This window comes from Apodemus sylvaticus, chromosome 22 (genome assembly GCF_947179515.1).
Source record: "Apodemus sylvaticus chromosome 22, mApoSyl1.1, whole genome shotgun sequence".
Taxonomy (NCBI): domain Eukaryota; kingdom Metazoa; phylum Chordata; class Mammalia; order Rodentia; family Muridae; genus Apodemus; species Apodemus sylvaticus.
The window spans coordinates 39,292,252-39,399,790 of record NC_067493.1 but is presented as its reverse complement, the minus strand read 5'-3'; the positions used below and the strand labels follow the sequence as shown (position 1 = coordinate 39,399,790).

At 48.1% G+C, this 107,539-nt stretch overlaps 4 protein-coding genes, 1 long non-coding RNA gene, 1 other non-coding gene and 1 pseudogene across 6 annotated transcripts; 2 read left to right on the top strand and 5 right to left on the bottom strand.

The window, feature by feature from the left end:
• Positions 1-2,561: 2,561 nt before the first annotated feature.
• Positions 2,562-16,750, bottom strand: Gusb (glucuronidase beta). The gene is made up of 12 exons (XM_052168802.1): positions 16,483-16,750; positions 14,432-14,617; positions 14,055-14,236; positions 13,557-13,699; positions 12,983-13,170; positions 11,999-12,142; positions 11,592-11,770; positions 11,353-11,499; positions 8,137-8,221; positions 7,226-7,402; positions 3,770-3,905; positions 2,562-3,247 (listed from the first exon to the last, which is right to left on the bottom strand). The coding sequence occupies exons 1-12, from the start codon at positions 16,690-16,692 to the stop codon at positions 3,078-3,080; spliced, it is 1,947 nt and encodes a 648-aa protein (XP_052024762.1). The 5' UTR covers positions 16,693-16,750; the 3' UTR covers positions 2,562-3,077.
• A 5,056-nt stretch (positions 16,751-21,806) lies between these two features.
• Positions 21,807-21,879, top strand: Trnak-uuu (transfer RNA lysine (anticodon UUU)). The gene has a single exon. It is a non-coding gene; the product is annotated as a tRNA-Lys (tRNA).
• An 8,500-nt stretch (positions 21,880-30,379) lies between these two features.
• Positions 30,380-30,503, bottom strand: LOC127673471 (uncharacterized; annotated as a pseudogene).
• A 2,706-nt stretch (positions 30,504-33,209) lies between these two features.
• On the bottom strand, positions 33,210-47,426 carry Asl (argininosuccinate lyase). The gene is made up of 17 exons (XM_052168255.1): positions 47,329-47,426; positions 47,082-47,133; positions 42,465-42,659; positions 41,449-41,532; positions 41,162-41,218; positions 40,912-41,009; positions 38,572-38,649; positions 38,376-38,453; positions 36,902-36,954; positions 35,991-36,053; positions 35,213-35,327; positions 34,977-35,061; positions 34,805-34,864; positions 34,470-34,553; positions 33,899-33,979; positions 33,694-33,800; positions 33,210-33,532 (listed from the first exon to the last, which is right to left on the bottom strand). Exons 2-17 carry the CDS (start codon positions 47,091-47,093, stop codon positions 33,388-33,390), a joined length of 1,395 nt encoding a protein of 464 aa, XP_052024215.1. The 5' UTR covers positions 47,094-47,133; positions 47,329-47,426; the 3' UTR covers positions 33,210-33,387.
• A 5,003-nt stretch (positions 47,427-52,429) lies between these two features.
• On the top strand, positions 52,430-88,778 carry Crcp (CGRP receptor component). The gene is made up of 6 exons (XM_052168546.1): positions 52,430-52,568; positions 62,425-62,461; positions 64,760-64,858; positions 69,858-69,952; positions 76,979-77,036; positions 87,667-88,778. The coding sequence occupies exons 1-6, from the start codon at positions 52,561-52,563 to the stop codon at positions 87,814-87,816; spliced, it is 447 nt and encodes a 148-aa protein (XP_052024506.1). The 5' UTR covers positions 52,430-52,560; the 3' UTR covers positions 87,817-88,778.
• LOC127673024 (uncharacterized) lies at positions 68,988-69,483 on the bottom strand. Its single transcript, XR_007975062.1, has 2 exons — positions 69,388-69,483; positions 68,988-69,018 (listed from the first exon to the last, which is right to left on the bottom strand). It is a non-coding gene; the product is annotated as an uncharacterized LOC127673024 (long non-coding RNA).
• Positions 88,779-100,936: 12,158 nt separating the features above from the next.
• LOC127672502 (NADH dehydrogenase [ubiquinone] 1 alpha subcomplex subunit 3-like) lies at positions 100,937-101,179 on the bottom strand. Its single transcript, XM_052167636.1, has one exon. It carries the CDS (start codon positions 101,177-101,179, stop codon positions 100,937-100,939), a length of 243 nt encoding a protein of 80 aa, XP_052023596.1.
• Positions 101,180-107,539: the final 6,360 nt, after the last annotated feature.

Here is a 107,539-nt window from a genome sequence, read left to right as displayed (position 1 = left end):
AGACTCTGTCTCAAAAATAATGAGTAGAGAGAGGACTTGGTGGTTAAGAACACTTACAGAGGACCCAGGTATAGCTCCAGAAGCCATGATAGGGCTGAGGACACAGCTCAACAGGAGAGCTTTCTTTAGTAGGCTTAAACATTCCTAGCAGAAAAAGGAAAAGGGAAGAGGGGGGTAGTAAGCCAGACAGATACTGGTGGAACATGCCTATCATCCCAGTACCTGGGAGAAAGAAGTAGGAGGATCAGAATTTGGCCAGCCTAGGCTATGTCACACAGTCTCAAAAAACAAAAGAGGATGGCTTCGCAGTTAAGAACACTTTGAGAGGACCTACGGTTGACTCCCAGTGTCTGTGTAGCATTCCACAACCACCTGTAATTAGTTCCTGGGGATCTGATGCCTTCTTATGTTCTTCACAGCAACTGGACATGCAAATACAGTGGTGCCCAGACATACATGCAGACAAAACCCCTGTACACGTAAAAGGGATGGGTGGGGGCAGGGGCGGACAATAGATGTCACATGGAATGTTTTAAGATGTCTGCACAGCTTTGGGTTTTCCATTCCTCAGTCCTCTACAGAGATAACATCTATAAACAAGATGAGTCCATTTGAAATCTAACTTATCCATCTTTCCCTGAATAAATGATGTGTTCTGCATGAAACTTTAGGTCTTGGATTGGAGATATGGTCCTATTAATAGCTTGCATAGGTGGATTCTTAAGGCCCTAGGTTTGGTGTAAACTGGGAATGATAATACCTGTGATCCCATCCCGTGCAGGCAGAAGGACCAAAGCATCCAAGGTCAGCCCAGTGACCATGTTCTTCCAAAAGACTGGGGTTCAATTCCCAGCATCCACATGGTGGCTCACAAACACCTTCCAGGGGTCTAATATGTTTTGGCTTTTACTAGCATCAGGCACACGTGATTCACAAACATACACAGAAAATAAGCAATAAAATTATAAATTTAAAATTATAAATTAAAAATTATATTAAACTAAGACACAAAACAGGTATTTTGAAAAATGTAAGGGGTCTGTGGTGACATGAAATACAGTACCCCTAAAATCTCTTCCCACTTGAACTAACAATAGTCTCTTCTTCCCCCGCATCCTCTCCCAGTTTTTTTTGTTTATTTCCCCACTCACCCACCCACCCACTTGCCCTCTCCCAGTTTTTTTAAAGACAGTTTCTCTGCGTAGCCCTTGTTGTCCTAGAACTCACTTTGTAGACCCGGCTGGCCTTAAACTCAACAGAGATCCACCTGCCTCTGCCTCCTGAGTGCTGGGATTAAAGGTGGGTGCGGCTACACCCAGCTTCAAACAGTTTTGCTTTTAAAGGGTCTCAAGAAAGTAAGACACTCTGTGTCTGGGAAGGGCTGTGTGTAGAGACACGGACCTGACCCTGAGAAAAGACAGCTGTCTCCAGCACTGCACGTGGTTCCTTGTCTTCCATCTGACAGGGCAGCTTGAAAAACCAGGATTGATCTTGGGAAGAATAGTGTGCTATATTCCCTTGACTCAGTGGAACCTCTGGATGAGGGAAACAGATAAATCCTCAAAGGAAGACTGATATGATAACTGGTCATCACGCTGAAGGTACCAGACACAAAACACTAGTTTTTGTAGGCCCTGTTTAAAGAGGCAGTGAGAGCCATTGGGCTTTCTACACAAAGCTGTCCCGACTGCGGAGATTAAACTATAGGGAAGCCTGTGGTGACAGTTTTGTCTATAAAGTACTTGCTGTACACGCAGAACAACCCTAAATTCAGTCCTCGGAACTCATGCTTAAAAGCCAGACTGACTGGAAGCACGGACTTGCAATCTCAACACTGGAGAAGTAGAGAGGGCCAGAACCTCAGGGTTTGCTGGCCAGCAGCCTGGTTTCTGTAGTGAGTCCTCCCCTAATCTGAAGCCCTGTCTCAAGAAACAAGGTGGAGAGCCACTGGGCTTGCTCTCTGGCCCCCACAAGCATGCATATGCACACGAACACCAGGCTGGAATCGTGAGCTCACAATTCAGAGACTTGGCATTCGAATCTTACATGCGTCTGATGAACCGTCAAAAGCGGTCTGTCAGGACTTCTCTACACGTGTGACTCCCTGTGGGCGGTGGTTCATCTGTGGAAGCTTGGTTTTGAGACTGGTCTAACCTGGAACTCAGAGATCTTTTCGCTTCTGCCTCCAGAGTGCTGGACCACAGCCATGTGCCACCACATCCAGCTCCTCTGTGACATTTGATGAGTGACTCTTTTATTCTGTCACCAGGTCAAGACTAGCCTGTTTGGATGCCCAAGCATGGGGGTGGGGGGTGGGCGTCCTGGGTCAGTGAACAATCTGACACATAGCACTTTAAAACGAATTTGTTGTGTAGTGGTGGTAGTGGTGGCAAACAACTTTAATCCCAGCACTTGGGACACAGAGCCGGTTGGATCTGTGATTTTGAGGCCAGCGTGTCTACAGAATAAGTTCCAGGGCAGCCTTAGCTACAGAGATAAACCCTGCTTCAAACAACAACAATAATAGTAACAAAAGAAAGAAAACACTTTTTTTTTTAAGATTTATTTTTATTTTACATGTATGACTATTTTCCCCACAAGTACACCCATATACATGTGGTACCTGCAGGGGCCAAAAAAGGGCACTTGGATCACCTGGGAAATGGAGTAACGGCTCATAGTTAGCCACCATGTGGGTGCTAGGAATTGAATCTGGAACCACCAGTAGAACCAGTTAGTGCTTAAATTGTGAGCCAACACTCCAGCCCCTCACCAGTAGCTCTTAATTTAGTGAGAATGTTCACACAGCAAAGTGCACAAAGCCAAGGCCAAAGAACTGACAGAAATGATCTTGGACATGTCTCAGCAGAACACATTACTAAGCCTAAGGCACTACAAGTCATCATTCCCCACAGAAGAAAAGCTTCGATGTCACTTCTAAAATCCCCTTGTATCAGTTCACAAAATCCAAAGCAGAAACACCGGTGCCAGGAAGTGTCTGGGGACAGACGCCCGCTCTGCTGACAGAATACCCTTTCATGTCATTAGGCCTAGTCTGCAGTGAGGTAGCTGTGGCTTTAGAACGTGAACGGTCTGCTTCCGAAACACTGAGGCCTTGCTGCCGAACCGAGACCTCTGGTCTCGTTGGCAATCCTCCAGTATCTCTCTCGCAAAACAAAGGCCGAAGACTTGGGCTGTCTCTGGCGAGTGAAGATCCCCTTCTTGTTGCCCATTACTCTCAACGGTGCTAAAACCAAACCAAACAAACCAACCAAGGACGGCTGATAAGAGAGCTCAGAAAGTAACGATGCTTGCTATGACACCTAATCACCCCAAGTTCAGTCACAAGCACCCACATGGCGGAGGGAGCAAGCAGACTCCGCAAAGTTGTCTAACCTTTACCTACATGCCATGGCCTGCGCACACATACACTCCACTCCTCGACCTCTGACTGAATAAAAATGTAATAATGTTTGGAAATCTATGGAGGCACACACATTTAATTCCAGCACACAAGAGGCAGAGGATTACTATGAATTCCAGGCCAAACTGGTCTACAGACCAGCTGGGATTGCAGAGTGAGATGCCCATCAGAAGCTGGGGGAGGGAGGTGCAGCCCAATCTGAAGCCTACTTTTCTCCTTTTAACCACTGTAAACTAGACCAAAGCAAGTACTTTACCACGTAAACCATCCCCCCAGCCACATTTCTAGTATTCTTAACGGAAAACGCCAACCTGAGAAAAACCTGTAAGCCTCACGGACACTCACACTGGCTGGTCATGAAATCCGCGAAATTCCAGATGAGTTCTCCGACCACGTATTCTTTTCGTTTCTGATCCAGAACCAAATGGTAATTCTCTAGGAGAGCCTTCTGGTATTCCTCACTGAACATGGGAGGTGGATCCTGGGATTTAACACAAAAGGAATGTCAGAGCTGGGCCTGACGTGACATCCACTTGACCATACCTTAAAGATCCCGTCCTGATACAGGGCTGTACTAACTGCAGGACTTAACTGATGCTGGCTCAGAGACCCTGGGGTCTGATGTCAGCTATTATTAAAGAGACTTTAAAGGATACCTTCAGCCTGGTCGTGGTGGCACACGCCATTAATCCCAGCACTTGGGAGGCAGAGGCAGGTGGATTTCTGAGTTCGAGGCCAGCCTGGTCTACAGAATGAGTTCCAGGACAGCCAGGGCTGCACAAAGAATCCCTGTCTTGGGGAGGGGTCCTCAAGGTGGCCCATGTCTCTAATCCCAGAACTCACCCAAGACGCCAACATAAAAAGGATCAAGAGTTCTGGGCCAGCTAGGGCTACACTGTGAGACCCTGTCTTCAAAACAATCTTTGAAAGTGTAAAAAACTAGAGGGTGGTGGTATCACATAGCTTTAATCTCAGCAGAGGCAGGAGGATTTCTGTGAGTTCAAGACCAACCTGGTGTATAGATCAAGTGCCAGACAGCCAGGGCTACACAGAGAAACCCTGTCTGGAAAACAAAATAAAATAAGGTAAAAACCTCAATCAGTACGTGTGTGTTCATCATATCTATTTTCATTTGCCTGTGTTGGTAATCGGGTGATCCTTAATTTTATGCTACCTTAATTAATCAAATCAGGGTCTATTGCTGTTTCAGGGAGTCTGGTGAGACATTTTGCTTTGGGGATCCCATCTCCTCCACCAGGGCCCTGGGGTTATGGGAATGCTGACACACCGGCTGTGTACCTAGTTGGGCGGTAAGGATCTGAATTTTGTTTCTCACATTCACAGAACAAGCACTTTCGCTTCTAAAGGCACAGTATTCAGGCTGTCCTTAAAGCGGAAATTCTTTAGGAGTAAAACTATGTGTTTACCTCAACTCTAGAAAAATTTGGGGGCTGGAGAGATGGCTCTCCCAGAGGTCCGGAGTTCAAGTCCTGACAACCACATGGTGGCTCACAACCATCTGTAATATATCTGATGCCCTCTTCTGGTGTGTCTAGAGATAGCTACAGTGTACTCATAGATAAAAATAAATAAATCTTTAAAAAGAAAAGAAAAAGGAAAAGTTTGGGTGCTGGGTGGGGGGATGGGGGCAGTTTCTTTCAAGATAGGTTCTTACCACAGAGCCTGGATGTAGCCCAGACTGGCCTTGAAGGTATACTCATCCAGACTTAAGTCCTTTGTGTGGGCCTAGGACTGACTTTTGTTGGGGCTGGAGAGATAGCTTGATGGCTAAGAGCACTAGCTAGCCACGTACTGGTGGCGCACACCTTTAATCCCAGCACTTGGGAGGCAGAGGCAGGCTGATTTCCGAGGCCAGCCTGGTCTACAGAGTGAGTTCCAGGACAGCCAGGGCTATACAGAGAAACCCTGTCTTGAAAAACAAAAACAAACAAAAAGCACCAGCTATCCTTCCAAAGGACCAAGGTTCAATTCCTACCACCCACATAATAGTTCACAACTGTCTGCAACTCAGTTCCAGGGGAATGGCACCCTCACACTAACATATATGCAGGCAAACACACACACACACAAAGTATACTGAGAGTATACTTGCGTTCTCACATAGGACCCAGGTTCAGTTCCCAGCACCTGAGGTATCCGACAATCACTTATGATTCCAACTCCAGGGGAGTCTGATACCTCTAGCCTCAGTGGGTACCCAGACACATGCACAGACACACAGACACACACAAAATCTTGTGTATGGTGTAGGTACACGTGTGTATGAACAGGAGTGTATGCTTGTAGCAGTATTCACGTTCCTCTTCGTTTGAGATAAGGTCACTTGCTCACCACTGCGTGTACACCACGTGGTGGCTGACCTGAGAGCCAATGGGTCCTCCTGTCTCTAATTCTCATCCTTCAGTAGGACAACAGGGTGACAGATGTGTGCCACCACACCTGGTATAATGTGGGCTCTGGGGGGGGAGGGGGTTGAACTCAGCTCATTACACTTGTGTATAGCAAGTGCTTTATCTGAGTAGCCCAGGCTGTCCTGCAACTCAACCGCCTCCACCCAAGTGGTAGTACAGACTGGGGCCACTTTGCCCGTCATACTTTTTAATGGAAATAGTCCCATACCCACACTAATACAGCAGTAGCAAGTCACACGTGGCTATCTAAATTAGGATAACACTAAGCCAATCCAGTCATTACTGCCTACATTTCGAATCTCCTGTAGCTGTTCTGTGGCTGGTTGCTATCCTTCCGGGGAGGGCAGAGAGAGACTTTTCCGTCATTGCCAGGGGCTCTCCCAACACCTGTCTCGAATGTTTTTGTTTATTTTGAAGCAGGGTTTTCTGTATTCTACACTTGGCCTGAAACTCATTACGTAGGCAAGGAGGAACCTAAATTTCTGCTTCTCCCGCACTAGTACTATAGGTGAGCGTTGCCACAGCTGGCCTATGGAGTTCTGGGGGGGGGGGGGGGGCTGTAGATCTTTATGCAGCCAAGCTACCCTCTCCCAGGATGAGAAATACTTTTGATAAAGATTTGCGCTTTTTTTTTTTTTTTTTGGATTTGGTTTTTTTTTTTTTTTTTTTTTTTTTTCAAGACAGGATTTCTCTGTATAGCTCTGGCTGTTCTGGAACTCACTCTGTAGACCAGGTTGGCCTCGAACTCAGAAATTCGCCAGCCTCTGTCTCCCAGAGTGCTGGGATTACAGGTGTGCACCACCACCATCTGGCTGTTCATTTTTTAAATTGTGTGGCTGTGCGCACTACAGCCATGCCGGTACCCGTGGATGTCTTAAAAAAAAAAAAAAAAAAGGGCATCAGATCCTCTGGAACTGGAGTTACAGGCAGTTTTCAAGTACCCAGTGTGGGTGCTAGGAAGGGGACTGAGGTCTGTCCACTGGAAAGGCAGCAGGTGTGAACCACAGAGCCCACTCCTACAGGCTAAGAATTTTAAAAAGTCGCCATCCATCCGGCCAGGTGCGGAGGGACCCCTGTCGTCTCAGCACTCGAGCGGCTAAGGGAGATCATGACTCTGAGACCAGCCTAAGCATCAGACACCTTAGGAAAGAAGAAAAGCAGAACAAGAAATGCAGGTGGGGGCGCTGTGTGGGAACACAGCCAATAACGGGCTGTGGCTGGGATGCGCACACACCAAACAGAGGCCTGTGTGCAGGAGCCACAGTGTACGGCTGAGGGAGGTGCCTGAGGCCAGGTCCCTGTCAGCGAAAGCCCAAAGAGATAGGTGTAACTAAGTAACATTCGCCGTTGTGACAATAACAGTATTTACCCCGTGAATCCCCGGGACTGCATCTGCGCCATACTCGCTCTGGATAATCGGCTTCTGGTGCGTCTTATACCAGTTCTCAAACTGGCTATTCAGCTGGATCTGAATCACCTCCAAGTGCCCATAGTCGTGATACCAAGAGAAGTAGCTGTTTACACAGATCACATCCACATACGGGGCCTAGGACAAGAGTGGTCATGTGAGTCCACCGCTCACACTGAGGGCCTCTTCTTCAAGGTCAGAAGAGATGCAGGTGATGTAGGTTAGCCCATCCCACACAGAAAATAAAGTCAAGACCAGACCCAAACGGGGCTACTATATAATACTAGGCTAAGGCTGCTGACTGGGCCGTGTCTGTAAACAGAGGAGGCCACCAGCCAGCCAGCCCCTGCCTTGTCGGATTTTACTTTTTACTTCTAGTTCTGCTCTGGCTCTCCTGTGGCCTTGCTGAGGGATGTGATCCAACAGGAAGAGTGGATACATTTTTCTCTTCAGAGTTCCGACTTCTATAGCCCGAGCTGGCCTTAAACTTCTATGTGTCCAAGGCTGGCCTTGAACTGATGACCCACAGGCCTCTAACCTCCCAAGTGCTAAGGGACTACAGGTGTGCACTGCTCACACCTAGCTTTCTGCCTCGCTGGGGACCAAGTCCAGGGTTTTGGGCAATCAAGGCAAACATCCATTGTGCTACATCTCCTGGTCTTTAATTCAGGGGCAGGCACTGGGATGTAGCCCAACCTTCTTGCCTAAGCAGTGTGAGTTAACAGGAAGTTAGTCCCTTTAACCAGAAGACCACTTGTGAAAATGTCTGGACTGGCCGATGCTGGTTTCTGGTAGTAAGCGTATGCCTAAAGGTCAAGCAGAGACATGGCCACCCCCCCCACCCCCCCACCCTCCCCCCACTTCAGGCTCACCCCCAGGTCTGTGTCATATTTGGCGTTGCTCACAAAGGTCACAGGACGGGTGAGGTCCAGGGCTTTGGTGTGTGTGATCAGCGTCCTGTCCATGGGAGGCAGAAGGCAGGCTCATCAATCTGGGAAGGGCTCTCAGAGCCGCGGCTCTCCCTTTCCTTCCCAGCTTCCCCAGCAGTGGTGGCTCACAGCTAAGGCGGTGGCTGCCCGCAGTCAGGAGAGCAGAGATGAGCAAGAGCAGAAAAGGCGAAAGGCAGCTGGAACGAGGGGGGCGTGGCTCCCTGGAAGGGGGAGGGGCGGGGGCGCGGCACGCGGGATTTAATTTAAAAGTCAAGGAAGCCTCTTGAAGAAATGGCGTTTTTTTTTGTTGTTGTTGAGTTGAATGGAGGAATGGAGAGGAAAGGACCCAACGGAAGAACTAGTCTAGAGTTAGGGTATGGTCCCCAGAGCCTATTCCAAGTCTCCACAGCACAGACTGCCATTGAAGACTATTTTTTTCTTTTCTTTAACAACTTTTTGATGGTGACTTTTCTTTTTTAGATTTATTTATTTTTATTTATATGAGTGCACTGTAGCTCTCTTCAGACACACATCAGAAGAGGGCATCAGACCCCATTACAGATGGTTGTGAGCCACCATGGTTGCTGGGAATTGAACTCAGGACCCGAGGAAGAGCAGTCAGTCAGTACTTTTAACCACTGAGCCATCTCTCCAGCCGGATCACTACTCTTTTTTTTGTTTGTTTGGTTTTGGTTTTTTTTTGTTTTGTTTTGTTTTTTGTTTTTTTGTTTTGTTTTGGTTTTTTGTTTGTTTCTTTGTTTGAAACAGGGTTTCTCTGTATAACCCTGGTTGTCCTAGAACTCACTCTGTAGACCAGGCTGGCCTGGAACTCAGAAAGTCGTCTGCCTCTGCCTCCCAAGTGCTGGGATTAAAGGCGTGCGCCACCACTGCCGGGCCGTTTACTCCTCTATATGAAGGCTGTGTATTGCCCCTTGGACATAAGTCCTGAACCAGCCCTCTCAAAACAGCCGAATTAGCCAAAGCCACTCTGGGGTACTCCAGCCTACGCAGCCCTGGCGACATTCCCACTGTCCCTTAACGGATGCATCTTCTTCACCACCTCCTCAAAAAGTCTGGGAACCCAAAAATACTGCGTGGAGTTGGGATGCAGCCACAGCATGCAGAACAAGGGGTTCTCAACCTATGGGTTGAGACTCTTTTGCAAACCTCCATCGCCAAAAATATTTGCTTTATGTTTTGTAACAGTAGCACAATTCCAGTTATGATGTAGCAACAAAAGTAATTTTGTGGTGGGGGTGGAGAGGTCTCCACACCATGAGGAACTGTATTATTAAAGGGCTGCAGGGGGTTAGGAAGGCTGAGACATGCGGATGGACTGTGTCTGAAGACTGAGCTCAGTGGTAGAGCACCAGGAAATACATTTAAAACATTTTGTCTCATTAGTTCCCCTTGGAGCAGGAGAGATGGCTCAGTGGTTAAGAGCACTGAGTGCTCTTCCAGAGGTTCCAAGTTCAATTCCCAGCAACCACAAGGTGGCTCACAACCATCTGTAATGGGATTCAATGTCCTCTTCTGATGTGCCTGAAGAAGCTACAGTGTACTCACATACATTAAATAAATAAATTTTTTATTTTTTTTGGATTTGGTTTTTTAGAGACAGAGTTTCTTTGTATAGCCCTGGCTGTCCTGGAACTCACTCTGTAGACCAGGCTGGCCTCAAACTCAGAAATCCACCTGCCTCTGCTTCCCAGAGTGCGCCACCACCGCCTGGCTATAAGTTTTTTTTTTTTTTTTAATAAGGTCCCATTTTACAGTGCTGGAGAGAGAACCCAGTGGTTGCTCTTCCAGAGAGGACTTGGACTCAGTTCCTAGTACCCACACAGTAGCTTACAACAGCTATACCTTCAGTTCTTGGGGATCTGATGCCTTTAGGCCTCTGAAGACAATAAGCCCATCATGTGATACAGACATACATGCAGGCAAAATACATATATGCATAAGTATTTTTAAATCCCACGTATGTTCACATGCCTATATAAATCAGTTTTATAAAGGTGAGCCCAAAGCAATGCCAAGTGGTTTCCTATAGCTTTAGACTGTGTTTCCATCTAGAATGAATGCATGAATGAGTGAATGAATGAATGAATGAATGCCAGGTATGAGGGAGCACACTGCAATCCTAGCACTGAGTAGGAGGAATAGGAGTTCAAGGCCAGCTTTAGCTATGTAGCAAACTTGAGGCCAGCCTGTGCTAGTTGAGATCTTGTCTCAAAAATAAAAAACAAAAAATCGGAAAAGGAGCTGGAGAAATGACTCAGCCGTTCGTGCCACGCCCAGTGACTGGGGTTGAGGCCTGGGGACTTCCGTGGTTAGAAGTCGAGGACCAGTTCCTATAAACTATCCTCTGACCTCCACCGGTGGGCCACGGCATACACAGAAATAAATTAAAAATCAATCTCAAAGCCGGGCAGTGGTGGCGCACGCCTGTAATCCCAGCACTCGGGAGTCAGAGGCAGGCGAATTTCTGAGTTCGAGACCAGCCTGGTCTACAGAGTGAGTTCCAGGACAGCCAGGGCTATACAGAGAAACCCTGTCTCAAAAAACCAAAAAGAAAAAAAAAATCAATCTCAAAAAAAAAAAAAATATCTGTCACACCTGGTGGGTCATGTGTGTAACCCCAGCACTCAGAAGTTGGGATCAAAGCGGCCACTACCAACTGGAGGCCAGCCAGGGACACAGAGCAAGACCCTGTCTCAAACATAAACTAATGAAACGATATAAAATCCTAAGTTCTGCCAGGTGGTGGTAACACATGGCTTTAATCACAGCCATAGGAAGGCTGGGGCAGGTGGATCCTCTATGGGTTCGAGGCCAGCCTGGTCTACACAGCTAGTTCTAGGAGACCTAGGCCTACACAAAGAAACCCTGTCTTGAAAAACAAAACAAAAATCAACAGTTGTGTGTATCAAAGGGAACTCTGGATTTCAAGTATGACTAGGAAGGTTAATGGGCAGAAACCCCACAGTTTTGGTGGGTTGACTTGGGTCCCCGGAAGTGGTGGGTTGACTTGGGTCCCCGGAAGTGATGAGGGGATACTGACATTCACAGTACCCGCTTGTGGCTAGCTGTAGAGGTTGAGCCAGGCCAAAGGACTCAGGCCAGAGGCCCCACTCAGTGTAGGGGAGAAAGCGCACTCACTTGAAGTAATAAGCAGCAGGTTTCTGAGCAGAAGAAGGCTCATTGGCCACAGACCACATCACAACCGCAGGGTGATTTTTGTCCCGGCGTACCAGCTCCTCCATCACCTCTAGGTGGTGCCGAAGAGACTCGTTGCCAAAACTCTGGCTGTGGAGCCAGACAGGAAAGGGTCACCGAAGGCTCTTAAGATGGGGAAGCCGGGCAGTGTAGGTGGCGAGGGGGCGGGGGCGGGCACTCACGGCAGCACAATGCCCACACCGGGACACTCGTCAATGACCACAATTCCGTATCGGTCACAGAGCTGCAGAACCTCCTCCGAGTAGGGATAGTGACTGGTACGAAAGGAATTTGCCCCGAGCCAGCGGAGTAGGTTGAAATCCTTTATCAGCAGAGGCCAGTCGAAGCCTTTCCCGCGGATCTAGGAGACAGCAGGGCGGCGTGACCTCTACCCTTGTGACTGGAGAACACAGCACTTTCTTCTGAAGCCCCGCCCCCGGAGCCACCCCGGTCCACCCTATCTAGGTTCACCACAAACCACCCCAGCACACCATGCTGGTCTCCAGGGTACAGAGGAAGAGGAAGGGGAAGGAGCTATCTATCAGTGGCTCCCAACATGCCACACGGGGATGCCGCAGCTACAACTCACATCTGAGTCCTCGTGCTTGTTGACGCCGTGGAAATAGAAAGGCTTCCCGTTTATGAGGAACTTGCTCTTGGTCACAGCCACTGTTCGAATCCCGACAGGGAGGGTGTAGAAATCAGACACGGACTCAGCTGCTGTCATCTTCACCTAGGACAGCCAATGTGGCAGGTGTGAGCACCCAGGTGCACTGAGCCTCACCCGACAGGAAGGCCTCGACCCGCACCACGTAACACTGGAACTTTTTTTTTTTTTTTAATAAAGACTCATGTAGCTCAGGCTGGCCTCACTCACTTGTAGCTAAGGAAGTCCTTGAAGTCCTGATTCTCCTGCCTGTCCTTCCCAAGTGCTAAGATTACAGGCAGGCATCTCCATGCTGTTTTGTTTTGTTTATGTTTTAGGGTTTGTTTTGCTTTGTTTCTCAAAACAGGGTTTGTCCGTGTAGCTCTAGCTGTCCTGGAACTCCATAGACAAGGCTGAGCTCCAACTTAAGAGAGATCCACTGGCTTCCCCTCCCAAATTCTGGGATTAAAGGTATGTGCCACCACAGCCAGCTGGTTTGGGGTTTAATTTTGTTGGGAGGTAGGGTAGGGGGTGGGGACACACTGACCGTTTGAGACAGCGTCTCACTATATAGCTCTGTCTGTCTTGGAATTCACTACAGAGACCAGGCTGACCTCAACTACTACTCGTTTTATTCCTATTATCCAACATACGCGCACACACACACGCACACACACACACACACACACACACCACACCGGGGCCTATGTATCCCACAAGCCTGCACTTGAGATGCAGAAATCACAGTCTCTGTCTTTGACCAGAACTTGACTTACTACTCTTCACATAGCTGGACTCTCCCACAAAGTGACAGAGAAAGCCAGAAATCTCAAAACAGTGCTGGCTTAGCCACCTGTCCTGGATACCTAGCTGTCACCAGGTGGCAGCAAAGGACCTTCTTTAGCTCCAGTCCAAATTCACCGTTACCTTCAAGGAGTACAGGTAGGCTGGGCGCTCATGCATCAGATAAGGCCACCAGAGGTTGGCACTGGGCACACGAAGTTCACCCTGGTCCCCTGTTCCGTGGGCCACGACTTTGCCATTTTCATCCAAAAGATGTACTTCTAGCTGGAAGTATTCACTGCCCTGCACAGAAATCCAGTAGTTCACCAGCCCTGTGGGACAAAACAGATACCATACCAGTCCCAGAAGTCTCCTTAGGTCCCAAGACGCTAGTGAACTACTACACTTGTCCTTTCTTCTTCTTTTTTTTCTGTTAATGTTACTGTGCAGAGATTAGGGGTGGTACAGTAAGAGGAAAGAAGCGATGTCACTTTAGACAAGACCCCACTTGTCATTGGTCCTCACTTCCTTGCAAAGGGAGATCCACCAGAGAGGTGTCAGGCTTGGGCAGCCTGAGTCTTGTCTTCTGAGGATGAGGTGGGGGAAGGGAGGACTAAAAGATGCCTGAAGCCTTTTTCTCCTTAGGGATTTTTCCTCTTGGGAACTGAGATAAAGTGGACCCAGACTAGCCCAGCGCCTCCCTGCCGGGAGCCCTTACCGACGTCTTGGTCCACTTTAGTGATCACAGTGATATCATCAATGTAGGTGGCAGGGGTGGTATAGAGGACCACAGACCGATGCAGTCCCGCATAGTTGAAGAAGTCAAAGTTTGTGTCCTGGATAAAGTAGCCCTTGGGATACCTAGGGTAGGAAATCAAAGGTCCATTGCATCTGGGTGGCTTTTTAAATCCCCGCCTCTCTATGTGTATGTGTGTGTGTGTGTGTGTGTGTGTGTGTGTGAATGTGTATACCACAGTGCACATGTGTATATCAGAAGACCACCTCAGGCACCAGTTCTTGCCTTCTATCCCTAGACAGGGTCTCTTGATTTAGCTGGCCTGAGAACTTCTAGAAATCCCTCTCCCTCCTAGCATGCGACCCCTGGTCTCCTCATCAGATCCAGGGCTAGAGCCATTCTCCCTATGGGGATGTCCACTGGGCAGAGGAGGGGAGGGGAAGACAGAGGAGGGGAGGGGAGAGGAAGGATACTGCTCACATGGAGGTATCAGTCTTGTAGACGATGGTCCCCGGTGGAAGGGTATGAGGGGTCAGCGTGTTGTTGATGGCGATCGTGATCCTGCAGGTGGTCAGGGGCCCGCTCTGGACCAGCTTGCTGATGTCAGCCTCAAAGGGGAGGTGCCCTCCCTCATGCTCCACCACATGAATCCCATTCACCCACTGCAGACACAAGGAACTATGTATGAGCAGAGGGGAACTGGCCACAGGGCTCTGCGGTCTCAGGTAACCCCTTCCAGAAGACGATGGTTCCGCCATCAGCCAGATGGAAGAATAGCGTTCTAACGGAGCCCACAAAGCAACCCTTCCCGACACCCCAGACGGCCTTCCCCCAAGCCAACCTCTCCCTCCACTGACCACAACAGCGTAATAATGGGCACTGTTGATCCTCAACACCACCCTCGTGCCACTGTCTTGGGTCCAACTCCTTGGCAGGACTGCTTCTCGCTCATACCACACCCAGCCGATAAAGTTCTGAAGCGCTGCTTCCTGGGTGATGTCATTGAAGCTGGAAGGGACAGGCATATCCAAGGTTGGGCCCGACTAGGGAAAGAAGAAGTGGAGTCACGGGTTGGGCTCCAGCCTACCGTGGGATGAAATCCTGGGTTCCAACTCCAGCACCGCATAAGCCAATCATGGTGGTGCGCACTGGGAATCCTAGCCTACGAGAGGTACAGCCAGGAAGATGGATGTTGAGGTTCATGCCCTGGCTATCCTCTGCTACATAGCCCATCTGAAGCTGTCCTGAGGATACAGGAGACTCTAGCTAAAGAGAAGGATCAGGTCTATTCTTCACAACTGCGCCCCCAGCACCCTAGAAAAGCACAGGGGATGCAGAGGAGGGTCTCTGTCAAGATTGGCTGGGTCCACAAGTGAACTGCACAACAGTTGATGGAAAAGACGGTTAAAATCAAGTTCTTCCACAGGGCAGATGGTACCAGGGCCAAGATTTCCATGGAAAGGGTCAGCGCACGGGCCACAGGCCAGTCTAAAACAGGAAGGACCAGACCCTGACATACAAGGCAGGTGACCATTGCCACAAGGAGGAAGGCCCACAGCAGGGAAGGAGGCCCCTGAGGAAACTGAGAAGGCGCGTGCGGAGGCAATGTCCCCTGCTTTACTTCCTCATTTGCTGAAAGCTGGGCAGAGCAGTTGAAAACAGAGCCCAAGCCAGGTGTGGTGACTCATAACTTGTAACCCTAGCAGCCTGGAAGGCTAAGGTAGCCAGATTGCTATGGGTCAGAGGCTAACATGGGCCACTGCTTCACACACACACACACACACACACACACACACACACACACACACACACACACACACACATACACGGTTGGCAAGATGACTCGGTGGGTCTAGCTAATAGACTCGGTGGCACTAGCCACTAAAGTCTGATGACCTGAGTTATATCCCTGGGACCTAGGAGAGTCCAGACTTGCATCAAGTTACCCTCTGACCTCCATCTGCTTTGTGTAGCACACAGGTGCCCACATACACGCCCCAAAATCCATAAACGTTACAAAATTTAAACGGGGAGAGAGAGAGAGAGAGAGAGAGAGAGAGAGAGAGAGAGAGAGAGAGAGAGAGAAGACGAGGAAGAGGAGGAGAGAGCCAAATAGGGAATGAGGAAACGAGATGGGATGAATGAATGAATCATGAATGAATGAATTTGAGAGAGGCAGAGGCACACGGGTTTGCTTCAACCTGCTTCTGCACCAACCTTACCTAAGTAGGAAGGGGGAGCAGGGATGGGGTCCTCTGCTAGCTGTGTGCAAAGTCATGTCCTCTACCTGAATCTTGCAACCCCAAGGCCCTTCTGGCCTTGTTTGCGCAGAGCCCTGATGGTGGACTGGCTCCCCCCTCCTCCACTGCCACCCCCAAATCTCTGTGCTGGGTAGCATCTCCTAGGGCTCTGCTTCTCACTAGATGGGGGTGAGGATGCGGGAGACATATGCACCAGGATGCAGGAGGCATGTGAACCGGAATGCAGGAGGCATGTGCCACGGAATGTCTCCTTCAATACTCGGGGAAGCGGGAGCAGGAGGTTCACTCAGATATCCGGGCCAGCCTGGGTTATAGAATGAGACACAGCTTCAAAACATAAACAGAAGGCTCAGCAGTGACAAGCACGCACTGGGCTCTGGGTTCAACCCCAGACACTGTGGAGTCAAATTAAAAGCTTTAAAAAAAAAAAAAAAATCCAATGCCTGGGGCAGCGCCTGCCTGGAAGCCATGCGGTTCTCCGGCAAGTCAGGTCCTACTTCCTGCTCCGACCGCTTCCCTCCTCAGCCTGCAAACCCACATTAGCCTCCTCTAGGTGAGTACAAGGGGATCTCCAGGTCCAGGCATCCCCTCCGCCCATCCCCCGGCTTCTGGGAGCTTCCAGACCCCGGATCCCGGGGAGCGCGCACCTCGCGCAGCGGCTGCCGGTACCACTGCTCCTCGAAACCCTGCAGCCGATTGTTCGAGAGATCGGCGCGGAAGTGCCACAGGCCATCCAGCGCCTTGACCTCCCGCGACGGGCTCTCCTTCGGGAACAGCATCCCGCCCTTCAGAGCCAGCGCGCAGCTGCACAGCAGCTGGCCCAGCGCGACCCAGCACGCACTCCACTTTGGGGACATGCTGGCCAGGCTGCCCGCCGTCCAGCGGCTGGGCCTTTTAGCCTCCCTCTCCGGGGGAGGGCAGAGGCGGGACCTCGGAGGATCACATGTTCTAGAGAGAAGCCGCCTGCGCCAACTTGGTTGAGGGCAAGCCTTTGTACAGCTGCTTGCTCAGGGCTGTTCAGAGGCCCCGAGGCTAGACTCTGCAGAAAGAGGAAGCCCTAAAGGCTTGAAATCCTGAATCATCTTCCCATAAGCAAGGCAGACAGACGCCCCTGCCTGCCTCACATCTATTACCATCTCCCCACCTCCTCTCACACTCAGGGGCTTGTCTCCCAGGACTGCTAGGCTAAGGTCTGAAAGAAGCCTTGAAGTTCCTGGCCCCACTATTTCTTCACAACTCCAGTGAAAGGTTACAGGTGAGAGTTCAAAAGAAACACTGAGAAGAATGTGGGTTTATTAAAGGAGTTATTAAAGTCTGGAAAGGACACGCAGGCAACTTTGAAGTGGGGTCTCTTCTTGTAGGTCTCTGAGGAAGGGCGTGATTTCACAGCACCTGCTTCAGCCAAGCTCTCCTGAAGCCCAGGCTAGAGACAGGTAAGAGGATGCTGAGGGGCGTGGCCTAGAACGTGTTCTGTACCCCAGGAGGACCTCACCAACTGGGCCACCTCCCCAGTCCAGTCTGATTAAGCTAGAAATAAATACCAGTGCTGTTTTGAAGAACCGAGCCTACCATTGTAACGAAATCTGTGCTTTCTCAAATTGCAATCCCAATTAGCAGCATACAAACATTACCTGGGCTTGGCAAATTTGATTCAGTTCTGGGTTTTGACTTTCTCTCTTCCTGGAAGCCTTTATATCCTTGTCCTTCATGAATAAACCCTCCTCTCCTGTCCTGTCCCTAACAAGTAATCTGTCCCAAACTCAACGTCTCTAGACTAGACTTATCTTCTAGGGACTAGAGAGTCAGAAACAAATGGTGGCGAGGATCATGATGGCTGAAAGGGAGCTTCTTCGGCCATAACATTTACTCATTAATAAGAGACAGCTGTGTCTATAGACTTGCTATAACATGACTCACTGCTGGTTTTGCTCTGTAACTTGCTTGAGCAGATTGTTCTGAGCTGCCTTAACCACTTAACTTGGCAGAAGAGAACAGTTTTTACTTGCTTGCACAGATATTGAAGGTCTTCATGTGGTTTTCCTCTCTAAAAGTCCTTGCCCATACCCTTCCAGCATGGCAGTCTCAAATCTGGCTCAGAGACTTCATCCCTGCTAGCAGCTGATCAATAAATCTTTTAATTATAGTTGGATTTAGTCTATGGTCTTTTCCCTGCGTCACAAACCCCCGTAATATTTGGAGACCCCAGCAAGATTACTGAGAGACCTCAGACTCAGGGCCAGGGTTCTGGCATAGACCCCAGAGGAAGCAAGGCCCTGGGGATCCCAGACTGCAACCACCCCAAATTTGCATATTGAAAGTAAGAATTTCTGGCCAACAAGGTTCTGAGGCTTGGACTCTGGTGAGTTGTTACTTTTGTGTGTGTGTGTGTGTGTGTGTGTGTGTGTGTGTGTGTAGACATTTGAAGAGACAAAAGGTAGGATCTGATGAGATTCTAGACCCAGGCTCCAGTCCTTCCGTTTTATGTGTAAGTGAAGGTGGCCACCATATGTCTGAGTTCATCTGGGTTTTTTATTGTGGTTTTGGTTTGTTTCTTTCTGTTGTTCTCTGTCATCTGTTGAATTTATGTTTTCAAGTTTTGTTTTAGAGATGGGAATCAAGCCCAGCCCCATCGCTCCCTGAGGTGCATGCTACATCTTCAGGATTTTAGTGTGGCAAACTGCCCTTGACTACCTACCTCTAGGCTAACTCCACACGAGGCTGACTCTGTCTCTGTGCCTCTCATCGGCTTGCAGGAGTCTGCTGTTTAAATCCCTCAGGTACTTCTCCACCCCTTCCTGTTTGAAATCCTTTTCCCTCATTCTGCTTCTAAAGGATGCCTTTTCTCCAGGTTGTTCTATCTCCCAGAACTCTGACCATGGATCTCTGGCTGTGGCCACTCCCCTGCCGTTAGGCTGGGGCAATATGGGCACTCCTGGCATGCAACCCTCCTGGCCACCATAAGCCCTCTGTTCCGGTCCCTGCAGCTTTCTTTATATTCACCTTTCTCTGGTCTTTCCCTGGAATCACTGGGTTTCGTTTTGCAGATACTCGGTATTTTTTCCAGTACGGTTATTCGTTAAGGTATTGTTTTATTGTTGTACTTTATAAAAAAGCTGGTTCTGGAGTTGAAGTATGGTTTACCTCTTCCAACCCAAGCACGGTTGTTTGAAAATTTCCTACAAAATCTTTGTTCTGGGTCATAAGGCCATCTGATTCCAGGTCAAAGAGAAACAAAACAGCCCAGGAAAAGACACCTTATAATTTAAAACAGCTAAAATATAAACTTTCGGGGCCTGGAGAGATGGCTCAGCGGTTAAGAGCTGGGTCTGAAGACAGCAACAGTGTTCCCACATATATGAAATAAATATGGCTAGAGTGCTCGGGCCTGGAGTGCCCCCCCCCCCGGAAAAAAAATCTACCCTAATCTGAAATATTCTGGGGACCTGTTGTCTTCTTAGCCTAAAACAGGGATGGCTAGAGTTGATTTTAAGTTATGCATGAGCATGCAATAGTAAATTAAGATTACCTATGTATAGATTTTAAATTATTAACCTTTTTGTTACAAGGTTTTGGTTTTTTTGTTTGTTTGTTTGTTTTTTTTGGGTTTTTTTTTGTTTGTTTTTTCGAGACAGGGTTTCTCTGTGTAGCCCTGTCTGTCCTGGAACTCACTCTGTAGACCAGGCTGGTGGTCTTGAACTCAGAAATCCGCCTGCCTCTGCCTCCCAAGTGTTGGGATTACAGGCATGTGCCACCACGCCCGGCCCTAATTGTTATATAAACAGCTTTCTTAATTGAAATAGCATGAGGCAGTAACAGTAACAAATAAGTTTACCATTTGCTGTAAGAAAATTTTCCTAAGCAGATGTTAGACACTATCTGAAGCCTTCACCTGGTATATATAACAGCTTTTCCATCGTTGCATGGGTAGACTCCATCCTTACTGTTTGTTAGTTTTCGTTGGCCTTCAGGAATCACCACACAAACCATATGAACATTGATCTTAGTTAAGCAAGAATAGCTTATTCAATGCACACCCTAATATTGGTCAGACCGGGACATAGTTTGGAATTATCTGAACTACGACAACAGCTGCCTTTTTTCTGTCAGTTTATAAAGGAAAAAAACAGAAACAAAACAAACAAAAAAAACAATGAGTTCATACACAGGTGCAGGAAGTGTAGCTAGCCCAGTGGTCAGCTCTGACTCAAGATATTTTAGACATGACCTTTGATTTTAGACATTGACCTTTGATTTCGTTGGGTCCTGGGTAAAGCTTTGTATAATTCCCTAAGGTTAACACATCTCATACAGAAGATTCCCAACATACAGAACAAAACATGGGGCGTGGTCAACATGTCTGAGCCAAGTCACCTCTCTGTCAATGACTGGCAGGCATGTTAGAACAACAATATGAAATCGCTAGCGGGCATAGAACAAAATGGCTACCGCTATGTTGGTGGGCACGCGTTAGACCATAACAATTTTTAGTCTGTATCTCCTCTGTATATCCTCGTTTCTTCAGAAAACCTTGAGGCTTCATGTTATTACGGCCTAATTGCATGGAAAGAGTGACTGGAAGCTGAAGGTCCGTCGACCTTGCTTATCTCCTTCTTTTGCAGAAATATTAACTTTTAACAAGCCCAGCTCTGATTGTTTTAAGCAAGCACATCTAGAGTTATGATCGAGAAATTTTAAACACAAGTGTTTATTTTAAAACCAGCTTGTGTGGCGTCTGCAGATGGACGCAGACCTGAAAAGCTTAAGTATTCATTATCTTAGAAAGTCATTAAGTTGTAGGATAATATCTCTATAACCCAGAGGTTACTAGACAGAAAAGAATAAAAACCACACATCTACAGGAACTCAGAAAAGGTCAGTGTCAGGTTGTTTTGTTTTCTTCATGGATTTTTGGTTTATAGATTGTTAACAATATCCGACTGTCCCGACCTGCAAGACAGTCAACAGGGTCCCTGGAGCACCTAAGAGAAGATGGGACCAAGAGACGCAAGAGATGGACAGCAAGACAGTATTCTGATCAAACTGTCAAATTTTATTTTTTATACACGGCAATATAAAGGGAAGCAAGCAAGGTGTAGGGAGGGGTGAAGGGGGCAAGACATTGTTTTGGGGGAACAATCTCAGGGGGAAGCATTGTTTCTCCAGAACAGTTTCTCAGAATTGTCTCTCAGAATCTCAGGGAAAAGCTGGCTATTGCTGCAGGAAATTGGCACAATAAATTGATCATGAGGAGGTGAGGTAGAAAGGAGATGCTATGGTAACCTAACCACAGGTGAGCTTTGTTTGTTCTAGCCCACTCAGGTGAGCTCTGTATGTACTGACCACCTGGCTTCTTGGCTAATCTTGAAAGCTAGTATTTTTTCCTTCTAAAGGCAGGCTTGAAAGGAGGAGGTTTTGAAGTCTATGTTTGAAAGCTAGTGTTTCTCCTAAAGGCAGGCTTGAAAGGAGGAGGTTTTGAAATCTATATGAGAATGGCTCCTGACATTACAAATCTTACAAAGCTTACAAATCTTGGGGCACAGAAAGTTTATATTTTAAAGATTTATTTATTTAATTTATGTAAATGCATGGTCACTGTTTTCAGACACAGCTGAAGAATCCTTTTACAGACGGTCGTGAACCACCATGTGGATCCTGGGAATTGAACTCAGGACCTCTGGAAGAGCAACCAGTGTTCTTAATCTCTGAGCTCTCTCTCCAGCCCCAAATCCTAATCTTATCAAAGCTGCTAAATTCTTATAAACTATTAAGGCTAAATTAGGCTGTGCAAGTTAATGTTCAGTCATCTTATAAATGATCAAATTCTTGCTGGGCACTGGTAGTGCACACCTTTCATCCCAGCACTCGGGAGGCAGAGGCAGGTGGATCTCTGAGTTTAAGCCCTCCTGGTCTACAGAGGGAGTTCTGGGGCAGCCAAGGCTATACAGAGAAAACCTGTCTTGAAAACTTAAGAGCCTGGATAGCTCAGTCAGTAGAGCATCAGACTTTTAATCTGAGGGTCTGGGGTTCAAGTCCCTGTTGAGGCTGGTGAGATGGCTCAGGGGTTAAGAACGCTGACTGCTCTTCCAGAGGTCCTGAGTTTCCTAGCAACTGCATGGTGGCTTGTGGGATCTGACAGTGTACTCACATATAGAAAATAATACTTAAAAACACCGGGCAGGGGTGGCCTTTAATCTCAGGAGGCAGTGGTGAATCCTGAGTTGTTTTTTTTTTTTTAAAGCAACAACAACAACAACAAAAGGGGAAAGGGCTGGGAGTAAGCATCAAAAACCTACCCTCAATATGGTCCATTCATAATTCATTGTTCAAGTTAGATGCTCACGTCATGAACAGTCATCTCCCTAAAACCTACCATCTGGGCAACTGACCTACTGAGACAGGAGCCTGAAGTACAGCGCGGTCCTGCCCTCTCCCTCCCCCGCCCACCCGAGGCTTTCCCCTCCCCTCCCCTCTTGCTTGCCTCTGTGCCTCTGTGCCTCTGTGGTTGGCTTTCCCCAATGCCCCCTGCAGCAAATGCGGGGGAGCCCCCTCCCCTCTCTCCTTCCCCCTAGCAGCTCCACGCTCCACTCCTCCACTCCGGAGGAGACTCAAGGAACCACACAGCTCCAGTGGCGCCTAGGCCAGCACTTTCCCAGGTGCAGCTGGCATCACGTGTCCTTGGGGAAGAGAGATTGGGGTCCCACACTTAAATCATAGGGGAAAAAAAGGCAATTAGAGGCCGCAGCGCAGACAGTTATCGCCAGCCATAAAACTAATACCGATAGCTCCACTAACCTCGAGGTCAGAAGAATCCCTCATTCAGCATCACGGTTTCCTCCCTGCCAAATGGTATCTTGTCTTTGAATGATGATTCACCTAACCCGCCTTCCTTCCCGCTTTGCCCTGACCATTCAAAGAATTCCTGACTATTCTGACTATTCTGTATATAAAGTGCCTGACACCCAAGCTCAGGGGCTCAACCCTGGCCTACGTTGTGGGACCGACCGACCTTTTGCGAAACTGGGCGTGGAGACTCTTAGAGAGGACTCTGCAGGTCAGTTCTTGAGCTCTCCTGGGGTTCCTTCAGAATCTGGACATAACAAGATTTTGGAGGATTTTTTTTTTTTTTGACATAGTTTTTCACTTTGTAACCGTGGCTCTGCCTCCCGAGTGCTAGAATTAAAGGTGTGCACCACCACATCTGGCTAGAGGACTTTTTTTTATTTATTTTTATTTTTTTGGGAAACAGATTCTCACATAGCCCAGACTGGCCTGGAAGTCGATGAGACCAAGATGGCCTTGGACTCCCATCCTTCCTGTTCTGTCCTATGGAGCGTTCAGATTTGGACCCATGTGCCAACACCCTGGTTTTAAGGCAGTTCAGACCACAGACACTCCCCCCTCCCCGCCCCCCCCCCCCCCAGCACTCAGGTTCAAGTCCATGGAGGTTCACAACTGTCTGTAACTCCAGTTCCAGGGGATCTGAAACTCTCTTCTGGCCTTTGTGGGCACCTGGCACACATGTGGTGTGCAGACATACATGCAGGCAAAACATTCCGTGTACATGAATATTTTAAAAAAAAATTAAAAGTAGCCGGGCAGTGGTGGCGCACGCCTGTAATCCCAGCACTCTGGGAGGCAGAGGCAGGTGGATTTCTGAGTTCGAGGCCAGCCTGGTCTACAGAGTGAGTTCCAGGACAGCCAGGGCTATACAGAAAAACCCTGTCTCAAAAAAAACAAAAAAAAAAGAGAGAGAGAGAGAGAGAGGGAGAGAGAGAGAGAGAGAGAGAGAGAGAGAGAGAGAGAGAGAGAGAGAGAGAGAGAAAGAAAAGAAAAAAAGAAAGAAAAGAAAAAAAGAAAAAATTAAAAGTAATAAAAATACAATTATTTATATGGAAAATTAACACACTGAAAAAATTTGCGGGTTAACTTCCGGAGGACTGTCTTCAGCTGAGCTTCCTGCCACTCTTCCCACCCATTTGTACACAGTTCTGGCCTAATTGCATGTGGTCTTGGTATGTGTGTGTGTGGTGGTGGGGGCTATCTATGTAGACCAGGCTAGCCTGACACAGAGTGATCCTCCTGCCTCAGTCTCTCCAGTATTGGGAATACAAGTATGAACTTTCATGATTGGCTTTATATATATATACACTTCTGGTTCATTAACCTACTGTCTCAGTTTCCCTGTATCTCAAAGAAATTAGGAAGCAAGTTGGTAAAGAAAAATGGATTAATTTGGTAATGATAAGCAAAAGAGAAGTCTAATTTCCTCTGTGATGCACCTCTGGTATCTAATGATGTATGAAACAAAGAACAGAGCACGAGTAAATTTTGTTTCATCCATATCTTCCTTTTTTTGTTGTTTTTTTTTTTTTTTGTTTTGTTTTATCGAGACAGGGTTTCTCTGTGTAGCCCTGGCTGTCCTGGAACTCACTCTGTCTGTAGACCGGGCAGGCCTTGAACTCAGAAATCCGCCTGCCTCTGCCTCCCAAGTGCTGGGATTAAAGGCGTGCGCCACCACTGCCCGGCTTTTTTTTTTTTTAATAATCAAAAATATTTTTTTTCCTGGTTTTTGAAACAAAGTTTCTCTGTGTAGTCCCTGGCTGTCCTGGAACTTGCTCTGTTAGACCAGGCTGGCTTCAGACTCAGAGACCTGCCTGCCTCTGCCCCCCCCCCCCATCACCTCTCCTACCTCCTCCCAGCTCCTCCCCTGGAGTCTTTAAGGTCATTTTGAAAAAAGGGGGCTCTTAGGATATTTCATGGGATGTAAGATCCCACTTGTTGTGGGTCTGTCAGGGCAATTGGTCCCCGAGGCTCTTTGCTGGCCTAGCTGTAGAGGACAGGCCTCTTGTGTCTTTTCTTGGATGTCAGCTTCAGGCTGCATGTTTGTCAAACTTTAATTTTTCAAGTGAAAGGAAGAGAACATAGGTTGGTGATTTTTTTTTCCTCTCAACTTAACCATGAATCCAGGCTAACTTGAAATGCATGGTCTTGATAGCTTGGCCTCCCATGTGCTGATATAACAGGGCGTGGATCAATACATCAGCAGGTGAGTGGAGAGAGACAGATGTTCCATGCAGCTCTGACTGGGCCTCACCCTGCTCAGTCTCTCTAGGCCATAGGTCACACTAAATTAGGACTGTTGGCTTCAATATCGGAATGAATTTAAGAACTAGCCAGCTCAGAAAGTAGAGTAGGAGAATGTATTTACATACAGATGTACATATATACATATACACATACATACATGTCAGAACCCTGCCGGGCATTGGTGGCACATGCCTTTAATCCCAGCACTTGGGAGGCAGAGGCAGGAGGATTTCTGAGTTCAAGGCCAACCTGGTCTACGAAGTGAGTTCCAGGACAGCCAGGGCTACACAGAGAAACCCTGTCTTGGGGGCAGGGGAGGAAACATGTCAGAATCCAGGAATCACCAACGAACCATACGAACACTGATGTCAGTTGAGCAAGAATAGTTTATTGAATGCACCCCCCCCAGAACTGAACAATCAGGATCACAGAAAGGACTGTAGAGCATAATTTTGTAGTACCAGCCTGTTTTCAGGGCAGGCTTTTTATAGGAAAAACCAGGTTCAACAAAAGTTTAAAAAAACAAGGCAAGGAAGTGGTACAACATTTTGGTTTCTTAGACAGAGTATTATCAGCTAAACTTTAAGCTGATTGGTCCAGAGTGAGGTAAGAGAGGTGGTGGACAGGTAGTGAATGGGGATTTCAGAACGTTGAGATAATAGAATTATAATCATAACCTTTTGGCTTATTTGTAGCACTCTTTAATATCAGCTATGAATGATTACTTCTTGGAAGTGGAGTCTGAGAACCTGAACTTAATTTCACTTTATGAGCAAAATGGCTAGTTATGTTAAAAGGAGCAGGCTTCAACACACGTACACATACATGTACACATACATGTACGTGCACCACACATGTACACACATGCACACACAACACACACACATGTTCACACATGTGTACATGCACACACACACATACATGCACAGAGTCTGTGGCTTCCTGACCTCATTGGGTCAGGTCACACATATTGGAAGGCAGAGGATTAAGACGGAGAAAAGCAGCTCACCTCACAGCAACCAGGAAGCAGAGAAAAAAAAAGAATGACGACAGGTCTGGGAGTGATATCCGTCTACCTACTTCCTGCCTCATTGTGGTTCATTCTGTAAGAACACATGAAAAAAATCTAATCTACTGGATGTGGTGTGTCACCCTAGAGATACACTTCCTCCAACAAGGCCATACCTAATCCTTCTAATCCTTTCAAATAGAGCCACTTCCTTATGTCTAAGTTTTCTTTTCTTTCTTTTTTAAAAAGATTTATTTATTTTATTTGTATGAGTACATTGTAGCTGTCTTCAGAAACACCAGAAGAGGGAGGGCATCAGATCCTATTTTATATGGTTGTGAGCCACCATGTGGTTGCTGGGAATTGAACTCAGGACCTTTGGAAGAGCACTCAGTGCTCTTAACCACTGAGCCATCTCTCCAGCCCCTAAGTTTTCAAGTATATGGGGCCATTCTTGTTCAAACCACCTCATCCTCCTGCCTCAGTTAATGAGATAACCCCTACAATCTTGCTCACAGTCCAATCTGATTTTAGGCAATCCCTAAATCTTGGCTTTCCTTTTAGATGACTCTAGGACAATTAAAGATACCTAAGACATCAAGCATAGCATCAGATCTCTTTTCCTAGTTATCACCAAGAACTCCCCAAGACAGCTGTCCACATGGGCATTGTTACTTTGGGCTGTCCCTTTAAGGAAACTCATAACCACAGGCACCTCTGTTACCCCAGCACAGGCCTACGTGTCTCCCAAACAAGTATGGCTTGAATATGAAAACATCTTCTACATGTTCATTCTTTGAAAACTTGTTTTCTAGCACAGGTTGCTGTTTTAGGGGTCGCCATAGAGCCTTCTGGGGGTGGGACTTACCTGGAGAAAGCAGATTGCTAGGGGCCAGTCTATGAAGGTTATATTTATTTATTTTTATTTATATGAGTACACTGCAGCTGTCTTCACACACACACACACACACACACACACACACACACACACACGCCCCAGAAGAGTGCATTGGATCTCATTAATTACAGATGATTGTGAACCACCATGTGGTTGCTGGGGAATTGAACTCGGGACCTCTGGAAGAGCAGATAGTACTCTTAACTGCTGAGCCATCTCTCCCGCCTGAATCTTATTTTTAAAAAGTTTATTTATTTATATGAGTACACTGTTGCTGTCTTTAACACTCCAGAAGAGGGCATTGGATCCCATTACAGATGGTTGTGAGCCACCATGTGGTTTCTGGGAATTGAACTCAGGACCTCTGGAAGAGCAGTTAGTGCTCTTAACGACTGAGCCATCTCTCCAGCCCATGAAACTTTTTAAAGGTTTTTTTTCATCTGGGGTGCACTATTCAGATCCAGGTATCGAGAGATAGAGAGCAGAGCTGATAAGGCAGAACTCAAAGGTCACAGATGCTCTGGTTGTAAACAAAGGTTATTGGCCACTTAAACTGTCTTTTTTTTCTTTTTTTTTTGATATACTTCTTGGAAAAATGGAACAATGTCTCAGCAGGAATTTGAACTCTCAATTGTGTCCAAGTTCTTGATTTGTCCAGTTCAAAGCAGAAACTAGAAGCTAGCCCTCCAAGGAGTGTGTCATAGTTAGGGTTTCTAGTGATAAAACCATCACCAAAATCAACTTGGGGAGGAAAGGGAAGTTGGAGCAGGAACTCAAGGCAGGAACCTGGAGACAGGAGCTGAGGCAGAGGCCGTGGAGGGCTGCTGCTTACCGGCCTGCTCAGCCTTCCGTCCTTCCTTCCTTCCTTCCTTCCTTCCGTCCTTCCTTCCTTCCTTTTCTTTCTTTCCTTTCTTTCTTTTCTTTTCTTTCTTTCCTTCTTTCTTTCTTTCTTCCTTTCTTTTCTTTCTTTCCTTTCTTTCTTTCTTTTTTTCTTTCTTTCCTTTCTTTCCTTTCTTTCTTTCCTTTCTTTCCTTCCTTCCTTCCTTTCCTCCTTTCCTTCTTTCCTCCTTCCTTTCTCTTTTCTTTTCTTTTCCCTTCCCTTCCCTTCTTCCTCTTCCTCTTCTTCTTCCTCCTTCTCCTTCTCCTTCTCCTCCTCCTTCTTCTTCTCCTTCTCCTTCTTCTTCTTCTTCTTCTTCTTCTTCTTCTTCTTCTTCTTCTTCTTCTTCTTCTTCTTCTTCTTCTTCTTCTTCTTCTTCCTCCTCCTCCTCCTCCTCTTCCCCCCTCCTTCCTTCTTCTTCTTCTTCTTCTTCTTCTTCTTCTTCTTCTTCTTCTTCTTCTTCTTCTTCTTCTTCTTCTTCTTCTTCTTCTTCTTCCTCCTCCTCCTCCTCCTCCTCCTCCTCCTCCTCTTCCCCCTCCTCCTTTCTTCTTCTTCTTCTTCCTCTTCTTCTTCTTCTTCTTCTTCTTCTTCTTCTTCTTCTTCTTCTTCTTCTTCTTCTTCTTCTTCTTCTTCTTCTTCTCTTCCTCCTCTCCTCCTCCTACTCCTCCTCCTTCAAACTTTTTGATTCTTTATGCATTTCGCATCACAAACCCCACTCCCATCACACCTATCTTCCACCCTTGCAAACTTCCTCCAACATAAGAAAAAAAAACCTCATTGTGGAAGTTGTAGTGTGTCACACTGTTGCTTGAAAATGTTCGCTGCAACGACTCTTTAGTCTGGTACAAGGCTTCTGGCTTCTGCTACTCTATCAATACTGGAACCTCACTGGGACTCCTCTTAGATATCCCGTTGTTGCCCTGTGTCATGGAGGTCCTGTAGTATTCGATCTATAGGACCAATTCCTTTATGCACTCCAGCAATTCATCGATGGGGTAGATGTTGCAGAGGGCCAATTCAAAGCCCCAAATCTGTGTCTGAGAGGTATCTGAGCTATTCAGCCCACTGGCTCTCACTCTGTCATCCTTGGTGCCAGTCCACCCGCAACCCCCTCAACCAGGGCCAGCTCTACCCTGCCGGTCAGTTGAGGTACAGGGCCCATTCTCCTGAGTATTGCAGCCGGTGAGGGACGTGACCAGCTCTCTATCTTTTATGACCCTGGGGCCAGCTACCACAGATGGCAAAGAATGAGCAAAGGGAGGAAGGCATCTTTCCCTTGTGCCACAGCCCAGAAGACAAGAGGCAGGGCTGGCTCTCCTGCGTTCATGCCCTCCTCACCTGCAATCGCCACATCCAGGAACAGCTCTACCCTGATACCCAGGAGTGGCACAGGACCCGCTCTCCCAAGTAACTGCAGCGCGTGCGGGCCAGGGTGAGCTTTCTTCCTCTCACGACCTTAGGGCCAGCCCTCCTGCCTGCTGTAGGTGGTAGGATAGGGCAAGGATAGGGGAGGGCATCTCTCCCTCACCCACACTGCCACTAGGAAGGCATGGCAGTTGAGCCGTGGGGACAGGTCAGCTATAACCCTTGGACTGGCTCAGCTATAACCCGCCCCCCTCCATGGCCACCTCCCTGCCATACTGCTTAGGTGCTGCAACAAGTGAGGGACAGGCCCACTGTCCCGCTTTAATGACCTCAGGACCAGCCTTCTCTCTGCCATAGCTGACAGATGCTTTCCCCTCACGGGGTCATGGCAGACAAGTGACAGGGCTAGCTCTCCCGTACTCGTGCCAGCTCGCCCAAATGCGCACAACCAGTCGGCTCTACTGTGCTGCCCAGGCAAGCTTCAGGGCCCGCTCTCCCAAGCATTGCAGCTGGTGAGGGGCAGAACCAGCGCTCCAGCTCCCACGCCTCCTGGACAAGCTCTCCCATGATGCCCAGATGAGGGGTGGAGCCAGTTCTGCACAGCCAGGACTCCACCATGTTCCCAGATGCTCACATCCAGCCATTCCCCACTAACCTCAGGTTTCCAGTTGTGCCTCTCTTCATCATCGTGTCCACTTCCGTTTCTTTCTTTCCTTCTTTTCTTTTCTTTCTCTTTTTTTTCCTTTTTTCTTTTGGTTTCTTCAAGACAGGGTTTCTCTGTGTAGCCCTGGCTGTCCTGGAACTCACTCAGTAGACCAGGCTGGCCTTGAACTCAGAAATCCGCCTGCCTCTGCCTCCCAAGTGCTGGGATTAAAGGTGTGTGCCACCACCTGCATCACTTACCTGCACCTCTTGATGGCACCCAGGTTCTCTGAGTGTTTGGGGTTGTCTCAGGAGTGGTCTCAGGATTGGTATACCCCACCTGTGCATGATGGTGCCAGGCAGGGGGTTATCTTGGGCATGATCTGCCCCCTGAGGCCTGGGCAGTGCCAGGCTGGTGGTCATCCCAGAGTAGCTCCCTGTTTGGGGGACCACGGCATCAGTCTGGTGGTTATCTCAGAATGTGCACCACAACTAGCTTGGCCAAGTGGCCCCAGGCAAGGGTCATCTGTCTCAGGCTCACTCCCACCCAGAATCAGCCAGTCCCAGCAAGTGGGGTTCTTCTAGTCTCCAGTTTGCTTTCAGGAGCCTGTCTGGACCTGCCTGGGGCTGGACCTCTGGTGATCTCAGGCTTGCTTTCTTCAGGGAACTTTAGGCTACTCAGCATCCAGATGTTCATAGATCAGAAGACTGAGCGTAGACATAGCCTCTCTGCCACTCACTGATGCACAGTGGATACAACAGCCACACCTGTCTTGCCTCCAGGGGCAGGAGACAGTCCACTCTGGAATCTCGGGTAGGAACGTCAACTGCGGTTATTGAAGTGAGCAGATGTTGCAGTAAAGTGAACCGCTCTTGGCTGTGCAGGAGATGTTTTAAGGTAGAGGATGGTCACGTGACTACAGACAACAATTCAAAGTGCTTGTGGTTCAAGGGCCGGTAAAACTCTGCAGGGTGATGGGGCGGTGGTGGCGCATCCCTGTAATCCCAGCACTCTGGGAGGCAGAGGCAGGCGGATTTCTGAGTTCGAGGCCAGCCTGCTCTACAGAGTGAGTTTCAGGACAGCCGGGGCTATACAGAGAAACCCTGTCTAGAAAAAACAAAACAAATAAACAAAATCCCACTCAACAACAAATAAATTAATAAAGTAAAGAAGTTGCCCATCTCTTGGTAAGAAGTCCTGATTAATATACTATACATGTCATTTATCGTAGGTGACCTATGTCTTATTTATTCTAAAAATGTTTTTAGATTTCTTTTAGTCTGGGTTTTTCCTGCATGAATGTATGTGCATCATATATGTGCCTTGTGCCAGTAGAGGTTAAAAGGAGATATTGGATGCCCTGAAACCAGAGTTACAGGTGGTTGGGAGCCACTGAGTGGGTGCTGGGTACCAAATCCCTGTCCTCTGTGACAGTAAAGTGCTCTTAACTGCTGAACCCTCTCGCTAAACCCCTTAGTACTTTCAAAAACAGATGTGTTTTTATTTACATGAGTGTGTGTGAATTGATGCCACATGTATGTGCCCATGGTGACTAGATGAGGGATCTGGGTCCTCTAGAATTAGAGCTGTGAGCTGCCATGTGGGTTCTGGGAACAGAGTGTGGGTCTGGAAGAACGGCCACTGTTCTTAACCACTGGGCCATTAGCAAACCAACCAACCAACCAACCCTTAGCATGTGGGCTTCTGAATTGCATGGCCGGGAGCGCTCATGCTGTGACTTGCATGTGAGGTTAGAGGACCTTGCATGTGAAGACTGGTAATTAACTGGTCATCTCCCGGGGATTGCCCTCAGGTCATGGGGCTTGGTGGAATCCATCTTCCTGTCCCACTTGTTTGAAGGGTTCAGTTGGTAGAATGCTTGCCTAGCATGCAGAAAGCCCTGGGTTCCGCCCACCCACGGGCAGCACAAAAACCTACACACCTAGGATCCTAGGTCCAGGCAGGTGTGAACAAGAAGGGCAGGAGTTCAAGGTCATCCTTAACTACTTCTTGAGCTCAAGGTCATGGGCTGAGGAAGCCCTGACTCCAAACACACACACCCACATTCCACAAAACAACAACTATATGTCCACAGCACTGCTTGTAGTTCTAGTCATATTGTGCAGAGTTAAGTTCATACCACACACAGACACTGTGTTTTACCAATTTGCTTCCCCAGGATTGACAGATTGTTTTCTGTGATGTTTTGGACAAGGCTACAGCGAAGGTCCCCCAACTTGTTCCATGTGTCCCTAAGAACGGGTTTCTTCCACCCAGGCTGATCAGAGTGCTTCTGCAACAGTCTGCCTCCAGAGGGAAGTGAGGGTTTTCCTCCCTATCTGCCTTTCTCACATTGACTGATCTATGTCAAGTGGAGACTGGTAGTGCCCCACTTGCGGCATTGTATTTTAATTTTAATTTTTCGAAGACAGGGTTTCTCTGTGTAGCCCTGGCTGTCCTGGAACTCACTCTGTAGACCAGGCTGTCCTGGAACTCAGAAATCCACCTGCCTCTGCCTCCCAAGTACTGGGATTAAAGGCGTGCACCACCACTGCTAGGTCTATTTTATTTTTATTTGATGTGTTTTACTGTGAAAGGATCTCATGTAGCCCTAGACCCTTGTGATGTCATTTTTATTTTTATTTATTTATTGTTTGGGTTTTTTTTTTTTTTTGAGTGATGTTGTTTTTGAAAGGTTACTTTTGAGACAGGGTTTCTCTGTGTAGCCCTGGCTGTCCTAGAACTCCCTCTATAGACCAGGTTGGCCTCAAACTCACAGATTTGCCTAACTGTAACTCCTGAATGTTGGAATTAAAGGAATGTACCATCATAGCCTGGATCAAAAAGATTATGACTTTTTTATTTGTTTGTTTTTTGAGACAGGGTTTCTCTATATAGCCCTGGCTGTCCTGGAACTCACTCTGTAGACCAGGTTGGCCTTGAACTCAGAAATCCACTTGCCTCTGCCTCCCAGAGTGCTGGGATTACAGACGTGCGCCACCACTTCCCGGCAAGATTATGACTTTTTAAAAAATGATGTGTACATGGTGAGGAGTGTGTGATGGGTCTGAGTGCAGTACACATGGAAGCCAGAAGAGGGCGCCAGATCCCCCAGAGCCAGAGTTCCCAGAGGTTTGTGATCCTTCTTAGGTGGGTGCTGGGAACCTAATTAGGGTTCTCTGCAAAAGCAAGCGCTGACTTCATTTTCCCTTCATGATGTTTTGTCTTGTTTTGTTTTGTTTTTTTTGAGACAGGGTTTCTCTGTGTATCCCTGGCTGTCCTGGAACTCACTCTGTAGACCAGGCTGGCCTCGAACTCAGAAATCTGCCTCTCTCTGCTTCCCAAGTGCTAGGATTAAAGTCATGCACCATCACCGCCCAGCCCTTCATGATATTTTAAGCTTATGATTTTGTGTAGATCTCCCATTCATAGCTATGATGCCTGCACGGAGGCTCTGGGATTTAGGGTGTGGGAGGAAACAACTCTTGACTCTCGTTCCTGCCTCTCTTAGCATTGGCATTCAGTTTTCTTTTTTATTACTTCCTTCATGATCCCATTGGCCAGCTCAACAAATCCCCAGGCCCACTCATGAGGACGACAGGCAGAGGCATATGCTTATGGTGTTTTCTTCAGGGCTCCACTTTATTGGGGAGCAGCTGTGGGTGGGCGGAGTCTAGAGCTGCTGGGCCTCCAGCAGGGCCCGCACCTGGCTGATCTGCCACTCGACACTGGATTTCGCCGTGCCACCCAAGGCATTGTACTGTTCCACGCTGTGATTGTAGTCCCAAACAAGACTCACATCACCTGAGAACAGGGGACTGGGGAGAAAGCGGACAGGGTCAGAGTAGCCAGGGCATCCCAGTCGCAGCTGCCCAGGGTCGGCTTCCAGGATGCAGCGCAGCGTGGAGGTGCGGATGGGGGGTTGGGAGTGAGGGGAGGTTGGGGGTAAGGGCGTGTGAGCGGGAGGGGTCCACCACACCTGATGAGCTGCAGCTCCTGTACCGTCAGCAGGTTGAGAGCCACTCCTTTAGTCTCTGCCATGAACACGGCTCTCCCTGAGGCCTCGTGAGCCTGGCGGAACGGCATCTGTAGACACAGGCAGAGGTGGTCAGATCACTGCTGTGACACGAGTGCCTGGCTTTGGGGACACCGTTGTCCCCAAACCCCCGCTGCTTCGCACTCACCCCTTTGCGGACCAGGTAGTAGGCGAGGTCGGTGGCCAGCATGTCGGGGCTGAGTGCCTGTTTCATGTTCTCTTGATGAATCTGGAGGCATAAGAACAATAAAATGTGAGCTTGGGGGACCCCTGGAGAATGCCCCACTGTGCCCTCAGCAACCGAGTTAGGCCTCAACCCCAGCCCAACCCCGTGAGCCAGCCACTCTCTGCTACAACATTTTCAGTATTAGTTTGTTTTTATCTTCTGAGATAGGACTAAGACTTAGCCACGTGGCCGTGGTCCGTGCCTTTAATCCGGGCACTAGGGAGGCAGAAGCAGGTCGGTAGATCTCTTGAGTTTGAGGCTAACCTGGTATACAGAGTGAGTTCCAGGACAGCCTGGGCTATACTGAGAAACCATGTCTCAGAAATCAAACACACAAACAAAACAAAAAACCTACTCTAGCCCAAACCCAGGACTTTGGTGTCTGACCCCTCCCAGGTCTTCTGGCCTCATTCCTCAACCCCCCCCCCCCCCACACACACACACAAATCCGTCTGGGCTTAGCGGGAAGAAGTAGGTGAGGCAGTCGTCTTGCCTGCAGTGTAGAGATGATGCCGGTGGCCACTTGGAGGACAGCTGTCATGGTGTCAGACACTTCAAACACAGCTTCCTTGTCTTCCTGGGAAGGGCGTGGCAGGTAAGTGACCGGAAGACCCGCCCTTCACCCAGATGGCATTCCATGTCCACTGGGTACCCTTAGCACCTATCCCTCTACCAAGGAAAGGCAAGATACTTCTGAGGGTAGTCACAGACTGTGCCCAGGACAGGAGGGAGCCATTCCAAGGATACCTGTTTGGCTGTATCAGAGCTCTGACAAGTATTTATATGGTACAGACCAGAAGATTCCTTATGACACCCCCAACTTCAGACCTGTAAGTCCTTGTTGTAGGTGCTTGGAAGTCCCTTGAGGGTCATCAGGAGTCCAGCGCACTGCAGGGAGAGTGACACTGAGCAACTGGGACAGCAGAGCCAGATGTGAAGTCCCCTGAGGACCCGCACTGAGTCTGTCTGGACGCCCCGCCCCCATCTCTGCCCAGCTCACCCGTCCAAACACACGGCCCGCCTTGCTCCGGATCAGCTCCAGGCTGTCAGGGTTTTTCTTCTGGGGCATCAAGCTACTTCCGGTGCTGGGGGTGGGGGGACAGAGGTGTTAGGACTGATGGGTCTGTTTATGCATAGCTGGCCTGCTGGCAGAGGCACTGGGCAGGTCTGGCAAAGGCTGCGGTGCCACGGGATGGGAGGAAATGGTACCGACTGGTACTGAGATGTGGGCCTTACCTGTAGGCATCTGAGAGCTGCACAAAGTTGAATTCCTTGGTACAGTAGAGAATCAGGTCCTCCGCCATCCTGCTGAGATGAGTCATACACAGAGAAGCCCAAAACAGGAACTCAGCTGCAAGGGACAGCGGGGCCTTGCTGTTCATTTACTCTCTGTGGGTTCACTCAGAGACGGTCAGAGGGCAACTTGCAGGAGCCTGATCTTTCCGTCCACCATTCGGGGCTCAGGGTATCAAACTCAGGTTTGCCTTGCTTGGTAGTGTGTGTGGTTTTTTTGTTTGTTTGTTTGTTTGTTTTTTGTTTTTTTTTTGGGTTTTTTTGGATTTGGTTTTTTCGAGACAGGGTTTCTCTGTATAGCCCTGGCTGTCCTGGAACTCACTCTGTAGACCAGGCTGGCCTCCAACTCAGAAATCCTCCTGCCTCTGCCTCCCAAGTGCTGGGATTACAGGTGTGTGCCACCGCCGCCCAGCTGTGTGCTTTTTTTTTTTTTTTTTACCCACCACATAATCTCGAGGGCCCCTTCTGTGGGTAGTAGTTACTTTGGTTTCGTTTGTTTGTTTGTAACAAGGTTTTATATAGCTCAGGCTAGCCATAGATGAATAAGCAGAGCATGCGGTCAATCATTGATATTCCCAAGATCTGGGACTAGGGGTGTGTACCATCAGACCCAGTTCATGCAGTGTCAGGGGATCAAACCCAGAACTACGTGCTATGTGCATACTAGGCAAGCATACTCCTATCTGATGTGCGTTCCCAGCCCCGAACTCCTCGGTCTTACCCACAAAGTCTCTCTCGCTGGTGGCGTCCATGCTGTTGAGCGTGATGGCCCCAAAGTTCAGTTCTGGAGGTGAGGGAGGGAAAAAAAAATCAGCCAAACTGGAAGGCAAGAGGTAGCCACATCTGGATGCCAAGTCTCAGCCTTGTCCCCTTCTTGGAAATGGGAATTGAAGAGGGGGTATAGGAGGAGGGCGGAGAGGTCTCTGTACAGATCTTAGGAGGATGGAATTGAAGAGGGGGTATAGGAGGAGGGCAAGAGCGTCTCTGGACAGATGGAAGGAGGTCTGAATATCCCCAGCAGTAGATCCTCCCGACATAGGCAACCCCACTGGTCTCAATACCCAGAGGCAAGAATATGAGGGCCTCTGCCCTCCCCACGGTGGGAGGAGCCGAGGTTCTTACGCTCCTGGATAAGTGCTGGGGGAACCAGAAATGCTACACAGAAGGTTAGACCACAAAGGGAGGGATGTATAACCTGTCTGACGCCCAGAAGCTGGGAATGGATGGAGTTAATAGCCTCGTGATTTTTGTACTGCGTAACTGAGACCACACCGGTTCCTCCCCAATTCCTAATTAGAAGCTTCTCCATCTAGAGAACCCACCTTTATGGAAGAGCTGTCTTGTGTACTTTACAAAGAGTTCCAATGTAATCATGTCTTAGGTTTTATTGTGCAGATAGGATCGAGTTACTTATCACCAAATCGTGCTGCGTTTAAATATGCCTAACATAAACTACTGGGAGTCTGAACCGTCCCCAGCTACTGAGTCAAGTCGAACCTACAACCCTGTGTGGCTGACGTTCCTGGGTCCCCTAGTGGTTCTCCGTGCCTCTCACACTCTCATCTCGAGTGTCCTTGAGACCAACAGATGCCAAGAGTGACAGTTTCCGGAGAAGGCTGAGCAGTGCCTCACCTGCGCGGAGTAGCTCCCGGTCCAGACCCAGAGGGTTGCCTGCAATGGCCCCACTGTAGAGACAAGGGGTCGCGGAGAGTGAGGTTCTGGGTGTCATACACATGCAACACCCAGAAGCAAGCCTTAGTCGTTCAGCCCCTTTCCTGGCCTGACCACCTTGAGGCCCAAAAGACTTTCACCATGCAGGGGACATGGTGGGGGATGGGAAAGCTGGCTGAGGTTTCAGCATTTTTATTGTTATCCCATGTTAGTGATCTGAAAGGCAGAGCAGGGTCTAGCTCTTCTTTTTTTGTTTTTCCAGAAAGGGTTTCTCTGTGTAGCCCTGGCTGTCCTGGAACTCACTTTGTAGACCAGGCTGGCCTCAAACTCAGAAATCCGCCTGCCTCTGCCTCCCCCCAAGTGCTGGGATTAAAGGTGAACCACCATCACTGCCTGGCTGGTCTAGCTGTTTGTAAATAAAAATATTGTGTGTATGTGTGTGTATGCTTTCCTGTCTGTATGTGAACCGTATGCATTTAGGCATCCACAGAGGACAGAAGGGACCTCAGAGCCACTGGAACTGGAGTTAGAGGCAGTCGTGAGCCACCCAGTGTGAGCACCAGCGAACTGAACCCAGGTCCTCTATGAAAGCAACCAGCGTTCCTAGCCATTTCCCCAGCCTTTGCAGTTTTGTTTTATATTTTATTTATTGTTTTTATTATTATTGTTTTTTCCTTTGAGACAGGTTTTTCTCTGTGTAGCCCTGGCTGTCCTGGAACTCACTCTGTAGACCAGGCTGTCCTCGAACTCAGAAATCTGCCTGCCTCTGCCTCCCAAGGGCTGGGATTAAAGGCGTGCGCCACCACCGCCCAGCTTGTTTTAATTTTAAAGACTTGTTTTTATTACTCCTACTTATGTGTGTGTATATGTGCATATGTGAATGTATGCTACATGTGTGCAGTACCCACGGAGGCCAGAAGAGGGCGCTGGATTTGCTGGAGCTAGAGGTATAGGTAGGTTATAAGCGACCCAGGGTGGGTGCTGGAAACGGAACTTAACAGCAAATGCTCTTAACCCCTGAGTCTCTCTGGCCCACCTTAAAGTTTTTAATTAGCATGTATATTATACATATATATGATTTCGTTATGACATTTTCATGCATGTCCAGAATGTATTTTAATCATATTCGCTCCTCCATTACCCTCTCTTGTCCTCATCCTACCCTGATGATTCCTTCTTTCTCTCAACTCCTACATTTCATATCTTTGTTGGGGACCCAGTGAGTTTCACTAGCATTGCTAATAGGTGCATGCATGAGTGAGGAACACAGGCAACTTAACCACTGAAGAAATGTCCCTCCCCTAGCAACCACAACTGTCTATAGACAGTCTACATAGACCCTGAGGAAGGGGCAGGGCCCCGCCCTCAAATCACTCATACATGCATGCCCTCAGCTTCCGTAAGGTCTTGGGGACACTGAGGACTACAGCCTTACCTCCCCAGTGGCAGGACATTGATCCGCTTCTGCACCTCCAGCAGTCTCTCTGAATCTCGCGTCAGCGCAACGGCATGGCTGTGGGAAATAGGGAGTAGGGGTGGATGGTTGGCGGCAGGACACCAGGGAGCCTTCCCTTTCATCAAAGCCCCTAGTCAGGGCGGCTTCCTACAGCCCCTGCTCAGCAACAGCTCACCTCAGGATCCAGTGGCTCCAGCGGATGGGCTGAGCTCTCTGCAAGTGTGTGTATCCTGGGAAGAGGACATCACATTCCCTGTAGGAGGGAAAGAAGCAGGAGACCTGAGGGACTGGGGTCTGGCAGGGACAGGTAAGGCTTGCTTAGGGCTCCTGGAACCCTGGGCAGGGGTGATGCACGCCTTTAACTCCAGCACTTGGGAGGCAGAGGCAGGCGGATTTCTGAGTTCAAGGCCAGCCTGGGCTACCGAGTAAGTTCCAGAATAGCCAGGGCTACACAGAGAAACCCTGTCTCGAAAACAGACAGACAGAGACAGACAGACAGACAGACAGACAAAAGAAGAGATCTGCGGTGCTCCACCTATAAAAAGGGAGCAGATACTCACCACTGGATAAAACCAGAAGTGAGTCAGTGAGCTCAAAGACTAACCCAGGAAGGGCACGACTTCCGGTGCGAGTCTGTGTGGTCCCAGTGCCCGGGCAGCTGAGGCAGGAGGACCGCCATAAGACTGAGGCCAGCTTTCGCTATATGGTGAGTTCTATGCCAGTCTGGGTTACCGATGAGACCCTGTCTCAAAATCAAAGCCCGAGGGCTAGAGCGATGGCTCAGTGGTTAAGAGCACTGACTGCTCTTCCAAAGGTCCTAAGTTCAAATCCCGGCATACACGTGGTTGCTCAGAACCATCGGTCATGGGATCTGAGGTCCCTTCTGGTGTCTGTAGACAGCTACAGTGTACTTACATATCAAAAGAAATAAATCTTGAAAACAACAACAACAAAACAAAGGAAAACAAAGCCCAAGCTCTGGGTGTGGTGGTAGACAAGGTTAGAAGGCTGAAGCAGGAAAATCTGGAGTTCAAGGTCAGCTTCAGTTACACAGGGGATTTGGAGCCGGCTTGGGCTGTCTTAAAAAAAGAGAGAGAGAGAGAGAGAGAGAGAGAGAGAGAGAGAGAGAGAAGAGGAGAGGAGAGAGAAAGAGAGGAAAACTAAGGAAAGGAAGAAAGGAATTTCGAGGCTAGCCTGGGCTACATAGCAAGCCCCAGGCTAGCTACCCTTAGTGTCTAACCATCACTATGTTCAATTTCCTTATTTACTAGGCGCGCCCCACCCCGTTCTTCCCAGCAGCCCGCCCCTCCCTCAGTTCCCGTCACTCTGCACCCACACTTAGCCGAGGTCTGAGAACAGGGGACACAGGTAGGAAAGGGGAGCCGGTCGGCCCCGGATGGATTCTGATACCACCTAAGATATTTCAGGGTCTCTTTTGTCAAGTCTGAAGGGGACAAAGCCAGTCCCAGGGCCATCAGAACATGGTGGCATGGGATGAGGCTGGCAGGAGGCAGCCTTTGGCTCTGTCATCTGCCTTCCGAAGGGTGAGGTGTGGAGTAAGCTGGGACAGTCTAGACTGAAGGGTGGCTGCCTGCTTTGGGCTCAGTCAGGCCCTTCCCTTGGACACCCGGAGCCTCAGTCTCCAAAAATCCTTAACCAGTCGCTGCCATGTGGTGCCTTCTGGGCCAGCCTAGGTAGGGCATGGAGCTGAGAAATCACACCCTGTTCCTCACTGCTCAGGGAGCTCGGAGCCCACCTCATACCTCAGGGCCTCATGTTCAACTCTCTTCAGGCCTGCCACCTAGGCCTCACATTCAGAGAACAGAGCCTGGTGCCGCTCTGGGACTCCTGGTGTCTGCTCTATCTGAGCCAAACTGCTGTCATGTTCATCAGGGGAGCTGAGCCTGTCATAGTTGGGCCGCTGGGACTGGAAAGGGGCGCTTATTGGCTGAGACCACTTGGTCTTGCAGAAAAGACCTGGGATTTGATTCCCAGTCCCGACATGGCGGCTCAGGGCTAATTCACAGCTTCAGTGACAGGGGGATCTGATGCCCTGGTCTCACCTCCACAGGCACCAGGCATGCAGGCAGCGCATGTACATACATGCAGACAAAGCATGTATTGCATATAAAATAAACGAGAAGACAAATAAATACCCTGAAAAACAAACACCCCAATACACCTGGGCCTGTGGAATATAATATCGGCATTCTCTTCCTTTAGGAGGGTGCAGGAGAGGCTTTGGACCTTCATTTGATTATTCTGTTCTTCCTCCCAATTCTGTCCTAGTTGGACGTGGACTCACCTCGGGTGTCAGGAGGAGCTAGAGCATACAGACCAGGGGAGACCAGGGGAGACCAGGCTCCTGTCTACTCTGCAGCCCCGAGGGAACCATCGTCCACGCTGTGGGCAGACCTCCTGTCATGGCTGCTTTAGGGTTACCCACACTCATCCCTTGCTTAGATCCCCTCCAAGGAGAGACTTTTTGTGGCCGTAACCCCCCCGGGAGACTTACGCCTCTGCCCGATCTACCATGGTTTCTATGAGCACCCGGAGGAAGGCGGACAGTCTGGAGCAGGTCTGCCTCATCCACAGCCTGAGGTCTGTGACCACCTGCGCAGAGGAGAAGGCCGAACTCAGGGAGTAAAGTTGGCCGCTCCCCCAGAGAACCAGGACTGCAGTGAGCCCCAAGAGCCTCCTGGGTTCCCATGGTTGAAAGGTTCACAGAAGCTGGCACGAGGGGTGGGGAGGAGGGATGGGGACACCTGGTCGTTGCGACTTCGTCCTGTGTGTAGCTTTCCTGCAGCTTCCCCAATGAGTTCCTGGAGTGAAGAGGCACGAGATTAGGAACTCCCTGCTCGCAGCTCAAGTGGTGACACTCAAGTCCAGGTAAGGGGTCCTTGCCAACCCCTGTGGCTCTCCTTCCCTATGCCAGAGACCCCCACCCCATCCTGCCCAAGTCTCTTGCCATTTCTACTCTGCCAAGGATGCCTAGCGATGGGATAAGGTGAGACAGAGAGGGACTAATTACGAAGAAGAAGGTATGTCATACCTTCAGGCGCCGTTCATTGGCTGTGTGGATGTCTTCATCATTAGGGTGTAATTTGAAGGTGCCTTGGGACCACTCTTCTGCCACCTGAAGAAGGTAGCAGCAACCCAGGGTATCGTGTTAATCAGGAGCCAGGAGTCTCCCTGCCTCGGTCCCGGGTCCACCATGGTTAAATGCCTTGTGTGGAAGCTGACCTATAGACTACGCCATCCCCGAGGGTTGATCTCAGACCCAGTCCACCTGGGTCATGAGCAATGAGGAGTCATTGAAAGGCAGAGCTGGGAAGAGGATGGGGTGGGGTGGGGTTAAAAGCACTGTCTGCAGCCAGGCAGTGGTGGTGCACGTCTTTAATCCCAGCATTTGAGAGGTAGAGGCAGGTGGATTTCTGAGTTCGAGGTCAGCCTGGTCTACAGAGTGAGTACCAGGATAGCCAGGGCTATACAGAGAAACCTTGCCTCAAAAAAACAAAAAACAAAATAAAACAGAAAAATAAAAAATAGAGCACTGGCTGCTATTCCAGAGGATCCAGGTTTATTTCCCAGCACCCACATGGCAGATCACAGCTGTCTGTAACTCCAGTTCTAGGGTATCCGACATCCTTAGACATACATACATTTAGGCAAAATACCAATGCATGTGGAATAAAAACAAATTACTAAAATAAAAAGAATATAGGTGATAAATATAGCACCAGCCATTTGTGGTAGTAAGTACAGTAACCTTGACTTATTACAAGGTCACACAGGAAACCTGGAGTTCTACAGCTTATGCCCAGGGTATGAGAGTCGGGACAAGGCTCAGTGACAGAACAGAACACTTGCCTAGAATCTCCCAATGATGGGCTGGGGGCGTGGCTTAGCACAGAGCATTTACTCAGTATGCACACAGCCCTGGGTTCCATCTCCAGCATCAGCAGGAAGGAATAAAGGCGGATGGATGTCTGGCTTAGGGGATTTTGGCTACGAGCCTGGGTTCGCAGAGGAGTGGATGTAGGGTGTGGCTTGTGCCCTGGAGACTACCTTGTCCAGGCCTTGCAGTATCTGCTGCATCTCTGCTTTGGTGAGAAGCCCCGCCTTCTCCAGGCCCCTGCAGTAGGCCTTGCTGCCCTGCACGTCCACACTCCACAGATGCCGGTCATAGGAGATAGACGAGTTGAACTTCTCCATGATGGGGTCCACAGTGCCCACAAACCGGCCACCCCATAGCTTCCCGCTCTGGACAAGAGGACAGAACAAAACAGATTCTCAAAAGAGGCCCTTGGGAGAGTTAGTCAGAAAGGGTGGGGGAGGAGGCACCGGCTTAAGCATTAGACATTATTCTCACTGGACAAATAGGGCAACTGAAACTCAGAGGCTCAGGGACTCGGTGTGCATGCAAGGGAATGTGAGACGCAGAAGTCAGGGTTCTTCCTCACCACATGGGGAGGACCAGGGAGGTGGCGGCATTCCTGGGACCACACCGAAATTACTTTTCTTTAACTGAGAGACCACATTGTTGTAGTTGTTATTTTGTTTTGTTTTTGTTGTTTTTCTGAGACAGGGTTTCTCTCTGTAGCGCTAGCTATCCTGGAACTCACTCTGTAGATCAGGCTGGCCTTGAACTCACAGACTCCTGCCTCTGCCTTCAGAGAGTTGGGATTGAAGGCCTGTGCCACCACCGCTGTGTCCAGCCCCTATTTTTGTATCATAATTTTTTTTTTTTTTTGGTTTTTGGGTTTTTTCCCCCCAAGACAGGGTTTCTCTGTGTAGCCCTGGCTGTCCTAGAACTTTCTCTGTAGACCAGGCTAGCCTCGAACTCAGAAATCCACCTGCCTCTGCCTCCCAAGTGCTGGGGTCAAAGGCATGCGCCACCACCGCCTGGCTATCATATTTTTTTCTAAAATGACATTAGCTGATCCCCTGCCTCCAGCCACCAGAGAGCAGCAGGATAGGTCAGAGAGGCATCTGTTTGGAAAGAGAAGGCCACAGGCCAGGATATGGACGGGCGGCAGGAAAGGAGGGTACGGGAAACAGCTAACCCGGGACCAGCCGAAAAGCATGGTCGGAACACTGGTGAGGGACAGGAGTGTCAATCGCTGGCAACGTGTGTGTGTGTGTGTGTGTGTGTGTGTGTGTGTGCCACACAAAAGCCACAGAGGACATAAGGTTTCTGCCCCTTGGGTATACCATATATACTCCTTGAAGCTTCAGTTTTGCCTCTTTACAAAGCAAGGTTTATAACCACAAGAAAGGCTTGTTATAAGCTTCAATCCTTTAACACAGCTCCTCCTGTTGTGGTGCCCCTCCACCATAAAATTATTTTTGTTGCTACTTCATAACTGTAATTTTGCTGATATGAATCACGATGTAAATATCTGTTTCCTGATGGTCTTACACAGCCTCTGAGAAAGTTCCACCCTCAAACGGGTCGTGACCCACAGATTGAGACCCAACTGTTACAAGCATTTAGTTTGATAGCATTTGCAAAGTGAATATATACTGAAGGAAGACTGGGGCGGTGCTCAGGATTAGGGTACACATTCTCTGTTTTCTCTGCTCTGTGTGTGTGTGTGTGTGTGTGTGTGCGTGCATGCGTGTGCATACACACACAGGAATGCTGGAGTCAGTAGGGAGTGTCTTCCTCAATTACACTCTACCTTATTATTTATTACTAATATTTATTATTTTTGAGACAGGCTGTCTTAGTTAATATTCAAGCCATCACACAGGGCCCCACTCTGTAGCCTTGGCTAGCTAAGAACTCACTATATAAATTAAGCTGGTCTGGAATTCATAGTGATGGCCACCTTCTGCCCCCAAGTGCTGGGATTAAGTACCACCATGTTCTTAGAGACACCATCGCTCACTGATCGGGAATTCATCAATTCAGCTGGGCTGGCTGGCTGGTCAACAGCTTCAGCACTGGGACCCAAATGCGGGTCCTTAACCTTGCAAAGCAAGCAGTTTTACCAACCCTGCCTCCCGACCCCTGGCGTGTACAGCGGGAGCAGGTGCTTTGCTCCGGCTCCTGGCTGTGAGCCCACCCCCTCGGTGCTCAACAGTCAGAAGGACTCTGACCCACAGAGGCCGCCTCTGGCATCACCCCCAGCTCTGTGAGCGGCTCTACACCTGACCTTTGAGGGATCGCCTTCAACACCTTTCCCCCCTGGGCCCCTGGGGCCCGTGGGTCAGGACCAGACAGTCAGAACCGGGAGGAAGTCAGGAGCCTGCAGGGGAAGACCCAGGAAGGATTCTGCCGCGGCCTTCCTTTCCAGATTTCCGGCCTCTGCGCCTGGTTCGTTGGTAATTGGTAATAACAACTCCCTAATACGCAGGCCAGCTGCCAGAACAATTAGCGTCAACCCACAGGATGGCTTAAGGCAAACTGAGGTCATCTGCAGCCCAGACCACTGCGTTCCAGGGGCAGAGCTCGGAGCTCCAATCCCACCAGCAGGCTTCCAGGCACGCGCTCCCTTGGACCCCGCCCATTCCTATCTTTGGAATTTAAACCTAGGGCCTTGTTTGCGAAACACAGGTGCTCTACCACTGAGTCACATCCCAGTCCATAACTGGGGGGGTTCTCAGCAGGTGTTTTACCACTGAGCTAAAACCCCAGCCGTGTGCTTCGTGCTTGGGCTGGCGGAGATAGGTTGGGGCCGACCTAGAATGGCTGGGGATGCAAGTGGGAGCCGCCCCACGCTTAGCTCTGGAAAACTTTCAAAAGGCTCTTGGGAGGTCAAGAGTGAGGTGTCTCCAACTGGTCAGTTAAGTGGGCAAAGAGCAATGCAAATGGAGAAGGTATTGCTGCAGGCTAGAAGCCTGGGAGAAGGGAGGAAAGTGGAAGGAGTAGGATTCGATTCAAACGCACAGCTGTTAGCTGGGTGCCGTGGTACTCACCGGTAACTCCAGCCTTAGGGAGGTAGACAGAGGGTTAATAATTCGGGTTTTTTGTGTGTGTGTGTGTGTGTGTGTTTGTTTGTTTTTCAAGACAGAGGTTCTCTGTGCAGCCCTGGCTGTCCTGGAACTCATTCTATAGACCAGACTGGCCTCGAACTCATGGAGCTGCTGCTCCTGCCTTTGCCTCCCACGCTGGGTTTACAGGCGTGGGCCGCTGCAGGTGATACTGCAATCACAGCCTTTTATGAAGTGGTCACCGACACCCCTACTTCATAAAGGAACTAAGAGGTCAAGGCTGACCCTGGTGTACAAATCACATCTGTTTGGCTCCAAAGTCCAGCCCTGTCTCCTGACCCTCCTCTCCACACGAGCCGGCAGGCAGCTAAGCACATCAGGTCATCGGAACTCAACAGATGATAAAGCTTTAATCGGAATGATGCGCTGCGAGGAAGGAGGTGAGTTGCCAGCTAAGGAAGACCAGAAGGGTCTGGTCCTGCAGGCACCCGCTTCCCTACAGCCGCTGTTCCCTAAGAGTTCCGAGTAGTGACTCCGCCATCCATCCTGACAGCTGGAGCCCAATAGCTGGTTAAACCAACCAAGCCCACGGGAGACCTCGCACACCTTTCACTAACTAGGCAGACAAGCCAGCACTTCCTGGCCCAAAGGAGAAGCCGGCGATACCCTAGGGAGTCCCTACCTCCTGGCTGGTTCCATATGACAGACTTCAAGTACAGTTTAGGGACTCAACTTTTCCTATACATGGGAACAAACGGATGGGAGGAGAGTTATCCTATAGGGTGGGGCCTGACAGGAGGATGTGGGGTGAAAGGCGGGGGAGGCAGTGCATTGGGTAAAGGCCCTTGCTGCCAAGCCTGTTAGAAAGAGAATCTGCTCCCACATGTTGTCCTCTGATCTCCACACGTGTGCGAGCTCCCATGTCCATACCCATGTATGAACAAATAATGGTAAAAGAAAAAAATGGTGGAAAGTTTTCACGTGGTAGCTCACACCCGGAATCTGAACACTCAGTGGGTGGATGTTAGAGAATTGTCAGAAGTTTGAGGCCAGCCTGGGTAGAGGTGAATTCCAGTCTAGCCTTGGCTAAAAGTGAGCCACTGTCTCAAAGAAAAAACGGGCTGGAGAGGTGGCTCAGCCATTAAGAGCACTGGCTTCTCTTCCAGAGGTTTGGTCCTCATCACGTGGTGGCTCCCACACATCTGGACCTCCAGGTCCTTTAGATGCCACGCCTTCTTCTGCCCTCCGCAGGGAACATCTACCCACGTGGTGTGCACAGACGTCTATACACGCAGGCAAAGCATCCGTACAAATATCAGTTTTAAAATAACTTTTTTAAAAAGGGAAAACGCAGGGCTCAGTGGCTCACACCTTTAATCCCAACACTCAGGGAGGCAGAAGTAGGTGGATCTCTGAGGTCGAGGCCAGCCTGGCCTACAGAGCGAGTTCCAGGACTACTCATGGAAACCCTGTCTCAAAAAACAAACAAGAAAACTACAAAGCAAAACAACAACCAAAAACCAAAAAGGGGAAGTCAGCCCGGCATAGTGGCCAATAGTGAGATCATTACTTGAGCCGCTTGGCGGCGCTCGATGGGCAGATAACGACGCGGACATCCCTGAGTCTACGTGTGGTCGGGAATTTCAGGATCACTGCAGGTCTGTGTGGCAGGAGACGGCCCCATACGCAGTCCAACCCGACTGGATCCTCCCCGCTCCTCTGCCAGGTCCCCTCAGTCCTACACACCTCCGATGCCATGTTGGGCGGTTCCTCCTCCTGGAGCTTCTGTCCTACGAATCTGGAAGACAAGACCACGCTGACCACCTCGGCTCGGGAGGTCTACGGGGCAGGGACAGAGTTGGGACACCTGCTCGGCTTGCGGGACGCAGGCAGCACTCAGCAAGCGCGCCACAGACTCCGCGTTCCCTCTTGTTTGTTCCCTCTGTCCCACGCTCCCTGGACCTAGTGGAACAGACTCCCAGGGATCAGGTACCTTCTGGTCTCGCCTGGCTTTTTCTGGTCCGGATGGCGGCTGCTACCCCCTCTGTCTTGTCCCCGCCTTCTAGAAGAGTAGAGCCAATTGGGAGAGGTGGGTGTGACTCATCAATCACGCTTATGGGCGGGACCACCTCTGGCTAAGCTACTGGCGGCAGGAAGAGGCGATTTTTCCGGGAGTCAGCACTAGCTGTACTGAGGTCCAAGCACAAAAAACCTTCGCTGGGGTGAGGACAGATGACAGGCTTGTCATCCAGTAGCACCCGGGAGGCCGAGGCAGGAAGATTGCTGGGCGTTCCAGGCCCGGGTTGCAGATGAACCTGTTTCAAAACAGTTTCAGTAGAGACTGGGAGTTCTGCCAGTTCAAGGACAGCCTGGTCTACATAGTGAGTTCCAGGCCAACACGGACTAGATAGTGAGACCTCGTCTCAAAGTAGGGGGCAGAGGTAGGGTCGCGTGCTAAATCAGGTATGCTGGTCATTCCAGTACTCCGGAGGCTGAGGCAAAAAGGCTTGCTGCCAGGGTCCAGGCCAACACAGACTACTGAGGAAGCCTGGTGGTCTACGATAATAGTCTCAGCTTTTAGAAGATTGAGGGTGAAGGATCAGAAGTTCTAGGTCATCCTGAGCTGCATAAGCCCAGCTCAAGGCCAAACCCGGCAGTCAGGCAGTGGAAAGATAACTACTAAATGCTAAATTAGCACATACCTGTGATCTCAGCGGTTAGGAGCCTGAGGTAGAAAAGTTAAAGAGTTTGAATACAGGGCCAGCTAGTCTGGAACTCAGATTAGTGACAAATACAAAATAAGCCCTGCCTCAATAAAGGGAAAGGGACTCCAGAGGGTTCTTCTCCAGCCTCTCCACATGTTCTGTGGCAAGTGGTGCAAACGCTCCCCTCCCCCACCCAAATAAACAACTATTTAAAGAAAAGAAGGACCCAGTGAGACGCCTCAATGGGTAAAGGTGGTTTAATGCCATCTTTTACAATCTGAGTTTGATCCCAGGACCCACATGGCAGAAAGAGAGAATGACTTCCCCAAATTGTCCTCTGAACTCTATGCATACGCAGGACACATACACATGCACACATACTACACGAATAAATATACAAAGAAAAAGGACAAAAAAAAAAAAAACAAACAAAAAAAAAAAACCAACCCCAAAGGTTGGGATGTAGCTCAGTCGGTATTCTTTAGAGGGTCTAGAAAGGGATCCTAACGGGCAATTGAGGGTTAATTCTCAGGGCTTCCTTCAGTCTATCACTTTCATTCTCAAAGCAGGGAGGTCTAGGCTTACCAGGAATCAGCACCTAACACTGGCTGGAAGTGTGGGCAGTGGACCACTGTGGGAGACCAAGTAGGAGAGTGTGTCATGGAGGATGTATGTATGCATGCACATTACATATGTGCCTGGCACCAGTGGCAGTCAGGGGAGCATGTCAGCCTCCATGGAACTGGAGTTTCAGATGACAGTGAGCTGCTGTGTGCAGGTTGGAAACCGAAACTGGATCCTTTGCAAGAGCAACACATCCTTTTAACCACGGAGCCACCCCTAGAGCCCCTTAGGGACTCTGGACGGTTTTTTGATCACCAACAGACTAGATATGCCAGAGATAGCAAAGATGGGACCGGGAGTATTCGGAGAGCATGCTCAGTCGTTGCTAGAGTGTCTGTATCAGACAATGCAGGACTTTAACCAAACTTCCGTGCCTTGTGAAGAAACAAGTTTTCAAATTTGTGCCAACAGACTTAGATTATAGTAAATGCTTAAGAGCTCTGGTATGGCTCAGAAATCGAACACTTACTTAGACTCTATGGAGTGAGGAGGGCATGGCTCAGCAGTGGACCCTTGTCTAGAGTCACCCAGGAAGGACTTGGAGTTTGGCTTGGCATGAGAGTGCCTGCCAAAAGGAGTGGGCATCATGCTCAGAGCAGAGCCCTCTCAGAGCGAGAGGAGTAGAGAGTCTTAATTCACGCATCCTGTGAGCACCGTCCTAGGAGACCTCAAGCTCTGCTTCTTATCCAAAGAACAGAGAAAGTTTAGGAAACCTTAGGAGAAGCCTTGGGATACAGTTGGTAGAGTGAGTGCTTAGCACGCATGGAGCTCAGGGTTTGAATCTTTTTTTTTGTTGTTGTTTTTTGGGTTTTTTTGTTTGTTTGTTTTTTTGGTTTTTTGAGACAGGGTTTCTCTGTGTAGCCCTCAGTGTCCTGGAAGATCGGACTCTGTAGACCAGGTTGGCCTCGAACTCAGAAATCTGCCTGCCTCCGCCTCCCAAGTGCTGGGATTAAAGGTGTGCACCACCACTGCCAGGCTTCAGAATCTTAATACTGCTTAAAGCTAGCTTGGTGGCTCAAGCCAGGAATCGCAGCCCTCAGGAGGTGGAAACAAGGTCGGGAGTTCCAGGTCTATCCTCACTTGCATAAGTGAGTTCAAGGTGAGACTAGGTTATATGAGACCCTGGGTCAAATAAACAAAACGAATGAAAAATATTTAGAAGAGTTAGAGGCATCCTCCCTTCCTCCCTCCCTCCCTTCCTTCCTCCCTCCCTCCCTCCCTCCCTCCCCCCCCATCTCTCTTCCCCCCACCTCACCTTTTTTTTCTCTTTTGGTTTTTGGAGACAGGCTCTGTGTAGCTCTGGCTATCCTGGAACTCACTCTGTAGACTAGGCTGGCCTCGAACTCACAGATCTGCCTGCCTCTGCTTCCTGGGTGCTGAGATTAAAGACAAGCACCACCACTGCCCAGTGAGACATCACCTCTAAATGAATGGAATAAAAAAGTATCAGTAATCGACAGTATTTCCTTTATTTTCTCTGCTGTGTGTATTGAGGCAAGAACTTTCTCTGCAGCTAGACTTGAATTCACTGTGTTGTTCAGGCTGGCCAAAAATGTGACATTCTCCTGCCTCAGCCTTCCAACGGCTGGAGTGACATGTGGACCAAGACACCTGGCAGTATCTTGAGTTCTAACAGTATTGTAGGCACTGTGTTAAATATTTTAAATGGATAACCTTTTTTTTTTTTTTTTTAATTCTCACGAGCACATCTAGAAGGCGGCTCCAATAATTGCCAAGCTCCTCTAGGGGAGGAAAGGAGAGTCTGGGAGAGAAGGAGTGATTTGCCTAAGGACACCGAGACTGAGACCGGAAGTGTAAAGACCAGTCGCAGTATCTAGCATCTCAGGACAAACATAACATCTTCCTTCCCCAGAAAGCTCTCCAAGATCTGGCTAGTCAGACGCTAATTACCCAAGGGATCACATTAATGAACAACCTGCTGACAGGCTGGCCACCAAGCCTCACATGACAATCACCTGCCTTTCCAGTCCTTCCATGAAAACAAAGGACAAGGAAAGGTTGGAAATGCATCTTACTTCACAGAGGATAGGAGGATAGAAAGTTCCCCATGTAGCTGTGAATCCTTGGCTACACAGCCAGTCTGAGGTCAGCCTGGGCTCCTTAAGACCTTGCCTCAAAACAAACTCAAACAAAAAGCCACGTAGTTCAGGACACTCACTGATGTATCAACCAGATTGAGCTCCCTGCACAGGTGCCTAGATGGATGCCATTTGAACCTGGGTGCCAGCCAATTTCCCTACTTGCATTCTTCTCTGAACCAGTCTATGACGGGGCTCTCCGAGACACTAGCCCGTCTTCCATGAGTCTACCTCTGAAGCCTAATGAGCCTCTTTCCATGCACCTCAAATGCTCCTGGCTTTTGGACGCCTCTTTGTCCTTGTTAGTCATCCCCCTGGCTATGCTGGAGTCTCAACACCGTGTGTCCTGAACTGGGGCCCCAACTGGGCTGTCAGCTAGCTTGGCGAGTGTATTATTCATATCTCAATTACCAGTGCTCAGTGGGCAATCACTATAAGACTGTTGAGCAACTAACACCATGAACACTATTGTGGTACCCATTCTGCTCAAGACAGGTACAGGGCACCCTTTGGTCTCATGTGAGCTGGCCTCAGGATGATGTTTTATTTACTTGATTTTTAATTTTAATTTTTTTTATTATTTTCAAATAGGGTCTTACTATGTGCCATCATTCTTGGATGTACCAGTTGAACACACACACAGACACAGACACACACACACACACACACACACACACACACACACACACACACGGTTTTTAAGACAAAAGTTTTCATGTAGCCTATGGTGGTCTCAAATTCCCCATGTAGCTGAGGATGACTATGGAAAAATGATTTTCTTTTTTGCCTCCATCTCCAAAGCAGAGGGATTACAGGCATGTGCCACCATACCAGACACACTCCATTTTTCATAAGCTGCTCAGACACAATCACCCACAAGCCATTTGAACATGGCTGAGCAGTGGTGGCTCACACTCAGTACTGGCAGGCAGATCTCTGAATTTGAAAGGCTAGGTAGCCGGGCAGCGGTGGCGAACGCCTTTAGTCCCAGTACTTGGGAGGCAGAGGCAGGCTGATTTCTGAATTCGAGGCCAGCTTGGTCTACAGAGTGAGTTCCAGGACAGCCAGGGATATACAGAGAACCCCTGCCTTGAAAACAAACAAGAAAGGAAAAAAAGGCTACGTAATGAAAATCTGTCTCCCCCACCCCCATCCCCAATTTTAACGGTTGTATGGGGAAGAAGGATCTCTACATAGCCTAAGTTGACTAGAACTCACCACGTTGCCCAAGCTGCCCGAGCTGAATCAGCCTCCTAAGTGCTTAAACCATCTCTCCAGCTCTCTTGTCTTTTGAGACTGTGTTTCTCTGCCTCCCTCTTTCCCCCTTGTTGGAATTAGAGGCTTGTGCTACCATGCCTGGTTTCCATTTTTTCCCTTCTTTTTTTTTAAACAAAAACAAAAACACCAGGTCGCAAGTAGCCCCCGATGGCTTGAAAGTCATATAGCTCAGGCTGGCTAGAAACTCCTAACAATCCTCCTGCCTCAGTCTTTCCAGTGCTGGGATTTCAGGTATGAACCAGCATGCCCGGGTTTGGGATTTTAACGCGGCCAAGGCAAACCCTAACAAAACCTGCACTTTGAAAATACCTGACAGACTGAAACTAGACCAGGGTAGGGACATCTAGAATTAAGGAGGACCCGGGCGTGCCCTGCAGCGATCCCGGCATGCATCACGGCGGTCCCAGAGTGCCTTGCGGCACACACATTGAACCGGCGAGCAGAGCAGAGCAGCGCAGCACCGGCGCAACGTGAGGGTCTTCTCTTCCAGCGGTTGCGTACGACGAGGCAGAGGCAACAATGGAGGTGTAAGCGGCACGACCAGGGGAAACCGGGATCATCTGGGGGCCGTGAAGCGGCTGGCGGCTAGCCCTCCGGACCCGCGAGCTGGACGGGTGGGCGGGGTGCACGGGCCGGAAGTGCCTGGAGGTGGGGCGGCAGGGGAGGGACCCTGCTGGTGTGGGAACCCGCTCCCCTCCCACATTTTTGGGGAGGGAAATGTTGCAAGGATAGAGGGGTTTTCCTTTTTCTCTTCTGGTTCTGGGAATAAAACGCAAGACCTTGCGCGTGCTCTGGAAGTAGTGTAACCCCGAGCTGCGTCTCAGTCATAATCACTATCTTGTGATGTGGTCTTTGCATATGCTAGGGATACACTCTCCTACTGAGTCATAGTCCCACCCACCATTATCGTTTTGTTATGGTGGAAATGGTACCCAGGACTTTGCTAGGCAAAGGCTTTGCCGCTGACCTACATCGCCAGGCATTATCACTATCGTCATTTTGGAAATCGCAGATGGTACCCAGGGTTGTGACCATACTGGGTGTGTTTTCTTTGTGATGCTGTGACAAACACCAGGACCAAAAGCAATTTAGGAATAGAAAGGTTTTATGACATCTTGCGCTTCCAGGACACAGGCCATCATTGAGGGAAGTCAGAGCAGAAACAAGGCAGAAAAGTGAAGCTACAGAAACAGTTCAGGAACTCTGATCTCTGGTTTACTCTCTGGCGTTTTCTAACTTCTTTATATAGCCCTGGAGCTTCTACCCATGGATGGTGGCCCCTGCAGTGGTCTGTATAGCTACCCTTTATTTTTTTTATTTTTATTCATTGGGGGGGGTAGTTCAAGACAGGGTTTCTTTGTGTAGCCCTGGCTGTCCTTGAACTCACAGAGATAGGCCTGTGTCTGCCTCCTAAGTGCTGGGGTTAAAGGCCTGTGCCATTACCAGTTGGCCTGGCTATATCCTCCTGCATCATTTAATAATCACGACAATCCCTCATGGACATGCCCCTAGACCAACCTAATAAAAGACAGTTTGTCATTGAAACTTCTACTCCTTCCGAAACAGGCTGTTTCAAGTTGACGTTTAAGACCAACCAGGAAATTAGGCAAAGTTTTCTCCCCCTCCCTCCAGACAAGGTTTTGCCGTAGAGCCCTGGCTGTCCTGGAACATGCTCTTTAGAACAGACTGGCCTTGAACTCAGATATCTGCCTGCCTCTGCCTGCCTTCTGAGTGCTGGGACTAAAGGTATGTGCCACTATTACCTGGCAACTAGGCAGATTTCTGAGCTATATCCCCAGCTGTTATTGGGATATCCTCTTCCTCTTCCTCCTCCTCCACCTCCTCCTCTTCCTCCTCCTCCACCTCCTCTTCCTCCTCCTCCTCGTTGTGGTCATCATTTTGTGATGTTGGGGATGGTACCCGCGGTCTTGCAAATGCTTGGCAGGTACCACTAAATGACAGACACCTTCCACACCATTAATATCACTATTATTACTACGCATTGCTGGGATGTGGAACCTAGGGATGCTAGGTGTGTACTAAGCCACACCCTTCCATTATCATGTGGTGTTTGGGATGGAAGGGACCTGGGTATGCTAGACAGTCACTCTACCAACACAAAGCCTCCCGTTAGCTTATTTTTCCACACTTTTTAAAAAAATATTTTTTGATGGGCAAATGAAGTTTTTGCATCTACTCTATCTGTGGACTTTATACGTACACGGTTGACATACATAAATTGTGTTATCATATTATCATTCATGATTCTTTGTTTTAGATTGTTGTATATACTGCAGTTGGTCAAGCTTTATTTTTATTTTTATTTATTTATTTATTTATTTTTTGGAGACAGAGTCATAAGTAGCCCAGGCTGGCTTTGAATTTGCAGTTTAGCTGAGGTTGATGGAATTCTGATGTCCTGTCCTCACCTCAAGCCACATTAGATTAGTCCTTCAGTCTTTGAGATTGGCGGGGGTGGGGGGGTGGGGGTGGTGGTGGGGTGGGGTGGTGGTGGTGGTGTCTCTCACTGTGTAGCTCAGGCTGTCTGGTTGAACTTTGTCTGTCTCTGGGTAGCTATTGTCAGAAGCCGTGGAAGTTGTGAGCTCTGTGACATGCCTTGACTCTCCTACATCCTGCTGCTTGGTGTCCTTTTCTTGCTGGTGTCTAAATGTTGAGCACCGTAGTGCATCGTCTTGGGACACTTTCTTGACCTGTATTCTCTGTCACTATTCATTTTCATGATGGCAGTTCCTCAAAAATGTTTCTGACAAAAAAGGTTGGGTTGTTTACATCAAAAATGTGTCTTCTTTTCCTTTCTGGCCACTGGTCTGTTACCTACTTTCTCCTCTTTTCCTGTGCTAGGGGCTCATGTAGCCAAGCCTCGAACTTGCTGTGTACTCAAGAGGGCCTCGAACTCTTCTGATCCTCCTGCCTCTACTCCCAGTGCTGTTCTTATTGGTATATGGCACCATGCCCTGTTTACGCCACGCTGGGCATGGGCTCAGGGCTGTGCATGTTAGGAGAGCCCTCCGCTAGCTGAGCTGTCTTCCCAGTTCATGGTACTAGTTCCCCCCCCCCTTTTTTTAAAATTTATTATTATTATTATTATTTGGTTTTTCAAGACAAGGTTTCTCTGTGTAGTCCTGGCTGCCTCGAACTCAGAAATCCGAGCCTAACTCTGCCTCCCAAGTGCTGGGATTAAAGGCGTGCGCCACTGCCGCCTGCTCCCTTCCCTCCTTTTTAAGGCTTAAAAAAAAATTTTTTTTTTTTGAAACATAGTTTGTCTGTATAGTTCTGGCTCTTCTGAAACTCACTCTCTAGACCAGGCTAGCCCCAAACTCAAGAAATTCATCTGTTTCTGCTTCCCAAGTGCTGGGATTAAAGGCATATACCACCACTGCCCAGCTAAAACTGATTTGTCTTATGTGTGTATATGTCTTTGTGGGTTTGTGCATGTGAGTGCAGTGTTCTTGGAGGCCAGAAGAGGGTGTCAGATTCCCCTGGAGCTGGTGTTACTGGTGATTGTCAGCCACCTGATGTTGGTGCTGGTATTCGAACTTAGGTCCTCTGTAAAAGCAGTACCAGATCTTAACTGCTGAGCCATCTCTGTGGCCCCCTGTGTCTTTTAATATGTGGTGTAGTATATAGTCAGAGTTGGGAAAATGGGCATTGTCTTCCTTTTTACAGCTAGCAGTGTGGAGACTTAGAAAGAAGAAGCAACAGATAAATCTCACACCAGCAATAGGCTTTGGATGAGAATGCCCGTTGGCTGGCTGTGAGGTGGGGGGAGCTCTGGGTGAAGTATAAGTTGACTTTGATGCCTTCTGTTTTCTTGTATCCAAACGGTAGCTTTTCAGAACATGAATTGATGGCACGCTTCAAGCTTAGAAAAGTTTAGCAATTCCGTTCGTCATTTCGTTCCTGAGTCAAGTGTGTGGCAATTAGTAGGCACTGCTCACCTGTTTTGTGTGCGTTTGTGTGTGCTTTGAAGGAAAGACTGTCAACAGATCACCTTGTTCTGTGTACTCAGAATTCTGTTTTCCAAAGTGCTTGTTTGCTTCCGCTGGGCGGATTCAGCATACTCAGCAAACTTTGCAGGGTGAATTTTAAATAGTGAGTCTGCGTCAGTTCACTACGGAATGGCTCAAAGACACCGAGTAGCTGCCCACCGTCGACATAGATCCCGCGGTCTTTAAAATTCACTGGGGCCCAGGTTCTTAGTTCTTAGGAGTGGCAGACGGAGGATCACAAGGTTGAGGGCAGCCGCAGCCGCAGCTGCAGAGCAGGTTCCAGGCCAGCCTGTGAGTCTGTGTCACATAGTGAGAGCCTGTCTCAAAAACAATGAAAAGACAGAGTCTGAGCTGAGGAGATCCTGTCTCCACCTTCCAAATGCAGAGATAACAATGGTGACTGGATGGACCCTCCTTCTTCTGTTTTTGTTTTTTGTTTTTTTTTTTTAACTAAACAGGCTTCTCACTCAAAGCCTGGGCTAGCCTTGAATTTCTGGTCCTCCTGCCCTACCTCACAGGTGCTAGGTTTGCACTGGGAGCCACTAGAGGTAGCTCATTTGTTAGCAACTTTTTATTATTACATTTCACTTAATTGTGAGTGTGTGTGTATATCTTGGTGCACATGTTGGGGGTCAGAGGACAACTTGTGGGAATCATTTTTTTTTCCCTCCACCATGTGGTTCCCTGGGATGGCTTGGTGGCAGGTCCCTTTACCTGCCGAGGCATCTCACTGAAGCCTTACTTATTAACGTTTTTTAAAAATTACATTTATTTATCTGGGGTACATGTGCCACACCACATATGTGGAAGTCAGAGGAAACCTCGTGGGAGTTAGTTCTCTCTTCCCACCACACAGGCTCAGACTCAGCGTGCCAGCCTTGGAGGTGTCTTTCCTCCCCAGGCCATCTTGCTGGTCCTTTTGTTCACATTTCAGCATGGATTATTTGCCTGATTGTCTTGCACAAGTCTTCTCTCCACGCACACATATCCACACACATTACACAGAACCATTGGAGACATGCAGACATCATGTCAGTATTTCACCTTTTGAAAAAATACTTTTTAAACTGGGCAGTGGTGAAATACACACCCTTAGTCCCAGCACTCAGCGGGCAGAGGCAGGCAGATTTCTGAGTTCAAGACTAGCCTGGTCTACAGAATGAGTTCTAAGACAACCAGAGCTATACAGAGAAACCTTGTCTTAAAAAAAAAAAAAAAAAAAACCCAAAAACCAAAAACCAAAAAAACCACCACCAACAAAAAACACAAACAATCCAAGTTCTTTTTAGATTTATCTCTTTCCTGTGTATGAGTGTTTTGCTTGCATGTGTGTGTACTGCATTTGTGCCTGGCATCCACAAGGTCAGAAGAGTTCCTTTGGAACTGGAGATGCAGGTAGCTGTAAGCCACGCTGTGGGTGCTGGGTACTGAGTGTGGGTTCTCTGAAAGAGCAATAAGAGCCTTTAGCCACTAACCCATATCTCCAGTTTCTTCATCCCGTCTTGAAAAGTGACATTTTTGTAAGTGACCACAATACTAGTATCATACCTAGGAAACTTAGCATTGATGTCAGTGCAGTGCATGTCCAAAATTTTCCAGTTGTTTTAGTAATGTCATTTGAAGTTTTTGTTTGTTTTTGTTTTCTTAATTTTGATTTTAAGCCAGGCAGTGGTGGTACAAGCCTTTAATCCCAGCACTTGGGAGGTAGAGGCCAACCTGGTTTACAGAATGAGTTCCAGGATAGCCAGGGCTATGCAGAGAAACTCTGTCTTTAAAACAACAACAACAAATTTTTTAAAAAATTTTATGTGTGCATGTCTCTGTGTGTACATATGTGTGTGGGTGTCTGTGGATGTCTCCATCCCTGGTGATGGAGTTGCTGGTGTTTGTGAGATGCCCATTGTGGGTGCTGGCAACCAGACTTGGGTCCTCTGCACAAGCAGGAAGTGCTTTTAACTGTTGAGCCATCTTTCCGGCTGTGGAAATGTCTCTACCTGTCTCTGCCTCTCCGTCTTTCTCTCTGTCTTGTCATGTATCTTGGGTTTCTCTCTGCACCGTGAAGGGCTGTATTGATTATGTTCTTTAACATCCTTTATCCTAGAACAGCTAGTTTTTTTCTGTGACATTGGCCTTGAAATGGATGTGTTTTAGTTAGACTATAAAGTTGAGCGCCCACTAGTGGTGTGGGATGCAGTCACAACCGATGCCTGGTTTGGGCTCTGATTGCCTTCCTGAATTATTCTTGTTTTGTGTTTCTCTCCCCAACAACCTAGTGGTGACTCTACCTATTGAGGGTAAAAACTGTTTGAAAGCATTTCCCTTGGGGCTGGAGAGATGCCTATGTGGCTAAAAACATGTCTCTAAGGACATAACATGTCCTTGGAGAAGACCCGAGTTCTGTTCCGAGCACCCATGACAGGTGGCGTGTGACTCCCTGTAACTTCCCTGAGCTATCTGATGCTCTTTTCTGGCCTTTGTGGGCACCTGAACATAGTGCACACATACATATAAATAAATTAAAAAATCTTAAAAAATAAATTTCCAAGATGTACAGCTCACGTAGACTTCATGGGAAAAGGTGGTTAGACCTATATCAGTCTCCCACTGGCCTTGTACTGAATAAAATCATGCCCAGAATGTTTTGGCATTTAATCTGAATATTTAGCCAAATAGCTAGGCCTCAAGATCATTCATTCAGGCATGGTGATACACAACGACATTCCTAGCACTCAGATGCCTGGGGGTGGGGAATCAAGTACAGAGGCCAGCCTGGGCTACCTAGTAAGACACTGTCCCCCAAAACAAAAAGAAATGGAAGCTAAGGAGGGGGAGGTGGGGAAGGGCTAGAGAACAATGAACTAATTGGTTTATGCCAGCCAAAGGCTGTCTGCAGGTGCAGCATTGGCATCCTCTATTGGTCCTCAAACAGGCTCAGTGCGCGTGAGGGCTGGAGAGTGTGGTGGTAGAGCGCTCACTCAACATAGGCAGGGCCTGCCCTTAATCCCCAGCACCCCATTTTTTTTTGTTTATTTCCAAATTGTCTGAGAAAGGGAATCCTCAGTTGCCCTCTCCCTCCCTCCCTCCCTCCCTCCCTCCCTCCCTCCCTCCCTCCCTCTCTGTCTCTCTCTTTCTCTCTCTCTCTCTCTCTCTGTGTGACTCTGTTTCTCTCTCTCTGTCTGTATTTGCTAGAGAAGGCAGATATTTGTTGGATTCTTACATCTCTTACATCTGTGTGTGTGTGTGAGAGAGAGAGGGAGAGGGAGAGAGATGGGAGGAGACAGACAGGCAGGCAGGCAGACGGGCGGGGGGGGGGGCGTAGAGAGAGAGAGAGAGAAAGACCATGTAGCCAATGTGATCCTCTTGTCTCGGCCATTCTCTTGCTGTGCCTGCAGGTGCTCACCCTTTGCCCACTTCTGTGCTAGCTTGAGTCGTTGGGCAGTGACTTGGAGTGGCCAAGGTCACATTTCTCAATCATGACAGCCTAGTGGCATGTGATTTGGAAATGACATATACCAGTGACTCGGGGGTGGAGCCATTGGCCCGGAAGAGCTCTCCCAGGAGCAGTGTTCCTCTGAGAGCGCAGCGAGTGTAACTCAATTTCAGGCAGAAACAGGAAGCCTGTGGGCTGCTTTCCCGACTAAGTGGCCATGATTTGATTTGACATTAGGTTTTTTTAAAGACAGGCTCTCATTTACCTCCCAGTGGCCTCCTACTCTGTAGCTAGGGTGACACTGAACTTTTGATATCTTTGCCTCCTCTCTACAGGCCTCCATGCCTGGGATATTTGGAACCAAGGCCCCTGTGCATGCTAGACCAGCACATCTAGACTCCCAGCTGAGTCCTGCACCATTTTTCTTGTGTAAGATTCTTTCTGAATAGAATACTCCGAGACTTGGGTGTGGTCTTTGGGATGAAGCAGATTTGTGAAATCGCCACTGTTTGTGGAATTACTGGTAGCCTGTGGCTATTGACCTGAGCCTAAGGTGACTCCTGTGTTAGCTGTGGAGAGTCCCGCTGCAGTTGTTGACTGGGGGGGGGAGGGGGGAAGCAGCCACTGCTCAAGCCCACAGCTCTGAAATGCCGTGCTGTCCTTTCTGTGTAGGCACTCCTGGTGAAGCAGTCGCCGGTGGTTTGCTGTGCATCGAGTCCGCTCTAGACAGCTCCGCCTGAAGGTTTCGGCTTCTGTTACTAATTTCCTTTCACCTAGTCTGCTCTCATTATCCCTAGTCATCCTTGTCTTCTATCTCACTAGGGCTTCCTACTGTGCGAGCAAGTCCCTTTATCTGAGCCTCAGCTTCGACATCTGTAGCTCCTGCATCCAGGAGGTTTTAGTGAGAGTCGACATCATTATTTATTTATTTATTTATTTAATGCACATAGGTGTTTTGTCTACATGTATGTCTATATACCATGTGCAGGCCTGGTGCCCTTGGTGGTCAGAAGACATAGGATTCCCCTCGAATTGGAATTACAAGTGGTTGTGAGCCTCTATGTAGATGCTGAAAACTGAACCCAGCTCCTCTGGGAGAGTGACTAATGCTCTAACTACTAAGCCATCTCTCCAGCCCGGAATAATCTTTTTTTTTTTTTTTAATGAGGGTCCTAATCTGAAACTCTATCATTGAACTTCACCTGAGCATCTTTCTGAAGTGAGAAGTTTAGGAGCTCAGTAAACATAACGACAATGACATTTCTCAGGCACTTGCCGTGTTCTAGATAATTACATGATGAGATCTTACAGATGCACGCAGTATAAGCTCCGCCTCAGAGGAAAATCCACACAGCCAGTGATAGCATGGGGTTTAGAATCAAGTCACACTTGAATCTGTTTTTAAAACAATGTGTGTATGTGAGTGTGTGCTTGCTTGTGCACCGTGCAGTGCACGTGCCCTTGGATGCTGGGAGAGAGACTTGGAACAAGTCACAGGCACTTGTGAGCTGTGTGATGTAGGTGCTGGAATCTGATTCCTCCACAAGAGCAGCAATAACCACTGAGCCGTCTCCAGCTCTCACGCTGGACTAAATTGTCCCCATATCTTGTTTTAGCTGGGGTAAGCTTGGGGAGAAATTGGCCCAATAAATCTACATCTTACACTTGGCAGAGGAAATCTGAACCTATATCTGTCTAGCTTCAAAACAGCATCCCTAACTGTCATAGTATACTGGCTCCAGGCTGCTTACAGCAATACACCCTCTGCCGGATGGGGTGGAATGGACCAGTTGTGGTCTGTGTCGTTGCTGAAAGGAGATCTCTGACCTGCTACTGCAGGGTAGATCTGTTATTTGTGCCATAGCTGTGCTCACACACGGTCCGTAACAGTTTGCTTAATCAGCTGCTACACAGAGGGAAACCAGGCTTTTAGCAACTAGATAGATGACGTCTCTGTGACTCTCACAGGATCCTTGACCCTTGCTGGCCGTTGTCAGGGTTAAAGTACATTGGCCATTTCTGTCAGCATGGCAGGACTCAGGCTGTCCAAGATGCCAGTGGTAATGAGTCAAGGATGTTGGCTCGGGATAAATCAGCACTTGATTCTCCAGGCATTTCTGAAGCCCGTGATGCTTATGGATCCTTCTGGAGTGGGGTTCCTTTGAGGGTTTGCCTCCATGTTCTTGTAGCTAACTTGTGCCATATGTCCGACCCCTCAACTTCTATCTACAGGTACAGCATATCACAAATCCATTTCCCTGTAGTCTTCCACAGGGAAAAATGAAAAATGAAAGTCTGGGGGCTGGAGAGATAGCCCCCAGTGGTTAAGAATGCTTGCTGTAGTTGGGCGGTGCTGGCGCATGCCTGTAATCCCAACACTCTGGGAGGCAGAGGCAGGCGGATTTCTGAGTTCAAGGCCAGTCTGGTCTACAGAGTGAGTTCCAGGACAGCCAGGGCTATACAGAGAAACCCTGTCTCAAAAAAACCAAAAATCCAAAAAACCAAAAAAAAAAAAAAAAAAAAAAAAAAAAAAAAGAATGCTTGCTACATGATGAGAACCAGAGTTCAGATCTCAGCATCCATAAGAAAAGTCTAGGTATCCTGCAAACTCCAGCTTTGAGGGGTTCAGTGCTGTCTTGGCTTCTGTGCACACTCAGGGATAGACACAACAGGTATGCACATCTGCATACCTGTGTAATACATGCATATACTCTCATAGGCACATGCGCACACATAAATGATATTAAAAGAAAAAGGAAAGTTGTCTCTATCTGAAATTGCTGGTGCAGGGCCAGCTGAGCAGGGCAGGACTTAAGGCATCTTTGGTTTTAGGCTGTTCTGAGTTCCTGAGTGAGGTAGCTGGGATTAGCTAAAGGGTTTAGTTTTTGGACACTTAACCTTGAAATGGATGGGAACTGATGACGGCTCACTGTTCTTTTGCAGGAAGGATGCGAACGCGGCGCTGCTCAGTAACTATGAGGTGAGGACTCCCACTCAGGCCATTGTAGTTTCTTTCCTCTTGCAGTTTAGTCTCTGCTTTTGAAGATGTTGTGTTAGTTTTCTTTAGAAATGCGAGGGCGGGTAGCCCCTGATGGATCTTGGAGTGATCTGAAGTTTGTGAACTACTCATGGTTCTTCAGGGAAGCAGGGACGTTCTGGCTCCTAAATAGGTACTCTTCCGAAAATCCCAGTCTCTAGAGTAGGCAGGTGTCCTAGAGGAAGGCTGCTGCTCTGGAGCGCAGTCCCGCTGTAAAAGTCTATTACATTAGCCTCCTACTAATCACCATCCTCTACTCCTCTTTGATTCTCAGATGGCCACAAAGATGCTGATAGTCTCATTTTGAGAAAAAGAGTTGAGTTGACTCACCATTGTGAATAATTTGGAAAGAATGAGCAGGTTTATAATTTGGGGGCTGATGGGAAAAGAGGAAGGGGATGGGCAGGAGGGGAGGTGTTAGCATTTACCTGCCTTCAACTCTGCCTGGGTCTAGTTGGCTAGCAAAGCAGTCTCATAGGACAGCTCCAGGTGTAGAAGGGCCTGCTGACGAATCTGTCAGTGTCCAGGTCGCAAGGGAAAACTCAGTCTTGGAGGAGGTCTGGGTCTCCGTTGTCTGTCTGTCTGTCTGTGTGCTCACACGCACTTACCCACTGTATTCTGTGTGTCTGTGGTGTACTCTGTGTGTGTGCTGTGTATTTTGTGTATGTATTTGTAGAATTAATTCAGTCTGCTGTATTGCTTACTAAAGATTCAGCCTGAGTGCTGCGGCTTAGCCACCGGAGGGAACTGCTCATTGATCGGAAAACTGGCTTTTAGAGCGTCTTTGCCCTGCCTGGCCTCTGCTACTATTCGGGTGTTTGTCTCACTGGGGAATCATTGTGCTCATTGGGTCTCATGCTACTGCTTTTCAAAGGTGGTGGGGTTGGGGGACTGTTGGGGTTGGGGGACTGTTGGGGTTGGGGGACTGTTGGGGTTGGGGGACTGTTGGGCGGCTGTTGCACATGTGTGCAGTAATGATCTATGAGCTTGTATTTTCCTCAGATCTCTGATAAAAATCTCAGAAACAGGAGTAAAGTCCCACTTGCCTCCACCCCAGCACTAATGTGTCTGTGTCCGTGTCCGTCTGTATCATTGTGGGGAAAGTTGACTTCTAAGAACTCATTGATTTCCCTTCACTTTTCTTGTTATGCTGGGGACCCAGGGATTTTGACATTTTAAACAAATGGTTTGCTACTGAGCTATATCCTTGACTTTTATTTGTTTTTAATGCTGTATCATTTGTTTCATGCTCTTTCTGTTATAGAAATAAATTGTTACACTAGACTGTGTATTAAGCAAAGCCCCTTTAAAATATTTAGCTTGGAAAAATTTGCTTTCACATATTCATAAAGGCTTTGAGATAAAAGGATTAGTGATGTATGATTAAAAAAAATACATTTTATTTTTTCTGTGTGATGTGTACCGCTATTCACATAGAGGACAGAGGATTTATGGGAGCTGGTTTTCTCCTCCTACCATGTGTGTCTGGGGATCGAAAGTGCTTTTACTGGCTGAGCCTGTGATACATATTTTTAAAGATTAATATATTTTATGTATGTGAATACACCATTGCTCTCTTCAGACACACCAGGAGAGGGCATCGGATACCATTACAGATGGTTGTGAGCCACCATGTGGTTGCTGAGAATTGAACTCAGGACCTCTGGAAGAGCAGTTGGTGCTCTTAACAACTGAGCCATCTCTTCAGACCCTTTACAGTTATTTTTAAGGGTCTTATTTTTAATAATGTTATTACATTAATAATATATTATTGTATGTATTATAATAATATGGTTCTTCAGAAAAGCAAGGAGGCTCTAGTTTATAATAGGTACTAGTACTATATTATTATAGATAATAACATTACGTTATTATTTTTAATGTGTGTGTGTTTGCGTGCGTGCATGTACCCATAAAGACCATGGATCCTCTGGAGTTGGACTTAGATAGCTGTGAGCCGACTGATGTGAGGGTCCTCTGGAAGAGCAGAAAGTGCTCTTAGCCATCATCTCTCAACCATCTTTCCAGTACTTTAAATAAATGGATGATTTAACCTGACCTAAATAAGAGAGCATCTAAAAACTATTGCCTGGTTCTAGGACACAGTACTTGCTCTAGACCAGCTGTTGGGAAGCAGGCTTGTGGGAAGAAAGTGGCCTTATCTTCCCTGACTGACTGAAGCCCATGGAAGAGACACATCTCTCAGCTGTACTGACCAGCATCCCCCGTGCCCCTTCCTAGGTGTTCCAGTTACTAACAGATCTCAAGGAGCAGCGGAAGGAGAGCGGGAAGAACAAACACAGCGCCGGGCAGCAGAACCTGAACGCCATCACCTATGAGGTGAGCTCCACTCAGGGCCTTGTCAGCCAGGAGGGGGCTGCTCCTTAGGGACATGGGAGGAATAAAATGTCCTCACTTGTAGACACAAGGTGCAGGTTTGGGGTCCCAGTCAGCTGCCTGGGATTGGTTTTTCCTCTTTCTCCCTGGCTGAGAGTCCTGAGCAGGCAGGTGGGCAGGCAGGGGTGCTCTTACAGTGTGCCGAGCCAGTGCTGGTCAGCCCCAGCTTTTCTATCCTTTTGGTGATAGCTAGCTGGTGGGAGCGGGGCACATGGCGCCCTCTAGTGTTACAACCTCTAGCAGGCCTTTGACATTGCAACTTCCACCTCGGAGTGTTCCAGGTCTTGGGTTGGGCTGGGAAGTCAGGATTCCTCAGCTCTTGGCAGCAGTTGATTTTGTTTGTTTGTTTGTTTGTTTTTTGCTTTGTTTTTTCGAGACAGGGTTTCTCTGTGTAGCCTTGGCTGCCCTGGAACTCACTCTGTAGTCCAGGCTGGCCTTGAACTCAGAAATCCACCTGCCTCTGCCTCCCAAGTGCTGGGATTGAAGGCTTGCACTACCACTGCCTGGCAAGCAGTTGACTTTGTAGCTGGATTAGGAATTAGGATGCTTCAGCCCTTGATGGTACCAGTGTTACAGTCTGCGAGCCTGGGGTGCCTTTGGCTGGAAACACTTGCTGGCTCTCTTGAACTCTTTAGCCACTGTGTGCACCTGGAGTTTCTCATCTGTCTGTCTGTCTTTGGACAGGTTCTTCCATACTGTGGGCTTCTTATGTAGTCCAGGAGGGTTTGGAACTCCCGATCCTCCCGCTTGTACTGCCCAGGTGCGGGGGTCCTCCCTTCCCGCTGTGGCCCTGTGGGGGGCGGCTGCCATTCCTCCTCTGTTGCCCCGTGTCACCTTCAGGTGTCAGAGCAGCCTGCCCATTCCACCTTTGCAGCTTGGCCTCTCCGAATGCCCCAGCGCTCCGCCGCAGCCTGAGCTGCCCGCAGCTCTGCACTGTCTGGGCTGCTGCTTCGCTGTCTCGCTTCTTCCTGTTGCCGGTGCTGCTCGCTGCACTAGAAATGGAAAAGGAGAATGCAGTAGCAAAGAAGAAAAACAAAAACAAAACTGACCTGGGAGAAGCATTTTATCAGACCTGTTGCAAGCTCAGGGAAGGCAGGCAGCTCAGAGGTGAAGATGTCTCCGAGTCAGTTCACCAGTGAGCCGAACAGTCTGCTTAGCTAGTCAGAGAAGGACTGTGTTAGTCAGGGTTCTCTAGAGGAATGGAATTAATGGGATGGGAAAAAATATGTCTCTCCCACACGCACACTGCCAGCTTTAAAATGCTGACAGTGGTTCCTGGGGACCCTGTAGCTGCTTGGTTTTGAGACTTAGTCCCTCAGCAGGCAGACTGGCTCCTCAGCAGCTGGCTGTCAGAGGGGTTGGGGAACTGGTAGTTGCCCAGTGTGCAAGGCTGGGTGCCTACGTAGTCTCTGTCTGGGACTGGAAGCCCACGGGTTTCCTGGAGAGCTGCTGCTCCCTAGTCCATGATGAAAGCTTGGAAACAGATTCTGATATCAGCTTAGGAATCATCAGCAACAGGGCAAATTAACTCAGCAGTAGGAGGCTCCTCCCCCTTCTGCCACACCCTTTGTAGCTGGACCACTAGCAAAGGGTGCCATCTACCATGCAGATCGGGCTCCCCATATCAGTTAAGGCAATCGGATACTTCTTTAGGCGAGGATTCCCTCTCAGGTGATTTCTAATGTGTGGCAAATTGCCATTAAGACAGTCATAGTAAGGGGTGTTTGTAGTGACCACAGCAGGCCTCACAGCGACGGAGGTTTATGTTTGTTCCAGTCATAGCCTTGTCTTCTTCACACACATCATAGCAGACCCTCTGCAGAGCCATCAGGGAAGTGTCTTTCCTCTGGCTTGCATGGGAATGTGTGCAGGATTATCATTGTGGCTTGCGGTAACAACAACAGTAACAACAAATCCAGTATAGATTGTTCAAAACAGCCCTGTCTGCTCAGGAGCCACAGCAAGCAGCAGCGGTTCTGATCCCCCAAGACCTCCAGGGAGACGTCAGCATGGCTCTGGTGGCACGGCAGCCCACTGACTGTTTGACTGATAGTCCTTTAACTCAGGACGGGAGAGCCCACCAGTTACCCGGGATGGGGTCAAAGTGTCTCGTCCCACAAGATCTTTGCTTATCTATAGGAAAATAGACAGAGCTAGTGCTTACAATGAGAACAGAAATAACACTGATACTGACTTTAACTGTTTTAGCAATGCTTAATATCTGTCCAGTGCCCAGGGAGAGGTGGGTTCCCCCTCCTGTCCCAGGGTAACTAATGACTATGAATTGTCATTCATAGTGACAGCTTGCTACAAGGAAAGGGTTAAAATTATCCAAGAGAATAAAAAAACAGAGGATACCCAAGTCATACTTCCCTCTGTCATCACATAGACTTGGGCCATGCTACTTTCGCACAGTCAGTGTGGCACAGGCAGGGGATATGGCCAGCAGGGAAGCCCCACTGCCCTGTGTGCTCTGGTCTTGCTGCTAGCTAACCCTCGCTTTAAAACTGCACAGGCGGAGGCAGCCACTAAGTTATGCTGGTAAGTGTATGACCCTGGGGCCCAGGGAGAACATCCCAAGGACCTGGAGATCACCACCCACAAGCCTAGGACAAAGACTAAACTCTTTATGCAAACACAAATCCTCCTCCTCCTCCTCCGCCCGTCCTCCACCTTCTTCTTCTTCCTCTTTCTTCTTTTTTTGGTTTTTCGAGACAGGGTTTCTCTCTATAGCCCTGGCTATCCTGGAACTCACTCTGTAGACCAGGCTGGCCTTGAACTCAGAAATCTGCCTGCCTCTGCCTCCCAAGTGCTGGGATTACAGGTGTGCGCCACCACACCCGGATTCCTCCTTCTTCCTTCTCCTTCTTTCTTCTTCTTCCTTCTTCTTCCTTTTTTCAGTTTTTTGAGGCAGGCCTTGGCTGGCTTGGAACTCGCATACCGGGCTGGTTTGGAACTCTGGGCTGGAGCCGGAGCTCCACGCTACAGCACTTGACTGTCTTGGGACTGGAGCGACGGCTCATCAGTTCAGTGCTCACTGCTCCTGCAGAAGACCCGAGTTTGGTTTCTAGCACATGCACTGGGCGGCTCACACCCACCTGTAACTAACTCCAGTGTTGGGGGACCCAGTGTCGCCTTCTTTTTCTGTAGGAACCTGCACTACAAACATATGCACATGCAGACACACAGAGAAACATAGAATTTAAAAATAAAATAATAACTCTTAAAATTCTGGAAACTTTAGAATATTCAACTTTAGCACTGCTTTCCTCTTTCCTTACTCAAGGTTCTTCTGTCAAGATTTTCTGTACATGGATGCTTTGCCTGCATGCGTGTCTGTACCATGTGCATGCCTGTTTGCCTGCGGAGGTCAGAGAAGGGCACCAGATCCTTAGAACTGGACTTACAGACAGTTGTGAGCCACCATGTAGGTGCTGAGAATTGAACCCGGGTCCTCTGCAAGAGCAATGTGTACTCTTACCCTGAACCCAGGTCCTCTGCAAGAGCGATATGTACTCTTAACCTGAACCCAGGTCCTCTGCAAGAGCGATGTGTACTCTTAACCTGAACCCAGGTCCTTTGCAAGAGCGATGTGTACTCTTAACCTGAACCCAGGTCCTCTGTAAGAGCGATGTGTACTCTTAACCTGAACCCAGGTCCTCTGCAAGAGCGATGTGTACTCTTAACCTGAACCCAGGTCCTCTGCAAGAGCGATGTGTACTCTTTTTTTTTTTTTTTAAATATTTATTTATTTAATTAATGTATGTGAGTACGTTGTTGCTGTCTTCAGAAACACCAGAAGAGGGCATCAGATCTCATTACAGATGGTTGTGAGCCACCATGTGGTTGCTGGGAATTGAACTCAGGATCTCTGGAAGAGCAGCCAGTGCTCTTAACTGCTGAGCCATCTCTCCAGCCCCATTGATGTGTACTCTTAACCTGAACCCAGGTCCTCTGCAAGAGCGATGTGTACTCTTAACCTGAACCCAGGTCCTCTGTAAGAGCGATGTGTACTCTTAACCTGAACCCAGGTCCTCTGCAAGAGCGATGTGTACTCTTAACCTGAACCCAGGTCCTCTGCAAGAGCGATGTGTACTCTTAACCTGAACCCAGGCCCTCTGCAAGAGCGATGTGTACTCTTAACCTGAACCCAGGTCCTCTGCAAGAGCGATGTGTACTCTTAACCTGAACCCAGGTCCTCTGTAAGAGCGATGTGTACTCTTAACCTGAACCCAGGTCCTCTGCAAGAGCGATGTGTACTCTTAACCTGAACCCAGGTCCTCTGTAAGAGCGATGTGTACTCTTAACCTGAACCCAGGTCCTCTGTAAGAGCGATGTGTACTCTTAACCTGAACCCAGGTCCTCTGCAAGAGCGATGTGCACTCTTAACCTGAACCCAGGTCCTCTGCAAGAGCGATGTGTACTCTTAACCTGAACCCAGGTCCTCTGTAAGAGCGATGTGTACTCTTAACCTGAACCCAGGTCCTCTGCAAGAGCGATGTGTACTCTTAACCTGAACCCAGGTCCTCTGCAAGAGCGATGTGTACTCTTAACCTGAACCCAGGTCCTCTGCAAGAGCGATGTGTACTCTTAACCTGAACCCAGGTCCTCTGCAAGAGCGATGTGTACTCTTAACCTGAACCCAGGCCCTCTGCAAGAGCGATGTGTACTCTTAACCGCTGCGCCATCTCTCCAGCTTATTCACATTTCTCTCTCCTAGGGCTTGAAATGGCCCATGTTTGACTCCCAGCGCCCTTGCTAGGTGACTCAGCTGCTTGGAACTCTGGTTCCAGGAGGTTCTGAAGCTTCCTGCCTCCATAAGTATCTATACTAAGGTGCACAGACATGCATAGACTCATATGAGTAAAAATAAAAATAAATCCTTTTTAAAAAGTCACAATTTCTATATCTTATGTTGGCCTTTTGTGTATTTATTCTTTAGACATTAAAATACATATCAAAAACACCGTGTAGGAACCAGAGTCCGGCGATTGTCCAAGAATTCCTCACGGCAATGAAAAGTCACAAGCTGACCAAGTAAGTAAGTTCTCCTCAGGAGATGACAGGTAACAAGAAACTCCGTAAGAGTAGCGTCTCTGGACAGCTGTCTGCGACAGCTGCATGCACATTCAGTCACACTGTGGCCTCACAGTTGTACACAGTACTGCTTTAAGGTAGGATCACGGTATTGTGGAAGGACAGCTGAGACTGAGACACATGGCCGTGTACAGCCACAGCCCACAGCATGCTTTCCTCAGAGTCTTTTCTCAGGGTCCCAGTTCATGAAGCTCCTTACTGCCTGTCACCATAGCTAGACGAGATGAAAATGGGGTTCAGAATTGCAGCGCTGAGTTGAAAGTATAGCTCGGCACTAGTGTTTGCCTAGTGTGTGTGAAGGGCTTTCATCCCAGCGCTGTGGGTGCCAGAGGATGCAGGGGGAGGGGGGCAAGACAGCCAAAAACCACAACCAACCAAAAACAAATAGCGGAAGCACTGTCTGTAAGGTTGCTCGGTGAAGTCACCTGACGTTCTCATTTGTGTTAGCTTGATTATAGTCTATCTGAACATCAGGTGCCTATCAGCACCTTTCTTGGCCTTTGAAGTGTGAATTTAGATTACAAAAGCTAAAAGCACAGGTTGAGGTTTGCATTAGGAGAAAACCTTCCCATGTCCTAGGATCAGTGCTAGAATTGATGACTTCCAAATGTTGCTCTGTAAGCCACTGTCTGCTTGCTCAGGTTTGTGGTGTCTGACGGTTCTGGGGATCAGACCTGGGCCTCACATGTGCGAGGTGGCTATCTCAGAATCACTGATCCAGCCCTCTACAAGCTTTGTCTTGGCGCTCGGGATGACTGTAGTTTACGGGACTAAGCTCACTTCCCTGCCTCTGTTCTCTGAAGAACACTGAATGCAAACATCTAAAGTGTGTGTGTGTGTGTGTGTGTGTGTGTCTGTCTGTCTGTCTGTCTGTGTGTGTGTGCACGTGTACGAGCGCAGCTGCCCTTGGAGGCCACATGAGGACATCAGATCCTTTGGACCTAAAGTTCCAGGGGTTTGTGAGCTGCCTAATGTGGGTGCTGAGGACTAAAGCCTGGTCCTCTGAAGAGCGGCCAGTACTCTTCCTTAACCACTGAGCCACCTCCAGTGCCCCCTCCGCAGCCTTTGCCCCCTCCCCTCCCTCTTTTGAAGGAGTTCGTTTTGCTAGAACTACTGATCCGCTCATTCATTTCAAGACTGCTCCCTTTTGTTTCATGTTGTAGTAGTATCTTTGCTAATTCTAAGATCCTTGTTAGCATGAGTTTTCTATCTCTTCCTTTCCTTTGAAAATAAGTCATATTTTCCTGGTTGAAATCACTTTGTAAATTGTATCCTGGGCCTTTTGATTATTATATTTAGATAGTTTAGACCGTCGATCCTGTCAGAAGACTGTTAATGTGGCTCTTGGTTTTATAGTGTGTAGCCAAACTTCTTATTGTTATCATTGACAATAGGCATTAATAGGCACTAATAAGTATGGCAGTTGCTTTTAAAAATTATTTTTAATTATGCAGATGCATGTGTCTGTATGTGGATAAGGTCAGGTCAGTGCAGATGCCCCAGGAGGCCAGAGGCTTGGGCTCCTGGAGCTGGGTGGTTGTGAAGTGTCTGACATGAGTGCAGGGAACTGAACTTGAGCTCTTTGCAAGAGCAGTGCGCTCTCTTAACCCCCGAGCCTTCTCAGGACGGATTTTCAAGGCCTTTCCCAGGTGTTCGTGTGAACTATCTGGATCTGGTCCCTGCGACTTCTCCATGGTGCAGATGGTGGGAACTTGCTAGGCGTGGCTGAGGCTCTGGGTTCCATCACCAGTATTGGCCCCTCCATGGGGGGGTGGGTACGGAGAAAATGGGAGGAAGAAGCCTATAAAATAGGAACCATCTTGCAAATGGATTCACAATTGGCTAAAATCTACATAGGCTTAAAGCACGCTTCAGTAGTCAGAGGATTATTGGCTCCCTTTCCCTTTTGCTGTCTTCAAACTAATTATTTATCAAGTCTTATGTAACTTTTTGACTAATCATATTGGGCAAGAGCTCCTGGCAGTGTTGTACAATGGCCAGTAGAGGGATCCTGCAAGCTGTTTTCACCGTGGCTGGCCTCTGCCTCTTGGCCTGCGTGGCTGCTGAAGGGACTGCAGGCCAGCTGAGAGGGCCAGTGCATTTTAACACGGAAACCGTGCTTAACAGAGGAGCTGCTGACAAGGTCTTTAAATCGTAATTTGATCTGGAAATCACCTTCTTTCTGTTTTGCTCCAGGGAGTATTCCTTTGTGTAGTCATCTTCACCCCTGCGTCCTTGAGGGCAGGCCAGGAGCCATGGTTTATCTGACTTGGTAGATTGCATCATAGTACAGTTGGAGATCAACTCCGAGTCACTCTGGTACTGGGTGTTCAGGAATTTTGTATTGTGTGACCCAAGTCTCCACCCAAAACTGACACGTTAATATTTTAGCTTTGCCCTGCACTCTTTGTTTCTCAGCCCCCCTTCCTATCCTGAGCTCACCCCTGTAAGGCACACAGCTCTGTGGAATGGCCCCTGCTCTCACATGCCAGCCCCGTTAGGTCTGCGGTCGTCCCGAGCAGCCTCTGCTCTGCACACGTTACTCCAGGGGGTTGGTACCATCTTTTTGGGATGTGTACCTCAGACCAGCCAAGCTCAAGGACAGATGGTGGATTCTCAGGTTTCCCTAGTTGTCTTACCAGATCCGCTCTCAGAACATAAAATCCTGCTTCTTACCTCCTCAGAGTTCCCATAAGCCTCTATTAGAAGTTAGGGCTCCCCTAGCCCTTCCTTTAGCTTGCCCTGCAGATTACACTTGCATTAGGCCGAGCCTGACGCTCTCAGTGGTGTGATGGAGGGGGCATAGTGGAGAGGCCCTGAGTGTCAATTTTAAGGATGCTGCTTTGTTTGCAAGAGGAGATGGTAAGATGAAGGCAGGCTCCGGATGCTGCTGAGGAGGTGCTGTTTTCTAGGCATGGTATGGAGTTGGGGATTGGCCTGAGGCTTCTCTATATGAGTCTGCAGTTTGTTTAGATCGTTTCATGAAATTGGAGATGTTTGAAGATAAACTACTGAAGGGCAGAGTTCACAGGATTCTTGGGGGTGAACTAGGGAAATTCAACTTTATACCAACACCTTTGGGAGGACCCTGGCTGGAAAGACAGGACAGGGGTTAAGAGCAGTTAGTGCTCTGCTGAGGACCTGGCTTTAGTTCCTAGCACCCAGAGGATTTGGCACCTTGTGGACTTCTTGGGAACGGCATGCATGTATGTATGTGTATTGTCTGGTGTCATGGAGGGAAGAGGGGGTAGAGACAGTAGCCTTCATGTAGGCACTGGGACCCAAACCTGGATCCTGTGCAATAGCTCTTAGTTACTGAGCCATCTCTCCAGTCACATGCTTTCAGTCTTTTAAAAAACATTTTTTCTTGTATTGAAAAGTAGAAGGGTCTAGAGGATGGAGCTGTTGTCCTGTTACCAAGAGGTTGGACGCATTTACGGTAATAAGTAAAAGTTCCTGGAGCTGAGTCTCGGCAGTGGGTGAGAGGTGAAGGTGGCTCCCAGCTTTCTGACTGGAGGTCCTTCTAGACTGGAAGTATAGCAAGGAGCTGGTTCGCTGGAAAGAGTGGTCACAGAAGCTTCAGACGTGTTGATTTCAAAGCTTGTGGTGTATCTACGTGGAGATGTGTGGGAGGCACTGGGCTACAGAGGTCTCAAGCTCAGCTCCTGAAGCTGGCAAACACAAGTTTCTCCATCAGAGCTTGAGTAGCTCTTGAGATTGTGCCGTTTGTATGAGGAAATTCCCAAAAGGCTTGGAGGGGAAGATGACAGACACCCAGAGCAGTCAGGAAGACAAGTGGACAAGAAAGAGCGGCGCTGTGATCCACGGCAGGGGGCTGACGGAAACAGTGACTGCAGTGGCCATCAGAAGTCGGTTAGGGCATCCCTCAGGACGCCCAGGGTCTGCGAATGGCAGACAGAAGTTCTAGCAACCGGGCCAGCTGCATGACCAGCCCTGCTTCCTTGTCTGCACAGAAAGCTCTCAGGGCTCAACGCAAAGTCTCCTTTCCCTCTTCTCTCCACTCTCCCCTTTTTGTTTCTTTTCATCTTTTCCCTCCCTCTTGCCTCCCATCCTGCTGTGGACTGAGCACAAGGCTTCCAGTGTATGAGGTCAGCACCTTTCTACTGTGAAATCTCATTTGTTGAGTAGGTTGATTGCTAATTGTTTTAGGGGATGCTGAGGCGCAGAACTTCACGGTGCTCATGCTGTAATTGTTAGCACCTGCATCCGTGGTGGAGCTGCTGCGGGGCCGTCGTCATGGTGAATGTTTGTGCTAGCAGCGTCTGGCTTCTTCTGTGAGCTGGGGTGACTGAATAGTGGGCAGCTATCTTGACGAGTGGGAAGCTTGGACAGGTCAGGTCCTTCTTGGTGTCAGATGTTTCACATTTGGAAGCCAAATGGAGACCAGGCAAGTGATGACAGCGGCCACTTGAGATGTGAGACTGTCACCTCCTGTGGCCCTCATGAGCTGAAGGGCTGCTCTGATTTGTTTTACGGACATGAACTGAGGCTTGGGAATACATGACTTACCCTGCTTTCCAAAAACCTGGCCAGGGCAGCTGTGGTGTGGCTTTTCATCTTGATCCAGAGTTATCTTTAAGCTCCATTTGTGTTGAACAGAACTGAAAGATGAGTCGGACTGGGAAGGAAATGTAGACCTTGCCACCTGTGTGGGGGCAGCAAATGTGAAGCCATTCTTTTCCCTTGACATCGTGTCCCTGGAGAGGTGGCGCAGTGGCTAACAGTACCTGCTGCCCCTGCAGAGCACTTGGTTTGGTTCCCAGCATGCACATGGAGCCTCATAACCATTTGTAACTCCAGCCCCAGGGAATCTGATGCCCTCTTCTGGTGTCCATGTGTAGTGCACATAGTACACATGCTGACCAACGCTCATACCGTAAAGTAAGATTAAATAAATCTTTGAAGTCCTGTCACCTTTTAACCTCTTCAACAGTGGGCTGCGTATCTCTTGTGTCAGATGATAATTGCTATAATCCTGACAGGAGGCGGAAGCAGGAAGATCAGGTACTAAAGTCATCCTTGGCCTTCTACCAAGTTTGAGGTCAGATGGTAATTACTAGCTTCAAAGCCCAGGCTGGCTCGAATGCACTATCCTGTCTCAGCCTCCTTAGTTATGAGGTAACAGGTTGAGCCACCAAGCTCAAGCCACAAGCCTGGCTTCTTTTACTAAGATAATTCAAATCTGAGTTAACGCTGTGTAGTAGCTACTTTTCTCCTTGCTATAAAAATGCCTGACAAAACCCATTTGAGAAGAGAAGGGCATGTCCATCATGGGGGGCGTGTCCGTCATGGGGGGCGTGTCCGTCATGGGGGCGTGTCCGTCATGGGGGCGTGTCCGTCATGGGGGGAAAAGCATGGCAGCTGGAGTCAGGCAGCTGCTCACGTCGTGGCCTCCATCTGGACTCAGGAAGAGTGCTGGTGCCCAGATCACTTCCTCTTTTTTATTTAATCCAAGAGTCCAGTCCGTGGGATGGGGGCATCCGTATCAACCCTTCCCCTCCCCCTTCCCAATTTACCCAATCTAGAAACTATTCCATAGGCATGTCTGGAGGTTTTCCCCATGGTGGTGACAAATGCAGTTAAGGTGACAATCCATATTGACCATCGCATACTGTAAAACTAGCATCTGAGAATGAAGCAGAAGGGTCAGGAGTTCAAGGTCTTACTCAGCTAGATAGCAAGTTCAGGGCCAGCTTGTCATAAATAAAATGATATGCCTCAGTGGGTAAAGGGACTTGCTGCCAAGCCTGAATACCCAAGTTTGGGCTTTTTTTTTTCTTTTTTTTTTTTTTCTTTTCTTTTTTTTTTTTTTTTTTTGAGACCCGGGTTTCTCTGTGTAGCCCTGGCTGTCCTGGAACTTACTATGACCAGGCTGGCCTCGAACTCAGAAATCTGCCTGTCAGTTTGGTTTTGGAATCCACACAGCAGAAAGAAACAAGTGCAAATTGTCCTTGGACCTCCAGAAGTATGCTGTGGCTTTTACACACACACACACACTACATAAACGTTTAAAAAATTTTTTAAAAAACATCAAAAAAACTGAGCAATTTATAATCTTACTCTCAAAACTGATCCTTAGTCATTCCTAAGCCGTGACTAACCAATGAAGATACTTTTATCTTTATTTTTTAATTGAATTAAGAAAACATGAATTAGGGCTGAAGAGATGGCTCAGCGGTTAAGAGCACTGACTGCTCTTTCTAAGGTCTTGAGTTCAAATCCCAGCAACCACATGGTGATTCATAACCATCCATAATAAGATCTGATGCCCTCTTCTGGGGTGTCTGAAGACAGCTACAGTATACCCACATACATGAAATAAATAAATCTTAAAAAAAAGAAAGAAAACATGAATTATAAAATTCTCATTTTCCAAGTAAAAATTAGTATAGCAAATATGATCACTTTATTGATCAGGCTAGCCTCTAACTGATGTAGGTCTGCCTACCTGTGTCTCACAGTGCTAGGACCCAAGCCTTGGGCCACCATGCAGGCCAGGGTTCTTTTCAAAGGTGCTTTACAGTGTGTCATTTCTTTGTTGTGTGGTTGTGGGTATGCATGTGTCGTGGTGCAGTTTGGGGAGATCAGAGGACAACCCTCAGGAGTCAGTTTCCTCTTGCCACCTTGCAGAATTCAGGGCCGGAGCTGGGGTTGTTAGGTCTGCAGGAGAGCTCTCTTTCTACTGAGCCGATGCACTGTCTGCACTATCGCTTACATCTGGTCTTAAAACTGCAGCTCTGCTGTTGCTGTCTTAGGAAGCATTGCGCCTGGGAGCCTGTGGGATACTGGTGCACACGGACCTCTGAGTAGCGGTCTTCTGAGTCTTCCTTATTGCAGGGCCCCGTGGCAGTGATACTCCATTTCTTTTCTGAGAGTAACTCGGTCGAAGCCCAAGGTCTTTTAGGGCATGAGAGTTTTAAGCAGTTTGTGCTTTTCTTTTGACAGAGCCGAGAAGCTTCAGCTGCTGAATCACAGGCCAATGACCGCTGTTGAGATCCAGCTGGTGAGTGGGGAGGGGCGCTGGGCTCCAGGGTTGCTTTGCGGGTTGGAGATGCAGAAAGGCAGAGAAGGAACAAGCCAAAGCCTGCACACCCACCCACCCGGTTGGTGCCATCAGTGAAGGGAGAGACCAGAGGCCTCAGCAATTGGGCCTAGTTAATGTGGACATGAGGCAGTGGGAAGCTAGAAATTTAATTCCTTAAAACGGGTTTGGCATCCTGTGTCCCGCTGTTCTAGGCCTTTCTGGCCTTTCTGGCTTGGCTGTAGGGGTTATAGCCAACCAGATGTTGCACAAAACTATTAAACTCAGTGTCCCCACACCCACCGTTCCACGTCTTCCCTTCCTCCCCACATGTTGTCCTCCTCTCCGCCCCCCTGGGCCAGCCTAACGGAGGCTCTTGTTCTAGCTGATACTCAGCTGTCGCCGTTTCCTGTTGCCCCCCACTCTGCTGGTGCTCCCTCTACTACACAGCATTAATTTCTGTCAACATTTCACAACGCAGCCTGCGTTCATCTCGTCCTTCTCCCTGCCTCTGCCCCTCTGACTGTCTCTGCCCTTTCACACAGGGTCTCAGGCAGCCCCACTGGCTTTGAACCCTCCCTCCCAAGGCCTGGGATTACAAGCTAGTGCGAACACACTCGCCTTACAGATCACTCTTCTAAAACCATCAATGTGGTTTCATTTCTCTGCATAAAAACATCTAGTGGGGCTTCAGCAGTGGGGGACAGAGAGAGAGCAGGGTGGGCTATGGAGAAAGTGAAGACGAAGGCCTGTGATAGGCTTCTCTCATGAGCTGTGTGGCAGGTTCCTCCTTACACGGGCAGAGCGTCAGCAAGCAGTCCTGTCACTGCCAGAAAAGACTTTGGCTTTAAGAATTGGTAAATTTGTTTCCAGTGCTTGTCTAAGAAATATGCAGCTCTTAGCTGGGTGATCGTGGTACATACCTTTAATCCCAGCACTCCGGCAAAGGCAGCAGAACTCTGAGTTCAAGGACAGCCAGAACTTCAAGGTTGGTGGCGCATGTTTGTAATCCTAATGTTGTAGAGGCAGAGGCTAGAGGATGGCAGTTTGAGGTCAGCCTGGGTCACATAACATACCCCATCTTGAAAAAATATAAATAACATTATAATAAAAATATAATTAATAAAATAAATATAATAAATAAAAGTATAAATAAAATAAATATAAAACAAGAACAAAAGCAGTCAGCTCTTTGTAAAATTTACAAAAAGTATGGAAGTCAATGGTTAAATTACCTCCGTGAACTTCAAGAATTTCCTATTTACAACATTTCAGAGGTTATAATGTACTTAATTTTTGACTAAAACCTTCATTGTCTTCCTACAGTTTTTTCTGTCCTTCTGAATGCACCCAAAATTAAATTATAGAAATTCCTTCCATTCTGGGGAGCTTCCTGGGGGACTTGGCCCTTATTCTAACACAGGTCCCCATCTGTGTCCTCATTGTTCTAGATATTAGACAGACTCAGCTTACAGGAGAGAGGAAGATCAAGAAAGCAATCCCTGTCCCTTGGGTTAAGGATCACAGTTGGGTCTCCTCCAGCTTTAATCAGCACCATATGCTATTCATGGCTGAGTGACAGATGGAGAAGAGACATGAGGATTAGCATGGCCCCATCCCGAGCCTGTGCAAAGCTCCGGCTCTCTTAGTGAGAGAACTGATCCTGGGTGCTTCAGCCACGTCAGACACGGTCCAAGGGCCTAGCGAGGGTCACTTGCAGTGTTGGAGGAGGACCAAGAGTCTTACCTTTTATCCCAGTGAGTGGTTGGGTGGGTCTGAGTAGGACCTTGAACAGTATTCCTCTTCTAAGCTGTGTTTCCAGAGACAGATGAGAGGGCGCTTCTTAAGGTCACAAGGTTATGGGAGCCCCCAAAAGCCATCTATAAGTTGAAGACCCTAAGATACTAGAAGATTGGCTCAGTCCAGGCGTGACGTCCTCAGTATCAAGGAAGCTGATGGTTTAGCAGTATGAAGCCTGACACGGGGCCTGAGCTCAGGGTCTGTGTGTGTCTGACAGCCTAAAGGCCAGAGCCTGAGCTGGGGTGTCCCAGGATGCAGGTGACATGTTCTCCAAGGGACACAGTTGGGGTGAGAATGGTGCTGTCCTGGTCCCTGCCACTTGGATGGCGCTCACCTGCATTGGAAATAGACATTCTACACCAAGTCCGTCACCTCACACACAGGCTTCCAGAGACACAGCACAGGGGCACCCAGAGCCCTACCAGCCGACTAGGTGTCCTTTAGGACAGCCTGACTGACTTCTGAAATCACCATCACACCCGGCGAGAAGACGAATGGGGTGTCACCTCAGGTGCTTCTCCTTCTACAAACTCGGTTCCCTGCAGCTAGACCATTTTCTAGTCAGATTTTTTTCTTCCCTAGAATTGGTTGCAAAAGGTAGCAAGCCCTTTCTCAGGGCTTAGAGCAGTGTACTGTCTGCCCGAAAGCGCAGGAATGAGGGTTTCACAGATGTTGGAGAGCAGAGGCCTGGAGAGCTTCCTGTGTTAACTACAGCCATGTGCTCTCCCCAGACTCTCTGACAGCAGCTGCACTGCGCATACTTGTTAAGATTAACTTGAGAGTAAGAAGTGCCGCCACTGGGGCTAGCTGTGGTTCCTTGGTGGCTGTCCACTGACTGGGAGGCTCTGTGAAGAAGTGGTCCTGCTGTGTGGCTCTGGCTCGCTCTGCTGTAGTCTATTTGGAACAGTCTAGGAGCCCTCTAGGTGTGCCAGTGAACTCTGTGAGCTCAGGTCACCGCCCTGCATGTTAAGTTCCGTGGCCTCCTACACAACCCTGCCGGCCCACTGTAGGCCTCACTTGAACTTACTCTGGGAAGTTGAGGTCTCAGAGGCTACGTGGGCTGCTGGGCTAAACTGCTGGAAGTCATCGTGTTGCTGTGGCTGAGTTTTCCTAGGTTTAATCTTGAACCTTATTCCTAGGACATCTCATTTAAGGCCACATTTCATATATCTTGTAACATATAGATCAAAGTGATTGTACACTGTACTTCAGTGTTTTTGGTAAACCCTTGCTTTTTTTTTTTTTTTTTTTTTTTTTGAAACTGCAACCTATCAAATGAGGTCAGAAGTACAATCTTCTATCTAGTCTTACCTAAGGGGAGATATCACATTAACGCTCAGAAAGGTTCTGATTCTTAGGCAGTGGGATGGGGGAGATGGCTCAGTGGGTAGAGGACTTGCCCTACAAACTTGAGGACCTGGGTTCAAATCCCCCCAAGCCCACATAAAGCTGGTTGTGCAGCATCTGTAATCCTAGGGCTCCTCTAGGGAGATGGGTGGCAGAGAAAGGAGAGTCGGTGGAATTCGGCTATCCTGACATACTCATACGCAGGAGGACCAACCAACCAAAGGAGACGCTGGCTCAAGTTAGGTAGGTGAGCACCGTACCCAAGGCTGGCTTCTGACACACACACACACACACACACACACACACACACACACACACACAGTGGCACACTCACTTGAGCATGCACGTGTGTATACATACACAAAGATTAAAAACTTTGAAAAAATGAAAGTGAAAACAAGCTTTAAACTGTTTTCAGGTTGAAAGCTTTGGATTTCTGATCACAGCTGCTCAGCCTTAGTTAGCTTTGGGGTCATGTGAGGAGAGCTGTGTGCTGGGGCTGGCAGCTTCCAGTGGGGAGCGGCTCTTCTGGAGCGCTTGGCAGCCTCCAGGGATTAAGAGGGCTTTGTATATGCAGAGATTGGTCCTTCACCAAGGGCTGGCTGCTAGCATTGGGGTTTTCCGTTCTCATTTCCCTTTATATTGTGAACAGCTCGCCCGGTGGGACTGGAGACCATTGAGATGGAGCCTTGAGCTGCTGGCCTGGGTTGGGACCGTGAGGCAGGATACACTTGTCACTTACCCTGGTGGTCCAAGAGGAGTGATTAAGCTTTCTTATGAAAAAGAAGCTTCTCTTCTGAGTGTATTTCATTTAGCAGAATACTGGTTAGGTTTCTTTCTGTGCCTGAGAACTGAGAATCTTATGTTTAAAAACACCTTTCCAACTGTAATTATCCCTGAGGATTTGGGTGTGATAAAAAGTTGGTGGAATTGGAGAGCTATTGCCTTTTTGCTCCAGGCACACCTGGTGACTCTTGATTGGCACTGGGGCCACCAGACCTAGGACAGTGATGAGGGCAGGAAGAGACACTGGCTCTTACCCAGGAAGGCCTTAGAGGGCCCGACCCAGCTCACACCAGAGGATTCCATCCTGCTGGACACATCACATCGGTATTCTAGAGGAGATGGCATTGAGCTTCAAGAGCTAGCGCCTGCTCCCTGAGGCACAGACGGAGCTGCTCTCAGAGTGCCGTGTCTCTGTTCTCAGAGTGCCGTGTCTCCGTTACTCAGTCTGCCATGGTCTTGGCTTTGGGGTTTAGGGCTCTGAACTTCACTGCCTCCCAAAAGTGCCCTGGTCACTGTGGGTCCAGTGTGGCCCTCGTGCGGTGGAGCTCTTCAAAGATGCTTTGGCCAGGTTGTTAATTGGCAACGTTTGCCAGTTACTCATGTGTTTACAGTCGTCCCTGTGGACTAAACAGTCAAATCAGCTATTTCCCTTCAAATCTCTTTCCTCTTTGGGGGCACACTGTGTTGGATTGATGCTATTAATTTTGTATGTCTGATTTTAAAACATGATACTTTTTTTGAGATAAGGTTTCGTGTAGCCTAGGTTTGCCTCAACTTAATATAGTAGTTGAGGTCAGGCTGCCCCTCCTCACAAGTTCTGGGATTTAGGCATGTATCAACATACCTGTATAAAAATGCATTTTTAGAAACTTGTTTCTTTTTTCATTTCTTAAATTATTTAAAAACATTTTCTACCTATATTTTGATCATATTCTAACTTCATATTCTCTCTTCTCTCAAAGGAAAAAGAAACACAACCCCACAAAATCAAAACAAACAAACCCCAATAAAACAAAAATTACCAAACTAAAACTATAAAAACATAAAAACCATGGAGTCTTATTTTCTGTTGAGCCTTCTCCTGGGCATGGGGCTGCCTTGGAGGGTGACTGATAGGCTCAGTGTCACTCGATTGGAGAAAACTGGTTTTCCTTTTCCTTTTCCCAGTAGGTTTTAGCTGCATACCTGATTAGCAGCTGAACTTAGGGTGTGTGTGTGTGTTCGTCTGTCCGTCCGTCCGTCCCTGCCATCTTCTCCGCGATGGGTTATCCCTGTGCAGGTCTGTGTGTACTGTCACACTTGGTGGGCGGGGTTTGGTAAGGTCATCTCATGCAGAGCTCAGTGCTCCAGAGCCTGCTGCTCTCTGCATGCTGTGCACTTCCGGATCCTTGTATAAATTCTTATCTACTACAAGAAGAAGCCTCTCTGATGGTGCTTGAGTGACGTGTTAATCTATGGGTATAGCGGTGTGTCATTAGGAGTCATTTTACTGCTACGTTCCTTTAGCAGAATAGTTGCAGTAGGTTTTCCTTAGGACCATGACCTGTGTAGTCTCAGGTCCCTGGCCACGTTGGCAGTGTCACATGGAGTGGATATTAAATCTAGTCAACAGGCAGTTGGTCCCTTCCATAACATTTCTGTTCCTCTTATCCCAGTCAGTGTACCTGGCAGGCAGGCTCCACGGCTGGGTGACTGTTAGTGACTGCTTCTCTCCGCTGATAGCATGTATATACCTTCTAGTGCTGTGCGGGTGAGTCAGTAGGCGTGAAGCTTCTAGTTGGGCACTAGCTCTGTTTCTCCATCCTGCATAGCATAAGTAAGTGGTGTCTTCAGCAGTAGGGCATCACCCTCAGGTTGTGGAGGTAACCAATCACCCTGGAAATACCCTGTGATTTGGGGGACCTCTGTAGCCAATGACTCATCAAGAAGTAACCCATTCCCTACACTGGGGTTTTGACTTGGTCCATGAGATAGAATTTCTTTATACTGTGTATACATTTTAGGGAGCGTCTACAACAACGGGTCTTCAACAATGGGTCTCCACATTCCTTCCTTTACCCTGCCCCCACTCCCATTTAATCCTCCTGTTCTAGTTTCTCCTTCATCTCTTTTGTGGATGTTTTGTTTATATTTATTTGAGACAGGGTCTCTCTACATAGCCCTGGCTGTCTTGGAACTCACTATATAGACCTGGCTGACCTCAAACTCATAGAGATCTACCTGGCTCCGTCTCCTGATTAAAGGCATGTGCCACATGCCTGGCCCTCTGTGGGCATTCTAAATGAAAGACACGTATTAAGGCTTAAAAGCTCACATGCACATGTGAGAGAAAACATTCAGTGCTTGTCTGGGCTACCGTACCTGGGATGATTGTTTCTAGCGGTATCCATTCCTGTGCAGATACCTTAGGAATATTCCGTTGCTTATAGACCACGTTTTCATTATCTGTTCGTCAGTTGATGGATATCTAGGCTGTTTCTAGTTTCTGACTATCATGAATAGAGCAGCAATGAACGTGTGTGAACAAGCATCTCTTTAGTAAGATGTAGAGTCCTGTGGTTCTGTGTCCAGCACTGGTATCGCTGGATCATGAGGTAGTCAATTTTTGACTTTCTTAGGACCCTCCACACTGTGGCTATATTTCATAGTGGCTATATCACTTTGCACTTCGTCGATAGCAGTGGAAGGGCATTCCACTTTGCCTGCGCGGTCCCCAGCATCTGCTGTCATTTGTTGTATTGATCGTGGGCATTCTGACCGAGGTGAGGTGGAACCTCAAAGCAGTTTTAGTTTGCAGCATTTCCCTGGTGGCAGAGCGTGTTGACTCTTCATTCAATAAGTGCTTCTCAGCCATCCATGCCATGTCTTTTGATCTCTGTTTAGTTCTGTGCCCCATTTTTAAAAATTGGGTGTTTTCTCGGTCTTTAGTCTTTTTAGTTCTTTGCATGTTCTAGGTACTGTTCCCCATCACTATGTATAACTAATGAGGATTTTGTGTATAATTAGTGAAGACTTTTTCCATGCTGTAGGCTGTTGCTTTGCTCACATAATGGTGTTCTCTATTGCTTGTTAGCTTCCTGAAGTAACATTTCTAATTGTTACTATTAATGCCTCTGGTCTCAGTATCCTGTTCAGAAAGTCCTTTCCTATCCCGTGAGTTGAAGCCTGTGCCCTGTTTGACTTTGGTCAGATTCAGGGTGTCTATCTGGTTTTATGTTGCAGTCTGTAGCTGATCCCACTTGGAGCTGAATGTTGTGCAGGGTGGTGGTGGGTGTGGATCCATTTTCATTCTTTCTGCATGCAGCTATCCAGTTTGATCTGCACCATTTGTTGAAAATGCAGTGTATATTGTTGGCTTATTTGTCAAAAATCAGTGTCTGCTGATGTATGTAACTCTGCCTGCACCTTCAATTCTATTTCATTGATGAGCATGTCTGTTTTTATGTCAGTACCATGCTGTTTTTATTATTATAACTGTAATACAACTTGAAATATGGGATGGTCTTGTCTTACTCTGATGGGTTTGCCCTTATATGTAACTTGGTCTTTTCCCTCGCAGCTGTTAATGTCCTTTCTTTGTTCTGTGTTTGTACCTGATAGGTATCCCTTTCTTTGGACTGGGGAATTTTTCTTCTATAATCTTGTTAAAAAATAATTTTCTGGCTGGGAGGTGGTGGCGCACGCCTTTAATCCCAGCACTCTGGGAGGTAGAGGCAGGCAGATTTCTGAGTTCGAGACCAGCCTGGTCTACAGAGTGAGTTCCAGGACAGCCAGGGCTATGCAGAGAAACCCTGTCTCGAAAAAAAAAAAACTAATAATAATAATAATAATTTTCTGGGCCTTTATACTTATTATTTGTAGATTTTGTATTTTCATAATGTTCCAGATTTCTTGGATGTTTAATGCCTAGATTTTAATTTTTTAAAATCTTTTTTGATTTTATTTGACTAAGTTACCCATTTCTTCTATCTTGTCTTCAAGACCTGAACTCTGCCTTCTGTGTCTTTTAATCTGCTGGTTTTGCTCACCTCTCAGCTTTGTGTTTGACTTCCTGAGGTTTTCGTCTCTTTCTTTGTTAAATTCTACTTCCACATCCCAGATTGTTCTCTTTACTTCAGTCATCTGGGTCTTTTCACGGTCTTCACTAAGACATCCACTTACATCCTCTCTAAGGGCCTTCAACATATTTATAATTGTTGTTCTGAAGTTCTTGACTTGAGCTTCAGTGACATTGCCTAGTACAGTAGGGCCTAGGGCCTGGTACAGTCGGGTTTCTGGCTTCTGGAGGAGGCATATTGTCTTGGTAGTTTGTGTTATGGAGGCATAACACTGCCGATGTCTTGGTGTGGATATTTGGTCTTGCCTTTGTTTGGTGGGTGTTCTGTTCTTAGTTACTTAGTTTCCCCAGTCTTTGACCTAGCCAGGTGTAGTGGCTGTGGGGTCCCTGGTAGATAGCATGCCTGTGGGGAGTCACAGGAATGGGGGTGTGCCATGGGGAATGGCCTCACAGTGCTGACCCAAGGTCCCCCAAGTTCTTCCCTGCTGCCCCTTTCAGCCATTCCTTCTGAAAACTGGTTCCCATTCAGTAAAGAGCTTTTATTTGGGCTAAAGATGTAGCTCAGTTGCTAGAGTGGTGGCTTAGCTGGTACAAGGTCTGGAGTTCCTTTCCTGGCACTGGACAAATCCAGCCTGGTGGTCTGCATTTAATAATCTCAGCACTTGGAGGGTGGCTACAGCAAAATCAGAAATTCAAGGCTATCCTTGACTATGTGGCAAGTTGGAGACCAGCCTGGGCTACTGGAGACCTTATCTAAATTGATGAAACAAAAGAACCTGCAGAAAATGGTTTTGCTTCGGACAGTTCCTACTTGGAACACCCAAACCATTCTCTGGCTGTAGAGACCATTTGGCCGAGCGGAGGTGTTGTGTGCACCTGGGGTGTGCTCTTGGACATGCCTTGTGATGTCTTTAAGTCAATGATGCTGTAAGAGGAGGCAGCCAGACTGACATCCTCTTCAGGATTAGAACGTGTTCCTTGTATTACTTCCCTACATTTGCCAGGGCTCTGTCTGGAACACACCTTCACATCAGTTGCCAGATTTCAGAGTGCCGTAAGGAAACCTCTGTCCAGGAAGTGTTTGTCCATGCTCGTGCCTTCCCGGGAGCCTAGTCTTTGAATACTTGGCACTGCATTTAAAGATGCATTTTTATGAGGATGGAGAGGTAAGAGCACTTGCTGCTCTTCCAGAGGACCCAGGTTCCATTCCCAGCACCCACGTGGCTCACAGCCATCTTTAACTCCAGTTGCAAGGGATCTGATGTGCTCTTCTGGTCTTAGCAGGCAATAGACACACAGGTAGTGCACATGTAGGCAAAATTCTCCTAAACATAAAAATGCAAATAAATTAAACACCGTATAGAGTATTTTCTCTTTATGTGTACCTGTGCCTGTGTCTTGTGTGTGCTCCTATATGTATGTACATGTGGCCTGCAGAGGCCACAGGAGGCTGCTGGATTCCTTGGAGCCGCAGTTGCAGGTGCTTGTGGGCTGCCATGGGTGCTCTCCAGCACCGAGCTGTCGTCTCTTCAGCTTCTCCTTTCCTACTTAGTCATCAGACTCCTGGTGTGCATTCTTCAGAGACAAGTAGGACTGTGCGGATCGTGTTAGCTGCCTTTCTCTTGCTCTAACAGAATACTGGAGGCAATCAACTTACAAAGAAGAAAGGTTTATTTTGTCCCATGGTCTCAGATTCACTCCAAGTACATATGGTCTGGTTGCTGTGGGCCTGTGACAATGATCATGCCATGAACACCTTGAGAAACTTAGAAACAAAAAGAAAAAAGGCCAAGGTCTCAGCACCCCAGTATCCTGAACCCTCTCTCTAAGCCCCACCTACTAACATTTCTTCCGTCTCAGTAGTGCCATAGACTAGGGGCCAAACCTTCCACACACAGCGTTTGAGGGCCATTTAGGATCTAAACCACAATGTAGCATGTGTTGACTTGGAGGCTTTCCACCTGGGAATGCCAGGCTAGGAGTCCAGTTCTGCTGCTCGCTAGGATAGTAGTGAGTGTTGAAAGAGAACACGCTTGTAAACCTTCTAGTGTGGCTACAGGCACACGGGAGGCCCCTACAGACTGAGGTGAGCGGCAGGGGTAAGGAGAACTAGTCAGAGACAGAAACTATGTGACCCGGGGATAGAAACTGTGCGGCCTCGGAAAACAGCATCGAGTGAGTGGGCGACACCACTCAGTGACAGAGATGTTTATGGGAAATCCAAAAGCTTACCTAGGGCCATGTCACCCCCAAAAGGAGAATTTCTTTTGTACATCCAACATATTCACACATGAATGGGAATGGAAATAGAGAAGTTAGGATTTTCCTTGATTTAAAGAAATACAAGCTGGGCATGGTGGCGGTCCACACCGGTGCCCAATTCCGTTGCTCGGGAGGCAGAGGCAGGCAGATTTCTGTGTGTTGGAGGCCAGCCTGGCTTGGTCTGGGATTTGAACTGGTGCCATCTTACTGTGGATCTTAGATGAGGTCCTGCCTGGCTCAGGACCTGGCTGGGCCGGCGCTGTTGACGGCATGGCTGGGTTGGGCTGTGGCGGGAGGCTTCCTTCCTAACCCTGACAGCTTCCTTCCTTCCTAACCCTGACAGCTTCCTTTCCCTTGTAGATGGTGGAGGAGAGTGAGGAGCGGCTCACGGAGGAGCAGATAGAAGCCCTGCTGCACACTGTCACTAGCATTCTGCCTGCGGGTCCAGAGGACGAACAGAGCAAGAGCACTAGCAATGACGTGGCCATGGAAGAGGAGGAGCCGGCATAGACGTGCACAGCTGACCAGGTTGTTTGAAGCTCAGAGCTGCAGCCCCCGTTTCCTGGATGTTCAGAGAACTGTTTATTTGGCCTGACCCCCTCTCTCAATATGCCTGATCTCAGGATTGGTTGGGGAAAAAAATCACAAAAATAAGATGAAAAGAAATCTTTGTGCCTTGGGGTCAAGAACCATGGGGTCAGAGAAGGGCAGGGGCTCAAGTTGTGGCAGCCTGGCTGAGCCCTCTGGGGCAGAAAGGCTTGTGTGGCCTCGAGCACACTGGTACACAATGGGGAGCTATTTGGCGCTTTGGTGACTGCATTGTAGGCAGTGTCAGGCACTGCTGGGTAGAATGGAGTGGGCGCCTCAGCCGGTCTCGAGCTCCCAGAGCTGCACACAGCTGCTCCAGGGGAAATGACCCAGAGCTTAGCTCACTGTAGACCGATGTCCTCTGTACAACTGGAGGCGAGAAAAGGAGATAAAACTCCAGTCTGAGCCAGCCTGGTGTACATGGTAAAGAACACACATGTGAACACATCTAACACACATGCATGTATGGCACACACATACAAAGAAGTTAGTCCATTTTCTGTGGCAAACCCCACAACTCTACAGCCTGGGTGAATGACTAGGAAAAGAGGCTTATTTTGACTCCTGGTTCTGGTCCAAGGTCAGAGGGCATCTGGGTACCAGAGTGTTCAGGTAGCATAGGCTAGCACATCACAAAACATGAGAAGCTTTTATTTATTTTCAGAGTCTCTTGCAGTCCATTCTGTCTGTCGCAATCAGACATTTTATGATTCTTCTGCCTCAGTCTCCTTAATGCTGGGATTCAAAGTGTATTTCACTCACTTAGGAGGCGGGGTGGGGTGGGAGGAGCCAACCTGGTCCACACAGCTAGTTCCACACCAGTCAGCGCCACACAGTGAGACCCTGTGTCATAAAAACAAAAATAAAAACAAAAAACAAGAAAATAGTGTGTGCCATGTTAGTGTGTGTGTGTGTCGTGGGGAGGGGAGGAGGTTATTCCTTTTGGGTATTTTGAGACCTCTTTTTAAGAAACCTTTCTGGTTTGTTTGAGTTGTGAGTGTGTGAGTGTGTGTGTGTGTGTTTGTGTGTGTGTGTGTGTGTGTGTGTGTGTGTGAATACAGTGCTCCTGTAGGACAGAACAGCATGGTAGTTGGGTCATGGAGCTGGAGTTAGGGAATTGTAAGCTGTGTTAAGGGCTGGGCAGTTTACTCTGTGCTTCGCACAGAGACATTTCTCCAAGTCACAATAGGATCTTGCTTTGTGGCTCAAACTCTAGACTTAAGGCATCCTCCTGCTTCAACCTTCTGAATGAATGCTGGGATTACAGGTGTCTGCCGCTGCACGGGCTCCCTGCCAACCTTTAAGTACCAACCATTTTTTAGGTTGTAGTACTTACTCTTTAATTTTAGAATTTTATTACAGTGTTTGTTTGTTTGTGTATATTTGTGTGTGTGTGTGTGTGTGTGTGTGTGTGTGTATTTGCATGCCATGGGCACATGTGAAGGTCGGAGGATACCTTTTGGGAGTCAGTTCTTTCCCCCAGCCTGTGAGCCTGGTCTCAGGTCATCAGGCTTCGGTAGCAGATGCCTTTTCCCGCAGCGTGCCTTTCCTGCTGCTGAGATAAAACACGAAGCCCCAAGGCGACTTAGGGAGAGTTCCTGTAGGCTTATGATGGCTCCAGAGGTTTAAGAGGCCGTGATGGCAGTGTCCAGGCACAGGAGCGGGAACAGGAGGAATCTGAGGAAGACTCTGAACACCTCGAACCACAAGCACGAAGCAGAGAGAGCAAACAAGCAAATGGCGGGGTATCTTTAACTTTCTTTTTTTAAAGATTTATTTATTTACTTTATGTATATGTGTACATTGTAGCTAGATGGCTGTGAGCCACCAAGTGGTTGCTGGGAATTGAACTCAGGACCTCTGGAAGATCAGTCAGTGCTCTTAACCACTGAGCCATCTCTCCAGCCCGTATCTTTCCAGTGACATACTTCCTCCAGCTTGTTTCCAGCGACGGACTTCCTCCATGGCTGCAGCTCCTAAGCCTCCCCAGAGAGCACCACCGGCTGGGACGAGGCGTTCAGACCTCTGAGCCTGTGTACGTCAGACATTCTCGTGCCGTCCACCACACCCACGGAGCCACATCACAGCCCCAGAGATGATTAATCTGCTTGTTTGTCTGCTTGCTCTGTTTTGTTTTATCTATCATCTATCTATCTATCTATCTGGCACAGGATGTCACTGTGTGTGCCATCTAGTGCTCAGATTAAAGGTGCACACCCCTGTACTCAGCTAAGGAGTAATCTAGATGGTCAGTTTGGTAGAACAGAGAAAGAACTGGAAGATCAGAGAATCCCAGCCCTGGGTGTTTCTGTGAGAGTGTTTCCAGAGAGATCCTAAAGCCTGAGCTAGGCCTAATCCCGCCATGGGTTAGATGTGAACGGGTCGTTGGGGCATGGTAAAACTCCTCTGGTTGGAGGAAGTAGGCCACAAGGGACAAAGCTTGGTGGCTGTTTGGCTCTTACTGTCATTTTCTTTCTTTCTTTCTTTCTTTCTTTCTTTCTTTCTTTCTTTCTTTCTTTCTTTCTTTCTTTCTTTCTTTCTTTCTCTTTCTTCTTTCTTTCTTTCTCTCTCTCTCTCTCTCTCTCTCTTCCTTCCTTCCTTCCTTCCTTCTTTCCTTCCTTCCTTCCTTCCTTCCTTTCTTTTTTTGATTTTTGGTTTTTTTCGAGACAGGGTTTCTCTGTATAGCCCTGGCTGTCCTGGAACTCACTCTATAGACCTGGCTGGCCTTGAACTCAGAAATCCGCCTGCCTCTGCCTCCCAGAGTGCTGGGATTACAGGAGTGTGCCACCACCGCCCGGCTCCTGTCATTTCTCCCCTTTGCTTCCTGTTCGCTACCTAGGCTCTCACCACCACAGTACTGTGCCTGACGCTAGGCCCAGAAACACAGCCAACCCAGCAGCCACACTCAGGCCTTTACGGAACCACGAGCCAAGATAGGCCTATCCTTCCATACATTGTTTTGTCAGGCTTTGGCTATAAAGAAGTCTCTAGTGTGGAGGAGCAGCGGTTGGTGGCTCACATGCGTTGTCCCTGAATCCCAGATGGAGGCACTGAAGCTGACAGTGAGAAAGAAACAATGGCTTGAGGACTCAAAGCCAGCAGGCTGCAGCAAAGGGGACACACACCCCAGGACTGTCTACTCTAGACGCAGACCCCACAGGCTGGGCGGTCAGCCTGGTAACAATTCCTTTTTCAGGTTTCCCTTTTGGGTTCCTGAATACTTTTGAAAGCAGATGAAAAGGATTGTTTTAGTTAGGGTTTCTATTGCTATGACCAAACACCATGACCAAAAGCAACTTTAACTTGCAGGTTACAGACCATCAGTGAGGCAGTCAGGTGGGAACAGATGCAGAGATCATGGAGGGATTGCTCCCTCCTGGTTTGCTCACTGTGATGGTTTGTGTATGCTTGACCCAGGGAGTGGCACTATTAGAAGATGTGGGTGTGGGCTTTCAGACCCTCATCCTAGCTGCCTGGAGACCAGCCTTCTCCTGTCTTCATCTTCTCCTATTGATGAAGATGTAGAACTCTCAGCTCCTCCTGCACCGTGTCTGCCTGGATGCTGCCATGAACCTCTGAACCTGTAAGCCAGCCCCAATTAAATGTTGCTCTTGTAAGAATTACTTTGGTCATGGTGTCTGTTCACAGCAGTAACACCCTAAGACACTGAGCCAGCTTTATTTTTTTAGCATCCAGGACCACCAGCCTAATGATGGCACCACTCAGAAATGGTCTAGTTTCTCCCACATCCATTATTAAGAAAATGCATTGTAGACTTGCATACAGAAAAAAAAATCTTAGGGGGCATTTTCTCAATTGAGGTTCCCCCTTCCTAAAGGAGTCTACTGTATAAAGTTGACATAAAGTTAGCCAGCACAAGGATTGAACAGGCAATCATGGGGCTGGAGGCTGTGACATGCTGAATGTCACATGCTCAATGTTCTTCATTCTGAAGTCAGTTCCTGAATAGAGCTACAGCCGTTCCTGCTTACAGATTCATAAGTCACCTAGGTGTCTTTGGTCATAGTCGAGTTGGTAATCTTATTTACAGAATCAGAAGCTCCAAGTTATCCTTTTGCAAGGCAGGCTTGGGGGATCCCGGGAGATTCTGGGTTAAATATTCCAATTCTTGCCCTGTGAGGGCCTCAGCTGGGAGAGTCGGGGCATGTGCAGAGTCGGGGTGGGGTCCTGGGCAAGGAGCCAATGTCCTGAGTCATAGAGGGGCCACGGAGTCAGGGCTGGAGCAAGGCTCACAATGCAAGAGCTGCTGAAGGAAAGCCAGGGGCTGAACGATTGTGGAGGAAGTCAGCTGCCGTAGGCAAGGTCCCAACCTGGCAAGGCAGGATCTCAGCGACTGGGATGGCAGAGGCTGACCTGTTTGTAGATCGCCAGAGCTGCTGGCCTGTGCTCAGGCTGGACGGCGGCCTGAGCCTGGTGGATGGATTGGCCCAGGGCCGGAAGTGCTCAAGACCAGACGGGAGCATCCAGTAGGGGTGACGTTCAGGCTCCACGGAGTGTTCTGCTCTCCAGCTGTGGTGCAGCACATCCAACAGACTCTGGGGTCCCGGCCTACTCCTTGTGCCATGAAGACCCAGCTTCCGTGGCTCACCGGCTGTGGCACCTGATGCCGCAGCTCCTCTGTGGTGGCTTGTCTCGGCTGGCCCCCTCTTTGAGAGAAAACTGTGATCGGCAAGACCCTTAACTCCCAGACACGGTTTTGTGTCATAACCTTTTGTTTTCTTTTAAAAATATGTGTCAAACAAATTTATAAAATGTGATAAGAATAGTAGGTGATATACAAATAAGTGCACATTTTCCCTGAATCGTGTGTGTGTGTGTGTGTGTGTGTGTGTGTATGTGTGTGTGTGTACATGTGCACATGGAGGTCAGAGGACAACCTCAGGTTCCTTGGTAACCATTTTCTTGGTTTTCAGCCAGTCTCTCACCACTGGTCTAGTAGCATTCAGTCTAAACTCTCTGCCTTTGGAGTTCTGGGATTACAAATGTTTATTACCACAGATGGCTCTTCTTTTGTTTTGTTGTTTGTACATTACATTTATTTATTGGTGGGGGCGTGCTGTGGTATGCATATGAGGGTCAGAAGGTCATCTTTAGCTATATAATTTAGTGGAAAAAAATTGGAGTTAGTCTGCTATAGACCAGGCTAGTCTCAAATTATTTTGGTGTCCAAATTGCCTCAGATTTGTTAGAAACTCCCTCAAGATATCTCCTGGGTTCCTGTGGCTTGTTTAAAAAAAAAAAAAAAAAAAACAAAAACAAGCAGCCAGGCAGTGGTGGCGCACGCCTGTAATCCCAGCACTCTGGGAGGCAGAGGCAGGTGGATTTCTGAGTTTGAGGCCAGCCTGGTCTACAGAGTGAGTTCCAGGACAACCAGGGCTCTACAGAGAAACCCTGTCAACCCTGTCAACCCTGTCTTGGGAAAAAAAAAAAAAAAAAAAAAAAAAAAAAAAAAAAAAAAAAAAAAAAAAACAAGCAAACAAGCAAAAAAACCCCAAACCTGTTCTTTAAAAAAAGAAAAGAAAAGAAATCACATTGTATCTTTTTGATAGAACCAAAAGTTCCAACTGTATCTCTAGACAGTTCTGGATTAAACTACTTTTTTCTTCTTTTTTTAATTTTTATTTGTTTGATTTTGTTTTTCATATTTTTGTTTTTTTTGTTTTTTCCAAGTCAGGGTTTCTCTGTATAGCCTGGCTGCCCTGGAACTCACTCTGTAGATCAAGAAGGCCTTGAACTCATAGAGATGCCTCTTCCCCCACACCCCTCCCAGCGCTGGGATTAAAGGTGTGCACCACCATGCTTGGTTTAAACTACATCTTTAAAATAGAAGTAGTTTCTATTAGTAGTGAATGGTGTTAAAGGTCAGATTTAGGGTGTTGCCCATCATTGCAACTAGAAGTTAATACAGTTTTATTTTTCTGCTTGAGATTTATTTTTTGTGTATGCCTATCTGTGTGTGCATGATTGCAGTGCTGTTTGAGGCCAGTAGAGGTCATCGGAGCTCTTTAAGATGGAGTTTCTGTGATGTAAGCCTCCTGACTTGGTTGCTGTGAACCGAGGTTGCTGTGAACCGCGAATGCTGAGCCGGTCTCTCCAACCCCTTTGCACAGTGTTTTTGGTTTTGTTTACTGAGCCAGGGTCTCACTATGCAATCCAGGGTGGCTTCGAGCTTGCAGTCCTCCTGCCTCAGCTTTTTAAATCCTGAGATTGCATGTGTATTTACCTGATTCCCCCATTCCACGTTTGTTTCTTCCTCGAAGAGCCCTGGCTTCCAACTGTATCAGCATGTTGACTCAGTCCCCTGTTCTGTCTAAAATTCTCTGACTGGAGTCATGCATATCATTGGGAGCAACAGAGCTATTTAAAAGAGCAAGATGGCTCCTGGGGGTAAAGGCGCTTCATCTACGCAGAGATGGAAGGAGAGAGCCTACTCCAGATTTGTCCTCTGAACTCTACATAACTGTGTCATAGTCACTAACACAGAGTACAGACTGGTAAATAAAACTTTATTTTTTTTAAATAATAGTTAAGCTAGACATTGGTGGAGCATGTCTTTAATCCTGGCTTTGGGGAGGCAGAGGCCGCCACCGGCCTGCATCTGGTGAGTTTGAGGTCAGCCTGTCCTACGCAGAGTGAGTTCCAGGATGGCTAGAACTACATAAAGAGACCCCGCCACCACTACACAACCAACAGGAAAACAAAGTGTTCAGGATGTGTTGTCGGTTCCCTTTCCTCCCATCACCCCCTCTGCCCCCAGCTGAGGGTAGAGAGTCAAATCGTTTATTAAGCTAGTGGAATTTATTCTTTAGAAAAGTTTAGTGAACTAATTTGAAATAAAACCGATTTCATTGTATGCAATCTGCCTCCAGGTCCTGCTTTCTTTCCATTCTTACTGATTTTTCCCTTTTGTTGTTTAATTTTGAGACATTGTAGCCTAGCCTGTTCTAGAACTTGCTATGTGCCATATTTCTGTGTGCTATATTATGCAATTCGGTATATTCATTTAATATCTTCTGGGAGTTATTCCATACAAGTTCATAGAATACTCATTTTGCATGTTCCTTTTTTGTTGGTGTTAAGTTGGTTTTATTTTGAGTTGGCTTTCGTGTATCCTCAGCTAACCTCAAACTTGCTGTGTAGCTGAGGATTAACTTGAGCTCCTTCCCCACCCCGAACTCTCTGAAGACCAGGCTGCCTCTGTCTCCTCAGTGCTGGGATTAAAGACACATGCCACCCCCCTCCCCCATCATTTAGTTCTGCTTCCTGGGTCAGATAAGACTTCTTGACATATATGGAGACTTCCTGCAGCCGGTTTGCACAGAGAAAGCACTTGTCCGTGGGCGACAGAAAACTCAGAACTACCTGCAATGGAGCTTCTGGAATCAGTGCCCAGACCACGTCGCAGAACCGACCTGATGAGGAATCCGATATGCTCACCACCGAGCTCTGCCTATGGCTGCCAAAGCAGAACAGCATCTGCTACTGTCACCAGCACTGACATCACTGTGTCTCTGTAGGAGTCACCCTACAGCCCTTGCCCAGCCCCAGCTCTGGGTGTCCCTTCCTGCCATCTTCACTGCCCAACACCTTCCTCACGGGGCCTGCTTCCTTATTTCCTTGCCCCTCCCTCTCTCTTTCCCGCTCTCTTACTTCATTTGAGACAGAGTCCCATGTAGCACAGGTTTGCCTCAAACTCTTGATGTGATCAAGGATAGCCACAAACTTGCCATCCTTCTGTAAGTGAGGTCTAATAAATGCTTTGGCCAGATTCCCCTCACAGTTGTCACTACCCCGCCCCCCTTGGAGTCCCAACGATCCCAGTCTCAGGATAGTTCGGGCTCTCCTTGGTGGGGGCTTCTTTGCCACCCTTAGTGGTTCACCAAGTCTAGGGTCCCGTGCAGGAGATCTTCCCGCGGTGGGTTGGTTATAAGACATGTAAGCACACTGGAGGCCTTTGTCATAAGATCCTCAAGTATATTCTTTTCTTTTTTTTTCTTTTTTCTTTTTTCTTTTTTTCTTTTTTTTTTTTAATTCTTTTCGTTACATGGTTTGAATGATAGTTTTCAGTGCTATGGATGAAACCGGGGCTGTGCACCTGTAGGCAAGTGCTTTATTACCGAGTCAACCCCCGCCACACACACACACACACACACACACACACACACACACACACACGCAGGCACAACATCCTAATTCAGGTCTTTTGTTTTTCCTTTGAAACAGGCAGTTGAGAGACACCTTGTCTGAGTGCTGGGAACCAAATGAGGGCCCTTGGTGACAGCAGGATGTGCATTTAAAGGGCTGAGGTGTCTCTTTCAGTCCCCGCCTTATTTTTTTTTTTAAGATGATATTTACCACTTAAGGGGGCGTTCACCCAGGGCTACTCCAGAGTCTGCTTCCACATAGCTAGAAGTACAAGGAATGCTATTCCCAGATTTCTTACCTGGGTTCAGGACCATCAAAGTCAAGGCCTCACGAGCTCGTGTGGCAAGCACTTTAGTGAAGGCCATCTCCGGAGCATTTCCAGGTGTCCGTGTGCTGGGCTCTGTCGTTCCTCAGAGTCCCGGGTAGAGTTTGCTATTCAACTGCAAGGCTGGAGCAGATCTTTGTGGGTGGGGAGGGTCTCTGCCTTGCTGCTGAATGGGAGTGAAAGAAAGGGCAGCCCAGGGTCCCATGACAGCCCAGCGCCCCGCCCCCCCCGCCCCCCCCCCCCCCCCCGCCACAGCCCAGCGTCCCCTGACAGCCCAGCGCCCCGCCCCCCGACAGCCCAGCGCCCCCTGACAGTCCAGCGTCCCCTGACAGTCCAGCGTCCCCTGACAGTCCAGCGTCCCCCGACAGCCCAGCGTCCCCCGACAGCCCAGCGTCCCCCGACAGTCCAGCGCCCCCTGACAGTCCAGCGTCCCCCGACAGCCCAGCGTCCCCCGACAGCCCAGCGTCCCCCGACAGTCCAGCGTCCCCTGACAGTCCAGCGTCCCCCGACAGCCCAGCGTCCCCCGACAGCCCAGCGTCCCCTGACAGTCCAGCGTCCCCCGACAGCCCAGCGGAAGCGCTGAGCCCCTTCCAGAGCAAAGCGTGGCTCTGGTATTTGTGTTTGATTAGTTCATGGGCTCCCAGGCCAGGTTCTCTGGAGTCTTTAGATGCTCCCTCTGGCGCTTCACAGTGTGATGTCTGATATCGCCAACATGATGGGCTCTAGAGTCACCGAAGCCATGAGCTTCTGGGCGTGACTGGGAGGGAGTTTCCAGAGTAGGCTCTGGAGGGAGGAAGACCCGCCTCGTAGGCTGGGATTCTGAACTGTACAGATCGAGCAAGTGAGCTGCTCCAAGACGAGGTGAAACAGAACATGTGCCTCATGCCCCTGCCGCCGTGCCGAGCCTTCCCACTACAACCTGTCTACTCAAACTGGGAGGCAGAATAAATCCTTCTGTTATTTCATTGTATCATGTCGGGATTTGGTACCAGCAATGAGAAAGGTAAACTTATACACCAGTCTTTAAGCTGAAGCTTGCAGTAGAATCTCCATGGGTCTTTTCTCAAAAAATGTGGACTAGGCTGCAGATTTGAGTGGATGGAGTTAAAGTGGTGGTGGTGGTGGTGGTGGTGGTGGTGGTGGTGTGTGTGTGTATGTGTATGTGTGTATGTGTGTGTGTGTGTGTGTGTGTGGTCTATATTAGTTGTTATTCTCACTGTTGGGACAAAACCACTCAAGGGAAGGTCTATTGGTCTCCAAGATGGGGTTCAGTCCATTATAGCTAGGAAGTCATGCTCTCGCTGCACCCACAGCCAGGAAGCAGGAGGGATGAATCCTGACTTAAGCCACGTTTTAGTCAGCCTATGACCTCTCAACCCAGAAGATGATGCTGTCCACATTTACAGTGATCCTCCCCTCCTCAGTTAACACAGTCTAGAAACTCTCACGGATGCGCCCAGAGGCTTGTTTCCAGGGTGATTGTAAATCCCATCACGTTTGAAATCAAGATTAAGCATTTCAGACTTTAAGCCACCGCACATACTTAGCCCGGCACTTGAAAGCCTGAGGTGAGGAGATTATGAGTTGGAGGCCAGCTTGGAGTACAAAATGAGTCCTGGGGGCACCCTGAGCTACTCAGAGAGACTTTGTCTCCAGCCAGCTAAACCAAGCAACCAAATGATTAACAGGTCAGAATGAAGTCTGGAGCCAAGGGTGCAGTTACATCCCTGGGACCTCACAGTGCTGTGTGTGACATATGAGATCAATTTTTAAAGCTGCCACGTTTTGGGACACAGTTTTGGATTCGAAAGTGAGCCCTGGTTGGATTTCAGAAGCACGGGGGAAGTAGGGTCATAGCTGGGCTATGGAGACGGACCTCCAGACCTGGAGGAGTGTGGTCGCTCTGGCAGGGACTGGTTGCTGGATTCACCGCTCTGTCATCACCCCTGCTTGCCTCTGCTCCTCCTGAGAACTGGCCTCTGTGCCAGGGCACAGCTTCCCCTCCAGGCTTGCCCAGGTCTTCAGTGTCTTCCATCGGGAAGAGCTGGAGCAGGGAAGAGGGCGGGGTTTCTTGGAAAGCAATCTGGCGAGCATCAGCGCTAATGAGTCAAATGTGTTGCCGCCGGCCATCTAGAACCGAAATTCCATCATTTTCTAATTTCCACTTCTGGCAATCTGGATCATTTCTAGTCCAGAGAATGTAACCTAGATACAATTGCCCAGAATACTTTATAGGCTCTATGAGACTCTCCCTCTCTCTCCCTCCCCTTCCCTCCCCTTCTCTCTCCCTACCTAACTACTGCTCTACCATCTCTAATCTCTTTTCCTTTTTCCTTCTCAAGTGATGGGATTACAGGTTGGTCACCACACCTAGCTTTTGTTGTTGGTTTTGAGACAGGGTCTCTCTAGGAAAATCTCCCAAGATCTTCCTGCTTCAGCCTCCTGAAGACTAGAATTATAAAAATATACAAACATGCTCAACAACAAGTTATCACATAGCAATCATCTATTGCTCATCGATAGCTATCTAGCTAGCTATTGATCTACCTACCTACCAGTCTATCATCTATCTGTCATTTCTATCTACCTATTTAACAATTTATCATCTATCAATCATCTATTGCTCATCTATCAACTATTTTCCATTTCTTCTATCTATTCATCTATTTATCTATCTACATATCTAACATTCTATCATCTATCAGTCATCTATCATATCTGTCTATCATCTATCAATCATCTCTAACTTCTATCTATCTAATATGTATCTACATTATTAATCAAATCTGGTCTCTATATTACCTGTCAGCTATCATCTCTTACTTTTTTTTTAAATAAATCTTTTTACTTTTTTTAAAGATATATTTATTTATTATATCTAAGTACACTGTAGCTGTCTTCAGACACACCAGAAGAGGGTGTCAGATCTCATTACGGATGGTTGTGAGCTACCATGTGGTTGCTGGGATTTGAACTCAGGACCTTCGGAAGAGCAGTCAGTGCTCTTAACCGCTGAGCCATCTCTCCAGCCCTTACTTTTCTATTTTTATGTATCATATATACATAAAATAAATCCTAAAAAACCAAAGTTGTGTATTATGCATCGTTCTTATAAAAATGTCAATGTATTCTTTCTTCCTTTTGGGTTTTTGAGACAGGGCTGCACTCTGTAGCTCAGGCTAGCTTGGAACTCATGACGTGTATGTGAACTCGTAGCAATACCGCTGCTTCCAGTCCTGGGTGCTGGAGCTGGAAGGACGCCACGCGTGGCTCAGCATGTTCTCTAACAGCTCAGTGGACGGCGTGTAAATTTATGAAAATGCAAAGTGGGGACCTGGGGAGATTGCTCGCTCAGTGGTTAGAGCACATGTCCCACAAGTTCAAGTCTCTCAGTTCGGATCCCCAGAATCCACTGACTGTTGAGTAGGTGTGGTGGCCCACATGTAACCCTGTCCCCCACTCCCCCAGGCAGAGGCAGAGGATCCCTAGAGCAAACTGGCAAGACTTGCTCTGTTGGCAAGTTCTGGGCTTGATCTCCAGATCCTGTCTCAGTGGCTAGTGGGATAGAATAGCCCAGAATGAGTCCTTGCATCAACATTGGACCTCCATTTGCACAGATGCACACACACCTATACACAGGCACCCTCACCCCACACACATTCACACAAGCCCCTGAATAAACATCGTACTTTGCACAACTCAAGAGAAATTTCACTCATATCACAGATAATGTCAGTGGGTATGAGGAAAGTCAAAGTGGAGGTCAGGTGTGGTGCAGGCTTGGAATCCAGAGCTTGGGAAACCGAAGGGGGAGGGTCAGGGTCCAAGGCCAGCCTAGGCTACATAGTAAGTTCCAGGCCAGCCCCCACTACACTATATGAGACTCTGTCTCCTGTGTGTGTGTGTGTGTGTTCCCAAGGGTTTGTAAATGCATTAGTGTATTAGAGAAAAAAATTAATAAGCAAAACAAGTACAATACGTCAATGCACACACATTGTGTGTGTGTGTGTGCGCGTGTATTCCCAATGGTTTGTAAATATATTAGTGTATTAGAGAAAAATTAATAAGCAAACCCAGTACAATATATCAACGCACATGTATGTGTGTGTGTATTCCTAATGGTTTGTTAATATATTAGTATATTATAGAAAGAAGCAAAATCAGTACACTATATCAATGTACGTGTGTTTATGTGTGCATATACATACAGAATCATTATCAACACAAAAGTCTTTAGGAAATTTCATTTTTTTAAAAAAGATTTATTTATTTTATGTGAATACACTGTTGCTGCCTTCAGACACACCAGAAGAGGGTGTTGGATCTCATTACAGATGGTTGTGAGCCACCATGTGGTTGCTGGGAATTGAACTCAGGACCTCTGGAAGAGCAGCCAGTGCTCTTAACCACTGAGCCATTTCTCCAGCCCCTAGGAAATTTCATTATTATGCATAGTGTTATAGTTTCCTTTCTGTGACTCTTTTTTGGGGACAGGAGTTATTTTCAAAATTTAATTGGAGAGCAACAGGAAGGGGGCCTCTCCCATCACACTCACATGAAGCATTCACAGTTCTTCAGCCATTCCAAGCTTAGACCCAGAGGATCCTGTGGGTGGCTGGGCACATCAGGCACTGGGTAGTTGTAGGGTGTGATCTTGTTGATCATGTCAGAATACTTGGTGTAGGGGCTAATCATGGGCATAATGACAGCGAGACCCCAGACAGAGAAGGACACTGCTAGCACTGGCTCATTTGAACAGGCATTCTTGAGGAAGGCAGAGATTCTCCCGGCCATCTTGGTCTAGGCGGTGATAAGGGCGCAAAGCTCTCTGGGGGTTGTGGTCCTTTTCTTGCATGAGCATGAGGTCCTGCCCTTTTCTGTGACTCTTTTTTGTTTGTTTGCTTTTTGTTTTTTGGTTTTTTTTGTTTTGTTTTTTTGAGACAGGATTTCTCTGTGTAGCCCTGGATGTCCTGGAACTCACTCTGTAGACCAGGCTGGCCTCGAACTCAGAAATCCTCCTGCCTCTGTCTCCCAAGTGCTGGGATTAAAGGTGGCGCCACCACTGTTGGCTTTCTGTAACTCTTATAAAACACTCTGACCAAAAGCAGTTTACAAGATCAAAGTGTTATTTGGCTTATACTTTCAAGTTATAGTCAATCATTGAAGTGGATCAGGACAAGGAACTCAAATGTTAACTTGAAGCTGTGGAGAACTGCTGCTTTCTGGCTTACTTACAGACTTTTGCTCAACTAGCAGCCCAGGGGATGGTGCTGTCCACAGTGGGCTTGGTCCTCCTGTATCTATAAACCATCACCACAATCCCCTGGAGAACTGCGCTCAGGCTAATCTGTTTAACCAATTCCTTAATGGAGGCTCTTCTATCAGATGACCGAAAGCTGTGTCAAGCTGACAGTTATTACCAAGACACCAAGACCACACAAAACCTAAAGGAATGTGTTGAAGGAAAGTGCAAAGTTTTGGCTTGCCGTTTTTAGGGTGTCTTATTCTATACATGTTTGATCCCATGTGTTTCATCCCCAGAACCTCTGTTCTAAAAATGTCCGTCATACACTGGGCAGTGGTGGTGCGGTGCACCCCTTCAATCTCAGCACTCAGGAGGCAGAGCAGGCATATCTCTGAGTTTGAGGGTAGCTCTATCTACAGAGTAAGTTCCAGGACAGCCAAGGCTACATGAAAAAAACCCTATCTGGAAAAAACAAATTAATTAATTACAAAGTCAGGCGTGGACTGACGAGATAGCTCAGTGGTCAGGGGCGCTCGCTGTTCTTCAGGAGGGCCTGAGTTTGGTTTCAAGTATTAACAAGTGGCATACAACCACGTGTAACTTCACCTCAGAAAATCCGATGCCCTGTTCTTGTCTCCTGGGGTAATTTGCACACTCGTGGCTCATACTTGCACAGGCACATATCCATACATATAAGTAAAAATAAATCTATAAAAGAAGCCAGACATGGTGAAGAGCGCTTATAATCCCAGTACTGGGCAGGCAGAGACACACGGATCCCTGGGGCGCACTGCTAGCTAGGCAGTCTAATCTATTTAGCAAATGTCAGAGCCGGGCAGAGGTGGCGCACGCCTCTAATCCTAGCACTTGGGAGGCAGAGGCAGGCAGATTTCTGAGTTCGAGGCCAGCCTGGTCTACAGAGTGAGTTCTAGGACAGCCAGGGCTACACAGAGAAACCCTGTCTCAAAGAAACCAAATCCAAAAAAAAAAAAAAAAAAAAAAGCAAAAACAAAACAAAAACAAAAAGCAAATGTCTGGCCAATGAGGGACCCTGTCTCAAAAAATAAGGTTAAAAAAAGGACCTGGGGAACAACAGCTAAAATTTTTTCCGGCCTTTGTGCACAAGTATATTTATATATGTATACACACACACACACACACACACACACACAAGACCCATCCCTAGTGACCAATTTCAGGTAGGTCCCACCTCCTGAAGTTTCTGCCCTCTCCGCAAATAGCACCACCTGCTAGACAATAAGCATGAAAACCTGCAATTGTGGAGAACAGTTCAGATTCAAATCACAGATTTTTTTTTTTAATTGTTTTTTTGGGACAGAGTTTCTCTGTGTAGCCTTGGCTGTACTGGAATTTGCTCTGTAGACCAGGCCGGCTTTGAACTCACAGAGAGCCGCTTGCTGTGCCTTCTGAGTTCTGGGATTAAGCCTGTACCACCATGCCTGGCTCTTAAACCACAGAATCTAAATATGCATGTATTGGATGTGTGTGTGTGTGTGTGTGTGTGTGTGTGTGTGTAGTGTCATGTTGGGATGGAGTCTGTGGTGGTTTGAATAGGTTTGGCCCCCATAGAGGCATGTGTTTGAATGCTTGGTCCATGGTGATTGGCACTTGGTGTGGCCTTGTTGGAGTAGGTGTGGCCTTGTTGGAGTAGGTGTAGCCTTGTTGGAGGAAGTGTGGCACTGTGTGTGCTCACACACAGGCTTGGCCCAGTGTGGAAGAGAACCATCTCCTGGCTGCCTTCGGAACAAGCTGCTGAACTCTCGTCTCCTCCAGCACCCTGTCTGCCTGCACACCGCCATGCTTCCTGCCTTGGTGATAATGGACTGAAGCTCTGAAACTGTAAGCCAGCCCCAATTCTATGCTGTTCTCTATAAGAGTTGCCTTGGTCAAGGTGTCTGTTCTCAACAATGAAATCCTAAGACAGAGTCCACAGTGTTGTGTATGCTATGTAAGTTCTTTCCCAGTTGTGCTACAGCCCCATGGATTTACTTAGGAGAGGTTACCTTTGTGAGTTCTGGCTGAGCCCAAAGTCCACATGGCTGACATAGTTAGAAGCTTCTAGTTCCCAGGTACTCAGAAGATTTAAAGAGAAAGGACAATGATTTCAGGCACAGCTACTATGCAGACCATTGGTTCAGCAAGTCCTACATCCTCTAAATGGATACATACATACATACATACATACATACATACATACATACATATTCATGGCTGGAGAGAAGGCTCAGTGAGAAAGAGTACTGGCTGATCTTCCAGATGACCCAGGTTCAATTCCCAGCACCCACATGGCAGCAGCTCATGTTTATAACTCTAGTTCCACAGGGGTCCTGTGCTCTCTTCTGGACTCTGGGGGTCTTGAACAGACGTGATACACAGACATGCATGCAGGCAAAACACCCACACACATAAAATAAAGATTCAGGGTTTATGCGATGGCTTAGTGGTTAAGGGAATGTACTGCTCTTCCAGAGGACCTGAGTTTAGTTCCCAGCACCCATATCAGGTGGCTTACAACCTGTATGTTTAGCTCTATGGTAATCTGACACCTCTGACCTGTATAGTAGTGTACACACACACACACACACACACACACACACACACACACACATTTAGTTGGGTGTGGCACACAGGCCTTTAATACCTGCATTTGGAAGGTCAAGACAGATGGATTAAGTGTGAATCCTGGGCCAAGCTGGGCTACACATTGAGATCTTGTCTCTCTTGTAAAAGGAAAAAAAAAAAAGAAAGAGAGGATGGGAAAGAAAGAAAGAAAGAAAGAAAGAAAGAAAGAAAGGAAAGAAATGTTGCCCGTAGGCTGTAAATGACTCACTTGTGAAATGGCACCACAGGAAATTAATAGACCTTCTGTCAAGCATTCAGGGACTTGTAGCCAAGCTGTCCACGCTTGTGTTTGCGTCCTGTGGGCTTCAGGCTTGCTTCCCTCCCCCATTCTACATTGACTATCAGCCCGGAGCCAGGAACAACAGCACGGCAAATATTTGCAGGGAGTCGGCAAACAGGCAGGGGCATGTGGAGGTGCTGTGGAGGAGGGCCACCCCAGACCCATAAGCTTGTAACTCTCCAGATTTGCTGAGCCTTGGAGTATTCTGGAAATAATGCTGTATTCTACCTCAGGCATAGTCATGCCTGCCCCCCACCACACACCCCACACCACCAGGGACCAGTAGGCACTGAGGAGGCACATGTTGACCCCTGGCCTCTTCCTTTCCTACAAACTGGCTTCCCTCCAAGGCATGAGGGCAAAAGGTAAGCTCCCCTGGGGTGCCTGGAGATCTGTGATGGATAGATGCTGAGGGGGAAGAGGGACCTAGTGCCCACGCCAGGGAGACACTGCTCAGCGTACGATCTGTCCCGTGGTTCTAGGCCCAGATTTCTGCTCTGGTTCCTTTCCCTTCCCTGCCCAACCTGGCACTGGACCTTGGTCGCCTCACATCCTGAACACTGGCCAGCTCCATTTTCCTTGAAGGACCAGAAGCTTAGTGGGGCTGGTCAGGGACTCCTCAGCGGTTAGGGACCAGAATACTTCTGAAGACTCCAAGTATTTCTCAGCTTACTTACCACAAAGATAAAAAGAAACAAAATAAAACAAAACAAAATGGTCACTTTATACTGGGGACATTTAGATTCTGTGTTCACTGAACCATGGGTTCAGACATGAACCAGAGTAAGACAGACAGACTTGTTGCTACTGAGAAAGGCAGAGTGCCACCCCTGGGACAAATAACTATTGTGCCTTCTCAATGGAAGAGAGAGGAAATGACCTGGAGTAAGAGCGGCGAGATCATAATGGAGGGACAATATTATGTGATAATATTGTTTGTTAGGTCATAGAATCAAATTAATACTGGGTTTATTAATTCTTTTCAAATATGGTCTTATGTAGTCCAGGCTGATCCACAGCTTGCAAACCTCCAGCTTCAATCCCTGTACTGTACTGCTGTGTCTGAGGGAGTGCACCAACATGCCTATTTTTTTTCTTTCATTGTTTTTTTTTTCAAGACAGGGTTTCTCTCTGTAGCCCTGGCTTTTCTGGAACTCACTCTGTAGACCAGGCTGGCCTCGAATTCAAATCCTCCTGCCTCTGCCTCCCCAGTGCTGAGATAAAGGCCTATGACAACACACCAAGCTCAGCACGGCCATCTTAAACTCATACTTGAATTCTGCTTCTCCAGAGAACCCAGGACCCACAGACAACAGGCAGCTCACAACTGTTGTTCCCGGGTTCCAGCACCAAATGTTGGGTTTATAAAAAGAGAGAGGGGTTTAGAGAATGGCATAGGGCGGTGTGGGGTAAGGGGGTGCCTAGGCGGGACCGTGCCCAGGCATCCCTTCCCCCTGAGGGACCAGGCACACATAGACATGGTATAGAATAGAGTTTATTCAAGGCAGAGGATGGGAGTTAATGGTATAGTGGAGGCAGAGAAAGAGAGAGAAAGAGTAGAGAAGTGGAGGCTGGTGATGACCAAGTGGAGAGAGGGGGGAGGGGAGGAGAGCCCAAGAGGGGCAGAGAGGTGAGAGTGCCAAGAGACAGAGCAATGAGAGAGAGAGAGAGAGAGAGAGAGAGAGGGGAGAGAGAGAGAGAGAGAGAAGGGGCAAGTACTCCCTTTTATAGTGGACCAGGTCTACCTGGCTGTTGCCAGGCAACTATGGGGAGGGGCATACCTGACTGTTGCCAGGTAATTGTGGGGTGGAGCTTAGAATACTAACAACAACCATTTGTAACTCCAGCTCTGTAGATTCAACTCCCTTTTCTTTTTTCTTTTTTCTAAATAAAGGGTTTTAGCCTGGCAGAGGTGGTGCACGCCTGTAATCCCAGCACTCTGGGAGGCAGATGCAGGCGGATTTCTGAGTTTGAGGCCAGTCTGGTCTACAGAGTGAGTTCCAGGACAGCCAGGGCTATATAGAGAAACCCTGTCTCAAAAAAAGCCAAAAAACCAAAAACAAAACAAACCAACAAACAAAAAAAGGGTTTTGTCCTTTTTCAGTTTTGTTGAGGCAAGGTCACACTACGTAGGCTAGGCTAGCTTTAAACTCCCGATCCTCCTGCCTCTAACGGTGAATGCAAGCTACTATGCCCAGTCTATTTTTTTTTAATGATGTGTAAATGTGTATATAGTATTGAACACTTACACAATGAGTGAGCTGTGTAATTGCAAGAAATTACTGAGTAGTCAAGAAACAGTATCACTGCCAGCCATGGCGATACTTGCCTGTCACCTCAGCCTCTGCAGAAGGGTCAAGAGTTCAAAGCTGTCTCTGGTTATATAATAAGTTTGAAGTTAGCCTCGGATACCTGAGTCTCTGTCAAAACAAAACGAAACAAAACAACAAAACAAAACAAAACAAGGAAAGCCAGGTGTCTTAGCCCATCTGTATAACCCTAGCAATTAGAAGGTTGAGGCCAGAAGTTTACTACAAGTGAAGGGACTACATAATGGAAAAAAAAAAAAAAAACCCTAGCAAAACTAGAGGATGCTTGAAGTTTTTAGTCTGAGGCTTTGCCCTAGGATGGTGCTGGCCTGGGTTACCTTCCAGGCAGTGAGCATTTCCTGTCTCCGGGGTCTGTGGAGCACGTGGTGGCAGCTCCCGGGACTCAGGACATCCCATTGGCTGCCCCTAGCCTGGGCATGTGGCCCTCGCTCTCTGGCATGGGTTACGAGAAGTGGTATTTTTGGAAGGGGCAGCGTTCTGTAGCCATGTGGAAAATGCCTGCTCATAGGTTAGGCTGGATTTTAAGATGCTGATGTGGCTGAAGGGCTTGACCTGGCTGGGGCTCTGGTACCTTGTAGGTGGGTCGGAAAGTGAGGAGGCGTGCTTCTTTTCCTCTTTTTTGTTTCCTTGAAATTGTATCATTTGTTTCTTTTTTC

Bases quoted from the DNA above. Each gene is read 5' to 3' on its own strand.
- Gusb (XM_052168802.1), bottom strand. From the start codon at position 16,692: ATGTCCCCAAAGTGGAGTGCGTGCTGGGTCGCGCTGGGCCAGCTGCTG. The intron at 14,618-16,482 runs GTGCGCGCTCCC...TTCTTTCCCTAG, and splicing joins ACCGGCAGCCGCTGCGCGAG to TCGGGCCCAACCTTGGATAT. The intron at 3,248-3,769 runs GTGAGTGTCCGT...GTTTGGTTTTAG, and splicing joins GGATTTCATGACCAGCCAGT to CACCGTTGAGAGTAATGGGC.
- LOC127672502 (XM_052167636.1), bottom strand. From the start codon at position 101,179: ATGGCCGGGAGAATCTCTGCCTTCCTCAAGAATGCCTGTTCAAATGAG.
- Crcp (XM_052168546.1), top strand. The intron at 62,462-64,759 runs GTGAGGACTCCC...GCCCCTTCCTAG, and splicing joins CGCTGCTCAGTAACTATGAG to GTGTTCCAGTTACTAACAGA. The intron at 64,859-69,857 runs GTGAGCTCCACT...TTTATTCTTTAG, and splicing joins TGAACGCCATCACCTATGAG to ACATTAAAATACATATCAAA.
- Asl (XM_052168255.1), bottom strand. The intron at 41,219-41,448 runs GTATGACATACC...TCTTCACTCCAG, and splicing joins CCAATGAACGGCGCCTGAAG to GAACTCATTGGGGAAGCTGC. The intron at 33,980-34,469 runs GCAAGACGACTG...TTATGCCTCCAG, and splicing joins GCATCATCTCTACACTGCAG to ATTCATCAAGAGAACATGAA.